Here is a 143,115-nt window from a genome sequence, read left to right as displayed (position 1 = left end):
GGCTTAGCCTCCTGTAGGGTAGCGTTCCTCAAACCCAAAGTCCTGGTGTCTTATTGCATCCTACAAAGGCTACCATGCTGTTAAGAGCCAAAATAAAGAGATCTGTAAATGAAAAGAGAAGAAATAAAAATGAATAGTCGAGAGAGAAATGGGCTGCATCATCAACTGCGAGGTGAGGGGCTGGGACTGGAGAGAAAGCACTAGAGAGGATGAGAAGGCAGGCAGAAGGCACCGGGTTAGAGAGGGCGGGGCAGGAGGAGTGAGAGGGAGAAGGGAGGCAGGCTCCCCCCAACCCCAGCTGGCTTGCTCAATGTCTCCTGTCCCATCCTCCCAGCATCCTGACTGATGGCTTGGCACAGGTGAACCTTGGCCCAACCACATGAGAAAACCAGCCCTGCCCAGTTGACTCTGAGGCCGTCCTGTGATTGACGCAGTTCTGAAAAGCCCATCATGGTGAGGAGTCGAGGCTTGCTGGCCACACTTGACTGTGTGCTTCTTCTCCCTGCCCCACCCCCTTTCTAGGACCACAGGAGCCCCGTGGCTCTCTCTGCCAGCTCTTTTTGTTCCCAGTACCACTGGCCTCCTCTGCCTTCTTGCCTCCCTCTCTCAGCAGCTCCGTGTCCTTCCCAATTTAAGCTGGAATGAGGCTCCTCCTCCTTTGCCTTTGCATCCCCGCCTCCTGTGGTCTCTCCTGTCATTTATTATTTAACTCAGTCACTACATTACACATGCAAAGCTCCATAACTGAATATGGCTGGTAGGCAATAAATTAGGACCAGGACCAGAAGCAAACTCCCCTCTTGTCAACCCACCTTGCAAGTCCCTTGCCATTCTTCCCCCATCCTGAGCCAAAGGTCCCCTGCAGAGCTGACCAGTGAGCTCAGATCTGACCAGCAAACACCAAGCCCAATTCATCACTTCTCTGGTTGGACATGATGGAAATTTTCCAGATGGCTTCCTGCAGCCATCTTTCAGGTTATATAAGAGATACCTTCCTGGAGGTGGGTGTTTGAATGAAATTTCATGCATGATTCCAAAACTAACTTGTGAGTAGAAAGCACATCCATTGGTTGGTTTAGAAATCCAGATCCTATTCAGATCCTGTTAATGATGTTCAATGGCCGTCATTAACTTATCTCCTGGACCTTAACGAAGACCTCTTTAGCCTCTTCAGACTTCAATTTTCTCATTTATAAAATCTCATAACCAGACCATGGTTCCTCAAGTTCCTTTCAGTGTGAAAATTCTAAAAATCATATTTACCCAATGGTCCACCTGATTCCATTGGAGATCCATTTCTACAGTTAAAATTCAGCTCACTCCGAATCAATAGGTAATTATGGAGCACTTACTATGCTGCTGCTCCTTATTAGATGGGATTTTAGATTAACCTAGTGAACCCCTCATTTTATAGGTGAAGAGGCTGAGGCCCAGAGAGGAAAAGCAGCTAATTTTAGTTACACAGGTCACACAGCCAAGTGAGGAGCTGAGTCAAAGAAGAATTCATAACTCATGACCTGCCATTTCTTTGTGAGGTACTTTTAAACATGACTGCAAATATCCTGCTCCTCCTCCCATGGAAAAGTGGGTCTATGTCCCTTACCATTCATCTGGATGGGGACTTGATTTCTCCCAGCAACAGAATATTTGGGAATAATGCTATGTAACCGCTAAGGCAAGGGCACAGACAGCCATGCAGCTTCTGACCTGCTCTCAAAGACTATTTGTTTGCTCTTAGAATCCAGAGCCCCCTTGTAAGTTCAACTGCTCTGAGTTCTCTATGCTGGAGAGGCCACATGTAGGTACCCCCAGCAGCTGCCTCAACGCAGTTGATCCAGCAGTCAGCCCAGCACAGCTGCCAGACAAGGGAGAAAACTCCATTGGAAGTGGTTCCTCTGGCCCCCAGCAATTGAAGCAACCACCAGTCATACGAGTCCTCCCCCTGGGGCCCCAGACACCATGGAGCAAAGAACAGCTACCTCTGTGCCCTTTCCTAACTCCTGAACCACAGAATCCAGGAACACAATAAAATGATCATTGTTTTGTGCCACCAAGTTACAGGTCTGGGGGTGGTTTTTAATATTGACGTAGACAACCTAGACAATTAGCAGCTTCTCACAGTGGCTAACAATGGATCTTGGGTTCCCTGTCCCTGAGTGACCAAGTGACTTTTAGCCCACAAGGAGAGGTGCCCCACCCCCGCCTCCTCACACCCTCGTAACCCCCACCCAGCTCCAGTTCAGGCAATGCACCAAGATTTTTTATTAATTAATTTATTTATTTTAATTAGGTATATATGATAGCAGAATGCATTTTGATTCATTGTACACAACTTTTCATTTCTCTAGCTTTGCATGATGTAGTGTTGCACCTTATGTGCACACGTACCTAGGGTAATGATGTCCATCTCATTCCACCATCTTTCCTGTCCCTATACCCCCTCCCCATTCCTCCCTCCCCTTTGCCCCATCAAAGTTCCTCCATTTTCCCCCAAGTGCATCCAGATTTGCACCCAGCTCCCCAGGCAGAGTCCTCTCTCCTCCCAAGGTTCTTCGTTTTTGCCATGAGCAGCAGGCTCATCACACTGGATAGTGACAGATTTATCTGTCATCTCCAGCTAGACTGTGAGCTCTCTGGGGGCATGACTATGTTCATCTCCCTGGGCTGATTCTTTGCACACAGTTGGTGTGAAATAAATGCGTGTGGAATAAAACTGCCCAGACCATGTGGCCAGTTGCTGGCCCAGCCCCTGCTAAGAAACAGCAGACCCAGGGCCTCTTCCTGTTCTCCCCGGGGCAGGACATCATTTCCAACCCGGCTCCATCTGCTTCGAGTCCACTCAAGAACAGAGGACCTGAAATGCTCCATGCTATGGAGACAGGGTTCAAAGGAAGCCTGAGAGAGACCTCTGCCAGCCGGGACTGGGAGGGAAGAGAATTGAACCATTCCAAGGTGCCAGACGTCTGTTTTGTGGTCCTTGCCTTTATGAATCCTTGTCCTGAAACTCTGGTTAATTTTCTTGTCTAAACATTAATTTGAAATCGCTGGCTCTGGGAGATACTGTCCTTCAGCAGGTTCTGTTAAAAACTTTGCAACTCCAAGGACTGATTCAGCGGCCAGCTGGAAAACTTCCTGGTTGCTAAGAGACCAGAAAGCAAATTACTAGCTCACAAAAGACCCTGCTAAGGCCAGTAAAACACAAAACAAAAACAAGGTAGAAATTGGACCTCCTCAAAATCCAAGCAAGGTAAATAAACTGGCTAGCAGAGGGTCTGATTGGAAACGACAATTAGAAATATTCTTCATGCTGAAATGCCACCTTGCGCTATAAGTAGCTAAACCCTTTATCACTTGAAGGAAACAGCAGGGGAGCCCCTGGCCAGGCCTGAAATTCTGGATCTAAGAATCAGAGGCATAAAACAAATTGTCCTAGTTGTTAAGAAAGCAAAAAAAAAAAAAAAAAAAAAATTGTCAAATCGGAGTCATCTGCCTCTTTCATGAGCTCTGCCTGTCAGGACGGTGAATGGGCTGCCTGGGGCTGTGGCCCAAAAACATCCCTGCAAGCCAACAAAAGCTCCCTTCCAGAAAGGTTTCTGATCACTGCCGGTCTGAGGTGCCCGAGTCACAGCAGAGATCACTGACCCCCACAGGAGTCGACCAGACACTTCTGAGATCTGATGTGGGCCTAGAGCAAAGGTGAGAATTAGCCAGGGCTTGTGATAGAAAGGAGCCCAAAGAAAAGTCCCGAATGGGTCCCAGGTGTTTATTTTTTTGAAGTGCCTTGAAAGCTATGATGTGTAGTAATTGCTTTTCTGGCCAGAGGACTTAGTAAACTATTATATTAAAATGCTTTTTAATGATGAAGAGAAAAAGGAGGCCAGTCTCTTGGCTAGGTGGCCACTCAGTCCCTCAGGCACAATGTCTTCTTAAGAGACCATTGCTTAGCTGTACAAATAGTAGGAAATCCCACCCTCACCCTACCACCCTGCGAGTGGAAATTATCAGCCTTTTGAAAAAGGAGTCTGACAGTCTTAGGTGACCACAGAGGAGTCACAGTCATCTGAGGTGTGGAGATGAGAAAAGAAATGGAGAGTGGGGCATAAAGGGGTGGGGGTGGGTGGGGAGCTGGGAAGAACCAAAGCCAGCCAATAGATGTGTGTCCGGGAGTTATGGAGGGATGTTGCTAACGGCTATGTGACAGGAGTTTCCACTTATCAATGCTCGTTGGACAGCAAAAGATTTCAGAATATGACGGATCCAACAAGCATGAAATAATCTTTAGGGGGAAAAATACAATTCCCCACATGGCAGCTTCCTCCGGCTCTCTCCTGACAGTCTGGTTTGTCAGGCTCCCAAACAGCACGCCGCTGCTCTATTTTAGGCAGAGTGAGTAGCCTCCCGTGAAAAACTGTATTACTGTCCCAAATGTTCAGTGCCACTCCTTGCAGGAGGAATAGGCACTTGCTCTCTGTTGTACACAGCTGCAGCCATTCGATTTGCTTTGACCCATGAAAGGTGAGCAGTGGTCACCTGGGTCACTGTTGAGTGAAATTTCTCAGAGTGACCCTGGGGTTCTCCAGATTTTCTTTCTCCTGCTGTCACAATGGCTAAAAACGTTCTAGGGAGTGCCTTACCCTACAGCCTTGAACCTGGGAGAAGAAACGGCAGAGCAGAGCAGAGCAGGGATACAACTGGGTCTCCAGGGACATGAAGCATCAGTGAGAAATAAAACTCCGGAGACACGCAGGGTCATCTGTCATCACGGCAAAGCCTGGCCCGTCTGACCAAGACACACTGCTCACGAGAGCTTCGTGTCAGAAATGCCAAGTTAGCCGGGCATGGGGGCGCTGTAACCCCAGGGACTTGGGAGGCTGAGGCAGGAGGATCGCAAGTTCAAAGCCAGCCTCAGCAAAACCAAGGTGCTAAGCAACTCAGTGAGACCTTGACTCTAAATAAAATAAAAATAGGGCTGGGGATGTGGCTCAGTGGTTGGGTGCCCCTGAGTTAAATCCCTGGTACCAAGGAAAAAAAAAAAAAAAAAAACAAGTTGGAGCTGCCTCACCAGTGCTCATTTAAACCAAGAAGCAAAACACAAACAAAAACTAGACCTTCTTATTTCAACCTTAAGAATGTTAGAGAGGGCTGGGGTTGTAGCTCAGTGGTAGAGCGCTTACCTAGAACATGTGTGGCCCTGAGTTCCACATAACCACCAAAAAAAATAAAATAAAGGTATAAAAAAGAATATTAGAAAATGTCCATTTAATTTTTTTTTTTAAAAAAAGCTTGACTCCCTAAATTGATATAGGACAGAAAATGTTGGACACCTGAGGAATTTTCAGGAAGCAGATTTATTGGCTGCAGGGTCCAGAGGGGCTATGGCCTAAAAGTCTCTGGACCATGAGTCTGGAGATTCTTTGAATTTTATACCCTGTGGGAGGAGGGATTTGAAGGTTTCATGACAAGCGCTTTTTGTTCAATATTTTTTTAGACTAGACAAAGATTTTACAAGTTCTTTTTTTTTCCTCTGCAAACCTGGCATTTACCAAAAAAGAGGCAGCTACAAACCACAATGCCTTCTGCAGAAGTTGTTGCTGATATTCTGCGTAAAAATCTTTCCAACAAGAAGAGAAGCTCAATTATGATGGGGGTAGGGGCCAGAAAAGCTTATATGTTATAAATATGGTAGGGGGGGGCTCTTTGGTGGGGCACCTGGTCTGCTTCAAAACCATGGGAAATAGCATGTATTTATTTAAAAAAAAAAAAAAAAGTATTACCTCCTCCAAAGCCCTTTCACCGCTCCGTAGCCCACAGCCTCCCACCCTTCAAGGCTGCTCTCCTTCCCAAAGGCCTTTTATAAGATGTGCGATGCACCCCTCAAACTAGAGCAAGTGTCCCTCACTGCTTCAGTCACAGGGGAGCTGAGGCCACTTCTTGGAACATCCGCAGGACTGGACAATTTGCGTGTCTGTGACTTCCCTCTTCAATGTGCTTTTAGTATTTTTCTGAACTTTCTCCCAACTCTCCTAACTCTGTTTTCACTCTTTTCCATTTCTTGTGTGGAGATCCTTTGTGGAGGAAGTGGGGTGTGAGTCTATGAAGAGGAGCACTAGCTTTCCCTCCAAGAGGATAGACGTGTCGCAAGTCTGTCCTGATGTCTTTGCTTTTGTTTGTTTGTTTTAACTCAATACTGGACTGAAAATAGACTCTCTTAGGTTTTATTTCATCCTCATTTTCCAGGCTGTCAACATAATCTTGAAAACCGGTTCTGGGATCCAACATGATCACCAGCCTTGTGTTCTCTCTAGCATCAGGGAGCACGCATCCTGTGTCCTCATCCCAGTCGCTGTAAACAGGGTTGGATGAGACCGGCTAAGACAGATCCATGAAATGCCTCTAGATCTCCCTCCAGCCATATCGACACATTAACCACCTTTTGTTTTTTATATGTTTAAAGCTGTTAGTACACCATATTTCTACCTTCCAACCTCTGGGGTAGCTGAGAGACCTGGTCAAATTCCTCTGTGGACTCCAAGGAGCCGCTCCCAGGCCTCCTTTAGACCTGCTACTCTTCATCCCTCTCCCCAAACAGGAACTTTTACTGTCGTTGTACTGCTGTTACCTCTTCATTAGAAATTTGACATGGTCTTCCAAAAAACAAGAAGCCTGGGCTGCCAGCAGAACCCGTGGTATGGACATGCCACTCTGGGCTTGATGTCCAGTCAAAGTCTAACGTAGGCTCTCCTCATCAGTGGAGGTTGGGTCCCATGACCAGCTGAGAATGTCAGCTCTCTGCGTTCTGCCTTTGGGCCGGCAGTTCCCATACATCAGGAACTCAAGCAAGAATTAGGACAGTACTCAACGGCAGGCAGACCACATGAAGAATGTCCCTGGAGCCCACACCATAGAACGTGGCTACCCCCCTGAGCCCAGGCTCCACTCTGCAGATCTCAGGCCCTGCTCCAGGCTCCCCGGAAAGGAAGCCTGATGGGCCGACCCTGGATCAGATACTTTCCACCGACAGGCTCAGCGTGTTTGGCCAGGGTTATGGGGTCAGGTGGCTGTTGGTGGCTCACCAGTGTCCTTGCAAAGTCCTTGAATAGCTCCAAATGGGTTTCCACCTGAGTCCGTGCACACTGGGGTCTGGGGTCAGAGAGCTGTTCTCAGGCTGCCTCTCCTCTGGCAGCTGACCAAGGGACTGCAAATGTACCCCAGCCCCTCCCTGATCAAGATGTGCTGGCGAAGACCACATATCACACGGGTTCCCCTGGGAGACTGTGACTAGTTACCTTCTGTGGGACTTTGCCACATACCCCTTCCTTCCCTCCCTGGAGACATTTCCTCACTCTCACACAGGTCCTCAGGGTCTTCCTCTGTGGAAACCAACCTAAGACAGACACACAGGCCACCAGAGGTCTTCAGCGGTCAGTCCCGTGTTCTAGAGAAGGGGTAATGGGAAGACCCTGCAAAAGAGCCCATCTTTCTCCTGAGTTTGACCCTTTCCAGACCACCTGGCTCTGAAAGCGGGGACGTCACCTCCACAACTCCGCCTGGTCCCGCCCTGGCCCAGGAGCAGAGACAGGACTCAAGACCTACTTTGCCAAAGGCGCACACACCTTCCCATGATCCTACTGGCGAGAACCTCCCAGCCAGTGCTCTACCACTCCCAGAATTCACTCTCCCTCCAACCTCCCCTGTGAATGTCAAGAGATCCTATCTCCATTGTTATTTTTGAGCACAAATCCCCTCCTAGGTCATTTATCAGAGATTAATGACAGCAGCTCCAAAATCACATGTCAAATCCCTCCAAGGCTGCAGGTCATAATTCATCAGGCCCAGAGCCCCATGTTCATTACAGCTGCTGCTGCCGGCTTCACACTCTCCTCGCCTGTCCTTGCCTCCAGTCCCCTCTTTGCAATGTTTACTTTACCCTCTCGGATTGGAAGATCGCTTTCCTCACTGGAGAAAAAGGAGGTAAAATAGTAATTAGGCAGCTCTGCCCTCACTTTGTCTTTGGCGAACATTAAATCATGTTCTCCAAGCAATGCCTGTGCTTCATCTCTGCACCCTGGACAGAGATAAATGGGATTCCTCACGGAGTTCAGCACCCTTCGCCGTGCGAGGCAGTACTTACACACCTCAGTGGCTACAGATGGGGCCACATGTGGGATCCAGCCCTCTCTCTGTGTCATGGAGGGGACTCTGATGGCTGTTTTACAGTCTTAATCCCTAATACCTCTGGGAATCCTAAACCAACTGTTTTGGTCTCTTGATGACAGCTGTCATTTCTTCTTTATCCCCAGTCACCGTCCTCCACAAGAGTCTGATGAAAGAGCTCTTAGTTTTCACCTCTGAGCCTACTTTGAATCCCCTTTGCTTTTATCCCTGGGGACTGGGCTCATGCAATGCCCACCTCCATCACTTTGAGGGGAGGGCATGTTCTCAAGAGTACCTTCTTCCTCCAGGTTCAGCCCACAGGGGCTGGTGTCTGTGGGTCCTCAGAAGCTTCAGACTCCTGGACCTGGGATTCCCCTGGCTCCCTGGCGTCTGCCCCCTGTGCTACACTCCCAGTTCCCACCACTATTTTTCCTGACATTTGTGTACTTTTTTTCCTCAAGCTGACCATAAGAGAGATTCACCTAGTTTCTTTCACTAAATTTTCCTTTTCCTCTTCAGCTGGATCAATGCCCTTTTAAAGCAAAACCAGGGAGAGGAAAGGAGGATCTATTGAAAACAGTTACCTACAGACTGCGGGTGGAAGGGAGGGAGGGCTCGGTGAGGGAGACTTCCCCAAGTGTACCTTTTATTTTTTTTTTTTTAATTTTTTATTGTTGGCTGTTCAAAACATTACATAGTTCTTGATATATCATATTTCACAATTTGATTCAAGTGGGTTATGAGCTCCCATTTTTACCCCATATACAGAATGCAGAATCACATCAGTTACACATCCATTGATTTACATATTGCCATACTCATGTCTGTTGTGTTCTGCTGCATTTCCTATCCTCTACTATCCCCCCTCCCCTCCCCTCCCCTCCCCTCTTCTCTCTCTGCCCCCTCTACTGACATTCATTTGTCCCCCTTGTATTATTTTTCCCCTTCCCCTCACTTCCTCTTGTATGTACTTTTGTATAACTCTGAGGGTCTCCTTCCATTTCCATGCAATTTCCCTTCTCTCTCCCTTTCCCTCCCACCTCTTATCCCTGTTTAATGTTAATCTTCTTCTCATGCTCTTTGACCCTACTCTGTTCTTAGTTACTCTCCTTATATCAAAGAAGACATTTGGCATTTGTTTTTTAGGGATTGGCTAGCTTCACTTAGCATAATCTGCTCTAATGCCATCCATTTCCCTGTAAATTCTATGATTTTGTCATTTTTTAATGCAGAGTAATACTCCATTGTGTATAAATGCCACATTTTTTTTATCCATTCATCCATTGAAGGGCATCTAGGTTGGTTCCACAGTCTAGCTATTGTGAATTGTGCTGCTATGAACATCGATGTAGCAGTGTCCCTGTAGCATGCTCTTTTTAGGTCTTTAGGGAATAGACCGAGAAGGGGAATAGCTGGGTCAAATGGTGGCTCCATTCCCAGCTTTCCAAGAAATCTCCATACTGCTTTCCAAATTGGCTGCACCAATCTGCAGTCCCACCAGCAATGTACAAGTGTACCCTTTTCCCCACATCCTCGCCAGCACTTGTTGTTGTTTGACTTCATAATGGCTGCCAATCTAACTGGAGTGAGATGGTATCTTAGGGTGGTTTTGATTTGCATTTCTCTGACTGCTAGAGATGGTGAGCATTTTTTCATGTACTTGTTGATTGATTGTATGTCCTCCTCTGAGAAGTGTCTGTTCAGGTCCTTGGCCCATTTGTTGATTGGGTTGTTTGTTCTCTTATTGTCTAATTTTTTGAGTTCTTTGTATACTCTGGATATTAGGGCTCTATCTGAAGTGTGAGGAGTAAAGATTTGTTCCCAGGATGTAGGCTCCCTGTTTACCTCTCTTATTGTTTCTTTTGCTGAGAAAAAACTTTTTAGTTTGAGTAAGTCCCATTTGTTGATTCTAGTTATTAACTTTTGTGCTATGGGTGTCCTATTGAGGAATTTGGAGCCCGACCCCACAGTATGTAGATCATAGCCAACTTTTTCTTCTATCAGACGGCGCGTCTCTGATTTGATATCAAGCTCCTTGATCCATTTTGAATTCACTTTTGTGCATGGCGAGAGAAAGGGATTCAGTTTCATTTTGTTGCATATGGATTTCCAGTTTTCCCAGCACCATTTGTTGAAGATGCTATCCTTCCTCCATTGCATGCTTTTAGCCCCTTTATCAAATATAAGGTAGTTGTAGTTTTGTGGATTGGTTTCTGTGTCCTCTATTCTGTACCATTGGTCCACCCGCCTGTTTTGGTACCAGTACCATGCTGTTTTTGTTACTATTGCTCTGTAGTATAGTTTGAAGTCTGGTATCGCTATACCGCCTGATTCACACTTCCTGCTTAGCATTGTTTTTGCTATTCTGGGTCGTTTATTTTTCCATATGAATTTCATGATTGCTTTCTCTATTTCTACAAGAAATGCCATTGGGATTTTGATTGGCATTGCATTAAACCTATAGAGAACTTTTGGTAATATCGCCATTTTGATGATGTTAGTTCTGCCTATCCATGAACAGGGTATATTTTTCCATCTTCTAAGATCTTCTTCTATTTCTCTCTTTAGGGTTCTGTAGTTTTCATTGTATAAGTCTTTCACCTCTTTTGTTAGGTTGATTCCCAAGTATTCTATTTTTTTTTTGAAGATATTGTGAATGGAGTGGTTGTCCTCATTTCCATTTCAGAGGATTTGTCGCTGATATACAGGAATGCCTTTGATTTATGCGTGTTGATTTTATATCCTGCCACTTTGCTGAATTCATTTATTAGCTCTAATAGTTTCTTTGTAGACCCTTTTGTGTCTGCTAGGTATAGAATCATTTCATCTGCAAATAGTGATAATTTAAGTTCTTCTTTTCCTATTTTGATGCCTTTAATTTCTTTCATCTGTCTAATTGCTCTGGCCAGTGTTTCGAGAACTATGTTGAACAGAAGTGGTGAGAGAGGGCATCCCTGTCTTGTTCCAGATTTTAGAGGGAATGCCTTCAATTTTTCTCCATTCAGAATGATGCTAGCCTGAGGCTTAGCATAGATTGCTTTTACAATATTGAGGTATGTTCCTGTTATCCCTAGTTTTTCTAGAGTTTTGAACATAAAGGGATGCTGTACTTTGTCGAATGCTTTTTCCGCATCTATCGAGATGATCATATGGTTCTTATTTTTAAGTCTATTGATGTGGTGAATAACATTTATTGATTTCCGTATATTGAACCAGCCTTGCATCCCAGGGATGAATCCTACTTGATCATGGTGCACAATTTTTTTGATATGTTTTTGTATCCGATTCGCCAGAATTTTATTGAGGATTTTTGCATCTAGGTTCATTAGCGATATTGGTCTGTAGTTTTCTTTCTTTGAAGTGTCTTTGTCTGGTTTAGGTATCAGGGTGATGTTGGCCTCATAGAATGAATTTGGAAGTTCTCCCTCTTTTTCTATTTCCCGAAGTAGCTTGAAAAGTATTGGTATTAGTTCCTCTTTAAAGGTTTTGTAAAACTCTGCTGTATACCCATCTGGACCTGGGCTTTTCTTAGTTGGTAGTCTTTTTATGGTTTCTTCTATTTCCTCAATTGATATTGGTCTGTTTAGGTTTTCTATATCCTCCTGACTCAATCTGGGCAGATCATATGACTTAAGAAATTTATCTATGCCTTCACTATCTTCTAATTTGTTGGAGTATAAGGATTCAAAATAGTTTTTGATTATCTTCTGTATTTCTGAAGTGTCTGTTGTGATATTGCCTTTTTCATCCCGTATGCTAGTAATTTGAGTTCTCTCTCTTCTTCTCTTCGCTAGCATGGCTAAGGGTCTGTCGATTTTGTTTATTTTTTCAAAGAACCAACTTTTAGTTTTGTCAATTTTTTCAATTGTTTCTTTTGTTTCGATTTCATTAATTTCAGCTCTGATTTTAATTATTTCTTGCCTTCTACTTCTTTTGCTGTTGTTTTGCTCTTCTTTTTCTAGGATTTTGAGATGAAGTATGAGATCATTTATTTGTTGTTTTTTTCTTTTTTTAAGGAATGAACTCCAAGCAATGAATTTTCCTCTTAGAACTGCTTTCAATGTGTCCCATAGATTCCGATATGTTGTGTCTGTGTTTTCATTAATCTCTAAGAATTTTTTAATTTCCTCCTTGATGTCTTCTATAACCCATTGATCATTCAGTAACCTATTGTTCATTCTCCAAGTGATGTATTCTTTTTCCTTCCTTCTTTTATCGTTGATTTTCAGTTTCATTCCATTATGATCAGATAAGATGCATGGTATTATCTCTACTCCTTTATATTGTCTAAGAGTTTCCCTGTGACAGAATATATGATCTATTTTTGAGAAGGATCCATGTGCTGCTGAGAAAAAAGTGTAACTGCTTGATGTTGGGTGGTATATTCTATATATGTCAATTAAGTCTAGGTTATTAATTGTGTTATTGAGTTCTGTAGTTTCCTTATTCAACTTTTGCTTGGAAGATCTGTCCAGTGGCGAGAGAGGTGTGTTGAAGTCTCCCATGATTATTGTATGGTGGTCTATTAGACTCTTGAACTTGAGAAGAGTTTGTTTGATGAACATAGCTGCACCATTGTTTGGGGCATATATATTTATGATTGTTATGTCTTGTTGGTGTATGGTTCCCTTGAGCAGTATGTAGTGTCCCTCTTTATCTCTTTTGATTAACTTTGGCTTGAAATCTATTTTATTTGATATGAGTATGGACACTCCTGCTTGTTTCCGAAGTCCATATGAGTGATATGATTTTTCCCAACCTTTCACCTTCAGCCTATGTATGTCTTTTCCTAGCAAATGCGTCTCCTGTAGGCAGCATATTGTTGGGTCTTGTTTTGTGATCCATTCTACTAGCCTGTGTCTCTTGATTGGTGAGTTTAAGCCATTAACATTTAGGGTTATTATTGAGATATGGGTTGTTCTTCCAGCCATATTTGTTTATTTATGTTACTAAACATGGTTTGTTTTCCTCTTTGATTATTTTCCCCCCTTTACTGTCCTACCTCCCACTGTTGGTTTTCATTGTTATTTTCCATTTCCTCTTCCTGTAATGTTTTGCCAAGGATGTTTTGAAGAGATGGTTTTCTAGCTGCAAATTCTTTTAACTTTTGTTTATCGTGGAAGGTTTTAATTTCATCTTCCATCCTGAAGCTTAATTTCGCTGGAAACACAATTCTTGGTTGGAACCCATTTTCTTTCAGTGTTTGAAATATGTTATTCCAGGATCTTCTAGCTTTCAGAGTCTGTGTTGAAAGATCAGCTGTTATCCTGATTGGCTTACCCCTAAATGTGATCTGCTTCCTTTCTCTTGTAGCTTTTAAAATTCTCTCCTTATTCTGTATGTTGGGCATCTTCATTATAATGTGTCTAGGTGTGGGTCTCTTATGATTTTGCACATTCGGCGTCCTGTAGGCTTCTAGGATTTGGGATTCTGTCTCATTCTTCAAGTCTGGGAAGTTTTCTCGTATTATTTCATTGAATAGATTGCTCATTCCTTTGGTTTGAAACTCTGTCCCTTCCTGTATCCCAATGACTCTTAAATTTGGTCTCTTGATGTTATCCCATATTTCTTGGATGTTCTGCTCATGGTTTCTTAACAGTCTTGCTGAGCTGACTATGTTCTTTTCAAGTTGAAATACTTTATCTTCATTGTCTGATGTTCTGTCTTCTAAGTGTTCTACTCTGCTGGTAGTATTCTCAATTGAGTTTTTAAGTTGGTTTATTGCTTCCTGCATTTCTAGGATTTCTGTTTGTTTGTTTTTTATAACCTCTATCTCCCTGTATAGTTGATCTTTTGCTTCTTGGATTTGTTTATGTAATTCATTGTTGAAGTGATCTTTCATTGTCTGATTTTGCTGTCTGATGTCTTCCTTGAGACTCCAGATCATCTGAAGCATGTATATCTTGAATTCTTTATCTGACATTCCATCTGCTGCAGCTATTACCTCTTCTAACGTTGAGTTGACCTGCATTGCTTGTGGTCCTTTCTTTCCTTGTCTCTTCATACTGTTCGCGTTCCTTTCTACTTGGTGAATCTGTTGTGCTATTGAATTTTCCCCCTATATATTTATATTGGTCTTGTATAGTTGCAAAGTCTCCCTCGCAGGCGCGGGCAGCGGCTCTGCCCCTCCTCCAATTGGGGCAATGTGCCTACCACGCCGGCAGGCCGCTGGGCCTGCTCTGCCGGTCGGTAGCAGGTCCGCCGACCTTGCAGGCGCGGGCGGCGGCTCTGTCCCTCTGCGGGCCGCTAGGCTTGTTCTGTCGGTGGTCGCAGTTCTGCCTACTTTGCAGGCGCAGGCAGCAGCACTGCCCCTCTGCAGGCCTCTGGGGCTGTTCTGCCAGTGGGTCGCAGGTCCGCCTACCTTGCAGGCGCGGGAGGGGGGGCGGCTCTACCCTTCCTCAGGCCACTGGGCCTGTTCTGTCTCTCGGTTGCAGGTCTGGCCTGTTCTGATGGTGGTCACAGTTCCGTCTACCTTGCAGGCGCGGGGGGGAGGGGGCGGCTCTGCCTCTCAGCAGGCCGCTGCTCCTCTTCTGCCGGTGGGTCGCAGGCCCGCCTACCTTGCAGGAGTGATTGGAAGCTCTGCCCCTCCGTGGGCCACTGGGCCTTTTCTGTCGGTGGTCACAGTTCCACCTACCTGGCAGGCGCGGGGGGTGGGGGGCGGCTCTGCCCCTCAGCAGGCCGCTGCTCCTCTTCTTCCGGTGGGTCGCAGGCCCGCCTACCTTGCAGGAGTGATTGGAAGTTCTGTCCCGCCGCGGGCCACTGGGCCTTTTCTGTCGGTGGTCACAGTTCCACCTACCTGGCAGGCGCGGGGGGTGGGGGGCAGCTCTGCCCCTCAGCAGGCCGCTGGGCCTGCTCTGTGCGTGGTCACAGTTCCCTCTACCTTGCCGGTGCAGGGGGAGGGGGCGGCTCTACCTCTCAGCAGGCCGCTGCTCCTCTTCTGCCGGTGGGTCGCAGGCCTGCCTACCTTGCAGGAGTGATTGGAAGCTCTGCCCCTCCGTGGGCCACTGGGCCTTTTCTGTCGGTGGTCACAGTTCCGCCTACCTGGCAGGCGCGGGGGGTGGGGGGCGGCTCTGCCCCTCAGCAGGCCGCTGCTCCTCTTCTTCCGGTGGGTCGCAGGCCCGCCTACCTTGCAGGAGTGATTGGAAGCTCTGCCCCTCCGTGGGCCCCTGGGCCTTTTCTGTCGGTGGTCACAGTTCCCCTACCTGGCAGGCGCGGGGGGTGGGGGGCTGCTCTGCCCCTCAGCAGGCCGCTGGGCCTGCTCTGTGGGTGGTCACAGTTCCCTCTACTTTGCCGGCGCAGGGGGAGGGGGCGGCTCAGCCTCTCAGCAGGCCGCTGCTCCTCTTCTGCCGGTGGGTCGCAGGCCCGCCTACCTTGCAGGAGTGATTGGAAGCCAAGTGTACCTTTTATATATTTTTGAATTTTCAGACATTCAAACGTTTTTACTTGTTCAAAAGTAAACTTAAATCAGGAAGGACGAGGAAAGCAAAACCTATAGTTGAATTTTAACAAAAATAAGTGAATCTAACTTTATACCAAGTCACAGAAAAAAATCATCGTTAAAACAATTTTGGGCACAGTCCCCTGACTAGCCCCTCTTAATGGGATATGTTCTACAAAGACGTCTCAAACCTGATTTGGTTTGTGGCTTGAGGTGTTACTGGTATAGTCATTCAAAGTTAGTGACCATGTCAACCTTGTTAAGAACCAAATTCTCACTGTGAGGAAAAGAAAATGTGAAAATGGAATATAGGAAGGGGAGAAAGAATCTGAAGTTCTGAAATTAAATTAAAAGTATCAAAATGAATTCAAGATTTTTATGAAGTATTTTCTATCTCCATCTACTGAAAAGGGCCTAGAAACAACAAAAACCCAGTGATAATGAGCACACCAAGCACCCGTCTCTGGCGTTTTAAATACTATTCTCCACTCAAGGAACCAGGGTTCCTCAGAGAAATGACTGGCTCAATTCTGGAGCAAAGAAAATACAAAGTGAGCTCAGAACATCGGGGCACATTAAAAACCCAGGAAGAACTTGAATGCTAAGGGACACCTGTCAAAGGTGCTCAGCAGCCAAGGGGCCACCAGGCCAAATATGAGCAATTGGAACTTTAATATTTGTAATGCATTATAACACATTGCATCTTTAAAACAACCTTGAGTTCATGATGATATTCAAAGGGGTAGGGAAGTCTTTACAGAAGATTGCCTGCTAATGAAGTAGAAGAGATGATAGAATTAGAAAACTACCATTTTACAATGCAATAATTTATTCAGCTAAGGATTATCAGTGTGTTATGTCTCCCTTGGGTAAAAGATTGGTAGGACATTCCTACCATCAAAATAAATCCCCTCATTACTTATTAAGAAAAGGGAAGATTCAATGGATAATTATGGTGAACCCCACTGAACCACACCATCAGACTTAGCATCTAATAATGATACCAATTGACAAGAACAGGCTCCCAGAGTGCTGAAATGGAAAGTGCGTCCCACTCAGGAGCCATTCTTGCCAAACAAGTGGACACAAGTACAATCCAAGGAACCAGCCACAGAGCCAGATTGCAAGACCCTCTACAACGGAAGTGCATGGATTCTCCAAAACTACCAATGTCACATGACACACAAAAAATTGGGGGAGTGCTATTATATATTCAAGGATAATAAAGAGGCAATGCAATGCATGACCTTTGACTACAGTGGACATTCGGGGAACAATGGGGACATTTGCGTATTTGGCTAGCACTGTCTATTAAATGGCATTGCAGTATGGCATTTCTTGAGGGGCACTGTGGGTTTGTGCAAGCACAAGTATTTCAGGGGAAGTATTATGATGTCTACTACTTATTCTCAAATGATTCAGATTTATATTTAGAGAGGCGGGGGGACAGAACTGCAGCTGAAAGGTGGCAAATGTAAGTGGAAGGTTTTGCTTAGCATTGGAATCCTGCCACTTTTAAGTCCTTCTGGCTCTCTTCCCCCAGCCAGAAGCCTCTGCCTTCTCAGAGCCCTGTCCCCAGAACCTCAGCCCTCCAAGCAGCCCCTCCCCCAGTTCTGCTGCTTCTTCTGGCTGCCCCTGGAGGCCAGAGGCCTGTCTTCCTCCTCCTGCGCTTGTATGGTCTCCAGCCAGGGGGACCTCAACAAGCAAGTGCCAGATGAGCCAAGGTGGGCTCACTTACACTGCGTCCTTCCCTGCCACCCTCAGTGGGGAGAAGTGGGAAAAGCTCATCTTCAATCGGTACAAAGGATTTTATTTCATCCCCCTCAAAGAAAAAACAGAAACAGAAGGTCAAAGAAGAAAGCAGAGAAGTGCGGAAGGAAGAGAGTATTTTATAAAGGACAGTCACGTTGGCCCCCTGTGGATCCTCCCTAGGTACAGATGCTGCCTGTTATCTTATAAAATCCACCCAATGGCGCTGTCTTGTGATGCAGGTGCCCTCATTCACAGCAAGTTCACCCAGCAGCCGTACACAGCTTGAACCCGGCAGCCTGGGACCAAAGCCCAGCTAGTGACGGGGCTAGACCTTGCTGCCTACAGAGGAGACTTTAGGGTGAAGAAAGAAGGAAGGTCTGGAGATTGAACCCAGCTACTCCTAAGCTACATCCTTGGTCCTTTTTCTGTTTTATTTTGAGACAGGGTTTCACTAAATTGCTGAGGCTGGCCTCAAACTTACCATCCTCCTGTCTCAGCCTCCTGAGTAGCTGGGATTACAGGCTTGCTCACCACTCTGGGCCTTATTTCTTCTTTTGATGAAGCTAAACAAATGGACTCTGAGACAAAGATATTCATTTCTGGCATGTTGCTCGAGGCTAAAAGGCATCACCATTTGCATGGTCCTGTGTGAGCCACACCCTGGAGCTGTGAGAGGCAGGACCAAGAACATTGCCAGGGTTATGCTGCCAGTCAGTGAGAGTCCCAGGATAGGAACCAGAGTCTTTTGGACTTTGACCTCCCTGGAAAAGCCCTGCTGCCCTCCCCCATCTCAAGTCATCTCTCTGCAAGGATAGAGCTTTCTCTTACAAAAAGAGGGGAGTCTGCCACTATGCTCCCCAAGAAGGGGCCATTGCCTGAGCTTTTCTAGACAAGCCTCAGCTACTATATACGGGGATTTATCCTTCTGGGGGGGTTTACCTTTCTAGGGGTGAGGAGGTGGTAGGGCTAAAAGGTAAGAAAGGAGAGGCAGAAATATCTGAGGCACCCTTCCCCTACCTCTGCACACTGGGGTGGCATTGCCAGCTAGGGTGATTGGTTGTCCAAGTTTCCCCAGGACTTTCCCAACTCTGTCCCAGCAAATGGAGAGGGTTAATGTCCAAGTTAAGGCTACCATAACAAAATACCACAGATGGGGGGGGCGGCGGGCTTGCAAAATAGACATTGATTCCTCAGAGTTCTGGAAGCTGGAAGTTCAAAGACAAGGTACATGCAATTCAGCTTCTGGTGGCTTATAGACAGTCATCCTCTCCAGGTTGCTCACCTGGACTTCCCTTGGTTCATGGAGTGGGGGGGGGGGGGAGAACAATCTGATATCTCTTATAAGGACCCTGATCTTTTGAGGCCCCCACCCTCATGACCTCATTTAACCCTAATTGCTGCCAAAGACTCTGTACCCAAATGTAATCACATTGGAAGTTAGGGCTTCCATGTAGGAATTTTAGAACATAGCTGTTGGATCTCCTATTGGAGCCAGGCCCCTCTTCTCACTCCTGACTCCCAAGATGCTCAGGAGAAAAGGTTGACTATTCTTTTTTTTTTTTTTTTTTAATATTTATTTTTTAGTTTTCGGCGGACACAACATCTTTGTTTGTGTGTGGTGCTGAGGATCGAACCCGGGCCGCACGCATGCCAGGCCAGCGCGCTACCGCTTGAGCCACATCCCCAGCCCCTCTCTTGATCAATTTAAATACCAAAAATTCATAATAGTTAGGTGCAGTGCTTGTAATCCTAGCAGCTCAGGAGGCTCAGGCAGGAGGATCTCATGTTCAAAGGCAGCCTCAGCAAGGCAAGGTGCTAAGCAACTCATTGAGACCTTGTCTCTAAAAAAAATACAAAAAAGGGTTTGGGGATGTGGCTTAGTGGTTGAGTTTCCCTGAGTTCAATCCCCAGTACCTCCCCCCCCCACTAAAAAAATCATAATCATCCAACTGGGTACAGTGACACACTCCTATAATCCCAACAATTTGGGAGGCTGACACAGGAAAATTGTGAGCGCAAGGCCAGCCTCAGCAATTTAGCAAGATCCTCTCAGCAAAGTAGTGAGACCCTGTCACAAAATAAAACATAAAAATGACTGGGAATGTAGCTCAGTGGTAAAGTGCTCCTGAGTTCAATCCTCAGTACCAAAACATTTTTTTTTTCATTTTTTCCCATGTTTTTTTTTTTTTAATTTTTTATTGTGGGTTGTTCAAAACATTACAAATTTCTTGACATATCATATTCCACACTTTGATTCAAGTGGGTTATGAACTCCCACCTTCACCCCATACACAGATTGCAGAATCACATCAGTTACACATCCATTGATTTACAAATTGCCATACTAGTGTCTGTTGTGCTCCACTGCCTTTCCCATCCTCCACCCTCCCCCCTCCCCACCTCTCCCCTCCCCTCCCCTCCTCTCTCTCTACCTCCTCCACTGTATAACCCTGAGGGTCTCCTTCCATTACCATGCAATTTTCCTTCTCTCTCCCTTTCCCTCCCACCTCTCATCCCTGTTAAATGTTAATCTTCTTCTCCTGTTCTTCGTCCCTACACTGTTCTTAGTTACTCTCCTTATATCAAAGAAGACATTTGGCATTTGTTTTTTAGGGATTGGCTAGCTTCACTTAGCATAATCTGCTCTAATGCCATCCATTTCCCTGTAAATTCTATGATTTTGTCATTTTTTAATGCAGAGTAATACTCCATTGTGTATAAATGCCACATTTTTTTTATCCATTCGTCTATTGAAGGGCATCTAGGTTGGTTCCACAGTCTTGCTATTGTGAACTGTGCTGCTATGAACATCGATGTAGCAGTGTCCCTGTAGCATGCTCTTTTTAGGTCTTTAGGGAATAGACCAAGAAGGGGAATAGCTGGGTCAAATGGTGGCTCCATTCCCAGCTTTCCAAGAAATCTCCATATTTTGATGCCTTTAATTTCTTTCGTCTGTCTAATTGCTCTGGCCAGTGTTTCGAGAACTATGTTGAACAGAAGTGGAGAGAGAGGGCATCCCTGTCTAGTTCCAGATTTTAGAGGGAATGCCTTCAGTTTTTCTCCATTCAGAATGATGCTAGCCTGAGGCTTAGCATAGATTGCTTTTACAATATTGAGGTATGTTCCTGTTATCCCTAGTTTTTCTAGAGTTTTGAACATAAAGGGATGCTGTACTTTGTCAAATGCTTTTTCCGCATCTATCGAGATGATCATATGGTTCTTATTTTTAAGTCTATTGATGTGGTGAATAACATTTATTGATTTCCGTATATTGAACCAGCCTTGCATCCCAGGGATGAATCCTACTTGATCATGGTGTACAATTTTTTTGATATGTTTTTGTATCCGATTCGCCAGAATTTTATTGAGGATTTTTGCATCTAGGTTCATTAGAGATATTGGTCTGTAGTTTTCTTTCTTTGAAGTGTCTTTGTCTGGTTTAGGTATCAGGGTGATGTTGGCCTCATAGAATGAATTTGGAAGTTCTCCCTCCTTTTCTATTTCCTGAAGTAGCTTGAAAAGTATTGGTATTAGTTCTTCTTTAAAGGTTTTGTAAAATTCTGCTGTATACCCATCTGGACCTGGGCTTTTCTTAGTTGGTAGTCTTTTTATGGTTTCTTCTATTTCCTCAATTGATATTGGTCTGTTTAGGTTTTCTATATCCTCCTGACTCAATCTGGGCAGATCATATGACTTAAGAAATTTATGGATGCCTTCACTATCTTCTAATTTGTTGGAGTATAAGGATTCAAAATAGTTTTTGATTATCTTCTGTATTTCTGAAGTGTCTGTTGTGATATTGCCTTTTTCATCCCGTATGCTAGTAATTTGAGTTCTCTCTCTTCTTCTCTTCGCTAGCATGGCTAAGGGTCTGTCGATTTTGTTTATTTTTTCAAAGAACCAACTTTTAGTTTTGTCAATTTTTTCAATTGTTTCTTTTGTTTCGATTTCATTAATTTCAGCTCTGATTTTAATTATTTCTTGCCTTCTACTTCTTTTGCTGTTGTTTTGCTCTTCTTTTTCAAGGATTTTGAGATGAAGTATGAGATCATTTATTTGTTGGTTTTTTCTTTTTTTAAGGAATGAACTCCAAGCAATGAATTTTCCTCTTAGAACTGCTTTCAATGTGTCCCATAGATTCCGATATGTTGTGTCTGTGTTTTCATTTATCTCTAAGAATTTTTTAATTTCCTTCTTGATGTCTTCTATAACCCATTGATCATTCAGTAACCTATTGTTCGTTCTCCAAGTGATGTATGCTTTTTCCTTCCTTCTTTTATCGTTGATTTTCAGTTTCATTCCATTATGATCAGATAAGATGCATGGTATTATCTCTACTCCTTTATATTGTCTAAGAGTTGCCCTGTGACATAATATATGATCTATTTTTGAGAAGGATCCATGTGCTGCTGAGAAAAAAGTGTAACTGCTTGATGTTGGGTGGTATATTCTATATATGTCAATTAGGTCTAGGTTATTAATAGTGTTATTGAGTTCTATAGTTTCCTTATTCAACTTTTGTTTGGAAGATCTGTCCAGTGGCGAGAGAGGTGTGTTGAAGTCTCCCATGATTATGGTATGGTGGTCTATTAGACTCTTGAACTTGAGAAGAGTTTGTTTGACGAACATAGCTGCACCATTGTTTGGGGCATAAATATTTATGATTGTTATGTCTTGTTGGTGTATGGTTCCCTTAAGCAGTATGTAGTGTCCCTCTTTATCTCTTTTGATTAACTTTGGCTTGAAATCTATTTTATTTGATATGAGTATGGACACTCCTGCTTGTTTCCGAAGTCCATATGAGTGATATGATTTTTCCCAACCTTTCACCTTCAGCCTATGTATGTCTTTTCCTATCAAATGCGTCTCCTGTAGGCAGCATATTGTTGGGTCTTGTTTTGTGATCCATTCTACTAGCCTGTGTCTCTTGATTGGTGAGTTTAAGCCATTAACATTTAGGGTTATTATTGAGATATGGGTTGTTCTTCCAGCCATATTTGTTTATTTCTGTTACTAAACATGGTTTGTTTTCCTCTTTGATTATTCCCCCCCCCTTTACTGTCCTACCTCCCACTGTTGGTTTTCATTGTTATTTTCCATTTCCTCTTCCTGTAATGCTTTGGCGAGGATGTTTTGAAGAGATGGTTTTCTAGCTGCGAATTCTTTAAACTTTTGTTTATCGTGGAAGGTTTTAATTTCATCCTCCATCCTGAAGCTTAATTTCGCTGGATACACAATTCTTGGTTGGAACCCATTTTCTTTCAGTGTTTGAAATATGTTATTCCAGGATCTTCTAGCTTTCAGAGTCTGTGTTGAAAGATCAGCTGTTATCCTGATTGGCTTACCCCTAAATGTAATCTGCTTCCTTTCTCTTGTAGCTTTTAAAATTCTCTCCTTATTCTGTATGTTGGGCATCTTCATTATAATGTGTCTAGGTGTGGATCTCTTATGATTTTGCACATTTGGTGTCCTGTAGGCTTCTAGGATTTGGGATTCTGTCTCATTCTTCAAGTCTGGGAAGTTTTCTCGTATTATTTCATTGAATAGACTTCTCATTCCTTTGGTTTGGAGCTCTGTACCTTCCTGTATCCCAATGACTATTAAGTTTGGTCTCTTAATGTTATCCCATATTTCTTGGATGTTCTGCTCATGGTTTCTTAACAGTCTTGCTGAGCTGTCTATGTTCTTTTCCAGTTGAAATTCTTTGTCTTCATTGTCTGATGTTCTATCTTCTAAGTGTTCTACTTTGCTGGTAGTATTCTCCATTGAGTTTTTAAGTTGGTTTATTGCTTCCTGCATTTCTAGGATTTCTGTTTGTTTGTTTTTTATAACCTCTATCTCCCTGTATAGTTGATCCTTTGCTTCCTGGATTTGTTTGCGTAATTCGTTGTCGAAGTGATCTTTCATTGTCTGATTTTGCTGTTTAATGTCTTCCTTGATACTCCAGATCATCTGAAGCATGTATATCCTGAATTCTTTATCTGACATTCCATCTGCTGCAGCTGTTACCTCTTCTAAAGTTGCGTTGACCTGCATTGCTTGTGGTCCTTTCTTTCCTTGTCTTTTCATACTGCTTGCGTATCTTTCCTGCAGGTGCGGGCGGCGGCTCTGCTCTCTCCTTATTCCAATTGGGGTGTCGTGGCTACCACGCCGGCAGGTCACTGGGCCTGTTCTGGGAGCTGGCGGCGGCTCTGTTCTGCCCCTACTCCAATTGGGGTGACGAGTGTACCATGCCGGCAGGCCACCGGGCCTGATCCGCCGGTCGGTTGCAGGTTTGCCTACCCTGCAGGCGCGGGTGGCGGCTCTACTCTGCCCCTACTGCAAATGGGGTGACGTGTCTGTCGTACCGGCAGGCCACTGGGCCTGTCCCGCTGGTCGGTCGCAGATCTGCCCACCTTTCAGGCACGGGTGGAGGCTCTGCTCTGCCCCTACTCCAATTGGGGTGTCGTGGCTACCCCGCCTGCAGGACGCTGGGCCTGTTCCTGGCACGGGCGGCGACTCTGCTCTGCCACTACTCCAATTAGGGTGGTGTTTGTACCACGCCGGCAGGCTCCTGGGCCTGATCCGCCGGTCTGTTGTAGGTCTGCCTACCTTGGAGGCGCGGGCGGCAGATCTGCCCTGCCCCTCCTACCACGCCTGCGGACCCCTGGGCCTGATCTGCAGGTTGATCACTGGTCTGCTCACCCTGCGGGCACGGGTGGCGGTTCCGCTCCGCCCCCACTCCAATTGGGGTCACGTGACCACCACACCGGCAGGGCCTGATCCGAGCGTGGGAGAAGGATCTGCTCTGCCCCTACTCCAGTTGGGGTGACGTGTGTACCACACTGGCAGGCCACTGGGCCTGACCCGCCAGGCTGTCACAGGTCTGTTTACCTTGCAAGCGCGAACGGCTCTGCCCTGCCCCTCCTACCACGCCCATGTACCACTGGGTCGCGGGTCTGCCCACCTTGCGGTTGCGGGTGGCGGCTCCGCTCCGCCCCCTCTCCAATTGGGGTCACGCGGTCACCACGCTGGCGAGCCGCTGGGCCTGCTCCGGGCGCTGGCAGCGGCCCGGCTCCTTCCCTCTGGCTCGACGACAAATTGAGGAGACTCGGGTGACTGTGCCTCACCCCCCCTACCAGGAGACCAACTGCTTATGTCACCACGGGTATTGATGAAGTTCCCTCCTCCGCCGCTTTCTGCAGACATCAAATCTCTGCCATGTTGGTATCCTATGCGAATGGCAGCATTTCGTTCCCCTTGCCGGGCAACCAAAGCACCGGGTGAGTCCTGACCGGCCCTCAGCAGGACCCTGACCGAGAAGCTGTTTCCGCGGGCTCCTAGCCCCGGGCCAGGGAAGTTCCGGGAGCCGGAACTCGGCCACTCCGTGCTAGGTGTAAGCTCCTATAAATGTAAGCTCCAAGAAGCAGTCCCCGCAGGCTCAGTTCCGGGAGCCGTAATTCGGCTGCTTAGTGCTTGTTGTATGCTCTGGTAGGAGCAGGGTCCAAGAAGCAGCCTCCGCAGGCTCAGCAGCCCTGGGCCAGGGCGGTTCCGGGACTGTTCCGGGAGCCGGAACTCGGCCGCTCCGCGCTCAGTATTCACTCTGATAAGATCAGGTTCTAAGAAGCACCCAGGTGCTGAGCCCTAGCAATCTGTCTGCGAGCCGCAGGCGAATTGCAGCCTGAAATTACCTGTTCTATGGCTGAATGAGCTGCGGTCAGTCGAAAACAGGGGTGGTGACGTCAGTTTACCAACATGGTGGCTGCTGGCCTCCTCTGTGGTCTGACCGGTGTGGAGAACCGAGATGGACCGCTTCCTTCCCACGTCTCGAACCCAGAATTCAGCCCTGAGTACGGTGCTTGCGTGGCTGGCAGAAACTGCAGCGCTGTAACCCTGCGTCTCTATCCCAGCGCACGCTGCAGATTCTAGCCGCGGGGCGATTTGCTGAATAAGCAGTGTTACCCTCCGTGCGACAAACCTCTCGCGTTTGAGTCCCCGTAGCTGATCCTCGTGCAATGGAAATCCTTCCTCCAGGTTCCGGAGCACCCCACTATTGCTGGAAATTCCTAACAAGATAGCCTTTAGCCGTCCTGACTTGTCATACTCCCACACAGTGAAGCAGCACACGGGGGCAATGCACTCCCCTCGCCGCCATCTTCCTTCCTCAAAGTTGACTATTCTGCCAGAAATCCACCCAGCCACAGGAGCTAGAGAATCAATCCCTCCCACAGGAGTCTCTGATCTTGCCAGCCTCCACACTCAAACAAAGAGCTCCGAGTGGCTGGTACCTGACATTCTTTCCCAGGGCAGTCTAGTAAAGAGAGGGTGGTCCTCAGAACTTCTAGCTACTATGGATAAGGAGACCTTGCATCTGTACACAAGGTCAAACTCAAGTGCCTCTCCTGTAGACCTTCCTAGAGGCCCCGATCTAGAAGGGAGAGAGAGACAGGCAGGCTGGGCACAGATGGGGCTAGAATCCTGGCTACTACTCAGCCTGTGTAACCACCCTGTGACTCCAGTTCCTTCTCTGTGAAATAAGGATGATAATGCCTACTATGCAAAGGCGTGGTAAGAGTTAGAAAACAAGGAATTTTGTCAAACTTTTGACACTCAAAAGTTTCTCAGTACCTGGTAGCAATTTTCATTGCTTTTTCATATCTTCCCCCACCCACCTTTCTCTCTCTCAACTTCCTATGTCCTTGGCCCTGGGGATGCAGCAGTGAATAGGCCCAAGTTTGCTGGAGCTTGCATTATGGCCTGAGGAAATCAACAGACCAAGACACAATAGCAGCCCAAGTGACCGGTGGTGACAAAGGTGGGAATGGGGACCAGAGGAGGCAGGAGCACCAGTGACTCTGGAGTCTGGAGCCTAGGAGATCAGAAAGAGGCACCTGGGAGTCAGCAGCACTACGGTGGTCTCTCAAGCCCGGGCTAGAGGAGATCATCATGGGAGAGACTGTGGAGGTTCGCTGAGGCCTGGGGAGGCTGAGGTGGCAGGAGAGACCTACGAAAGAGACTGAATGGGACTGATGGCCACAGAGGAGGAGGTCGGGAGAGCATGTCTCCCAAGCTCACACTGGAGCAGATCCAAGAGGAAACGGGAAGAAAGGATTGAAGACAGAAAGCTGTCCCCCATCCAGGGTTGTTTCCCTGGGTGTCAGTATCCCCAACTCCATGGAGAAGGCACAAAGGTACAGTCAAGGTTCTGCAGCCTCTCGGTCACCCCAGGACCTATACGGTTCTCAATCAAACTCTGCTGACTTGGAACCAGCGAAGATGTCCTACTTGTGGCCGAGGCAAGGGCTAGGGCTTTCTCCCCTCCCGGGCCTTTGTTCTAGGCCTCTGATACCCTGGGGGTCACTGGCAAGCCCACCCATCCTCTGAGAGGCCCCGGTCTCAGGAGGTGTCCGCACAGGCATCCAGCAAGTCCTCAAGTGGCTTCACACCAAAGGAAAGTCGTGTGGGCATTCCTGGCTCTCTGGTTAACAAGAGAAATAAATGTCCAGGAGCAGGGGAAGAACTTGGCTGAGATGAAGGGAAAAAAATTAAAAATGTCAGCAACCACTACTTATTGAGCTCTGTGCCAGGCACTGGGTCAAGTGCAGTTCGTGTGCTGACCCTGTCTTACCGCATCCCAGTCGGCTCAGTCTATCCTTGGCCACCCCTCAAGAGAGGCATCATCAACCCTGCCCTACAGTAAGTGACCTTCCTAAAGCTTGAGGTCACCATCCATAGGTTCTGAGCTGCTCTTTCTCAACCTCTGTGTGAAAATTGTCACTGAAGGGAGGAGAGGGTTGATGTAGTAACAGCGGAGAAGAGAGACAAAGCCACTCATACTGCCATCTCCTTCCATGCCTCAAGCTCTATTGGAAGACCTGGCATTCCCTCTGCTCCCCAGCCCACCCCCTGCCACACCACCTTTGCTGGCTGGTGGGCTGGAGCCAGCAACCACACAGCTGTCCACCATCATCAGGGATGCAGAGGCTTCCTGAACAACTCTGACCTGGTCAGTGTCCTTCAGCCAACCTTGTCATGGTGACAGCTGCCCATGCAGTGACAGCTAAAAGGACATAAAAGAGACAAAACACAAACACGCACACACATGTATATACATGGACACACATACAAACATGTGCACACAAACACACACACACTCCAAAAAAAAAAAAAAAAACTGGCTCATCTCATTACCTGAAATATTGCCAAATTAAGGTCCACCGGAGACCTATGCGATTGTTATTGTTTATCAATATATTTGCATTCTCTGCACCTCTGGGAAGCCAACATTTAGACTAGAAACAAAAAGAGATCAGCTGTGCTGGCAGAGGGACAAGGATCCAATGAAAAGGCAGCTCAGGACAGTGGGGGAGGCAGAGAGGCCGAGGGTCTCTTGAAGGATGGAAGTCGAGCACGGCGGAGGGCAGGAGTGTAAAAGGTCATCCTCTGCTCTCCTAAGAGCAGTGCTTTGGGGTCATGATTGAGAACGTGAAGTCAGCCAGCCAGGGGTCAACTCCCAACAGTGCCACTTGCAAATGTTGTAGTGTCAGGAAACTTGGCCTTTATCTTTTCATTTCTGTATCTTTATAACAGGAGTAATGAGGGCACTTCTAGCAGGCTTATCTGGAGACTTCAGTGAGGTTATCTATGTACGGTGCTTAGCACAGTTCCCAGCACTGAAGAAATGCACTGTAAATGTTTAATGCTATTATTAATATTTAACTCAAGCCTGCAGCCTGCCTCTGCCATGAGATCCTGCAGCCACAGACTTCCTTTGGTATCTGCCAGGATCTTAGGGTTCAGTGATGCTCTGGGTGTGAATCACTGAAAACAGATTCATGTCTTTAGTTTAGGAAAAAAAAATCTCTCTGCTCCTTCCAATGGTAAAACATCTCGAGACTTTTCTGGGAGAGAAAAGGGTGGCCCTCCCTCAGAGCAAGAGCAATGTGTCCAAGGGACACATCCCTCCCTCTGTGACCTTCGCGCTCGTTTGAAGTTGGCATGATGCAGAAGATCACTAGAAATATGTAAACTGGTACCAGCTGCAAAGACAGCAAAGTGCTAGTAACTTTCAAAATTCCAAATGCTCAACTCCTTTGGCCCAAGAATTTGGCTTCTAAAGTTTTTTATACAAATGTGCTTACATGATATAAACACAATGTTATTCACTGAAGAATTATTTGTCATGGCAGAGATCAAGAAAAAAATCTAAACACCCATTCATTTGTTCCACAAACAATGTTCTCTCCTTACAATAGAATATCATACAACTGAAAAAATATGAAGAAATTTTATCCATATTATGGAAAGATCTCCAAGATCCATTGTTACAAAAAGCTATGCTGGAAAGAATATGGGTAAAGTGATAAGAAATAACATGTATTGTTCCCATGTTTACTTAATATGCATAGAATAGCTGGAAGAAAACTCAAGAAATGGTACTATCATCTTTAGGAAAAGAACAAAGAGTCATAAAGACAAGATTGTCAGTGACTTCTCTTTTATGAATTTTGAATTTTTAAATGTCAAAAATGATCAGATGTTATTTAGGATCACTGAACTTGGAGTCAGACAGACCTGGATTCAAAACCCAGATGCACTGATTGTGCTATGTGGGACAGGTCAGTTTGATTTCCTTAAGCCTTGGTTTCACAAAACAAGGATGAAATAATTCCTATATCACAGGGTAGCTGTGAGCATTCACTGAGATAGTATTTTAAAAAACATATGTGCAGCCAGGCATGGTGGTGCACACCAATAATCGCAGTGACTCTGGAGGCTAAGGCAGGAGGATCGCGAGTTCAAAGCCAGCCTCAGCAACTTAGGGAGGCCCTAAGCAACTTAGCAAGACCCTGTCTCTAAATAAAAAATAAAAATGTCTGGGGATGTGGTTCAGTGATTAAGCACCCCTGGGTTCAATCCCTGATACAAACAAACAAACAACAACAAAAACATGTGCATCTTCTGTATTTATCCTAAATAATCAAAGTCATTTACTACCATGATACATGCATGTCTGTTAATAGCAGCACAATTCACAACTGCCAAACTATGGAACCAGCCTAGGTGTCCATCAATGGATAAATGAATTAAAAAAATATGTTCTACATATACAAGCAGTTTTATTCAGCCATAAAGAAAAATGAATCGTGGCATTTGCAGGAAAATGTATGGAACTAGAGATGGTTATGTTAAGCAAAATAAGCCAAACTCAGAAGGTCAAGGGTCATGTGCTTTCTCTCATATGTGGAAGCTAGAGAGGAAAAAGGAAAAGAAAGATGGAGGGGCTGGGATCTCATGAAAATCAAAGGGAAGTTAGCGGAGGAAAGTGGGTGGAGTTGAGGACCAGGGGGTGGGAAGTGGGCAGGGAGGAGGGAAGTGCTGGGGAGAGATATTGGCCAAATTATATTGTGTGCATGTATGAGTATGTAACAACAAATCTTATCCTTATGTACAACTATAATGCGCCAATAAAAAATGTGGAAAGATTTTTTTAAATTATGCTTTGCTTTACCATAACCATGAACTATATCATTATTGAAGATTTATAGAAATCCCCCCCCACAAAAAAAAAAAAACAGCCATATAGAAGTGGTCAGAGCAAAGTCAGTTTTGAATAAATGTGAGGTGCATCTGAATTTCTTTCCTCCCACGTGCCTAGGAGAGCATTGTGGGGTGACGTCAGGGACTCACAGTGGAAAGAACTAGAGAGAAATAAAAATAAGGAGCGTCTATGTCATAAGTAGTGGGGGCGCAGGTTCCTTGGTTTGTGTGTGTGCTGAGGAATCCACGCAGCTCATTGCTTATGGCACCAAGGCAGGGGGTAGGCAGATCCTATCACCAGGTCACTGGGTCTTCTGTAAGGATCAGGTAGCATGAACAATGTCATGCCATTATGAAGATGAAGACGCCATACCGGGGAGCTGAGCAATGAGCCTAATGTTATTAGTCAAGCACACATGGATGGGGAGTTAGCCTGTCACCATGAAGAAGCACGGGTTCTGGGAAGAAAACTGTATTCTGGCTGGCCATTCAATCACCCTGCAGCTCAGCTTCTGCATCCACAAAATGGAGATCACTGAGCTGCTTTGCGGGATGTTGTATGAATTCGAGCTTCAAGCCTGGTGAGGATTGCAATCGATGAAATCTGTGGTTATTTGCCTGGGATTTGTCCCAGGTGCCGGGGAAGGAGTCCGTGTGCACAAGTGCCCAAAAAGTGCCTTCACAATTCAAATAAAGCATCTTTACCTTCAAGCTGCTCACAGTCTGATAAGAGAGAGAGTGCCAATGTGGGTACAATATTCCCTGGCCAATCAAGTTCCCCTTAAAGAAAAAAAAAATCTCCTTTGCACAAGTGTATTTCTGAATATTACTGTCTCAGTCTAGGTGTAGTGTAAACCATTCTCATTGGATGTGATTTTAAAATCAGGAGGTAGTTGTCCCGGAGGAAAAAGGGTAGTAAGGCAGGATGCAAGCAGAGAAGAGGTTTTGCAAAGATCCTGGGAATGGTAAATGAAGGTGGGAAGCATCTGGGAAGAGATAGCCCCGTGAGACACACACCCAGGGCTGAAGGGGGAGTAGATCCCAGGCGGTATCTTATGGAGGGAAGAGAGCAGTGTAGCCCCGCACACCCAGGTGTGCTGGGCGTGTCCCATGCAGGCTGTCCTGCTTTTGTGTTTCTTTCTTAGGAACCTGCATTATTGCAGAGGCTGAGTCAACAACCCTGAGTCATCAAAGTCAAATGCCTTGACAGTGGGGCACTGATAACAGCAGGACATCATGCACTCTCTGACCAGATGGTCTCCTTACCCTTCCTAGCAATCCAGGGAGCAGGGGACTGATTTATCACCACCATTCTTCAGATATGGAAGGAGGCTCATAAAGATAAAGTCATCCACATCCAGGGCCACACAGCCACCCAGTGGGAAGCCAGGTCTCTCTGTGACCATGCTCATGGGCTTCCTCGTGTCACTACAGATTTTTTACATTCTTTTCACTGCTGTGAAGCAAAATAGATTTGGAAGTGATGGTGGTATATACAAATCTACAGATGTGATAAATGTCACAGAATTATGCACAAAGACAGACCAAAAAAAAAAAAAATGAATACAGTTGCCCCTCAGTATCTTTAGAGAACTGGTTCCAAGATCACCGCAGATACATAAATCCACCGGATGCTCTCATTCTTTATATAAAATGATGCCACATTAACATATAACCTAGGTAAGTCCTCCCATATACTTTAAATCATCTCTAGATTACTAATAATACCTAATACTATGGAGATACTACATAATGCTATGTAAAAATGCTTCATAAATACTTGTTATATACATGGGTTAGGGAATAATGACAGAGAAATGTCTGTACACATGTAGTACAGATACAGGTTTTTTTTTCTCCAAAAATTTTCAAATGTGTGGTTGGTTGACTCCTCAGATGCAAAATCTGTGGGTCCAGAGGGCCAATGGCAAAAACTGTGCTTGCAAAACCTGGGGAACTCTGGGGAAGCTCTGGGGTCTGGTTAATTGTACTGTACTGGGTGTACTAAAAAAAAAAAAAAAAACCACACCCATTTTTGTCTCCTTGCTTCTGGTGAGAAGAGGAGAAAGGCAATTGCTCTTCAGATAAAACTCAAGTTAATTGCCCAGCATTAAGGCAGCAAGCCAGTGATGGACATTGCATGAGTTAGAACTTCCACAATTGACAATCTTGACCATCTTAAAAGAAGCAAATGGGTGATGTAGTGAAATTGTCAGTATTGGTTAAATCCACTGTCTCCATGAAAAAAGGGATTTAAGTTGACTACTGACATGGAAAACTTACTTGTCACGTGAATAGAAGATCAGATAGAGAAGCACATGCCACTCAGGCTACTGACAACCCAGGTTAAGGCAAGAAATCCTTTCCCTGCATTATAAGGGCATAGTGATGATCTTATATAGGTAGCCATAGATGTTTATAGCAAGTGATGGGTGGTTCCAATGCTTCAAAAGGGATCATAATTTTCATAATGTGAAGGTCATTGGTAAAGCAGCAAGTACTGATATTGAAGGTGCTAAAGTTTTTAAGGAAGAGTCACCTGGGAGATTGTGAATGAGAAATATTTGCCAAAACAAATATTTAACATGGATGAAATGAGCTGGTTCCGGAAGCATGTGCCACACTATACATATATTCCTCAAGAATCTAAGACAAGGCTGGATTTGATGCTGCTTTGGGCTGGAAATGTTGCAAAGTTCAGATTAAAGCTTTTCCTAATCTACCAGTCAGAGAACCCTAGAGCAATCAAGAATGTGAGCAAGCATATGCTTCCTGTTTATTATTGCTATTCCGAAAAAGCCAGCATGACATCAGCATTGTTTGAAGACTGGTTTTTGAACTATTTTATCCCACAAGCAAAAGAATACTGTAGGCAAAACAACATCCTATTCAAGAAGCCTGTTTTAGATGATGCTCCAGGGTAGCTACTGCATATCGGCAGCATGTCCTGATGTAAAGGTTGTATATTTGCCTAGGAACCCAGAGTGCTCATTCAACCAAGGGACAGAGGCTCAGTGGTTGTGTTGAAAACAAATGATGAACACCAAATGTTTGCAAAGGGGGTTGAAATTACAGAATCTGGTCAAAGGCTCCCAGAGTTTTGGAAAGGACTTCATACTCTAAATGCAACCCGCAACATTGCAGCGACCTGGGAAGAAGTCACAGCAAGGCATGAATGGCATTTGGAAGAAAGTTTTGAAAACACGTGAACTCATTCAAAGAGTCTGATGTTGATGAAATATTATATAGCACAATAGTAACCCCCATCCCAAATGAAAGAACTGTGGAATGTCACAGCTGCCCCCTAACCTAGTAGACTCTTCCACAGATTTAGCTTATATTAGAGGAACACAAGTTTTCCAGCCTCACCTGCAAATAGAAGGGCTCACATTCACAGAATCACCTGTGTTGTCGCCCCTATTTGCTATTACAGAGCTTCTTCTACCCCACCCCAAATCTCACCCACCCAGTCATTACTTGGGGCTCCAAGATGGCTATAGTTAGGCTCCCTCACCAACACTTGCAGCCAGCTGTGATTTCAGTACGTAATTGACAGGAGTAAACATCAAGGATGAATAAACAACATGGATCAGAAGAGAAACTTGTTTGGACTTGTTTGGACTTGTTCGGACTTTGCAGTAACTCAGTGACTTTTTAGTGCTGGTCACAAGATGACCAGAGAGTGTGTCTATGTTAGATAAGTGGATGATATAACCTTTTTGAGTGTGGATGATGTAACCTTCTAAGTTGTGGTCATAGGATAATAAAGTAGTCAGGCAGTATGCTTATGTTAGATAAGTTAGGTGTGAACAACTTGTAAAGTATATAAGCGCGGGGGAAACTCCATGTAATTGCCCACAACTAACTCTCGCCGCCTGAGAGTAAGATCGTGCAGTTGTGTGCCAGCCACCTCGTGTATTGCTTTGTGTGGTGTGCGAATAAACCAGCATTTCAAAAGGCAATCGAGTTCGTGCTTGGTGTTCGCGTACGTCGCGGTCCGGGGTCCAGTGTAGATATCCGGAAGGGAACTCCTGGTAACCAGACAAGGCTGAGAAGCTGCTCGTGACAGTTGGCGTAGTCGGCAGGATACGGAAGAAGAGCTCCGGAGCAGGTAAATATAACCCACATGGCAATGCACAATTTCTTCTACTGAAAACCTAGAATGACCGTGATCGTCCGGCGTCTAGGCTGAAGGTGGAATGAAAGGGGAGTGCCCCCACCAAAATCCTTAGGAGGACGGTGGTCCCTGTGCATGGGGTGGCTTAAGGAAAGGATAGAAAATTGGGCACTATATAGCTGGCATCAGGGAATAAGTCAGATACCTTATAAGATAGAAACAAACGGGTTTATTGCTTGGAAAATTCATGTAGCTAAACTGAGGATCCTCTTAAAAATAGCAACATGGGCTTCAAGGAAGTAATAAAAGGATTTAGGCAGAAATGTAGAATAGGAGAACTAAAGCTCGAGCAAAAGGAATTAAAATCTCAATCGCCATGGCGAGGTATTGAAAGAATTGTTCAGGCAAAGATGCCTGAGTTCCAGAAAGGAACCACAGTTGAGGTAACATTAAGTAATCCTCAGACCGTCCAGCCCATAATGGAGCGGGCTGACAAGAAAGAAATCCCGGGAATATTATGTAAAATTATAGATGATATAGATGATGACAGGCTAAGAGGCAAAAGGTTAGTAAAAGAAGCCCTTAAAAATGGAAGTAATAACCCATTTTTGAAAGACATATTGGACCAACTGGAAGCTCCTGATAAGGCCAGCATGCCAGTTTCAGTAATTAAAACATCCACACCCGGACGGGGACGCCCAGATGGGTTGGAACAAGTTATTGAAACTAGGGACTTAACTAGACCTGAAATGGTTCAGTTAAGGCAAGATTTTTCACAGAAAGGTCAGACCGACGGAGACTTTTTGTTTACAATTCATAGTAAGGGAGGCGAGTCTATAAGACTCGCAGGCAAGGAGATGCAGGTGGTTAATATCCAGATAGACAATCCGAGTGTTGCGGACACTTTAGCAAAGAATATACAAGAGGACCCTGACAGGGTACGCACACTTTGGGATTGGATTGCAATAGCCTGGGCAGAGGCCATCCCACATATAGATTGGGGTGCCTTTGAAGGCCAGGTACAGTGGAAGAATCCCAGTGAAGGGATTAAGATAGTAAAGAAGTTAGCTATTTTTAGCAAAATTTATAATCAGTTTCAAGGATCCCCTTTAAGTGCTCACTTAACAGCCGCGCTCAGGAGAATAATTATAAAAGGAGCACCAGAACAGCATAGAATGATGTTGGCAACCATGCTAGCTGGAGCCAACACCCTATGGGATGTAGTTGAGTTCTTAAAGCAACATCGAGAATTACAACAAGAGCACAAAATGTCATTTCAAGCTGCAATGTCATTTCAAGCTAAAGCTCGAAACCCAGTCTGCTTTCCAACAAATGGTAACGGAAATATTAAATGCTACCAGACAAATGGGAACAGTCAATGTTTCCAGACAAAAAACTTCCGTTTGGGAGGCCCGCCTGGCCAGCGGAGCCTCCCAAGAAACAGAAATATGTTGGGAAATGGCAAAGACTGGAGAAAGGTGCGACCAGGACAAGCCTGGACACAAGGAAATGTTGCTGTAAACAACAGGCAGATAGGAAGCAGAATGAAGCCACAAAGGCCGGTGCCGCGAGGAAATCAGGTGCAGGGCCAGAGAGGAAGGTTTGGTTTAACAATGCCAAGGTTTGGAATATCCAGATGGCAAAACGGCCGGACACCCGGCCGTTCATACAATTAAAATTTATAGTTGATAATCAAGAATATACAGACTCCTTCCTGATAGATACGGGAAGCGAGGTAACAATAGTCAGAGATGATTTTGTAAATAATAAACCAGCTAAGGAAAAAGTTATAGTACAAGGAGTATCTGGACATAGGGCAGAAATGAGAAAAGAATGGGTAACATTTAAAATATATGATTTGGATTATACAATACAAGTGTTGGTAGGCAAAGTTCCACATGGAGTATTAGGAATTCAGGAAATCAGGTTATTGTATGGTGAATGGTTACCTTTGAAGAGATTAAAGTGTTTTGAAACAAAAATTTTAAGTCAAGTAAAGATTGATCCAGTAAAATTGCCCCATACTCCACCAGTGTTTACTAAACAGTATCCTATTAAAGGAGGACACGAAGAGATTAGCGCCACAATAAAGGAAATGTTGGAAAAAGATATAATAGAAAAGGCATCATCATTTAAATATAACAGTCCAGTATGGCCTGTTATGAAACCTAATGGCAAGTGGAGATTGACGGTAGACTATAGGAATATAAATAAAGTAACCCCTTCTATGCCAGGTACTCTTCCAGATGTAGAGTCTATTTATGCTCAAATTAGGAATTTTTCACCTACTTGTTTTTGTGCTATAGATTTGAGTGATATGTTTTTCGCTATCCCATTAGATATTAAGAGTAGAGAATTGACTACATTCACTTGGGAATCAGTACAATATAGGTTTAAAAGGTTACCACAAGGATATAAAAATAGCCCAATTATAGCACATGTAACTTTACAAGAAACGTTAAAGGACTTTCAAGATAAAGGAACTACTAAGTTATGGTCATATGTAGATGATATATTAATTGCTGGGAAAGATATGACCGAGTTAAATAAGGTAAAGGACGAGGTAGTTACATTATTGAAATCAAAAGGATGGTCCATCAATCCTGATAAAATTCAGGGTCCAGCCACGTCAGTTAAGTATCTGGGGGTGGTGTGGACTACAGAAGGACCTAAGGTTCCAGATGCAGTGATAAATAAGATTTTGGCTTTACAGTCACCAAAAACCAAGACAGAGGCTCAGCAGGTGATGGGCATTTTGGGATATTGGAGATTACATATTCCATATTTGCAAATGATTCTGGCTCCAATACACAGGGTATGCAGGAAAGCTGCGGACTTTGTATGGGGACCGGAACAGAAAAAGTCATTAGATTTAGCTAAGGAATATGTTCAGACATATACCCAATTGTATGTACCTCAACCTGGTGAAGAAATTATAATTGATATAATATATGCCAATGACTTTGGAAATTGGGGCATATATACTAAAAGTAATAGTCAGACTAAACCAGTTGGGTTTTACTCCAAAAGATTTCCTTTTTCCGAAAACAAGTACTCTTTCTTTGAAAAAACAGTGTGGACAGCTTATACGGCGGTACAGAGTCTAGGTTTTGTTTTAACTAATAGAATAGTTACATTAAGAACTCAGATACCAATTTTGGATTGGGTACGAACTAAGGAGGAAGACTTTAGAGGTTTACCCATGGAACAAAAAGTGTTGAAATGGAAATGGTATTTGTTAACTATAATTAATGATGCAACAGTGTCAGGGAATAATAAGACATTAAGGTTATCAGAATTAGTTTTTGCTCAGCCTATGGTAGAAGTACCGGTAGAGATTAAACAACCAAAGACACAACCTATTGGAAAATGGGGGGCAGTTGCTTCTCATAAAAATGCATGGTTCACAGATGGATCAAGTAAAGTAGTAGGAAATGTCACTAAATGGAAAGCTGTGGCATATCGACCAAGTGATAAAAAGATCTTAGTTAAGGAAGGCTCGGATGCCTCAGCACAGTTAGCAGAACTCTGTGCAGTAAAATTGGCCGTTGAACAATCTATCCATGAAAAGAAAAAGTATATACACGTTTTTTCGGACTCATGGGCAGTTTGTAATGGTATTGCCATATGGTCTGCAAAGTGGAAGGAATCTGATTATAAAATTAATGGAAAAGATGTATGGGGAATACATATTTGGAAATTTCTTGCGGAGGCACCTATACATGTAAAGATAGCGCACGTTGATGCTCACACAGGACGTACAGATGAAATATCCAAATTTAATAATGTGGCAGACAAATTGAGTAAATTTGACTCCGAAGGGCTAAAATTGGTGAATAAGGCCCCTTGGAAAATATCAGATAGAACAGATACAAAGATTCGGTTAAAACGTGACCCAAATTGGCATATAAAACTTCCTGAATTGAATGCTGATATTTCGGATGATGAGATCCGACAATTGCATAAGGAATTAGGACATATTGGAACACATGGAATGTTCCAGTGGTTTCAAGGAAGAAATATAAAAGTCACCTGGGGAGCATGCAAGCGTGCGATATCTGGATGTGAATTATGCGCATCCTCGGTACAACGTTTCCGGAGGAATCCACCCCATAATAGGCCGTCACCAAGAGGATTTAATGAAAAGGTACAAATTGATTATATTGGTCCTTTGCAGAATGGAAAATATGTGTGTACTATGGTAGATTGTAGTACCGGATTGGGACATGCATGTGCAAGTAGACATGCAGATCAAAGCTCTACTATGAAAACTATTTGGAGCTGGTGTGCAGCATATGGATGTCCTTGGAATGTGACTTCTGATCAGGGTTCTCATTTTACTGGTAGAAATGTTCAGAAATTAGCTGACGTTTTAGGAATTAATTGGGATTTTCATTTGGCCTATAACCCACAAGCAGCAGGAAATATTGAAAGGTTCAATGGATTATTAAAGACTAAATTGTGGCAGATAGGACAAGATGTGCCATTTGACAAGGCAATACTGATTGCAGTTTTTGAACTTAATTCTAGGCAAAGACTGCACAGGAGATCACCCTTTGAGGAAACATTTCAAAAGGACATCGATGTGCAGGCAGACGGGGACACAAACCCAGATAATATAAGACCATATAAGGTGTGGATACGTAACAGAAAAGATAACTCTGTGATTAAAGGTGAGATTGTATCACACGGACAAGGAAATACCCTATGGGTATCAACTGGAAAAGGGGACCTCAGATTAGTAAAAAGCCAAGATGTTGTCACTAGGTAAACGTTTGTGTGTTTTGTTTAACATATGCTTTGTTATCCTGATTGTATATTCTTGCTTGTTTTTGGGTGGATATTTTCATTGTAACGAATGGCAGACAGCTCTTTTGAATGGTTCTACTTGTTTTAATCATAAATTGTTGGTACGAGATTTGTTACCCTGTTATGTACTTAATTATACACTATGTTTCTGGTAATGGCACCTAGGACTTTGTTACTTTTGCTATTTTTGCTACTTTGGATAGCCCTGCAGTTCTATTCAGTAATGGGAAATCAAACTACAACTCCCACTACTTTTACTACTACAACTCCATATTATTTTGGTATCAGGAACATTAACCTGACCAAGTATTCTTACAAAAATTGGATCTTCAATTATATTAATTTCACTCATTCACTTCAAGAGTGTAATAATTCTTGTGCAGTAATACCACAATATTGGAGAAGTAACAAATTCCTACAAAATTTTACTGCTATTAGATACCTGTTTTATCATAATTATGCATTTTGCCACCATTATAACAAACACTCCGCACCTAAGGAGTGTGACCATTTTTGGGACATCAATACAGTTGGGGTATATAGCCCAATGTTTAGATCTAGTGCGGATGGAGGATATTCTAACAAATATGAAACTAACCCCCTCCGATGTCATCTGGTACCTGGGATTATGGATATGTGGTCTTATAAGCCACATTTTGTGTATTATTATAGGAAACTTGGAGGCAAACCTTTAGTTAAAAGCTATAATGCTACAGCAGCAGTGCTTAATAATCCAAACCTTACTGTATATACTTTTGAGGAATTTACAGAAGAGAATGACTTTACATGTATAAAAGCAGCAGAAAAAGATGTTGCATCACTACCTTTTCAGGTTTGGGTGTCCAACAAACAGAATGATTATAATTTATTTGATTATGAATATGAAGAATATGACTATTCTTCATATGATAATGGAGAAGAAAAAGGTTCTGGTGAAATTACAACTACAACCCCACGAACAACTACGTTGGGGATAAATTTGTTGCCATATAATGATTCTAAGGAAATGTTGGATGAATGGAAGAGATTGCCTAGACATTTACAAGGAGCTAGACCGTTGCCTAGATGGCCGCAAGTTTTAGTTGAACCCTACGGGACATGGTGTCCAAAAGAGTTACAGCAGTATCTAGATTCCATGAGCACTAAACAAAGGAATATGTCTATATATATTGAAGATGTGCAAAGCAGAACTCATTTGAATTATACCCATTATGTTTCTTGTGTAGCGGATTTTCCTAATTTACCTATATATGGAAAGTTCGAGATCCTACAGAATCCTGATAGATCCTTAGAAATACGGAACCAATCTTATCTTACTATAGATAATTGGTGGAAAGTCAATACCTTAGGTACCGCCACTTGGCGATCACCTGTTGTGTTGACCGACCCTTTACCACAGCCATTTACCCATAACTTGGTTAAACCAGTGGCCACGCCTCCTAAAATAAAGGACAAAATCGGGTATGTTTGTATCCGCAGCATTTTTGGAGATATGCTTAACCGAACACAGGGACAAGCATTTATTGGTAGAGTTTGCTTCCCTGTTGATTCAACCTTCCTTAAGTGGTGCCAATATAGATATTATTATAAAATTGGTAATTATTCATCTGTAACTTATAAGATTCACACACAGGCCTGTAGGCTGGGCCCGGCTTACAGGACGACTGGGGTATTACATCCTGAATTTGGAATGTTTAATCACTCTGGATGGCTATTATTTGAAAACAAAACAAGGAGGTATGTTTTTAAAAATGCCAATAATGAATGGGACCTCACAGAGATTGTGGATATCCCGAAATTGGGACAGAGAGTGCATAGTCCAGGGTTACATGATTATAAATTCACCGTGGACAAATACATTGTTAACCAGACAGTATGGAAAAACTACACACAATATTATAATATATTTAATTGGACATGGTGTTATAATTTTAGCAGACAAAATTGTGTACAGAATCCTCTTCATGCTGTATATTTGAATGCCTCTCATATGCATCTTGAGGTGAATAATACGTGGCATAGGTTTGATAATCAGTCCTGGCAACCTGTATTGGTTGTCACACCTAAGGATATTTTGGAAAAACACTTGTATAATGTTACATTTCTGCAGGTAGATTATACTTATAATGGATCCAAAGGAGAATCTTCAAAGTGGCCTTATTATAAATGCCAAGACTGTACCTTTAAGTTTTATGATAATTTCTTTGGGACTTTGATTCCCGTGTTTAATTTGAGTGATGACAAAATCAGAGTGAATGTCCATAATATGTCAATCCCGATGGGAGTTGATTCTAATTATGTGGACACTAAAAATGTTAGTTTAGCTATGGAAAGATCTATTTGCAGATGGTTTCCACATTCATGGCAATATGTGATTGGTATTCATAGGTCTATTATGCATAATGATTCCACGTACTATGATATTCCTCTTGATGTAAATATAACTGGAAATGTTTCCAAACATTATGAAGGTGGTAACGCTGTATTAGACAATCAACAGAAACAAACGAGGGATTATACTTTACATCCAACAGTATATTCTCTTGCATTTGTACCACCAGATTTGGATGAAGTTACTTTAGTGAATTACAAAACAGAAACTTACCTGGTAAATGCTGATGACTACTGGTCATTGAAGACTGGGTGCCCTAGAGCACAGCTCTGGGATACTATAATTAGATACCATGTGGATATAGCAGATAGAAAAACTCTGAAATGGTGGTTGACACAAGGAATGGATTTCTCTACTTGGTCTAGTAAAATATATCCAGGAAAATTACCTTATTACTGGTATATGTTATTACCAGGAAGTGACAATGAATGGAATCTTTATGATATTGTAACACATGATGTTTTACATAATAATACTGATGTGTTTGATGCACATGCAGGTAATCATATTATATATAGTACAAAGATGGATATGCAGAAATGCTATATGGAACTGACCTCTTTGAATCCTTGTTTAATCGATAGAGGAGGATTTAATGAAACCAAGGGATGGGTTACTGCCCATTTCCCAAGAGCGGTCCTCTTCCCACGCAAGGAAAAGGACGGTAATTTTATGAAGACTTTAGAGGCTCCAGGATTTTTACCTTTATTACATCAGCCAGTTAGATTTTTGATACAACCACAAGTACAGCCAATTGTGTTACGATTGTCTGTTAGTGATTTGTTGAAAGGTGAAACTGTATGTCCTTCTTTTGAGTCTACTGTGTTGCCAGATTTGTTTTATTCAGTTCAAAGAAATGCAGCAGGACGGAGACCTTTGCAGTTCGCAGCGATTGGCGCTTTCCTGGCCGGAGCAGCTTTGGGGGCAGCGATCGCTGGAGCAATGACGGAGGAACTTCGAGTGGAAATTTCAGCTCTTCGAGGACTTCAGAATAAACAGAACTTTGTTATCTCACAATTATCTAAAAATCTGCACTCCGCATCTTTACTTATGGAAAGACTTTCTGCAGAACAGGAACTTTTGAAACATCATGTTGATTCACTAAGTAAGGTGATTGAGACTATGGATGCATCATGGAATGTACGTATGAAACAATTGGAGGCAACTCAGGAGTGTGAACATCTGCAAGCAATGATCACCGCGGGATTAGAAGAAATAAGACTGTTATTTAGAACTGGCATAGGCATGGAAACTGCATCAGCTATAACCATATTAGATCCTACAAAGGATTCTTGGTGTGAAACTGGTGTTTGCATGATTAATTTATGGCAAATGTCGACATCTAAGGTTGTAATAGGATATCCAACTAAGGCTATACCGAAGAAAATTGGTAAAGATTGGATAATACCGTTTGATAAGTTTTATTGGTTAAAATGGAACAATATGTCATATTATGTGCCTAGTGAAGCCACTTATGCTATAGGTAAAACAACTAGTATAGCATATGATCTTTTCTCAGATGAACCTAGGACTTCTGATATAACTATATCTATGCCTCAGGCTACTCTGTTCGATCTTGGGAATTTTAATATGTTGTCTTGTTATCCTGAACCTTACATGGTTCGACGATGGCAAAACATCTCTTATAGTGATTCTTTAAGTTTGAATGCTGGTTGTCATGTACATACTAATGTCATGATGATGGAACATATGAATCTAACTGTTAAGAAACATCTATTTAGGTCTAAGGATTTTACTGCTACGCAAAACTTACGAGTCCTGACTAAGGTGGTTTATATGTCTAATCATACTTTTGGGTTACATTCTTTTGTACCCCAACCACCTCTGTCAGAAGAATATAAAAAGATGATGAAAGCAACAGAGGCAGCCAAATCCATTTATGCTTCATTGGGAAAAGAAATTGAGACAGTACATAATCAAACTACTGAACTTCTCCAAAGATTTTCAGGTGAAACTCATAAAGTTAAAATGTTAGTTGATTCTGGATATTTGATTCCGCGTGACTTTCAGTATACTTATGATTGTAGTTTTGTAGGTTTCTTTAGAAAATTAGTTCATGCAGATGTGAGTTGTATTATGAGATGGAATCCTTTCCATTGGATTAAGGAAGGATTGCTATATGTATGTTGTTTTGTATTATTAGTATTATGCATTAAGGTTTGTTTAAAGATTAATAAGTCTGCAGGAAAGAAAACTTACATTAAAATGGATAAACTTCAACATTACAGAGACCATGAAGCGAAAGGCACTAAGAAAATTAAATCCAAGAAGGAGAAGGACGGCAAGATCGAGGAATTATTCTGAACAGTTGCACTATGCAAATTGTCATCTTTGCATCGAATTTCATGTAAATACATGGTTTTTATATAGTGCATATACACTGTTTGGGCAGGAACGTTTTTCTCTTTTATGTAGACTAGTAACCTTACGCAGTGGACCATGGTGTCCGCTGGATAATAATTTGGAGGGTATTGTACCTTCTTTATGTGTATTCTTAAATCATGTTTGGAACTGTATTCCTAATATTAATTCGCACTGTAATGTTTATTGTAGGTATGATGTACACTCGTGTGTTAAGGGTTTATTTGGATTGTTCACGGAAGTAATGAAGTCTGATCATGATTTGTTGACACAGCAATCTAATGCATTTGCTTTTTACATTAATGGGATTATTTCCCTTAGCTATGATAGATCATCGTTGTTTGGTGATGAGGTATTATGTAGGAGTTTTGCGCAATGCAGACGGAGGAAGACGTATAACCCTAGATCTTTGTTTGATATATGCTTAAGGAATATCTGTAAGCCTTATTTTGTTAAATTGTGGACTTATGTCGATTGTCACCAAAACTTACCCAGACTTGGTTAACGTTATAGAATTTCTTGAGGAACTATGTCTGTGGACCAGATAATCATCAGACGGATATTAGGACGCAAATTGAGGAACGACCTGTTGTTCCGGAAGGATCGCATGACTCCAATTCCGATGTTCTTGGAAAAAGATGTTGATTATCCATTTATGATAATTCACAATATGGTGATAGATTTATCGTTAGTGAAGGATTTGAATTTTGATGTTTATTCACGACTGACACATCCTTTTGTGCCACATGTGAAAGCTCCCTTTTGCTGTGAGATTCGTGCTATGCTTCATCCTTTTCTACACTCCTGTGTGGTCGGTGGCTGCATGGATGCCGTGGATTGCATCTTCCAATCTGAAGAAGATTGGTTTGGAGGGCCGCGACAGCCCATACGTTTCCCCGAGGACGGGCAACTTCCGAATGGACGACCTAAGACAGGGGACCGTACTTGTCGCTTTGATACATCGGCACCATCAGTACCATCGGCGCCTCCGTATCAAGGGGGTGGAATGACAGGAGTAAACATCAAGGATGAATAAACAACATGGATCAGAAGAGAAACTTGTTTGGACTTGTTTGGACTTGTTCGGACTTTGCAGTAACTCAGTGACTTTTTAGTGCTGGTCACAAGATGACCAGAGAGTGTGTCTATGTTAGATAAGTGGATGATATAACCTTTTTGAGTGTGGATGATGTAACCTTCTAAGTTGTGGTCATAGGATAATAAAGTAGTCAGGCAGTATGCTTATGTTAGATAAGTTAGGTGTGAACAACTTGTAAAGTATATAAGCGCGGGGGAAACTCCATGTAATTGCCCACAACTAACTCTCGCCGCCTGAGAGTAAGATCGTGCAGTTGTGTGCCAGCCACCTCGTGTATTGCTTTGTGTGGTGTGCGAATAAACCAGCATTTCAAAAGGCAATCGAGTTCGTGCTTGGTGTTCGCGTACGTCGCGGTCCGGGGTCCAGTGTAGATATCCGGAAGGGAACTCCTGGTAACCAGACAAGGCTGAGAAGCTGCTCGTGACAGTAATCAAGGTCATGAACACCCTCATTCAGCAGATGCACTCAAGACCATAAACATCTGCTTGTATATTGCACTCACTTATGTAACCTGTTGGCATTGTGCCCACTTTGGCCTACACATGTAAAAGGCCTATGAAAAGCTGGGGCGGGGGGAGGCCTGCAGGAGGGTTGCTGCCACATCCAAATAAAGCATGTCTATTACCCCAATTGTGCCTTGCATCTTCTTTCACCTGCTGAGATCCTGGGGGTGAAGCCTTCAGAAAGACAGTGTCTCAAACTAGATTGCTGGCTATATGCTGGTGGGCTGCTGCCCACCCATCCCAACTGCAGGTGCCATCAGCACTCATATACCCCAGGGTGTCATCTCATGAGAGGCCCCAGGCTAGGCATGGAGGTCACTGAGATCTGATACAAGAAGTGCCTCTGGATAGTAGCAGACCCCAACCCAACCCCACTGGGCTCCTTTGGCCTAAAGCCACCCTGCATTCCATGCAGGAGAGTGAATTCAAGGCCATACTCGGTTGCTGGGGCACCAAAGCAGGAGAGCATACGCCCAACAGAGCCCTTGTGAAAACTGTTCCCGAATTCTGCTCTCTGTGTCGAGATTTAGAGATGAGTGCAAGCTTTGAAGCGCAAATAGTGATAAGAGCTAACATTTGCTGAGCATTTACCATGTGCCGAGCCCTGTGGGTAAACTTGTCAGACAGGAAGCGTGCTGTAATAATGACACCCAATAGTAACCAGTGGTTGAAACAAGTTAGAAATGGATTTCTCTCTCACATAATCCAAGGGAGGCTTCCTGATCAGCAGGTGGCCTTGCTCTAGGCAGAGCATGGGACAGGTTCTTTCTATCTCATTTCTCTGCCTTCCCAGAGACATGGTTCTCAACCACACAGTGGGAGCCGGGTCATTGCCAAGCCCACTTGCAGCCAATGGAAGCAGAAGGATTGCCTGGGAGGCATGCTTATTGCCTCAGGCTCTGGGCGGAAGTCCCCTGGAACCTTCCACTCACACTTCGTGATAAGAATGTCATTACATGGGCTCACCTAACTGCAGCAGGACCCGGGAGATGGTGAAATATGTGCCAACAGGATTCTTTTACAGCAAAAGAAGGGGAGATGTGTTATGATGGGCATCTTTCCCTCACCATCCTCCCTTCCATGTAAAAAAGATGCTTTCTGCAGGTATGTACTTGCCCTGAGTAACAGATATCTGATCTGATAAACTGGTCTCAGCAAATGAGATATAAAATATGTGTTTGGTGTGTCTTAACAGGGAGCTAACAGAGATCAAGATGTAATCCAGAAGCATAGTTCTAGCCAGAGTGGGAGCTGGGGTAGACTGTTCTCTGTGGCATCCGAGTCTAGGCTTGAGATGGGTAGGCTTGGATTTGAAGCCAGGTCCTTCACTTGGGAAAACCCCTGAACATCTTGGCCTTCAGCTCTCCATAGAGGAGCATCCAGGCAGATCATGGATGCAGCATGGCCTGGTCAGCTGTGAGGGGCTATCACATGTTGGGGGTTATTTGGGGCCTGGTGGTACCACACATATCCCACCACCAAACCCACCCTTTGGGGAGGGATATAAAGACGGTCTTGTTTAAGGCCTGGGCTTGGGATGAACAAGTTTCCAAAGATGAACTGTAAGGAGTTTGAGTGTGTGTGTGTGTGTGTGTGTGTGTGTGTGTGCATGCGCGCAAGTATGTGCATGCATATTATAAATATGTGTGTGCACAAACATGTGCAGCTTCAGCCTGCTGGACAGCCATGCCCGGATCCCCATATATAACTTGGATTTTGATTGAGTTAACAAATACTTTTTAAATAGTTTCCTGAGGGCCTATAGCCAACTGAATGCTATAAGTTACCCTGTACATTTTCATAACTCTGCCTTCTTCAAATGTTGGAATAACGTAAAAATGAGGAGTAAAAGGAAGGAAGAGTCAACACCGAGGAGGAAGATGATGGAGTTAGAGGGGAGAATGGTTGTCATCTGGTTTCTAAACTCCCATGAGTGTATTCATCAGTGAGTACAAAACAACACATCATGCAAATTACCAGAATACATACCCCATCCTCATCTGAGCTAAGGTTCTTTTCAAGAGCCCACTTTTGCTGAGTAAGGTTTATGAAGCGCCAGGTGCTGTGCTAAGTGTTTCCTATCCACTATCTCATTCAACCCTGACTACCCTGAAGACTGGTACTACTTTCTACTGAGGCAGTGTGTGATCCGCTTTACAGATGCAGAAGTGAAAGCAAGATAAAGGTTAAGCAACCCACCCAAGGTCACACAGCTAGTAAAGGGCAGACTCAGGTTTGATGACCAGACCTGTCTGATTCCTGACCCCTGTACCTAATCCACTGTGCCTACCACTGGCCACAGGCCTGGGTCTCCTCATTTGCAAACTGGGGTCACTACATCTCACTCTGCTTGACTTAGAGGGCTGTCATAGGATCCCTCCAGAAATGATTGCCAAGACACACTGCAAATTTATAAAGTTCGTGCAAACAAATTCAACAACACGGATCCAAGTTTTGCTGTGATATTCCTACTTTAGACAGCTGGACAGCAAAATAGTTGAGAATGACCTAGACCAAGTCTTCCTTTAGTATTGTTAATAACAATGTATTGTGTTCTTGAAAATCACTGCAAAAGTGGATTTTAAGTGTTCTCCCCATAAGAAATAAGTATGTGATGTAATGCATATGCTAATTAGCTCTATTTAGACATTCCACAGTGTATACATATTTCAAAACATCGGATTGAAAAAAAAAAGAAATGAATAAATAAAGTAATCCTCCTCCACTTGCAAACAACTTGAGAGGAAGGATGTTGTTGACTTGTCTGGCAGAGAACTGTTCCAAGCCTGAGAGCTCACAGCTGTTTTTAACCTCAACCGTCTCATCAGAGCATCTAGGAATCAATAAAGCACAAATCAATAATGAAGTCATCATCCTGCAAGGGCTCTCAAGAAGTCCTATGAAGAGTCCCATATAGAGAAAAAGAGAGACCCCCGACAACAAAGCAGCATCAACTTCCAGATACATGAAGGGGTCACTAGGGAGATAGGTCCTCTGGCCTCAGTCAAGCCAGCAGGTGACCACAGCCTCATGAGAGCCCCCCACCAAAACCTGCTCTGAATCCTGACCCACAGAGATGGTGCGAGATCACTAATGACGATTGTTGCCTTAAGCCACTAAACTTTGATGCCAATTTGTTAAACTGCAGCAGATAACTAATACAGAACCTATGGTATTTCATGGCTTAAATGTTAAGGTTAAATGGTATTAATCAGAGTTCTTGGTTCCGAGCAAGAGAAATCAATTCTGGCAAATGTAAGCCAAATGGGAATTTTCTGGAATTGTGTCAGGATTCATCAGCTCCCTGAGAAGACGGAAGGTCCAGGCTCAGGATACCCTGGCAGTCTAGCAACAGAAGTCCAGCCCTGCTCCAGAAAAGAATCAGCCAGGTAGGCACACCCAGATCTCTGTGGCTCTGAAGAACCGCTAACCACGTCACATATGCTGTGTTAGTTCATTCAGGCCACTCTGACAGAATACCATCAACAAGGTGGATCTATGAAGATTCATTTCTCACAGTACCAGCAGCTGGGAAGTCCAGGAGGAGATACTGGAATATTCAATGTCTGGTGAGGGCCCTCCTCCTCATTTTCAGTTGGACATCTTTTCTGATCCTCATATAGTAGAGAGCAGGAAGAAGGGAAGGCAGTTCCCCTTCTGTCTCTTCTTATAAGGATACAAATCCCATTCTCATGAGCTGATTACTTCCCAGTGTCCCCACTTCCTAAAACATTGGGGGTTAGGATTTCAACATATGAATTTGAGAGGGACACGACCATTCACTTGGTCCCTAGTACATCCTCAATCTACCCTCTCAGGATTCGGGGACTTGTATTGTGTCCTGCAGGCCCCTGGCTGCACCAAGGCAGGAACTCTTATGGGGAAATATGATTCCTGAAAGGTCAGGGTGCTATTAGAGAGGGGCTGGGATGCTCTGCAGCCAGAATCAGCAAATGCACAGCCAAAGGACCATGTCAGGGAGTTCAAAGAGGAAGGCCTTTGATGTGTAAGCCATGGACCAAGTACTGTGTGTCCGTGGCCTTGGTGGTCCTCACAACAGGATGAGGTGCTATCCCCATCATCTGGAGGAGGAGATGGAACCTCCGACATTTTAAGCACCTTGCTGAGATCTGCAGGGAAGAACAATAAAGCTGGAGGTTAAGCCTGTGGGCTCCACAGTCCTTACTCATCCCGATTCATCAAGACTGGGCCTCAAGGGAATGGAAATTCATTCTGCATCGATGGAATCAAATAAATTTAAAAGAGTTCATTAAGGAGAAGAGACAGAAGCTGGATTAAAGGAGTCCCCTGATCTCTCTTGATGAAGAGTGAACCAGAGTCCTACCTAACCTCCTTGGCCCAGAAAGGGGGTAGTCGGAGGCAGAGAGGACAGTGTGGGTGGCAGGAGGGAAGGTTTCCAGAGCCTGCACTTCTCAGGGTTCCAACTCTGTGCACTGACAGTGGCCCACTTCCTCCACCTGGCCACAGATGGTCTCTTCAGCCAGAGCGCTAGCAGCCTGATTTGGGGGAACCCTGTGGGTACACAGCAGGTACCAGACAGATGTGAAGGCTCTCCTGGTAGATTTCTGAGATGACAAGGAACAGGAGAGTCAGGTGTTGGGCCCTTCCCCACCCCATCTCCACTCTCTGCTCCACTAAGGGACTTTTCTTCCTTTCATGTCCACCCTCTTCAGCATTTCCCAAACATTACTCTTCATTGTCTGATTGTATCCTTCCTAGTTGTTTGGAAAGTGTCCCCACCTGAGGCTTGACAACTGATAATAAGCACATTCCTGTCTATGGGCTAATATATTTATGACATGATGACACTCATCTGCCAGGATTGCTGTTAGCTTTTGCTGGCCAGAAAGTCAGAACATCTCTACCAACAAGGATCTGGCATAGTCTGGATTAAAGTTTACCTAAAAGGACAAAAATAAGTAAAGGCCCACCATGAGTTTAAGCCCATCGTGAGCACTCAAATATGGGCTGGGTACATGAATAAACATACCTGCAGGAGGATTTTTAAAATATGGATAAGGATGACAGGTCTCATAAAAAAGCATTGTTGGTGTTTGTTTTATTTTTTAATTTGGGGGTAGGGAGGTGCTATCTCCATCAGCATAGGACTGCTCTATCTTTATTTCACCTGGTAGGAATACTTGAGCACTATCATCTCTCTTATACCCTTTGGTGATATCATGGACCCTTCCATACCAGCAGAGCAGGAAAGGTATGATACAGAGTCAAGGACAGACTGTCCGGAGAAGGAATCACTGGCACATTGGACAGGGGTCTTTTTTGTGCACTATTAACCCCTCCCTGGCCAGATGAAGCCCACATACTACATTACAGAGGCTTGGTAGTTCACAGAGCGCTGGGAGGGTTGAAGGAATACACTTGAGGCCAAACCTATGGCTCCTCAAATCGGCACTAGTTTCATGCCCTATTCGGTGCCCCTCACCACATACACAAATATTCAATTCCAAATTAAAGCCCTGCCTGGGTTCAGCTGGTTGGCAGAACATAAACAGATCTAGATTTCCCATCTGCTCAGGAGTCTAGGAAATATAATTTGTGTTTTCAGCCTCTGCAGGAGGCACATGAGGCTAGACAAGGTGCAGAATAAACCAACTCATTGCTGTCGGTGAACTCATTTGCTGAATACTTATTGTCTTCATCTGTTTGGACTGCTGTAACGAAAATACAATAGACTAGGTAGATCATTGCCGCAGTCTGGCTGGGCACAAAATCACGAGCCACTCAAGCAGGAACAAAGTTTATTTTTTGAAACTGCCGCCAATGTCCGGTACCGCCCGGGAAGATTTTTTCCACCCACGCGGCCTCCTCTCGGACCGCCGAGCGAGCTCCTCCCCCGGAACTCCCTCCTACTGTACTTCCCCAACCAATGGGAACTCTCCAGGAGTCCCGTAGCCGGCCTAGGTGAACAGCAGGAGTCCAATATCCATATGAATGCAAATCTTAACATAATCATATCATCTCAATGGCTAGCTGGCGTCACCTTTCAACCAAAAATGCCATGCATCATATACTTGGCTCTTAGCATCTCCCCCCTTCTGTTTAAGTAACAAGCAATCTGGCTAGGGACCGTGCCTGTTAGGTTTGTCCAATTCAACATATGGTTCTTACCCGTCATCGGAAAACTGACTTTTAGGCGTCAGCCTCCTGTCTTAGGTTGATACCACTGCAATTGGATCATACCCGTCACTGACTACCAGTCCAACATATAGCCATACTTGTGGATAGGCCTATGTACCAGTGGGGGGGTGAGGTTCTTTGCCTCACCTCTGTTGGCCCCCAAAATTGGCCTTGGTGCTGGTGGGGGGATGAGGTTCTTTACCTCACCTCTGTTGGCCCCCAAAATTAGACCATCACTAGTAGAAGGGAGGAGGATACAGAAATGTCATGACACCAAGTCAATTAACGGCTCCTAGGAAAAATTACATCACTGGTGACACATCAGCAAAGATACGCTAGCACTACCATAATTCGCTGCATCAACAAATAGATCACAAAGCATACAAGTGATACATAGTCCAGGCAAGTTCTGTAAGCAGTTCAAAGTAGAGGAATCTATCAATATGTCCATATCCTCCCAAAATAAAGCATACAAGTGATACATAGTCCAGGCAAGTTCTGTAAGCAGTTCAAAGCAGAGGAATCTATCAATATGTCCATATCCTTCCAAAATAAATCGACTCATTGATTGAGCATTACTTGTTGAGTTATAAATCATTGATGTATCAGCTTACACGGTTTGTTGTGATAACTCTCAAAGAAGTTGTAGTTTGGTTTTATCTTTGTCTTCACCGGCACTGGGATGAAAATAGGAATTTTGACAATGATGCTAAAAAAAAAAATATGTAACATTTCAACAGGTACTAAGAAAACAATATTTAGAACAATTTACATTATCCTGAACAGAATTATTAAATATAATGAAAAGGAAAGGTGAAAGTAAACAAACAGATTTGTTAACCTTCTATTTGTTCATATATTAGAACAATCCTCAACAGCTGTTTACCCAAATTAAATTAAACTATTAAAATCACGTGAATAATAAAAAAAAAAAAAATTTTTTTGGATCCATGTGCATGAGCGCCCCTCATATGTGAAATATGGACATACGCACATACAGACATACAACACAAAACAGAAGTGTGCACACGTAACATATAACACATAAGACAATAGTAAAGGCCTTGTAGCTTTACCTAGGTGAAATCTCCATTGCAATGTTCAAAAACTCCACAGTCAAAAAAACTGATCAGAAAAAACATTAACCTAGGTCTGTATGAGCTCAAAAATAAAATAGAACTTTATGATGTGGGAAAAAGCAATAATAAAATAGATATTGAAAAAAACATCCTGGTTAATCACTGTCACAGATGTAAGAATAGCCAAGCTGGAGATCTGGATATCAGCTGTTATGGATTTGAGTGGAATCATCTTCCTTTTGTTCTGTAGGAGCTGTTTTAGTTAGTCTTTCTGGAATCCAAATCGGCTGCTGTTCTTCCTGTGGAAAAACACAAACAGAGCCCCGACTCCAGACTATCACTGGGTCAGGACCTTTCCATTGTCCTGTTAGAATATCTTTCCAAAGTACCTTAGGCTTATGTACATTTTTTGGATACAAATGTCTTTCCGCAGCACTAAGCCCTGATGAATCCAAATTTAAAAAGTTTAGAGTAAAAAGGGTTATTTTAAGTTTATCTTTGGGGGATATATACCCCTTTCCAATTCCCTCCTTTTGTTTTAATAAGTACATTTTAATAGTTTGATGAGCTCTTTCAACTATGCCTTGTCCTTGTGGATTGTATGGAATTCCTGTTATGTGAGTAATGCCAAATGATGAGCAAAATTGTTTAAAAGAGGTGGACGTATAACCAGGACCATTATCGGTTTTTAACTGTTTTGGAACGCCCACAGTGGCAAAATTTTGTAAGCAATGAGCTATAACATCTTTAGTTTTTTCTCCAGCATGAAGGGAGCCCATCAGAAATCCGGAAGAAGTATCAACTGTAACATGTAAATATTTTAATTTTCCAAATTCTGGCAAGTGTGTGACGTCCATCTGCCAAATATGGTTAGGTATCAGTCCTCTAGGATTGACTCCAAGATTAACTTGTGGTAAAAATGTCACACAATTTTGACATTGTTTTATTATATGTCGGGCTTGTTCTTTAGTTATTTTAAAACGCTTTTGTAAAGTATTAGCATTGACATGGAACCTTTTATGAAAATTTATAGCTTCTTCTATTGTGGAGAAAATATGTATGTCATGTGTAGTTTTATCTGCTAACTCATTGCCCAAACTAAGGGCTCCAGGCAATCCTGTATGTGCCCTGATATGTCCTATAAAGAATGGATCTTTTCTGTCCCAGATTAGACTTTGTATAGTAGAAAACAAAGAGAAAACAGTAGAAGAAGGGGAAATCCTACCAGCATCTTCAAGGGATACTATAGCATTAACTACATACTGACTATCAGAAAATAAATTAAATACAGAATTTTTAAACATCATAAAAGCTTGTAATACTGCATTAAGCTCTACCTTTTGAGTTGATTGTTTGGGTACTAAAAATGTAAAAGTTTGATCAGGGGTAACTACTGCTGCTGTACCATTATTTGACCCATCAGTGAATATATTTGGAGCATTCATGATAGGGGTTTTTTTTGTCATCTTTGGAAAAACTACAGGATGTTTAGACCAAAAAGACAACAAAGGATTAGACGGTAAGTGATTATCAAATGAAACATTAGATTTACACATGATTATTGCCCAAGTATTTAACTCATTAGCTAACTCATCAATTTGATCTATAGTATATGGAGTAATAATTTTATTGGGAGAAATCCCAAACACTCCCTTGGCTGCTTTTATTCCTTTGAGTATTAATTGTCCTACAGCCTCAGGATACCTAGTAAGAATAGTATTAGGAGAATAAGATAAATGTATCCACAATAATGGACCTTCTTGCCAGAATACTCCTGTAGGTATATTTTTTGTTGGCAGTACAATAAATAATAAAGGCAAACTTATATCAATTCTATCCAAATGCATATTTTCCATATATGTTTCAATGATTTTTAATGCCTTTCTTGCTTCAGGCGTCAACATGCGGGGTGAATTTGGATCTGATGGACCTTTTAGAATATCAAATAAAGGTCCCAACTCTCCTGTTGGTATGCCTAGATAAGGCCTTATCCAATTTATGTCTCCTAATAACTTTTGAAAGTCGTTAAGTGATTTGAGTTGATCTACTCGTATTTGAATTTTGGGTGGACGGACCATGGTTGAGGATAATAAAACCCCTAAATAATTAATTGGAAGATTTAATTGTACTTTATCTATTGCTATCTCTAGATTATAATTTTTTAATAAATTTGTAAGTGTGGCATAACATTCTAGCAATGTGTTTTTATCTTTATGTGCCAATAACACATCATCCATATAGTGAAATATTTGTAGTTCAGGATTTTGATTTCTAAGTGGCTGGATTGCTTTGTTAACATAAATTTGACACATAGTTGGACTATTAGCCATCCCTTGAGGGAGTACTTTCCATTCATATCTCTGATCAGGACCTTCATGATTTAGTGCAGGGATAGTAAATGCAAAATGTGGACTATCCTCGGGATGAATTGGAATTGAAAAAAAACAATCTTTAATATCTATAGCTAAAACATACCAGGTTTTTGGTAAAGCAGACAATTGGGGAATCCCTGATTGAGCAGGTCCCATAATAACCATCTCATTATTAATGGCTCTTAAATCTTGCAATAATCTCCATTTACCAGATTTCTTTTTAATGACAAAAATGGGAGTATTATGGGGAGATACGGAAGGTTGTATATGTCCCTCCGCTAATTGTTGTTTGACCAGGTCATGGGCTATTTGTATCTTTTCTTTAGTCAGGGGCCACTGAGGAACCCACACTGGTCTTTCTGATTTCCAAGTAATTTTGATTGTCTCAGTGGCCCTTTTTGAAAACCCAATCCATGTCTATTTGTTTCTTGATTTATTTGAATTGGTGCTGTCATACCTTGTTCTTGTTCTCTTAATCTTTCTTCTTTCCTAAAGCCTTGTCTAGCCCTAGTAGTGGGCGCATTAGGATTGATGTTATTTGTTAATGTCAAACCTAATTGATCTAGGACATCTCGTCCCCATAAATTTATAGGAAGATGATCCAATACATAGGGCTGTATAGTTCCTTCACATCCTTCAGGATCCTTCCAATCTAATACCATTGCACTTCTATGGGGATTAGTTGCCACTCCTAGGCCTCGAAGCGTTTGAGTGGCTTGTTGTAATGGCCAGTGTTTTGGCCATTCTTGACGAGATATTATGCTAAGGTCTGCACCTGTATCAAGTAGCCCATTAAAGTCATGTCCTTGAATATTTAGTTTTAGCATTGGGCGAGAATCTAGATTTAAAGACAGCATAGCCCAATCTACACCTGTGGAGCCTAATCCCCTGGAACCTCTTTCTACAGTACGACTGGAAAATTTATCATGTAGGCTGGGTATTATTAATAACTGTGCTATTCTATCTCCTGGTGAAATTACTGATATACCTCTTGGAGAACTAGCTATAATTTTTATTTCACCTTCATAATCGGGATCAATTACCCCAGGACTTATCATAAGTCCTTTTAGTGTTGAAGAACTGCGTCCCAATAATAAGCCTACTGTTCCTTGGGGAAGAGGTCCTTTTACTCCTGTGGGAATGATTTGAACTCCCATCTCTGGAGTTAGTACTGCTCTGGCAGAGGCGCAGATGTCCAACCCTGCGCTCCCTCTAGTTTGTCTGATGAGGGATTTAATGGATAATGCGTCCTGGGCACTACCTTGATGGTGTTGCTGGGTTCCTCCACTGCCCCGTATATTTGTGGTTTTGGGCCCCGGAGCATTGGGCCCTCCAGTCCGTTTTTTGGCAATGGAGCCTGATGCCTTTCTCCACGATATCGTGGGTAAACACTTGGTCCTTGTCTGTTTTTTGATAACGGAATACCTTCTATGGTGGTTTGAGAATGGCATTCATTAGCCCAATGTTTCCCTCTACGGCATCGTGGGCAAATACCCGGTATTCTATTCCTTTGATACCTAGCCTTGTTAAACCCTCCTCCTATGGGGCAACTCCTTTTAAAATGTCCTGTTTGATCACAATTATAGCATGTTTTTGGCCTGGCATCTAAAGCCTGTTGTACTGCTGCTAAGACTTGCCCTTGTTCATTAATGTCTCTACATAATTTAATATATGTGTTTAAATCTTCATGTTTCCATGGTCTGATGACCTCTCTGCAGCAACGATTTGCTTGGTCATAAGCCAGTTGTTTTATAAATGGCATTGCCTGTTCTGTATCTCCAAATACTCTAGATGCTGTCTGAATAAGCCTATCTACAAATTCAGCGTAAGGTTCGTTAGCTCCTTGTATTACCTTAGATAATTGTCCTTGTAAATCTCCATGCCCCTGTAAAGTTTTCCATGCCCTAACTGCGTCTGCAGCAATTTGTGCGTATACGCCAGGATCATATTCAATTTGTTGCCGTTGACCCTCATAAGGTCCTTTTCCTAATAACATCTCTAGATTTCTTTGAGGGTAACCGGCTGTTGCATTTCGCCTAGCTGTCTCCATGCAAAATTCCTCATTGGCAACCTTCCATAACAAATATTGTCCTCCATTTAGCACAGATCGACACATGTTAGCCCAATCTGCTGGCGTCATGTCTAAGTTGGTAATGGATTCGACCATGCTCACAGTGAAGGGTGCTTGCGGCCCGTAGGTTGTTACAGCCTCTTTTAATTGCTTCACTGTTTTGAAATCTAAAGCACGGTGAATTCGTTGCCCTCCTGCCTGCTCAAGTACAGGGCATGCTAATCTTTGGGGTCCTGCCTCAGGATTCCGTCCATCAACTACGGGAGTTGAGGGCCGCTCAGCTGTAGATGGAGCTGTTGGTTGAATTACGCCCTCTGGTGATAGAACGGGGTTAGTAGCAGCCTCCTGTTGTAATTCCCCGCCTGATGGTTGTTTTTCCTCTAAGCTTTCTTTCTTCAAATCTTCCTCTGTCTGACTAGCTTGAGAGACCTTCTCTTTCGCTTGACCTAACATGTTTTCTACCATAGTCTGGACTTCTAACAATTTACTTAACAGTCTTTCGGTTTGTTTTTTACTAGTTTCTAATCTACTATACAGGTAACGCAACCCAATAAGATAGCATAAAACAAAACCGAAACAGAATGAAACAAAAACCGAACAAAGAATAGTTGTATCAATTTTCTCTTTCTCAGGGCCGAACAACTTCAAACCTTGAGCCAACCAATTTTCCCAGTTTGCCTGAGAAAATTCTAGGGATAGGCAGCTTGAAACAAAAACAAGATAAATCAAAACGAGAACACATTGTTTTTTGAAATGGTCACCCATTTTGTTGCCTTCCCTCAGGGGCGAGCAATTTTACTCACCTCCAAACTTCAGGCGTTCCCCGTGCGGGCCACCAGTTGCCGCAGTCTGGCTGGGCACAAAATCATGAGCCACTCAAGCAGGAACAAAGTTTATTTTTTGAAACTGCCGCCAATGTCCGGTACCGCCCGGGAAGATTTTTTCCACCCACGCGGCCTCCTCTCGGACCGCCGAGCGAGCTCCTCCCCCGGAACTCCCTCCTACTGTACTTCCCCAACCAATGGGAACTCTCCAGGAGTCCCGTAGCCGGCCTAGGTGAACAGCAGGAGTCCAATATCCATATGAATGCAAATCTTAACATAATCATATCATCTCAATGGCTAGCTGGCGTCACCTTTCAACCAAAAATGCCATGCATCATATACTTGGCTCTTAGCAGATCATGTAATCCACAGAAATTTATTCCTCACAGTTCTGAAAGCTGAAAAGCCAAAATAAAGGTACTAACCCAAACGATGCATGATGAGGGTCTGTTTCCTGGTTCATGGATGCTGCCTTCTCATGATGTCTTCACATGGAGGAAGGGACCATGTCCCTCTGGGATCTCTTTTGTAAGAGGAATGATCCTGTCCATGAGGGCTCTTCCCCCATGACCTAATCACATCCCAAAGGCCTCCACCTCCTCATACCACCACATTGGGGGATTAAGAATTCAACACATGAATTTTGGGAAGATGTGAACATTCGGATCACAGCACTTACAATACATGCTGAAGTCTAATAATGGATTACAGAATCACATGTAGGGACACTGGCCTGAGAGTCCTCCTAAAACTGTGCAGTTGTGCTTTATTGAGAAGATTCTGAAAGTATCACACAGGCACACGCTGAAGGCATGACTCCCTGTGAAGAATTTGCTAGACGGGACAAATTCTTTAAAACTATAGTAGATATCTGTGGTATTCATTTCTGCCCACAACATTTGAGTATCTTTTCCATATTCAGGGATACAAGCATGTCATAAGTCCCACCTCCTAAATATTGAAGTCAGAATTCCAGTTTCCAGATGTCTTTTCAGCTAGGATTGAACCACGTGATCTGGGCTCTGATAACCTGATGTCACCACTAGAGATTTGATTCAGGAGTGAGTCACATGAAGGATCAGGAGGTGCTCTGAGCTTCCACTTTTGCTGGCCTGGACAGCAGCAGAGGCCTCAGCATTCAGAGGTGGTGTGGAGGTCTGGTTCCTCACTCAGAAGTGACATCAATGTGGCTGCAGTAAAGTCAAGTTCCTGTCTAAAGTGAAGTAGCAAACAGCATAGAGATACAACCCCCGCCCCTCCACTTGAGTCAGCACAGTTTAAGACATTGTTTACAGAAACTTCATCTTAAATCTATTTGCAAGCCCTCCACATGATTGTTTATTCTTTAGTATTTTCCCATAAATCCCACTTGCCTCAACACATGGGCCTTTTGTTTAACCTAGTAGATCCAGAATGCTGATGTCTGGATCTGCAGTGTCCAAGAGAAGTACAATGAAAGCCACATATATAATCTTACACATTCTAATAATCACATCAAAAAATGTCAAGGGACTGTAGTGGTAGCTCAGTGGTGGAGTGCTTGCCTAGCATGTGTGAGGCAGAGTGGATTCTGTTCTCACCCACCAATAGCTCACCTGATCTGCTGGGTGTTGAGAGCCACAGCCGAAGGGGCCCCAGCAAACTTCCAGCTGCCAGCAAACTTCCAGCTACCAGCTGATGATTGGCTCACAGCTGCCCCAGCAACTTCTAGCTGATTGGCTCCTCTGTGGTGATGCTCATTGGGCTGTTTCCCCGCCCTTTCAGACTATGGAGCTGCTCATTGGGGGACTTTTTTTGGCTCCGCCCACGCGACCCAGCCAATCAGCCTCAAGAGCAGGAGGAATGGGGGAGGTTGGGAGGCTTGGGAGAAGCCGGTGGTGGCAATTGGGCTCTGAGGGTTTTTCCTGAGGAGCTGCGTGGTGTGGTGTGTGGTTCTAAAACTAAAGTTCGTTTCTTTTGACAAGTGGTTCCTGAATTGTGCCCAGCCAGACTGCGGCAGCTGGGAATCCAGGAACACGTGACTTTGCATTCACTGCCTCTGCACCTGGACAAGCCGTCCCAGTACAGAGGCCCAGTACAGAGGATGTTTGCCTGCACCTTGTCTCCATTTCCTTCTTGAGTTAGATGCAAAGAAGCTTGGGAGGAAAGGGCCCTTCCCTCTGACTCTCGCCATCCCAGGAGCTCCTACGGAATGAAGATGTTCTTCTTCATTGAATTTTATTGCCAGCAATTTCCACATGGCTTTGCATAGAACAGATATTCAGCAAATGTTGGATGAATGGATGGATAGATGGATAAATGGATGGATGGATGATCAAGTACAATAAAAAGGTATATCCAGCTAGATGCATAGTACAAACCTGTGCTGTCCATTAACTGTACCCACTAGACACACATAACTATTGAGCCCTTAAGATGTTGCTTATGAAATTAAGGAATTGAATTATTTTATTTCAATGAACTTAAATTTCAAGACCAATTCCTAATGCTATTTTTGAAAAAAAAAATTAGCTGGTTTAACTTGTATGTGTAAATATAATTTTTCAGCTGTAAACTTTAGGAAAGTTAAATTCAGATCAAATATTTCCCATAAAAATTAGCATAGGTTATAGTCAGCATTCTACCACTGTGAAAAATACCTGACATAAACAACATGTGAGAAGGAAAGGTTTATTTTGCTTATTGCCGCAGCCCGGCTGGCTGGGCAAAATAACCGGGGGGTGACAAACAACTTGTGTAGATTGATACAGCAGGAGTGGAAGCCTTTTATTGCAGGACAGGAGCAGTATTTATACATTTCACACAGCTTATCTAATTAGCATAAACTAGATACATCAGTCAACCAATAAGGAATCTCCACACTTAATGGCTTGTTTTTGTTACTTCTCAAACCACTCCCTCTGGCATTTTGCCAGGCACCATCCAGACTTGTTTACGAACTCTAACATTCCCCTGGCTAAATGCCAAGTGTTATTTTGACTTGTTTACAGACTCTAACATTTCCCCCTTTTGTTTAATTTAAATAACAACCATAGTGGTTTTTACAGAAACACCATAAATAACCTGCTACAAACAGAAAGGGAGGATACAAAATGCCACAATACCAAGCCAATTGATGGCTCCATGCAGGAAGCCCTTGGAAAAATTATACCAGCAATGACACCGTTAGCAAAGATACCGAGTTACAATTTGTTGTAGATTACAGTTTGTTATCTCAGTCCAGGTAAAGCAGTGTCTCAATAGATTAACTCACAGTCCAGGTAAATCACAGTCCAGGTAAGTTCTGCAGGCAGCTAGCTTAAATCACAGTCCAGGTAAGTTCTGCAGGCAGCTACCTTGATCCGAAGTCTCGTCGGTTCCTTAGCCGAAGTCTCGTCTGGTTTTCAGCAACACTGGAAATTCTTCCACCCTCGTTTTCACCAGCACTGGGACGAAGGCAGGAACTCCAGATGGCTAAAGAAAATCCTGTAGCATTCCACTAAGAAAACAACCTTCTGAACAATTTAGTACATTATCTCAAGGTTTTTTTGCATTTGAAATAAGCATTAATAGTGCTCATTACTCATCAGCTTCCAGGTGTGGGAGAACCATTGTAGTTTAGTTATTGGCATTGAAAATGACCAAACATCAGGGACACCAGTAGCGTCTTCTGCTGGCTGTAGTGCCTGGGCAGCCCCAGATGGCCCTGGGGAGTGTCCTGGACTCAAACTGCTACTGGGCACAGGGAGCAAGAGCCTGCGAGACTGTGCCTCCAGGTCAGGTCTAGATTTGGGCTCGCGGCAGTGGAAGAGCCAGCTCCCCGGCCAGGAGGCTGGGAAGGGCCAGTCGCCGCCGCCTCTTGGAAAATCCTTGCTGCACTGTGACTGGCTTGCACACTCGGCAGCCGCCTCTCTGCTTCACGCACCCTCCGGTAACGAAAAGTATTTAGTAGTAGCCTTTTGCAATTTCTTTCTTGATAATCCTTCCTCCTCTGAACTTTTTTTTTCTTTCTGACTAGAGTTCTTGGGCTTTTATCAACACATGCCCTAACTATTCTTGGTTCCACTGGGATGCCTCTTTCCCTTATCAATTTACTTCTCACCCCTTCCATATTTTCATCACAAAAACAATACAATACACTGAGACAAAACAAGACACAAACATACTGTATCAATCTTCTCCATTTTCTCGAAATTGCCATTTTTCCTCTCTCCCTATCTGCCTAGGGACGAGCAGATTTGCTCCCGTCCTATCTTTGGACGGGCAGCTTTTTTTCGTCACTTACCCCCGAGTGTCCCGGGGCTCCCCGTAACGGGCCACCATCTGTCGCAGTTCGTTCGGCTGCAGCAGAATAATCAGGGGGGGTGACGAATAACTTGTGTATGTTGATACAGCAGGAGTGGAAGCCTTTTATTGCAGGACAGGAGCAGTATTTATACATTTCACACAGCTTATCTAATTAGCATAAACTAGATACATCAGTCAACCAATAAGGAATCTCCACACTTAATGGCTTGTTTTTGTTACTTCTCAAACCACTCCCTCTGGCATTTTGCCAGGCACCATCCAGACTTGTTTACGAACTCTAACATTCCCCTGGCTAAATGCCAAGTGTTATTTTGACTTGTTTACAGACTCTAACAGCTTATGGTTTCCGGGGCTTCAGGCCATGGTTACATGGCCTGTGGCTTTGGGCCTGTGGTCACGCAGTACATCATGGCAGGAGCCCATGGTGGAGAAGGCCTGTTCACCACACAATGATTGGGAAGCACAGAGCAAGAAGGGGCTGGAACCTCCATATGATAAGCATGCCCCTAATGACCTATCTCCTGCCAACCAGATCTACCTCCCAACAGCACCACAGCCTGAGGACCAAGCCTTCAACACATGCGCCTTTATGAGACATTTCAGAAGCAAACTATTGAAGAATACAATTTGAGATGTGCTATAATTGTAAAGGAAGTGCCAGATGCCTGACACTCAACATGAAAAAATAACTTAAAATATGGCATTGATCTTCTAATGATTATGTGAGGAAATCATATTCTGGATCTACTAGGTTAAACAAAATATTTAAATTGATGTCACTTGTTTCTTTTTTACTTTTTTTTAATTGTAGATGAACATAATACCTTTGTTTCTTTTGATGTGGTGCTGAGGATCGAACCCAGTGCCTCACACATGCTAGGCAAGCACTCCACCACTGAGCTACCACCACAGTCCCTTGACATTTTTTGATGTGATTATTAGAATGTGTAAGATTATATATGTGGCTTTCATTGTACTTCTGTTGGACACTGCAGATCCGGATATCAGCATGAATACCACTCAGCAGTCGGAAGGGATGCTGAGCACAGGGTATCCCTGAGCACTGGAGGCTCTAACTAGACCCCCACCTACTTCCTCAACCCCCAACCAACCCACACTCTGATCCCAACAGGCAGAAGTTCAGACGTGGGCTTCAGTTGTGAGAAACATGCTCACCTATCCAAGCCCAAAGAATGGACCCAGAGATACAAGGAAGACCAAAGGGAGGTTCTACTTTAGTAATGGTCTTGCAAGATCTGGTGCCTGGTGGTCAGGGACACACAGATTGGGTAAAAAAAAAAAAATAGTGTTTTATCCCCTAGAGCACAAGATCCCTCCCTAGTTTCTCATTGGCTGGGTAGTATGGGGTGCACAATTCCCCCAAACACCACCTAGGTCTTGCTGTCTCCTACTGGCTTACAAAATATACCTTTAGTTGTCTCCACCTCCCCCACCCCCACCCCACTTTGTTCTCTTGGGGCACTAAAGTCCCCTTGGATTGAGCACCTTTGGGCACATACAGTTTCTCTCTGTTGGTCGGTGCTGGGTGCTGGGTGGTTCCCTCTCACCTCCTGTTTGCCAAGGGGCGGTGAAGTTGTACCCTGGGTGTTAACTGCTTGTGACTTTTCATTCTGCTCGCCCCTGCAGCTGCCTTTCTTACATCCCAAGTCATTTTACACTTAAAGCTAAAAACTGTATTCTGAAAATGGACCCCTAGACTTTCTATTTCTCATACTATGATACCCACAAGGCAGAAGTCATGAATTTGTTTTAGGGACCAGGCAGTAACCTATTAAGGAAAGGGCTAGAGGTGAGGCCATAAAGCCGTGATCAATTGTTCCCTCCAAAGGCAACACACAAAGGAAAATTCTCCGGCTCAGTGAATCTTCCTTGGGTCATCAGTGTGCCATCTCTTCACAGTCTGTGGACTCAAAGGGGACCCTTGACGAGCCTGTAATATGGTCAGTTTGTTCCAAGGGTGGAGAGACTCATGCCCACAGACATGAGAGCTGTTGAGTCAGCCCAACAGCCATGGCTAAGCATTAAGTCCCCAACACCCCTTAGAACACATCTTGTCTCAGCTTTAGGTGCTGTAAATACATACAGGTTTGATTTGAGAAAGGAATGGACCCTTCTGTGGGAATCACCCAGCCTGCACCTGCCCCAGGATTTCTAAGCATCCCTCTGCCAGCCCTGGGAACCCGTTCTGAGAAATTGGAATTGGACCAGAAAGCATTCTATCCCATCCCAGAAACCCCCACGGTTTCTGTTCACAACACGTGGAGACCTGAAACCTTTTAAATGATTTGTTCCGGAGTAGGAAGGAATGCAAAGATGTCTTTGACTGGACTGAAGGGCTGGGAAGAGCCCATGGGAGACCATAAGAAAACAGAGCAAGGGTGTCAGGGGAGGAAGGCGGCCTTCATGGGTCAATTTTGAACCAAGCAATGGGATAAAGGCCAAGGAGCCAACCCAGAGTGATCAGCAGCCCCTGGTGGGGTGGAAAGAAGAGAGGAGAGGACAAGTGGAGCCCAACTCTGTACCTTGCTTCTACAGAAAGGGAAATGAATCTGCCTGACTGATCATGCTGGACGATGTTCACACCGAAAGCACAACCTACTAAATGCTTCCCTCTAACCCTTATCCATGGGTATAATTTAACTACTCATCCCCACATTCAAATTTACCAATCAGAGCAAAATACAGTTAATAACAAAGAAAGACAATTTTCTTCTTTTTTTCTACATTTTTTATTGGTGCATTGTAATTATACATAATTCCCTGTACAGATTCACTGTTACATATTTGTACATGCACACGACATGACCAGATAATTTGGCCAATAGCATTCCCCAGCATTTCTCCTTTTCCTCCTCCCCCTCCCTGTTCTTGTACTCCATTGGTCTCCCTTCAATTTTCATGAGATCACCTTCTTTTTTCCCCCCTTTTTCCTTTCTAACTTCCACATATGAGAGGAAATATGTGATCTTCGATTTTCTCAATTTGGCTTACTTCACTTAACATGGTGTCCTCAAGTTCCACCCAGTTGCTTACGAATGACATAATTTCATTCTCCTTTATGACTAAATAAAGCCCCATGTACACAGGTACTGAAAGCAAAAATAACCAAAATGGGGACAGACCTCATCGGATCAGCAAGGCTTTCTTTATTAAGCAACGGGAATGGCACATGTTCAGGAGAGAAAATGGAAATTGGTTACAAGAGAGATCTGATTTTTATAGGGTTTAAGTGGAACTTGAATCATAGCAGAATGCATTGTTTGGTCGGTCAGGGGGAACACTTGTGCAAGTTCAAAGCCCAGCTCAGGGGGAGCAGTTGTGAATACTCAAAGTCCATTGTTGCTGGGAAGTGGTGAAAGTCCAGAGCCCATTGTTTGCCTGCTCCCTCTGGGAGCCATGGTCCTCCTTTCTCCTTGGAGGTTGTTGGTCCCTTTTTCCCTGGGGGTTGCTGTTTTCCATCCTTCATATACTACATTTTATTTATCCACTGATCCACTGATGGACACCTAGGCTAGTTCCATAGTTTGGCTATTATGAATTGTGCTACCATAAACATGGGTATGCATGTGTGGCTACAGTATGCTGATTCTTTAGGACAAATACCAAGAAGTGGTAGAGCTGGGTCATATGGTGGTTCCATTCCTACTCTTTCGAGAAACCTCCATACTGATTTCCATAGTGGCTCTACTAATTGACAATCCCTCCAACAGCGTAAAAGTTCCTTTTTCTCAGTTGGTCACTGTGGCACATGCCTATAATTCCAGCAACATGGGAGGCTGAGGCTGAGGCTGAGGTCTCACTAAGCAATTTAGTGAGACCATGTATCAAAATTAAAAAGGCTGGGATGTGACTTAGTGGTAAAGTGCTTCTGGTTTCAGTCCCCAGCACCCAAAGTAAAAGGACGTGTTTCTTCTCCACACCTCCTCCAGCATTTATTATTGTTTGTATTCTTGATGGTTGCCATGCTAACTGGAGTGAGATGACATCTCAGTGTCATTCTGATTTGCATTTTTCTAATTGCTAGTGTTGAACATTTTTTTCACATATGTGTTGGCCATTTGTATTTCTTCTTTTGATAAGTGTCTATTTGGTTAATTTGCCCATTTTTAAAATTGGGATGTTTGTTTTATTTTGTTTTTTGGTGTTAAGTTTTTCTGAGTTTGTTATATATTCTGGATATTAATCATCTTTCAGAAGAGTAGCTAGCAAAGATTTTCTCCCATTCTGTAGGTTCTCTCTTCACATTCTAACTTATATCCTTTGCTGTGCAGAAGCTTTTTAATTTAATGCCATTCTATTTATGAGCTCTTGGTATTATTTCCTGAGCTTCAGGAATCCTATTGAGGAAGTCTCTGCTTACACCTATGTGTTGGAGTATTGACCCCACATTTCCTTCCAGGAGTTGCATGGTTTCTGGTCTAAATCCTAGGCCTGTGATTCGAGTTGACTTCTGTTTAAGGTGAGAGATGAAGGTCTGGTTTTATTTTTCTACGTATGGATAATCAGTTTTCCCAGCACCATTTGTTCAAAAGGCTCTCTTTTCTCCAATGTGTTTTTGGCATCTTTGTCAAGGATCAGAGGACTGTATCTGTGTGTGTTTGTTTGCCTTCTAGTCTGTTCCATGGATCTATGTGTCTGTTTTTATGAAAAGGCAATTTTCATATTTTACTATACAATAGCATTCATTATAAAAAAAAAAAGCATTAATATTTTTAATTAAGTATAGAAGCAAATTGTTAGGGTTGCCAGAGAGACTGCTGTCCCTTCAACAGATTAACAACACCTGTTTGCAAACAAAAGCATTGCTAGAATCCAGTCAAATCCTCTGTTCTCCTTTCAGGGCCTAGCCTATCCATCTCTTTTGTATACAGTGTCTAACACACAGTAAGTGCTAAATAAGTATTTGATGATTGAGTGGGACATTCTTCAACCCCTTTCTTTATTTTCTGACCTTAATCTGGGTCTTCTTTCATGGGTAAAATAGCCCCATTCATTCCTGGGGTAGCCCAGTCTCTTCCAATATGCTTAACATTGGTTTGGAGACATTTGCCTGAGGGGAATGACTGAGGATTTCAAATACAGAAAGAAACCCACAAAGACAGGGCACAGGAACTGGGTAGAGAAAAAAGATGCTAAGGCAGTCAGTGAGCAGATTTAGAGATGGAACAACAGCAGGAAATAGAGGCAAAAAAAAAAAAAATGAAGTCAATGAAGTCAGAGACTTAAAACTCACACAGTTGGAGGTGAAGAGATATAAAGACTGGGCAAGAATGTTAATCTTGCAGCTTCTTCTCAGCTTGAATGCTTTATGAGAGAGAGAACTGCAGAGAGGGGAAGACAGGCATGAATTGGAACATGAGAGGCAAAGGAAACGAGGGGAGGTTGTGGACAGTAGATGTGACTGCCCAGCTCTAAAACCTTCCTGCCACCCTCCCTCATGCCCACCCGGGCAGCTCTTTAATGTCTCCAGTCCTCTGTGCTTGCTCTTGGCTCCTACTGTGCACAGTTGAGCTCTTTCCCCTAAATCCAACTGAACACCACCCAACATCCTCCCTAAAACCCTCTCCTTACCCCAGGGCCATATTCAACGTCCCTCCCTTCTTGATTCCTAAAGCAAAGCACAGTCCATAGCAGACCACCACACGCCCTAACCACAGGCACCTGCTATTTTAGAATTTGCCCTCTGCTCATGTGAAGGTCATCTTGATTCCTGCAAGGAACCTGTGCTGGTCAAGGGTCGAGGCCTCACCTCAGATACTCCAGTACTCGCCAGTGCCCCAGCCCAGTGCTGGGTCTTATTAAGTGCTCAGTGAACCCTTGTAGACTAAACTGTTGCTATGCGGTGCCCATGGGGCAACCTGGCAGACCACTGGTCTATGAAATAGCTTCCAAGAGGCTGGCCGGACTGTGGCCATCTCCTGGGCTCCCGCGCCCCCTGCTGGCCAAGAGAGGACCTGCACGCAGAACAAAGTTCGTGGGCGCAGGGGCGGTCGGGGTGCAGCCCGCGGGTGAGAGCGCTCCGGTATCCTGGATGGCCTTGGACATGGACTGTGGCTTCTGAAGAGGATTCTGGGCACGTCCATCAAGCTGCCATTTTCTCTCTGGGCAGAAGAGCACACCCCCGGCTTCCCCCGCCCCCGAGAGCAGACGCTCAGAGCTTCTCGTCCAGCTCCAAGCCCTGGTTCTCCAGGGCGGCCCCACGGGCGGGGCCTGGGCTGCCTCTGGGTGTCTGGCTCAGGTAGTTCTGGATGACCGAGGCGCAGTCCAGCCGCTCCATGGCGGTCATGAGGTCGTACAGCTCCTGCAGACTGCCATTCTGTTCCTCAAACAGCTCCAGGATGGCGGCGGCGGGGCTGCGCTGGCAGGACAGGAACCTGGCCCAAGCCAGGAGGAACGAGCTGGAGAGGGGTCTCCCTCTCCTCCAGGCACAACTGCGACCCCCCCCCCTCCTCTCCAGCCTAGCTCTGGGTCTCCTCCTGCTCTCCCTAGGGTCCAGGGGACTTGGGTGGCCTGAGGCCCCAGGATTTTAAAACCTCAGATTGTTGGGGCTCAGAAGCTAACTCCCAGGTTCTGTTCCTCTCTGGGCCTCAGCTGCTTGGATGAAAGGACCTCTGAGCTTGCTTCCCGCTCTGATTTCTGTGATTGCCTTCTCCTCCCCCACCGCAAACACACTCCTGCCTCACCCAGGCTCTTAATGGCTCCCCTCTGTCTCCCAGGCCACAGCATTCTACCCACCAGAAAGGAAACAGTTGCTCTAAACCATAGATTTTATCATGACTCTCTGCTGCTCAAAAATCTTCCAGAGTCTTCTGCCCACTGAACAAGCCAGTGCTCCTGACTTTCTGGCTCACCCCCGCCCACCCTGAGCCTCCTTTCCTGAGGCCTGTCCCTGTCCCACCTTGCACACACCACACCCACAAACACCTCTGCTGCTCCCCTCAGACAAGGGCTCTCTTCTCTTCCCACCCCTCCTCCCTGAAGCCCTAATTGCAGGTTCCTCTGGTCATAGCTAGCTCTTCAGCTATTGTGTATTTTCCCAGTGTGGTAGGCAACTGTGGTAGATGCACACAAGCAGGCACAAAGATCACTTGACTTTATTTTTAAACTCTCTGCATCCCTTACTACACAAGATATGAGCTCCTGAGAACTGGAACCGGCTGTCATTCTTGTATCGCAGTGCTAGCAGGACATAGTGGGTCTTGAAGAAATGCTTAAATAAATGGCTGGTTTTTAAACCCACCATTTTCAAAGCCCTACTATAGCCCCATCTCCTGGGAAAGCCTTCCCTGACCCCTGCACTCACAGCCTGGATTCTGGGACCTGGTTCAGAATTATTCTACAATTTCTTTGTGAATTCCTTTGACAGGGACTGTGGCTGCACTGCCACCACAAATGAGAGTTATTGAGTATACATGTGCCAGGCGCCTAGCCACATGCTTTACACACACTATCTGCTAGTAATCATGAGCACCCAGTGACTTGCATGATATTTGATTCATTGTTAACTCATTTATTGTGACCTACTAAGAGCCAGGTGTTACTCTAGGTACTGAGGATACAGTGATCAGTAGAGCTACCCTTCTACGGGGAAGAGGGTAGGGAGTAGTTGCTGTCATTCTTTTAAGTCATCCCCTTATCTGTGGTCCAGTTCCCAGGGTGTCCTGAGGATTCCCTACCCCAATCCACCCGCCACTTCCATCTGCACACCTCACCCTTCTTACCGGATTTTCATGCCACAGAGCCCCAGGTGAGAGGCCAGTCGTCGCCAGTCATTACCCGTGATGCTGTTTGGCTCCAACAACATCTGCAGCTGCTCAAAGAGCTCTGGGGGCAGCCTGAGCCAGGGGGAAAGGGTGTTCTTGGAGGGAAGAATCAAAGAGACCCCCAAACGCTGTACTTGCCCTGTAGGTGCTGGGGAAGGAATCCCAAACATCCCCCAGGCAGAAAGGTCACCCCTCACCTCACCTATTGCACAGGGGTGGCTGGGAGACAGGGGGTGGTGCTGCCCAGGACTCTTCCTCTGATGCCTGGAATCTGAGGATCTCCATGTACTTGGTTTCCAAGCCCTGAGTTCACGGAGGGGCAATGAATACACTTGGGGTCATAAGACATTCCCCTTGGAAGAAGCTGAGAGCCTACCCCTATTTCTGTGTCTCTGATTCACCCTGTGCCCCAGAGCCACTTTACCAGGAGGTAATGCCCCACCCAGCCCTCTCTTCCTTCTAATTCACTGACCCCAGAACCCCACATTCAACCTCAAGTTGAACCACTGAGCTCTTTGGGGACTGGAACACGAAGACCCATACAGGGTGCATCCTAAGCTACCATGAGAAATCCTGGATGCGGTCATGGGGCAGGGGGAGATACCAAACTCAGGCGCTTGTGCCCCCTTCCCTGCATCCCACCTTCCTCCCAAGAGACAACATCAGGGTACCTGTCTACCTTCCACTCAGATGAAACCCCCCTGATTTCTTCATATAGTCCTTTGAGGCTGTGAGATGAGGAAAGAACTAACTCCCTCCCACCTACTCCAAGCCCCCTTCCTGGTCACTCTCCCACTGGAGATACCAGGCTTCGTCTCTCAGATGTAGGCAGCCTAGGAGACACCAGGTCTCCTTGCTGCCTCAGTCCCTGAGGTGGGAGAAGGGCTAATCTACCATCTGGTTCTGTTCCCCGCTGGATTCCTCCATTGACAGACAAGGGAGTGAGATGTCTACTCTGTGGAAAATGACATCTTTATCTACTTGATTATGTGATTAGGACCATACTCAGCAGGTACCAGACCCCTGGCCCACCTTACCTGGGACTTGTCACAGGCCCTCCCCTCCTTCTGCCCCTCAATAACAACTCACATCCTGGAAGGTGTGCATGGTGACAATGATCTCATTGGTTGATGCTGAGCAGTCCTCGTTCTCATTGACTAAAAAGAGGAGGTAGAAAGTGACAGATGTGAGAGGAAAAGACTTGGGGTGAGAGGGGAGGAGATGTCAAAGGGACTCTACAGGAACACTAGGGCTCTGAAGAAGCAGAGGCCGGATACTGCAAAGATCTGCACTGACTCCCTTAACAGAAAGTCTATGTGCACAGCCCAGCATAGAGCTGCAGAATATCAGGGTTGTTGGTGGGTGGGAGCAGGAGGGTTCGGGGCTCCTGGACTACCTGCTTTTCTCCGGAAGCAGAAGGAGCGGAAGGGGCACTTTCCATGCCAGATGTGGAGATGGGGAACCAGCTGGCTGCTGCTGTCATCCACATTCTCCCAACCTGGGGAGGGGAGAGAGGGCAGAGGGGCTCAGAAGGTGGGGCCTTCCACAAATCTTAAAGGAAGTTGTGGGAAGAGTCAAGTGAGGAGGGTCTCAGTGGATGGAAATCTCCAGAACCTGGGCAGGGAACCAAAGTGGCCTTGTACCCCATACTCCCTCCTCTCCCCCTCCCTGCAGCCTCCATCCCCCATCCATCCCTGAAGCAGCCATGCACCACCACCGTGTGCCCTGCCCGCAACCACACAAATATAGTGTGGCATTTGCCCTGGGCAATGCCAGCAGCCCTAGCATAAGGGCAAGAGGACCCAGAGAAAGACTGGAGGCCCTTTCCTGTGCCAGGTCCACCCAGGGGGACAATAGAAGCCTCCACCTTCCCCTCCCCCATTCCTGCAGGGTACAACACCACCCACCTCCCACCTGGCATCACCCTGTCCTGGGTGGGGAGCAAGGGCTGGGCGCACAGCAGAGGGAGGAAGAGGACAAAGCCTGGAAGCTTCTGGGCAGCAGCAGAAACCAGGAGGTCTCCTTTCTGCTGCTGCTGCTGCTGGCCCAGGAGTCCAGGAAAGAAACTTAGGGTTCCCAGGTTCCCAGCCCAGGGGGCGGCCACGGACCCCTCTTTCTCATGGGGCTCCCTGCTTCCAGTTCCCAGGCCCCACCCGCCTCACCCTCAGAAATGTACTTGAGCTTCAGGCACTGGTCACCTCTGGCCCCAGTGAAGTCGAAGAGCTGGCAGGGCCCGCGCAGGCGCCCACCGTGGGGCTGCTCGTTGGTCACCGCCCACTGCAGGGCGCAGGGCGTGTTGTTCAGGAAGTAAACACGCAGCTGCAGGTGGGACTGCCCAGGCACCAGCGGCGAGCAGAAGACGGCCAGCTGCAGCCATTTACGGGCAGCCTGCCCCACAGGCGCCTCTAGCACGCAGGTGTACAGGCTGCAGAGGAAGATGGTGGCAGGGACTGACACGGGAGGGCAGGGAAACGCCAGACCCCAGTGCATCTACCACCAGGCTCCTGTCACCTGAAGGGCCCAGTGCAGGTCTCCCAGGAGGTGCAGAGAACACTCCAGAGGGACCTATGGAGAGGACCTGGAGAGGGGTGGGCTGGCTGCTAGAGGTGTCCCAAAGTGAATATGTCCTGGTGCCCCTCACTGAGTGCAGAGGAAAGCCAATGAGTATTCTGTGGCAGGGAGAGTGGGAAGGTAGGCTCAGAATCCCCATGCTTGTGAGGGGCCCCACAAATGGCCCTGCTCTCATCAACAAGAGGTAAGGACATGGGGAATCAGACACCTTAACATTCCAGAAGGTCAGAGATGGAGGACAAACATGAGTTGAAACTGGAGGGGACAAACTGGCCTCAGTAGTTTGGAGATAGTACTGGACAGAGACACAAGGTCGAGACAGTTGCAGAGAGACCCCAGTAGGAATGGAGCAGACCCCCTCCAGGCAGGCAGAGAGACAGGAGTGGGATGCACAGCCCCGGACAATGTTGGAAATAAACAAGATGCCATGGACAGTGGGACAGAGGCCCAAAGAGGGACACGGGGGACCCAGGGATTTGCAGACCATCCTGAATAGATAAAGGGGCAGTTCCAGACAGAGCTGAGGACGAGGCAGAGAGACAGGAGTCAGGAAAGACAGCGGCAGAGACATGGGAGCAGGAAGACAGGCCAGTGGGCAGGTGCCTACCTGAAGTGGGAGAGGAGGATGCGGCACTCATCCAGGGACGTGTGGGCCCCGGGCCGACCCAGGGGCCTCCAGGCCTTGGCATCTAGCAGGGAGGTGTCGCTACTGTAGGTGCGGGCGTAGCTGGGCTGCTGGGCACAGTGCTTGAATGTGAGGGTGCAGGGCTGCAGAAAGGAGGCTCCATGGGGGCCACATGCTACCACAGGGCTCACCAGTCCCTGAGACCTGGACAGTGACGGGGCATCTGACAGGTCCCACACCAGAATCAAGGATACCCGCTCCTGGCGGCCCACGGCCACAGCACCTGGGGAGATGGAGAGTTGAGATGGGTCTGGTAGGCAGGCACCCTTACCCCGGAAAGAGGTCAGCCAGAGTAAGAGAGTAGGTAGGCAGGAGCCTAGGAGAGGCCCCCAGCAGGGCCCAGAGAGGCCATATGAATGAGACCGCCATGAGCTGACTCATGGCCTAATCCTAAACCAGTCAGTGCCCATCCTTCCAAGGCTGCTGCTAACCCATGCAGGGCCTTGTGTAGATTTGCAAACCGTGCTCTTCCTTTTATCTGAGAATTGTCAACGCATAGTGTCACTAGAACAAGGCACTTTACTTCCACCTGCTAGGAAGCTGTCACAAAAGATAAGTAATATGTCTGTCTTTGGATTCAATAAGGTTAAACTAGAAAAACAATTTTCAAAATTAAAAAGATGCCTATGAACAGATGTGGTGTCCTAATGCAGTTCCAACAACTGTATGCCGAGGAGGAGGCTGGGAGTGGCTACCTGGAGGGATGTGCAGGGAAATGCCTGTATCCTGGAGTATCAGGCAACCGCCGCGGTGATCCACCTCTCGAGCCGAAAACACCAACAGTTTGTTCATCAGCTGGCGGATGATGGTCTGGCCCTGGGTGGGCATGTGCAATTCCTGGTAGAAGGCAGCTATCTCTGGCAGTGTGGCCGGTGGACACTGCCTTGGAGCATCATATTCTGGTAGTGGGGTGGACGGGGACACTGGCTCTTCTTGCCCATCTGGCTTCAGACAGGTCCCCAGCAGCCAGCGAGAGCGATACCAGCGAAGGCACTGAACCAGAAGGAGAGCACTCGCCACTGGGATCCCCACCAGCAGGAGGAACTGGGAGGGCTGGAAGGAACTCTCCTGGGGGCACATCCGCCTGGTCACTAGATGCTACTGGCTCTCCTGCACCCAGTGCCAGTCAAGGCCAAGGGCCTGGAGGAAAAAATGGGTTGGGTCAAGACTTGTAGAAGCCAAGACTTGGCTTCCATGTGGCTGCAGTGAAGGAGCACATTCCAGCACAGCTGCTGGATCAATTCCTTTCATAGACCTTCACCTCCCCCCATCTCTCTCTCTCTCTCTCTCTCTCTCTCTCTCTCTCTCTCTCTCTCTCTCTCTCTGACAAACTTTTCATGACCTAGTACATCAAGATAAACTCTGAGGCAGAAAGAGTTTACATTTAGACAATGAGTTCAAATGCTATCTAGGGCATTGTGGCTGGGTATGCTTATCTGATTAGTATACCTCAGTTTCTTCACCTGTCAAAATATCTACCCTGGCCAGGTGTGGTGGCATACTAGCAACTCAGGAGGCTGAGTCAGAGTATCACAAGTTTAGAACCAGCCTCAACAACTTAGCAAAACCCTGTCTCAAAATAAAAAGGAGGAAAAAGAGGACTTTATCTTGATCTGCAAGTGCTGATACAGCAAAATCTTAAGTGGAAAAAAGCAAGACACACATAGGCCTCCTTTGATCTTATTAATGTAAAAAAAAAAAAAAAGGCATAGGCTGGGGGCATGGCTCGGTGGTAGAGTGTGTGCTTAGCATGTGAGAGGCCCTTGGTTCAATCCCCATCACTGCAAAAAAGATAAGTGTATATAGTATAGATAGGGGTTTATGGGGGTGTGTGTGTGTGTGTGTGTGTGTGTGTGTAGATATAAATGTGTAGAGAAAGATTTGGAGTAGTCGTGTGCAATGAAAACAAAATGCAAGCCAAATATGTAATTTTAAGTGTTCTGGTGGCCACATTAAAAAAGGAATAGGACAAATTAATGCTATTTTTATTTAACCCACTACGTTCAAAATATTATTTCAGCAGTCAATTAATATAAATTTATTGCGATATCTTCCATTCTTTTTCCAACACCAAGTCTGTGAATTCTGTGTGTATTTTACACTTAAGGCACATCTCGGCTGGGACTTGCTGTAGTTCAAGTGCTCAGTGGCCACATGTACTAGTGACTGCTGTCTTAAGACAGTGCAGGTCTGGAAGGATACCCCCCAAACTCTTCCCACTGGTCACAGCTAAAGGCCATGGCAAATTGAGAGGGCGGAAGATGTGAATAAGGACTACGAATGGCACCAAACATGTATTTTATGTAAACTTTATCATTCTTTTCCAAAGTTATTAAAAGTGGAGGGGAAATGTCCCAGGCGATCCTGAGGATGGAGGGAAGTCCTGTGACATCATTCGTGGATGATAAGCACTGTCCAAATGTGTTTGTTTCTTTATGCCCCGCCTTCTGCCAGAAACTCCCAAGGTAGTTCCCAGGCAAACACACAGTACAACATGAGTAACAAAAGTTAAAAGTGAAAGAAGCAGAAAGAAAGAAAGAAAAACAAAGGTGGGGGCCTGCTCCTCACAGGAGACTTCCCAGCAGCCTCCAGTAGAAACGCCAGCTCTTCCTTAATCCACCTTCAAGTCCCCCTGATTTCCAACACCCTCTCACTCTATGGGACAAGTTCATTCTGGCTCCTACTTTTCCCACTTCTCCCCACCTGCCTTGTGTCCCCCCTGCAGCCCTCCTGTTCAGTAGAACCTCTCTGGGTCACCAACCCTCCCTTGGAAGTCTCTTCCCCCACTCGCATCTCTCTCCATCGCCATCCCACCAGCCTGAGCAGCTCTTGATCATCTGCGGCCACATGCAGCTTTCCCAAATGAGTATTTCCTGAGCACCAGCTGTGTATCAGGCACTGTGGGAAGTTCGGTCCTGTTAAAGATGACGTCTTATTCAGCTCTCAAGGAGCTGCTGAGGGAGTGGAATTCATTCACTTGGCGGCTGAGATCTGTGAGGCAGGATGTGCTCCTTCCAAGTCCTCAGAATCCCCTCGGGTTGATTCACCAGGATCTCCACTGAAAAAGTTCTGGCATCCGTTACGTCCTGCTCCTTCTCTCACACCACCCACCTGGAGCTGAGGTTTTGCCTACCTTCTTTCCTTCCCCAGGAAAACTAAGCCCCCTTCCCACCCTCTTCCAGACAGGGCAGAAGCTCCTCTATGTCCTCGGGATGGACTCCAGGCGGGGCCTCTTTACCGGGCTTCCTCGCTGAAGATGTGGACCGGAAGGGAGGCTTGCATTGCCCCTTGTGCCTTAAAACCTGACCCTGCGGTCAGTGCGCCAGCCTCTTCAGCCAGCCTGCCTGCAGGGCACACAGGTGACTCAGGTGAGCTGACAGTGCCCCACATCTGGTGGGAAGGTGGGTTCGAGCTACTCCTAGGTTCCATCCCTTTCTTTTGGTTCTTCCATATTCATAATTTTAACTCTGATAATAGCTATCATCTATGGAGCTTCACTCTGCACCGCTGCCCTCTCCATGGCTCATCTCATTTGATCCTCAAAGAGCTGGTGTTATTTGTATCTCATTTCATAGATCAGGATGGACAGGGACTATTAAGCACCAACTGAAGACAGAAAGGAAGGATGCGCCAGGATGACAAGGACTTTCAGAAACACCCCTCACCCTCCCCGCCCATCCTTTTGACCCAGGCCTTTCTTTCCTCCTCTAGAGGGAATGAAGCTGGACAAGAAAGAAATAGAAATAGAGTAAAAAGAAATAGAAGGACCTAACGGCACGCCCTTGGTTCCACCAATGCACTAATGTCAGGGGACCAGCCAGCTAGTGGGAAGGGAAGGGGGGGAGACCCACTTCGTTTCTACAGCAACAACCTTCTTGGGGCCTCCCAAGACCAGAGTCCAAATCCTCCCCACCCCACTGGGTGGTGCAGTGATGTCCCTTGGCCCAGCGTCCCCACCCAGAGAAGCTGGTATGTATGTACCACCCCCAAAGCCTCAGGGCCCTTCAAGAGGAGACCATTCATTTACCTAGCAGGTTAGCTCCTCCCCCAACTCAGCCCTGGGGCCCCAGGCTGAGAGCTCTTGCAGATTGCATTGACTCTCAGTTCATCCTCCCCCTAGCCCCAGGAGGGGAAATGGTCCCCAGTTTTGCTGAACAGAACCTGCAGCACTACAGTTATTCAAGTATGAATTGGAGCCTCCCAACTCCATACCGACCCCCACACACACACACCCACTCATTCCTCCAGTTTGTCTTGCTCCAGGCCCCAGATTGTCCTGAATAGCATTTCCCTAAAATGAGGGCTCTTGAGAATCCCGCCATCGCCTGTCCCTAGGTAGTTGCCTTCTCCAACACAAAGATCCAGAGTCCTGCTGCAAAGTGCTGCTCAGATCTGTTAAACTCAACCCTTCTCCCTCATTGTTCTCACCGCACCTCCCAACATCTGCTAGATCTCCAGTTATCATTACAGGACATAAAAGCACTGGGATGAGTGAGGCCGCGGCTGAGTCACAGCCAGCGCTCATTAGCGATGCCCACATTTCTATAGTGCACAGATCAGCCCAGCAGCACCCAGCAGCAGGGGCCCTTTTCCTCTCCTGCCACCGAAGATCCCCACACTCTGGCCTCGCCCCTCCCCTGAGTCCAGGTGACCCCGCTGCAGTGCCCACCCACCTCCAGGTGCCCCAGAAAGGGGCTCACCTTTCTGGCTAATTCCTCCCAGAGGCTCCTGGCTTGTCCCGGAACAGTAGTTCCTTCTCTGAGAAATAGACAGGTCAGCCAGACACGGTCAGCCAGGCCAGCCTACAAGTGGAGGTGGGCGGAGAATCAGGTAGGAGTGGCCTAGAGCTTCCTGGCCGACTCATGCCTCCCAGCGTCCATAAGGAGTTGGGGAGAGTGTCCTTTTCTATTGGCAAAGTCCAATCGAGTCAAGGTAGGAGCCGAGGATCCCAGGAGTCAGTCAATTTAGCTAGCAGGATAGGTCCAGAAGGGAGGAGAAAGGGAAGGATTCACCTGGGTACAGGCCGTGCACCTTGAAACCCCTCCCTACGGCGCCCCCTGCTGGTGAGCGACTGCCCCAGCCAGAGGTTATTAAAATGAGAGAAGGTAAGAGAAGCCAGACTTCGCCAGAGCTTCTCAAATTACAGTGTGTGCATGAATCACCTAGAGGATCTTATTAAAATGCACGTTATGATTCTCCGAAAGTCTGGATTGGGCCTGAGGCTCTGAGGCTGTAAGAAGTTGCAGGCCGGTGCCAATGTACAGGTCAAGGGAGCTTAGCATATAGCCCGCCCCTTCCTGCACAGGGAAAAATGCGGATGTACAGGGAGGGCTACTGACCCACACATAGCTGGTGGCATTGGAATCCGCTTCCTACCCAGTGCTGATACCACTCCTCGCACTCAAAGAGTTAGCAGAGACACTGCCCCTTGGGGGAGAGCTGAACTTTGGGGCTGAGCCCTTAAGAACTCTGGCCAGGAGAGATGGCACCACTAGAATGAAAGTGCCTCCATCTGTGTCCCTGCCGTCTCCTACTGTCGCCTCAGCTTCAGGTGCATACAGATGTTGCATAAAGACTTGTTGAATAAATGGCCAGCGGAGAGAGAAAAGGATATATTTTGGATCCCAGGTGACCTGCATTTTGGCTATGTAATTTTGGGCAATCTTTAACCCCTCTGAGCCTCAATTCCCTGGTCTGTCAAATGAGATAATAATATCTATCTTGCATAGGATAGTAGTTATCATTATTGAGCTAGTAAATGAAAAGCAAATACCACAGAATGGGTGCTCAATAAATGGAAACTGTTATCATCGTGGTCTGGCCTGCCTCCCTACGGAATCATGGTGAGTTCCTGCAACCTCCAGTTACCATTTCCCATAGAAAACAAGTAACTTCCCCCTTTCTGCTTTCTAATTCTATGAGAACAACTGTTTTAGATTCTGCATGTAAGTGATATCACACGGTATCTATATTTCTGTGCCTCGCTTAATTCATGAGACACAAATGATAGGATTTCTGCTTTTAAGGCTGAATAGTATCCCAGCTCTTAGGGTGATTCCCTATTGGTACTTGTGAAAAGTGCTGCAATGAACACAGGAGTGCAGGTATCAGAAGGAGTGCCATATGGGGAGAGGTTGATTAACAGGTACAAAGTTACAATAAGACAACACTAAGTTTTGCTGCTATATTGCACAATATGGTGACAATAATAGACAATAATGCATTGTGTATTTCAAAATCACTAGAAGAAAGAATTTGAATGTTCTCACCATTAAGAAATGACAAATGTTTGAGGTGATGGCCATGCTAATTGCCCTGATTTGATCATTACAAAAAGTATGCAAGAATTAAAACAGCACATGGTACCCTATAAATATGTGCATTTATTATGTGTCAACTGGAAATAAAATACAACTTAACAAAAAAGATAAGTGGTCACTTCCTCTGCTTTTGTCTCAGTTGATGATTCTCTAGCCTCTTGTCCATGACACAGCCCCCTCCCTGCTTCTCCCTTCCCTGTCAGGAGGGAAAAGAGAGAGAACATCCAGTTGGGAAGAAGACCTCATGCTCAAATGACCAGCAAGGAAGGGGTGCCCAGAATTTTGACATGAAAAAGAGGGAAGGGGTTAGTTTTTGCTGGACGAAGCTCTGAGTCACACAGGAGACTGGACTTTGACAACAGACAGGGACACTTTCCCTTCCCCTCTTCAGGGTGACTGGGAGGTAGGACTCTTCCAGGAAGCACCAGGCCACTCCTGCCCAGATTCCCCACCCACCTCCACTGTCTGCTGCCTTCACCTCTGAGTCATGAAGTTCTAGGGCTTTGTAAAATATCTGTCAAGCTCGAGTTCCAAGTCAGGAAGGGTCATGCCGACAAGAAGCCTGTTCCAGGGTCTGTGTTCATGAATAATGAATTCATTTCCAAAGTCAGTATTTGCCTCGCTTGGGGACAATCCTGGTTACAGAAAGGCACTGAAGAAATCCAAAGGTCCCTACCAGTCCTACAGACACAAATCTGGTTCATAGGATGCAAAGACCAGAGGCATAAATGGGATCCTGGGGCGGGGGGGTGGGGCTGAGCTATCACATGAGGGCCAGCCCTCCCAGAACCAAACTGTCTTAGTCAGCTTTTTTCACTGCTGTGACTAAAAGATCTGATAGGAACAATTGTAGGAGAGGAAAAGTTTATCTGAGGGCTCAGTTTCAGAGGTCTCAGTCCATAGAAGGTTGGTTCCATACCTGGGGCCTGCAGTGAGGCAGAACCTCATGGTGGAAGAGTGAGGGAGGTAGGAAACTAGCTCACTTGATGATCAAGAAGCAGAGAGGGACTCCACCCACCAGATATAAAACACATACCCCAAAGGCACGCCCCCAATGCCCACCTTCTCCAGCTACACCCTACCCATCTTCAGTCACCACTCAGTTAATCCTATCAGAGGATGGATTCACTGATTGGGTTAAGGCTCTAATAACCCAATCATTTCTTCTCTAAACCTTGCATTTTCTCACACCTGAGCTTTGCAGGGCACACCTCACATCCAAACCATAACACAAACCCTTAACTATTCCATGAAGGGGCTCCCTCCAAACACCAGGCACCAAGGATCTAGCAGGGCTAGGAGTATAGTTCAGGGTGGAGCACTTGCCTAGCGTGCATGAATGCTTGAGACCCTGGGTTTGATCCTCAGTAACCCCCTCCCCCCACCACACACACAAGACTCTTGCAGACCAGGGTAACCTCTGGTGAAAGAAAACTTTAGGCCCCTGCAAGCAGCAGCCTGGACTCCCCAACTAGTGTTGCTACCTTTGAGAAAAGTAGACCAGCTGGGAGCCCTGCTCCCCCTTCTTCCCATCCCTCGGCCTCTCTGCCTCCACATCTCATGCACCATCAGACACGGGTAGAGAAACCTTGCTGCCTGCAGTGAGGAGAGCATGAGGCCTGGGGAAAAGGAAGCCCTGGGAGCCGTGGGTAACGGGAGGAAAGAGGATGTGGGAAGGGAGGGGCAGTGAATGGAACGTCCAACACAGGAGAGAAAAATAGGAAAAACTAAGACAGGAAGTTAGAAGATGAGCAAATGGATGGTGAGAAGCAAAGAAAGACAAAAAGATGCACAGGCAGGCACGCAGGGCAGCCCTCTCCCGGAAGCTTCCAGGACAAGTGTTCTTGGCAGGAAAGGATGGATTAGGTTGTCACTCTAGAACATTGGAAATAATTGGGTAATTTTCCTTCAAATCCAGTCAATCACAGGGAGATAGCTGAAATGTTAAGCAGATGAGAAGAATGATATTGGGTGAGGGACTTGGATGAAGGAAGGTCTATCCCTTGTCTCACATGCAAGTGACATGCAAAGAAAGCAATAAGCAATTGAGCATGGCAGCTTTTTAATCAAAGATCAGGCTTTTGTTTCCTTGAGAGTCAGGACACAAGAAATCGGATATTTGCATTTGCAGCTCAACCCCCTGGAATTAAAAAGAGGTGGATGAACTTCATCCCAACGGTTCCAGCAGACAAGAGCTAAGGCTTCAAACAGGGAGCATCCCAGTGCCAGTTGCCCCTGTGTAGATCTGCACAGGAGACCAGAGTACGCCAGTCGACCCCGTGAGGTAAGGCTGGAGCAGATGGACTGGCCCCCTGTGGATAGAAATGGCCCAGGAATCTCTGGCTCCTGCTTTCAGAATGTGGTCCTTCCAGGTTGGTTACTGTCAGCTTAGGTAAGACATCATCCTCTCGAGGACCTGGCCACTGTGGGAGAATGAAAAGATGGTCATACCTGAACCTGACCTCCAGAAATCACATACACCTAGAAGGAGGAAAGCCTCCCACTTAGAAGAGGTTACCAATACTGGACAGTGTCCTCCAGGTGCCAACTGAGTGGTGTGAAGAAAATAAGTCCCTAGAATCCAGAAAACAGGCAAGACACTGGGGCCAGGGTTGAAGGTGGTTCAGAGCAGCAGGACTGGAGAAAACCCTCGGTGCCTGCCTGGAATCCCAACCAGCCCTCTTCTTCCACTCTCTCCAAGTCTCCACTCCCCTCCCACCAGCTCCCCCTGGCCCTCAAATGAGGACCATAATGACTATCCCACATTTTAGTTCACAGGGCTCCCTCTTGGTAATCAAGAGTCCTTACGCCAGAGGACCTCCTCCAGATGCCGAGGCACAACCTCTGTTAAGTGTTTCTACCACCATCTCTCCAGGGTTATGCCTTCTACTTGGGGTGGAAGGACCTGGGAGGGAACTTTGGGTGGCCCCTGGTCCCACCCCTTAGACTTACGCCCTTTAACTCACCATAAGCTGGACTATAATGATGTTCTTCCTAGCAGCCCACAAACCTGATCTAGTAAGACACGTGGTGGTTGTAGCAGAAGCAGTGCAGGAGGAGGAAAAGCACCAGGCCCCAGAAGCAGATCATTCAGATCAGGTACAGGATGGAAGACTACTCAGAGCTCCCACAGGGCCCTGGGACTTGGTTCTTTGGGTTGTAGAAAGGTGGAGGGGCCCAGCTCTCAGGCAGCACATAGACCCTATCCCTCGGAGCTAGCCCTGCAGTTCCACCAGCTGCTGTACAGGTTCATGCTGAGTAAAGTGCTGAACCACACCCCATCACCAAAGTGGCCACACTGCTGCCGACACCCTACCTGTCAGATCCACTATGAACACTGCCATGACCTGCCACCTGTGGAGAAACAACCTGTATCCACTGCACCAGCCTCAATCCAAGGCTGAGAACAGCAACTGGGACCCCAGGGCATGGAAGAGGAGGCAAGAGTAAGGAGAGACTGTGAGCAGGCTCAGGAGCAGAGACCCATTGTGTCTAATATGGCCACTCTCCTGGGTACCCTGGTACTGTTTTTCCTTAGAATTTAGAGATCTGGGAAAGAGGGAGAAATCTTTCAATACTTAAATATGAAACGCTACTAATAACTTTGAAAGTATGATGCTAAGTGCACATTTGAGTGCAGGGTGTCCAGGGCTGCAGAGTGGGCATAGAAGCTTCTGCCCCTGCATGTGAGTAGACATGAATGGGTGATCACACCTGGGGGAGGGTAGGTGCCATCTCCATCCCTCTCAAGCCCTCCCAAACTCAGCATGATGGTTTAGCACTTAGATTTCTAATTACATGAAAAACAAAACCTTTTGAAATATTACATAAAAGCAAAACAGGAAAATAAAGTAAAAAGGATACTAATGTCCCATATTAAGATTAAAGATTATATAATTATATATTATATAATACTAAAATATTATAATATAAGTTATAACAATACTAAAATAACAAGCTAAAATATGTCATGCTAAGATTTTATGTGATTATCTCTGATGTAAGATTACAGATGCTTTTTCTTGTTTTCATATATTCTTATACTTCCAATTTTTTATATCACTTAACTATTAATATAATAAGGAAAAAAAGTGAATGTAAGCCTTAGGGAGCTGGGAGGTGAGTTCAGTAGGAACTTCTTATCCAGCCTTCTGGTTTCTCCCTTTCTCCACCCTCTCTGTGGCTTTTAAATTTTTGTCTCCACCCTCCTCCTATTTTCCTCTGGTCTTGTTTCAAAGTTGCGATGGTGGCAAGGAGTGGCTGTCCTGGGCTGCCTCCCCAGTGTCTGCACAAGGCCAGCTGGAAAGCCCCATATGCCCTGCAGTCAGGGGGCCTCCACCTGCTGCTTGGTGGAATCACCAGGAAGTTTTTAAAAATACTGATCAGACTCTCCAGGGATGAGGCCAGGGCATTGATGGTTTTAGAACTCCCCATGACTGCCTCTGCTACAGCCAAGGCCAAGAACCCTGGCTTAAAAGTGTGCCAGAGCCATTTTTAGCATTTTAAAATAGACATGTTCCTGGGGCCCCAGTGGAGACCTGTGGTTTAGACCTTTTGCGATGAGCTCCCGGCATCTTTAGATTTAACACGATCCCCAGGACTTTTGTCAGCTGCCTACGAAAGTTCAAGGGCTCAGGACATAGATCATTTCTCAGGCCCTATTTAACTTTGACAATCTGTGGTTTTCTGAGAAGGAGCTTGGGAATTCAAACAAACAGTCCTCTAGGGTGAGGCTGAAGACCTTACAAAGAGGGCAGCCAGGCAGCAGCAGCAGCATCTGAGAAGGGAATGAACTTGCTCTTTCCAGAGCTCACCCAGCCTCCCCTCCTCCACCAACAGCAGACTCCACCCAGCCAGGCCAGTCACCTGAGTCCAGGGAAAGCAAACATAGGTCCCACCTACCTTTGTATCTGCAGCCCCAGGGCAGGGAAGAACACAAAGTAGATACCCAGACCTACTTTGACAGATTGAATGGATTAATGAATACATTGTCACACTTAAAAAAAAAAATGCCACCACTCCCACCCTTACTTTGGACCAACTGAAAAAGAAGGGAAGGGCTTTAATAGTTTTGGAAATCTCTGGTTCTAATCTGCAGCCAGATGGAAAACTGCTGCTATAGAGCATTGCTTCTCAAAGTGTGGTCCAGTGGCCTTCTGGGGGTACTTACTGAGGTACAGAATGCAGCCCAGCTCCAGACCCAGGGAGTCAGATCATTTTGGGGAATGAGGATAATATGGTGTAGTGGTTTGTAGTTCTGGACCTGGAGTCAGACCAACTCGGGGTTGGAGACTGATTCTGTCATTGATTAACTGGTTACCTAGTGCAACCTAAGCTGTCTGTGTTTCATTTTCCTTATTTCTAAAATGAGGACCTCACAGATTTGTGGGGGGTGGGGGGGCGGGATAAATGAGATAATGGCAGAGAATAAGTTCTCCATAAATGTCTGTTGTTCCAGGAGTGGACCCCAGGAAACCACCTGGCTGGTAAGCACCTGCGGTCCGATGCAGGCCTACTCTGCTCCGAGTTGCAGGCAGTAAGTAAAGTACTTCCCAAACCTGACAGCTAGCAAATTGGAGCCTCCTCCTCAGGTCATGAGCTAACCTGGCCATCATCACAGGCACAAAACAACCAGCTCTTACTTATTCTTGTGTATCTTATCTTTACCTCAATCAAATTGTTAAAAGCTGCTTTTAGACTGGGTGTGGCTTAGTGGTAGATCACTTGTCTAGCATGCACAAAGCCCTGGGTGTACCCCCAGCACCACAAAAAATAAAATAAATTTTGCTTTTGATTTAACTTATGGCTCCATTTATATACATTAACTGTTTTAAACTTTTAAATTTCCAAATTTGATTATAAATTCTGATGGACAGAAGATGGGCCTGGGAGCCACCACTGCATGGCTTCTTATCAAGCTCTGTTCTCACTGTGGGACCTTGGACAAGTCAACATCCCAGGAACGCCTATTGGTACTACTATCATTACATACAGGCATTATAATATTTGCTGCTGATTTTATTCACATAACCAGTTAATTCCAAAAGTTAAGCTGATTCTCCAAGAAGATGCAACATGTCTGTGATATGACTCTGACCTCCCCAGGGCAAGCCACAAACCAGCTGTCAAGACCCACAGTCCTAGAAAGAAGATTAACTTGGGCAGTGTCCCTAGCCCTCGCTGGCATGAGCCAAACTAAAGGGATTCTTGACCTTGTACAGAAATTCAGCATGAAATGAAAGGGTAGGATCCCAACCCCAAGCTCTGAACCTAAAGATCTGACCCTAAAGATCTGTCCTTAAAAATCCCCCTCTGCACCAGCTCCCTGATCCTAGGCAGAAGGCTCTAATTTCACAGTCTCTCAATACTTCTGGGCCTCTTGCCCTTCCCCTACCCCAACTCTGAGTTTAGAGACTAGTCTGGAACAGACCTGCATTCTTGTCACCAGAATTGTGCCTATAAAAGAGTTTGAGCCACCTCTTGTCTTTGCCCAATGTATGCCATCCAAATCACATACATGTGCTTCTTTGTCCTTGGGTAGTATTATTCCTTATGCATCGGAATGGGTATCTGAATATGATTTATTCTGTGCGGGCGGAAGAGACAGACTCCTCACAAGGCTGCGCGTATTTCCCACCCCATGGCTGGAGAGGTGGGGAGAGGTAGGCAAAAGAGCAAAGCCAGGTAGAGATATCTTCATCTCTCCTCTCTTTCCTCAACAATTTGCTCTTCCTCCCTTTGCCAATTTCTGCAGAATGGAAACATGAGAGAGGAGAGGTAAGACAGCAGACTTGTGGGTGTACATCCGGTGGGCAGAGGTCAGTCAACTGGGCTGGGAGGAGGCAGGGGCAGGAAGTGCACTTCAGGCTCCTGCAACCCTCAGCAGGCAGAGCTGATGGCACAGAGGCCACCCTCCTCTTCATCAGGCTTGGACCAGGCTCCAAAATCACATCTTCCTTTGTGGGTGGCTACCACCCAGTCTATCTCTTGAGGCTCTCCTATACCCTAAGCTCAGTTTCAGAATCTTTCCAGAGTTCCCCTTTCTTGTAGTTCCAGGAATCAAGCCTGAGACCCTTTCGTAAGGATTTTACTGCTGATCCTCACAAGCAGCTCATTAAGTACTCAGTCTACAGCTGGACTTGTTGGGGACTCCCTCAGACCCCGAGCTTCCTCTTTTATAATCAAGTAGAGCCCCTGAAACATTTCCTTCCCTCCAAGAACCCCTCTGCCCTCCAGCTTTTTAAGACCCTTCATAAGCTCAGGTCCCCTCTTCTAGTGTGCAAGCCATGAGAGGCCTCCACAGTGTCTATTCAGGGTCTCATTCTTGACCTAGTGTCTATGTCTACAAGGTTCCCGGACCCACACAGAAATTGTCCACTCAGAGGAGCACGAGAAAAGCCCCCTACTCTTGCACCTGGATCCAATCCAACAATTTACTCATTTTAAGGGCTGGAATTCTCTCAAAAGTTGATTGCAGAGTTTATACTTTGTCCCTGTAGGTCTGTTGGCCTTACAAACACTCCTTCAAAGGAACCGTATTAGTCACCTTAATGGGCAGATTCTTATCAGACCATTTTCTTCAAAGACTCAAGCCAGGTAATGTTGAGAGAGCTGGGCAGAGCCAGGAGTGGCTGCTGGAATGGAGGATCACAGTGACCAGCACTAAAGTCCTGGGTGTCACCATTTTCCCAGGGCAGCGTGTTCTACAAGGGAAGGCAAGCGCTGTGTCCTTTACTGAAGATTGAAAAACCCGGTCCACCCTGTGATTCTGGTGCCCTCGCCAATCCCAGCCTCAGACTCTGGGAGACCCTTGGCCTCCTTCCCTGTCCCTGGCCATGGTGGCTCAAAGCCCTGGACACCCCGTGTTTATGTCAACAAAGTGGTTTCCAGAGGGGGCAGACTCTTGCCCGCCAGGGGGTGTCTGGTGCCCGTAGCCTGTTGTTTGTGTACCTTGTCTCAGTAGTGACCGAAGGGGCAGGCGCGCCCGAGCTGTCTCTGGGGCAACACTCTGTTGGGGTTCCAGCTGTCCCTGCACATAAAGCACCGACTCCAACCATGCACCCCCAAGGTATCTTCTTTCAGAGTGAGAATTTAAACTTTCCTCTGAGGTTCTATTTTCCATTAGCCTTTTTCCTGGCCTCTCTGCTTCACATCTAGCCAAGGCCCAAGGAACAGGCAGGCCTGACCTCATCCCCTCCCTTTCATCCACCAAGAGAGCCCCTGAATGTTTTCTGAAATAATCATGGAAAAAATGGGACGGGGAGTGGCTGGCTGCAACTATCCAGGGTCTCACCCATCCTTCAGGGACAGGAGCCCACAGAGAAATGCTGGGAGAGTTCTGTTAGCTTTCTCTCCCCACTCACAGTCATGTGGTGTCGCTATCCCTGTATCCCCAACACACACATGTACCCCTCAATATCAAATACTTGCCAGAGACTGCTCTCCCTGCAAGAGCTCCTGTCGGGCCTCTCCAGCTGCTCTGGCTCCTTCTTCCCCTCCTCACTAGCTGGCCTCAGGAATCCTGGTAGGGTAGGGACTGAATGGCAAAGGGGTCAAGAGCATGACACTGGAAACAAATAGCTCTGCTTCACTAGTGGCACGCCGCTTAACCTCTAGGTCTCAGATCCAAGATCTGTAAAATGGGCGTTCTAACAGTACCTACCCCAAACATCCTTGTGAGGAGTGGAGGAATTAAAGTGCAGGTGCTGAGGGTATTGTCCGACCAGCAGCCAAGACTGTGTTAATGTCAGTTCACTGCTCTCCTTGTTACTGAGGTCCAGGCAGCATAAGATGCAGGAGGGAAAGGCTAGGTTTAAACTCCAGCACATCACTGAGCTCCTGTGTGACCTTGAACAAAATACCTCACTGCCCAGTTTCCTCCTGTGCAGGAGGACATTGATAGAACCTTCCCCAACAGGGGTAGGGGTAAGGGACAGGGCACCCAGCCCCCCAAAGCGTCTAGTAGCAGCTGCAGGAGGAGGAGCCAGGATCTTGGCACCTGATCCCCCAGATTAGCTGTTGTAACTCTGGGGCCAGTGGGGGGAACTGGTCTGACTTGGAAAGGAGAGCCAGGAATTTAGGTCTACAGGAGGAGCCATAAATAGCCAGAGCAGGTCAAAGGGCCTCCAGGGATGCCGGGGGACATGACACGAGGTGCTGTGGGAAAGGAAGCTGTCAGTCATCAGCCTCAAGGCACTCTCCCACAAGTTAAAGGAAAACTATCCAGGGCTATGGTGGGGGCAAGGGATCATCTCTTCAGGGAGAACAGTCAGGGACTCCCTCTGCGCCCTCTCCCAGGGTCTCTCAGAGCTATTAGGAGAGTCAGAAAGCTCACCACCACTTACCCGTGCTCTGTGGTCTTTGCCATCCCCCCAACCTTGTCCTTCACTTTGATTCCTTTGACCATCCTGGAGGAGATAGCAGCAGTTAGCCCGTGTCATGGGAGGAAAACTGAGGCCCAGAGATGCAATTTAGCCAAGATCACACGAATCAGAGGCTGAGATAGGATTGTGAACACAAACTGTTTTTCCTCCTAATCCAGGGTATACATGAAAGCCAAAATATAAGAACCTGGGCTGGGTTATAGCTCAGTTGGTGGAGTGCTTGCCTTGCGTGCACAAGGCCCTGGGTTTGATCCCCCCCCCCCCACACACACACACACAAAAAAAAGTAAGAATCTGCCCTCAGGAACAACCCCATCCCTACCAGGAAGAGTGAACTGACAGGAGTCTTCCTGTCAGAGAGTTTTCCTTGTCCTTAGTTGATCCAAGCACATCAACTAAGGGATAAGGACTCCTGCTTCTAATGTGTCAGAGATGTTCATTAGCCCTGGAAATCAGGCTGAACTTAGGCTCAGAAGGCCTGGACTCAAATCCTTGGTGATCTTGTACAAATCATTTTGCCTCAGATCCCTAATGTGCAAAATGAGGGCATCATCCACACCCATGAGAGCCTGGGGTGAGGTTAATGCCCCAAGTGTCATAAAGACTGTTAGTCCCTGCTCATGTATCTTTGTTTTCTTGGTATTTACTACACACAGAAGCCCTTGTTAAGTGTCGATTAAATAAAAGGATGAAGTAAACTCTTCTTAATTAAATGTTGTGAGTTTGTGTGATCATAAATATTCTTTGCTATTTATCAGTTGCTACTATCTTTTCATGATGGACATGGGCACTATTCCCTTTATCCTGTGCTTGATTCCTTTGGGAAAATGCCTACAAAATCATCTCTGGACAAGAATTAGTAACAGGCAGGGTGACATATAATTCACTGTCCACACTGAGACACTTTGGGGAGTCAAAGGGTTATGCATAAGTGACCAGGCACTCTACAAACCCTGCACCATGCTGCTCGGAACTCTCTGGAGGCAGGAGTCCTCTGTAACCAACAGTCCCGGCTGCTCCTAGGCAGACCCTTGGAAAGGTACCCTATGTTCTTAGCACTATCCAACCCCAAGTGAAGCTATGTTCAGGCCAGTTTCCTAGTGTTTTTCCATTCCTCATTTCAACCTGCAGATGACCCTGATCCCTCCCTTTCATTTTCCCGAGAATGTTCTAGTGTTGATTTACACTGCCCCAAACATGAAGACTTATGACCCGGGGAAGCACGTGTCAGGTGAGCTGCAAACTGGCCATCTTCTGCTGCCTTTTAGCTCAAGGGCTTTTGCTTTTCCTCTCTGCAGTTTCAGCAGGCTTCTAACTGGTCTCTACTATTGCTCCTTCCCACCACTGCCCCGATCTCAATCAAGCAGCCGGGGGATCCTGCAAAAACTAAGTTGGAGCATGTGTTTAATGTCTTCAGGGATAATGGCTTCCCATCTCACCCAAAGAAAAAGCCAAGGTCCTTAGAAGAGTCCACAGGGCCCCAGTCTCCTTAGCTCTTGCTCCCCTCTTTCGCCTTCTCTCCTAGGACTCTGCAGCCTTTGCTACCTTTGTTCCTCAAACACAGTAGGAACATTCCACCTCAGGGCATTTGCACCACTGCTTCTCTCCTTGGAACTTGAGCTTTCCCTTTAGAGATCCTTATGATTAGTTCCCTTGCCTCTTTCAGATCTTATCTCAATTCTTGTTCCCTGGCTAGCCTATGAAAAAAAAACTCAGTCTCACACCTTGCCCCTTTATCTTCCCTTCCCTGCCTTTTCTCCTTAGCCTTTAGCAACACCAAACATCATAAAGATAAATATTTTACTTATATTATTTATTATCCAACCCCTGCAAGCTCCATGAGGGCAGGGACTTTCATTTGCTTTGTTCTTTGCCATCATTTCAATACTAAAACAACACCTGGCATAGAGCAGATGCTCAGTTAAATATTTGTTAAATGAATCAAGGACTGATTGAGAGGGAACATCGCATGCAGGCTGAATGTTTGTCTTCCGGACAGTCTGTGAATCTCCCCGTGTGCAGCATGGGTATAGCACACATGGTCTCCCACAGCAGTAGAGACGTTAAGTCTAATCTCCTGTGTAGACCACTAAACTCACCGCCAGGCCCATTTAAAATCTTGGTCAATGTGCAGCTCCTGTCACTCCTGTTCCATTGGCCATGGCATCATGGGTTCACAAAAGCCAAAGTAGCATCTACTCCCTTTGAGTCACAATTTACACACTCTTCCCAAATCATGTTTTTATCCTACCTCTCCTTGGGACTCTTCCTCCCTGAATCCAGGTTCCCCCAGTGAAAATGGCTGGGCTCTCTGCAACCACCCCCTTTACAGCCTGCTTGAAACTCTGAGCTTCTCCTCGTAATCTTCAGATATCTGCCCCGTGGCCCTTTCACAATCTCCCCCATGAGCTGGGAAGGTTGGAAACAAAGGGCAGAGGGAGAGGAAGACAGGGAAAAGCAGGCCTCCCATGCCCACCTGCCAGCTTTCTGTCTTTTCAGACTGATAGATAGGGGATAGTAATGGCCAGAGTTTCCATTCCCCCACCCTGGCACCCTCTGTCACTCAATTAAAAAAAGATAGAGGGAGAGGGCCTGGGGGAGGGGCAGGAGGCCCTGGTTATAAAGCCTGTCACTGAGGGACACAAGCACAAAGCCTGGCCAGCCAGGTCCTCTTTCCGTCATCCCCAGCCATACTTAGCTGCTGACAGCTGCTTGGGACTCTGCCGCCAGGCCCTGGCCCAGACCCGCAGCCTCTCCTCTCTCAGTAACTCCTGAACCACAGCCCCTCTATGGCCCAGAAAGAAGAGGCTGCTGCGGCTGCTGCACCGGCCTCCCAAAATGGGGAGGACCTGGACGACCTGGAGAACCCCGAGAAGCTGAAGGAGCTCATTGAGCTGCCGCCCTTTGAGATCGTCACAGGGTGAGACTTGGACATGGGCCTGGGTCCTCCTCCCTAGGAGATTTTAGGCGTGGGGCAGGCTATGGACAGTGAGTATGCAAGAGCAGAGGTCAGGGTTAGCCACAGCTCTGGGAGAAGGCACCTGTGTACCTGGCAGGGATCTTCAGGGTGTCTTGGCCTCTTGGGCACCAGTTTGGGCTCTCTCAGGAGAAGGCAGAGGAACTCTTTGGAGGCAAGCACCCAAATATGAAACCGCCACTATGGCCTCCTGATATTGGGAGTCACCTGCCTTTCTGGAGAGAGGCTTATTCCCAAGAAGTTTGGTAAGACTTGCACATTTTAAGATGGCCCCAAAGTCATGTTCCCCCACCACCACCACCACCACCACCACCACCACACACCTCATCTCTCTGCTCTGCTTCTGAGTAGGTCTCTCCTCTATGTTTATGTCTCTGGCACTTTCTTAGAGTTTCTCTCTGGAGTAGAAGATTTTAAGGCAGATCTATCCTTTTCCAAGGTTGAGTGAGAAACAGTTTTCACCTTATTAAGTCTCTTCTGAGTCTCCCCAGAGACTGTCTGCTCCCCTCCTAGGGAAGAAATCACAGCACAGATAACACAGGCCAGGGACTTCTGGACAGAGGAGCTGTTCCAATGAGCTCAGCTCAAGTGAGGCTGAGTAAAGTGTCTAGAGACTCCAGAGGGGAGCCATGTATAGGGTCCCTCTATCTTGTCGATTGTGCCACTTCTAAGAATAAAATCAAGTGTCTTCCTCCTTTCCCCTCTCTTTCTATAGAGAAAGATCCTGCTGAATCTTTAAGAATCCTTAAGAAAGGAAAATGTGGGCCCACACTTTCTCCAGGTCCAGGATTTCCTTCACAGGGGTCTCCAGCACCGTGCACAGGCAGAGTGGGCACCCCACTGAGAGAAGTTTCAGAAAGAATGGAGGCACCATGCCCTCAAGGGTGGGAGGAGCCCTGGGTGGTAATTTGAACTTGCTATTTGATGCTTGACAAGTGATTTTCCAGTCTTGGTTTTATCATTTCTAACTGGAGAAAGTTACGCTAGTTGACTTCTAGACCCCTTCTAGCTCAGATATTTTCCGATTTCTAAAGGAGCCTAAGGGAAAATGCAGCCTAGTTCCTGAAGTGTGAGTAGCCCTTGTACTTCTGTTTGCCCATGCTCAACCAGCTAATCGTACCCTCATCCTAGGATTAGGGGAGCAGCTGGGCACAGACTAATATAGACACAGGGAAAGCCTAGGGCAACCAGGCCAGGGGCGTCCTCAATTCCAGGGGCTCTTATGGAAGATCCTTTTTCTAACACCTCAGCATGCTAAGCCACGCTGTCTTTGCTCACACACACCCCACTGCATGCAGCACTGTGCTCTCCCTAGCACAGGAGCTAAATTAGACTATTGAATTGAACATGCTCTGGGTCCCGTGGAAGTGGGTCCTGAGGGTTAAGTCCTCTGATGTAACTGACATTTGTCAGGGCTTTAAAATCACTCATGCTTTCAAGTGAATGAGCTCATTCAAATGCTCAGCAGATGCTAGGAGAGGGAGATTGATTACTGCCCCTTACAGCAGGGGAAACTGAGACTCAGGGAGACTTTGTGACATGTTCAAGGCCACAGAACCAGGAAGTGGCAGATCTTCTGACCACCAGTCAAGTTTCTTGGCCACTGGTCTCTTTTTACTTGATTTCATTTTTGCCACTTGTCTCCTATCATCCTGGGTCCATCTGCAAGGTAGTGAGGGTCAGAGGCTTCCCATGACCCAAGGCTCAGAGAAACAGGCAAAGCAGGCAGCTTTCTGCATACTCTGAGCGCACTTCAGGTGGAAGGTGGAGCCTGAGTCTTTTCTGGCCATAAGCAACAGCTGTGGAGATCTGTTTCCTTGGCCCCTCTGGGTAAACAGATGCTTAAAATAGCCCAGAGGTGGAGCTATGACTGTTGCTGGGACAGGGGGAGGAAACAGTTTTCCCTTCCACATGCCCAGAAATCCAAGGGACCAGCAAAGCCAGTCCTCTCCTAGCCTGGACTCCCATAGGGAATGGATCAAAATGCTCCCTATATTTTTGAGCTGGAAACCAGCAGAAGAGAGATGACTTTTCAGAGAATAGTCCGAAAAAGGGGGTAGCTGGTAAGGATAAGAGATGACTGCAGTGCTTCAGGTTGAATAAGGTGCTCAGGATGAAGCAGACCTAAGTACATTAATAAAGCAACATGGTGGAATGTGCTGGAAAAAAGGCCTAAAACTGCAATGAAGCTAGCTCCTATTGGCTTGAAAGGTGATCATGTGTATCTTTTCCCTATTCTATGTTCAGTGACTTCTCCATAGCAGAAGTAATTACATTACAAAAATCAGAAAAGGTTAGAAATCGGGGTTGTTGTTTTTTTTCTGTCTTTCTTCCAGAGTTGAGTGTTAAATATTTAGCAGTACACCACTCCAACTGCTAGAAGTGAGAGGAAGTGAAGAAAAAGGAAAGGTTTGGAAATGTAGGAGATGGAGCTCTAGGACAGGCATGGTGGCACACACCTGGAATCCCAGAGCTTTGGTTGTGGCAGGAAGATCACAAGTGGCAATTTAGTGAGAATGTGATTCATAAAAAAAAAAAAAAAAAAAAAAAAAAAAGCTCAGTGGTAGGAGCACCCCTGGGTTCAAGCCACAGTACCACAAAAATAAATTAATTACAACGAAGCTCTAAAAGACATGATTTGAGCCTGGAAAAGGCACTGTCCATCAATACTAGCTTTAATTTATTGAGATTCTACCATTGTTCACAATCTAAAAGGCTAGATAATCTTTCAGATAAGGAAGCTAAACCTTAGAGGGCTAGGTAATTTGCCCAGCTAGTAGAAGGGCAAGAACCCCAGGATTGTCTGATTCCAAAGCATCCCACCACAACCGAAGCCATAAAGAGGATTACTTTACATTCACAAATATTTCCTGAGTAGGAATTGCTATTTACAGCCCATTTTTCCCCAATAGTAATATTTACCCCACAGGGGGCAGGGACTTTGTCTTTTTCTGCTTTATCCTTAGCACCTGTCTCCTAATAGGTACCCAACACATATTTCCTGAATAAAGGAATGAACTAATGAATGAATATTTATTATGTATTAGTCTCTCTGCCAGATCTGTGATGGGGAATGAATTGGAGAAAGATCTTCTGGCAGAGAAAAGCTCAGGATGTCTGGGGACCTGGTGGTGCTGGGTTTAGATGAGAATTCTCTGGGTGCATGCCTAACTCTGCCTGCAGGAAGCTTAGGGGTGCTCTGAGGCACCATGGTAGGTTGTCTCCCCATCTCCCCATCCCAGCAAGGAGTGACTGGCAGCACCCTGCTAGTTGTATTGTGTATGTTTTTGCAAAAAGCAAAATCTATCATCAATGGGATTATTACACAACAGAGATAAGTGGCAGATGGAGTGGGTCTTCTTTCAACCACTTCTTGAGCTACCAGGAATTTCCTGTGGCCAAATGAGGGATAGAGAGAAGAGGCAGCGTCTAGAGAAGGATGCCTCTGGAGCATGATGGGTGAAGAAGACAGCCCACCGACTGCCACCCTGGCCTGCATGGAGGGTTGGTAGGAGGTCAAAGCTATGTGCAAATATGGTACCTCCTGGGGAGAAGGGCTTGCCTGGGGCAGATCCTCATCCAGTCCTGCGAATCTACAGCTCCCTCCTCAGCTCTGTAACCCTCTGCCTCTGCGCCACACTCCTCTCCCTGACTAGGCTTACTCCTTGGCATCCACTTTGAAAGTACTCTGAAAAAGAAGGCAACCGAAGAAAAGAGCAAGGCTACATCTTCCACACAGGTCACTGGCAGGTCTAGTGAGGGAAAGCTGAAATGAGTCAATGTTCAATCCCTTGTGAGTAGGTTTTCCACTTAGAGAGTTGTCTGGAAGCAAACGTTTCATTTCAGACCATCTTCTACTGCCCTCCAGGTTGCCCCTTTTCATAGTACAAATTTCTACTTTGGAAATGCAAACCTTTAAAATGCAAACCTGAGAAAAAGACGTACTCACAGCTCTTCTCCCTCCTTCAAGCAGACCATCTTCCCAATTCTTGCTAGATATTAGGATTCTGGGTTTCCCTCTTAGATAATTATGATGCCCATGGCCTTGTATGCAGAAAACATGAGAAAACGATGCCTAAATTAAGTGCTGCCTGAAGCTGCAGGAAGAAAACAGGAATCATATAATGGTGGTTTCTGTTCCTGAAGAAGGGACTGAATGCAGAGGGAGGGAGATCTACTACCATCATCTCTTGGTCACACCACTCCAACACACATGTGCATGCACACACACACACACACAGATAGAATGCACCCCCTGCACACACACACTCCTTTAATAGTGAAATTATCTGCTGGGGTTCTAAAAAAAAAAGGTGTAAGTAGATATAATGCCTAGGCATATCATGTTTTTAGAAAACACCGTTTGTGATTAAGAAGGTAGGTGTCACTATGTCCTTTCTTCCACCAGTGGGCATAATAGCGTTCACTTATCTTGTGATTCCACAAAATCAACTGAGGTGGCCATGCTATCCAGCTTGCTGCAGAAATGTCAGACCTCCACTACCTCTGTTCTCCTGGATTCCCTCCAGGACCTGGCTGTTTTAGTCTGCGGGAAGCCCAGAGTACCTCACTTGACCCTCATGCTCCTTCTGGAAGACCAAGAAGCCCATCGAGATGCCAAGCAAGCTCAGTCTCTGGGCAAGCCCAAAGGAAAGACTAAAAGCCAAATCTTCCCTGCCTTTCCTTTGCCCATTGAAAGCTCTTCTCCTCCAGCACCTCTTCCAGAGGGCCCCGCTGAGGGACAGAACCAGCTCTGGGGCTGCTGGCCAGAGGGGTCAGAAAACGATATTTATAGAGAGATGACCTTTCTTCTCCCTGCTTGGGTTTCAGGTTTCTGATTCTTCTCCTCTTGCCCAGGGAAGAGGTAGGGAAAATGTCAGAACTTTAGTGGGGCAGAGAGAAGCAGGCTTCTCACAACTACCCAGCCAAACTTGCAGTTGTATGCAGCCAAATTCATACTTCTGGCTGAACTACACTTAGCAAAGGTGGAACAATGCTTTGGGAGATTCCAGAAGAAACCTGAGGGACCTCATAGGTAGCTACTGCTGAAGTCCCCAAGTAATGATGAATATTTCCAAGGATTTCCACTGGAGAATCTATCATACAGGTGGCTCTGCATTGACCTGGAGAAGGGAGGGTGGCCTGGCAAAAGATCTTGAGGAATAAAACAAGGGTTTGGGCTAAAAAGATGAGTTCTGTACTTCTCAGGAGCAAAATCTACTCCAGAGAGTGATGGGACCCCTGAGCAACTTGTAGAATTCAGGAGCAGGCAGGTGGAGTAACTAGGAAGAGCTTGGGATAAGTGAATTTTCAGCAGGGACTGAAAGAGGAGAGAGGAAACATCAGGTGATCTATTCTGCTAAAATGTTAAGTAAATAATAAACACCTGCAACTAGGGACACAGGGGCTTAGAGAGCTAAGTATAGTACTTGAAGGGAATGTGGGGCTGGGTCCTCAAACACATTCATCTCCACAGTGGAAACTTAACCTGACAGCAAGAGACATGGAAACTTGTGTAGAAAAAATTTGGTGATGGAGTGGGGGCAGGGAATCCTGCAAGGAAACAACTCAGGTCAGCTCTTGGCATCTGCTGTTACCCTTAAGCAGCCAAGGCTCTGGGATACCAGGGATTCCCCTGTAGCCCAGGGAGTCTGGTGACCTTTCTGGGGAATAAGAAAGGGTGGAGACAGGGCATGTGAGTTAGTGATGCCACAGTTATCTTCTCGGGAAGGCACAAAGATTACTTGTTTGGCTATGCTGAGCATGGAGGGAACCTAGGGCCTTGTGCATGGTAGGGAAGTGCTCTGCCCTGAGCTACATCCCCAGCTCTGAGATTATACTTTTAAAAAGAAATACATTCGGCGTTTCTAGTTGGTACTCACCCCTCCTTTACTTCTGAAAATCAATCCCTCCTATTAAAACCTCCTCATTCTCCTTGACCTTCACACCTGCACAGATTTTTCCTATTTTAGAAACACACACACATAAACAGAAATACAAAAACTATCAACTCTGACGCCCTCTGTAGCTCTTCTCCTATTTTGTCTCCTTCTTACTATTAAAAACCTGGCCTTTTCCTAATTTTCTAATCATCCTTCTCTCCTCTTTGAAGCCACTGGACACCTGAACTCCTTGTCACTAAGTTTGGTGTCCTAAGACGATTAGTCACTTTTTCACCCCAGCTACACTCCATTGGCCATAGTAACCTGCTGTGGATGTCACTTTTAAATGCTTTTCTACAAAAAAACTGGTAACAGTTCTCTGCTGCCTCCTGATTGAATCAACGTGAAAGTTTTAATACCATAGGTTCTCTAGTCTACCTCTCCACTTTTAGCAGTTTTCTAATGCTCTCAGCTCTTTTATTTTTGCCTTCTTGGGCCAGCTAGAATCCAGCTGCTGGACTATAAGCATCTGGATGGCAGTGGCTACATCTTTCATGACTCTGAAATGACTCAATATTACACACAAGCTTGCTTATCCCAAGGTATCCTTGGGCAGTTTTGTCTCACAGGTAGCAATTCTCACACAGACCATGTGACAATCCTTTCACCTGAAGGAAAAGACAGACTTGAGAAACTGTCTACAAGCATACTACAAGACCTAGGCCATTCCGCGCTCAAAATGCAATTTACATGAGCTACAAGGAGAAATGAAAGCATGAAATGCTTTGCAAAATCTTTGTCTTGCTCTGTCATGAGAAATTTAACACACTTGCTACTTGGTAAAATTGCTATTTGAGCATTGCTTGTCAATCCTAGACACACATTAGAATTCTCTAGAGAGTTTTTAAAAAAATACTGATGCCTGGGACTTTTCTCTAGACATTCTGATTTAATTGATTTGGTGTGGGACCCAGGCTTAGTCCTCCTTGTGACTTGAAGATATAGCCAGATTAAGGGTTCACTGATTTAGGATGTGCTGTTTAGATGGTGGAAAGTGTTGAGGATCCTTCCTAGTGAGGTGACCAGAACACAAACCCAATCCAAATTCTCTCCCTCCCTCCAGGTAAACACTTCTGGGTTCTTTCATGCCTTTTTATGACTGTCATTAGCATAGGCAAGACCTATTTTTAGTAAGAGTGGATGTCTTGGAGATCTACCTACTCTAGGCTGGGTCTAGACACAAGAACTCATCATTCTCTCTCTCCTTCCCTGTCCCTTTGTCTCCTTTACCTACAGGGAGCGGCTGCCTGTCAACTTCTTTAAGTTTCAGTTCCGGAATGTGGAGTACAGTTCTGGGCGGAACAAGACCTTCCTCTGCTATGTGGTTGAAGCGCAGGGCAAGGGAGGCCAAGTCCAGGCATCTCGGGGATACCTAGAGGATGAGCATGCAGCTGCCCACGCAGAGGAAGCCTTTTTCAACACCATCCTGCCCACCTTTGACCCGGCCTTGCGGTACAATGTCACCTGGTATGTGTCTTCTAGTCCCTGTGCAGCTTGCGCTGACCGCATTATCAAAACCCTTGGGAAGACCAAGAACCTGCGCCTGCTCATTCTGGTGGGGCGACTCTTCATGTGGGAAGAACCAGAGATCCAGACTGCTCTGAAGAAACTGAAGGAGGCTGGCTGCAAACTGCGTATCATGAAGCCCCAGGATTTTGAGTACATCTGGCAGAATTTTGTGGAGCAAGAAGAGGGTCAATCCAAGGCCTTCGAGCCCTGGGAGGACATTCAGGAGAACTTCCTATACTATGAGGAGAAGTTGGCAGACATCCTGAAGTAGGCAGCTGGGCTCGGCCTCATGTGAGTTCTCCTGGTTCCAGGGCACCATTTTTCCACCAACCGTTCACTTGAATAAGACGCGAAGTCAGGTAGAATGAGTGGCACAATGTTTAATCTGCATTGGAAGGATTGCACTTCTCTCCTTTTGGTTGGTTTTAAAACATTTTAGAACATTTTGTTTCATTTTCTCTTACCTCTGAATCTTTGTGCCAAAATCCTTTCCCTTTTCTATCCTTTTATTTCAAACTAACTTCCTATAACTTGGAAAACCAAGGTTGAAAGGGATCCTAAAGCTTTGACAAAACTTCAGTAAGATTTAGATGGCACAAGGGCCACTTACCGGACAACAGTAGAGAAGATAAGTCCCCCAAGCATGTCCCCTTGAGCATGTGTCCAGACTTACTCTGCTCCCAAGCTGTCTGCAATCTACACATCTGCTTTTCTCTAATGCAGGTTTTTCGTTCTTTAGGGGCAATTCTTTCATTTTTGGTAATTCTGAAATTCCCAAGTGGATTTGTAGTCAACTTTTGGTTTTGGCCAGACCTGCTTTTATGTTTTCAAGCAAATGGTTATGCTTTGAGGGAGATCAATAATTGCTGCATGAATGCCTAATGCAAGAACATTTTCCTTATTGAGAAGACCTCAGCACTGGAAAATGCTGAATGCAAGAATCAGGATAACACAGCCACAAACTTGTTTATACAGGAATGTTTAAAGGGTTAAAAAGATGTTTATAAATTAGGTGGCAGCTCAGAAGTAGCCTCCTACAGATATCAAGAGGTGATAGGAGAACTGGAAGTAAAGATTAGCTATTTAAGCAAATAATTAGGACACAATTAAGGCCAATTTGGCCTCTTGCTGAGGGTAAATTAGACTCTTACAGAAAAAGGCCAATTATCCTCAGGAAAGAGGGTAAAGGATCCTTTACTATCTTTTTTTAAATTTTGCTGATCTAGTTTGCTCCCACAGAAATGCTATGACTGAACTGAGCCCCGTTACAAGGCCACAGTTACTGATCAAAACCTCTGATGATAGAGATGGGTATTTAACCCCCCTCATACTCAACTTTAATTCTCAAACAACTCCCATATTAATAAAACATGAAAGCAACATGTTTCTATTAATTCTTCTTTTTTTTTTTTTTGGTGATTCTCACTCCTAATACCCCTAAGAGAAGATGCTGCTTTATAGACACATTTAGGAAATATCAATGTTCTGGAGCTTGCTGTTGGCAGGTGTTTTCTATTAGGCACACACATAGGGCACTTGCTCATTCTCAGGCTGAGTATTTGCAATTCCTGAAGACATGATTTTCAGTCATTTCTTAAAAAAGAAGGACTCAGTCTTTGAATTCAGTTGGGGAAAAGCATGAGGTAATCTGCTCACAGAAAATATGACACTTACTCTGGGTTGTGGTGAGCATCAAGAGACAGACTGCTGAGAGTGACCTTTTAAAACTTTCAAAATTCCTGAAACATTTTTTTAGTATAATTGGTATCACTATAATCATAAACCCAACATAGACTCTAAAGAGAAATGAAGAATAGTTTAATTTTAACCCTATTATCCTTTCTTAAATATTTTTCATGGGCCACTTCTAGCTACCTAACTAACAATCCTCAGGGATTTTGTTTTGATTTTTCAGGGATTTTTTTTCCATTAAAATTAAGCATTTTCAGGGGTAGTATGATTTTGGATAATTGAGGGTTGTAGCTCATACTGATTTAAGTCAAAAAATAAACCAGTTTGAAGAAAAAGTCCATTTCTAAGTCAGATTATTTAAAAATAGAGTATTACTGGGACATCGCCCACATTATAAGCCTCCTTCTTCAGCATACATATAAAACTATGCCCTCTAAGTCTACTACATGCTCCCCTGTCCTCTATTTAAATGCTCACAATCCTGAAGGAAATGCACCAAGTTTTTAAAAAGGCATGAAATAGAGTTGTAGTCTAAAAGCCCGAAAGAACAACCCAGCTTAATTAAAATCATCCCAAGAAATGAACATCTGTTAAATAAGATTTGCCTCTTAAAATCATCCCAAGAAATGAGCATTAGTTAAATAAAATTTGCCTCTTATCTCTTACTTCACCTTTTGGGAAAAAAAGTTTAACCATATATTTAACCAAGAGAAGAGTTAAAGATTTCTCTGGGCCTTTCCCTGCATAAATCACACCAAAACATGAATGAAAGAAACAAACCCAATCCTGGCTCAGCCAGGAACCACAGAAAACTATGGAGAAGAAATTCTGGATTCAGGGATTTGTTGGTACCTACAAGGCTCTCAGTAACAATCTGTTTTTTTCATGAAGGTCTGCATGCTGCCGTCAAGAGACAGTAGTGACATATATGCCATCTTGGACCTGCCTGTCTTCCTAATATGACCATCTGGAGCTGGACAACATCTGACATCAACTAATCGCACTGGACAAGGCCCTCAGAGGACTCAATACACTTCTCACTGCTATAATCCATTTAGGTTGTGCCTGTCTCTCTTATGCTGCTTTGGGGAAACAGGAAAGTGAACAACAAGGAGAGAAAAGCAACTACATATGGGCACCAGGCATCTGTGGGGCTGCAAGTCTTAATGACTCCCCATTGGAGCTGCTTAAGGCATAGGGCTTCAGACCCACAGTATAGATATTTGAAATACAACCAGAAATGCATTTTATGTTAAATTGGGCTGTTTTATTTTAAGAAAGAAAAACAGCAACATTAATAAAAGAAATAGTGTGGTTTTTCTGTGGCCTGATATTTTAAGGAACTTGTGCATCAGGAAGTTACCATGGACAGTAAGTCAATCAGGTGTAAGGACGTCTTAGACCATGACATGAAAGGGAAGATTAAACCAGAACCTCCCAGACAACAGGAACTACCTTTCCCATGCACACTGCCCACCACGGTCTTGCCTCTCTTAAACTAATTTCTTCCAAGGTGACTTGTAAATGAGGGCTTTCCCCCTTCTCTGACAAAAGCATAGCAGAACGTGGAACAAAAAGCAGAGGAATGTTGTAAGATACCAACATCCCAATTGCCAGTGAATAAGCAGTTAGCTTCTTGATTAAGAGGAGGATGAAAGGCACTTCAACGTGTAGACACACACATCATGTAAGAGTATTCAATACATGATTCTTGATAGTGTTGGAAGAAGAATGTCAAAAGTCTTACTTCTTAAAAGGTTTGAGTCCTACATGGAAACAAAATTTCACATGTGAACTTCTGGGTGTTTGCCAAACTCCAACTGGGTTTCCAAGAATAATGTGTTCATTTTGATTATCAGGCCATGCCTCCTTTCCCCAGGCTTCAAGTGTAATAAGTCATCGGAATTTGACCCCAAGACTATCTGCAACTGACAAAACACTTTATCACATCCCTGCTGAGTCCCAGAATTCCACTTACAGCCAATCCTGGATGAGACTAGGTTTTGTTAAAAGAATCATGTCTCATAGTCCAAGAAAAAAATTAGCTGTAATCTTTTTAAAAGTAAAGGAAGCCTAGAAAACCAATGTTTTGACCGAGTGTTAAGATTTATTTGCCTAGGAGTGGAGGTGTAGTCAGTGGTAGCCTAACATGCACAAGTCCCTGGGGTCAATCCCCAGCATCATAGTGGAGCTGGGGAGACATGAAGATTTATTTTGCCTAGAGTTAAACAAAATACTTTAATTCTTCAAGTTTCTACTTATCACCCCACTTTCATTTTCAATTTTGTGCATTTAGATATCCTCTCCCCACTTTTCTCCCTTCAATTTTATTTTCTGTAGATAGAAAATAAGAAAAGCCTTGGTCTCTTTGCTGATGAACTTGCCCCTGCTCACCAACAACATGCAGAACTGTCTGCTCCAAAAAGAGATATGAAAGGGAAATACTTTTTAGCAACTGTTGCCTATCAGGCTGAAATGTGATAAGAACATAAGTCTAAAGTACGAAGATTATATTTAACCAGTACTTTTCTGGTGTTTCAGTAAGCCCCTTCTAAATTCCAGTTGTTCTTTGACACTTAGCAAAGCAGCAAGTCCTAACAAACCCAGCATTCATCTTTGGGAGAAAAATCAGTAACATGTCTGGCTGTTTTAACTCTGAGAACCACAGCTAAGAAGGGGAAAAAATATGCCTCCTAGCTTTCCCAATAGCTCCAATACCAAGCCACTGTTTAAATCCATGAACTTTATTCTTCCATTATGAAAGTTCAGACTTGACATCTGAACTTCAGGAAAAAAAAAAAAAAAAAAGAATATTTACAGTGGTATTCTTGGGATCCCAGTTAGCTGCACATTTGAATTTTCTAGGGAAGTTAAAAACAAACTTGTCACCCCACCTTGCCAACAAATTAAAACTTTGTGAGAAAGTGCCTTTATAATTTTCAGAAGATTTCATAAGGACTTGGTTTAGATCACTGAGTTACTGCGTCTCTATTCTGTGTGAAGCACTCTACCAGGCACTCAACACATGCTGCTTCCTGTGTGTCATGATTAAATTCAGATATATTCCATCACAGAATCTATGCAGAGGATGAGTTCACCATGAGATTCAAAACCTGCCTTCCAACTGCACTGATCCATAGTTTTTGTCCACTCATGTTTCTTACCTTGATACTCTTCCCAGTGGTCCCTCCAACTTTGAAATTGTTATCAGCTTATTCTCTGCTACTCAAGTCCAGAACAGATATGAGCACAGAACCTCATTGAACCCCAAGGAAAAGAGATTTATTTTTCCGTTTTGGTCACAAATTCCTTGTTAACAATGTAGAATTCAATTTTGTATTAACAAACAAAACATGATTCTCTCCTAGGATGAATTTCACCAAGAATAATGCCAAGTTAAGTGCACAAATGACAAAAGATGTACAAGTAATTTAAATGTTCAATCTTCCTGAAATTTCTCTTAAACGGCAAAGAAACAATCAATGTTGCCACCTAGTGGCCAGCCAACAAATCAGGTAGCATACTGGAACAAACAGAGGTCACAGGCCCAACTTTCTGGGTTCTGGGCCCAGTATCAGGCTGCAGACTTCTGACCTCCAGCAAAAAGCAGAGAAACATATCCCAAGCTATCCCTCCTCCAGAGTCCCAATCCAAATACTGGAATACAACAACCCAAGATTGGCCTATGACACAGAATATAAAGTGAAAATTTTCCGCTGCCCAATTTAAGGTCAGTTTGCTCAGTCCTATGGCCAAGTAGGAACGACACAGGAGAACATGAACACGTAGAAAGTGTTTGTCTCTCAGAGCGTATACACAGTAATTTTGATGTCTGTTGCCTCAAATACCTCCTCAATCATTGCAGATACATTTTCCCATTGCAGACGATCAAGACCACATCCAATCCTAAAAAACAAAGATAAAACATTTCCATTGGCTGTGATGAAGGCATCTAGGAGACTGCTCTTTCCCTTTTCCTTTGGGCTATATCCCCCCAAAGCAGTTATTTGGCCTTACACCTATAGGCAGCCATGGTCAGAGTTTGGAAATAATTCTTGCTGTGAAGTCACCCGAGACCATTCCTACACAGCTCAAACATCCAATAGCTGTCACTTCTCTTTGCCCATTAAGATACCACTTCCCAATTATTTCATGCTAGATTAAAAATGTGTAACTCTGCCATGATACAGGAGATTCACTATCCCATTACCTCTCTACTGATAAAAACTGGCTACGGATGGATATGAAAAGGTTGGCATTTTTCTTTTTTTCAAATACTGGGGATTGCACCTAGGAACACTTAACCACCGAAACACATCCCCAGCACTTTTCATTTTTTATTTTGAGACAGGGTTTCACTAAGTTGCAAGTCTCAAACTTGCAATCCTCCTGCCTCAGCCTCCTGAGTTGCTGAGATTATAGGCATGCGCCACCACACCCAGCTAGTATTTTCCAAATACATTCAAAATAATGTAATGTTAAGGAAAATGAAAAGGAGAAAGGGGACAAGGGACAGGACCTCTGCAAAAAAAAGGAGGTCAAGATGGAATATTGGAAAATGCCGAAATGCTTGAAATCCAGGACTAAGGTCTTTGCAATACCCTGGTGAGAAACTTACATCACCTAGCACCTTTCATCCAAGATGTTACTTTATTGATCTTCAACATCCCTCAGGACAAGACGGGGTTAAAATTGCTAATTTCACATCATCATGTGATAATTAAGTCCCTGAAGAATTATGATAAAAAATAGTTTCAGATTCATAAGCCATGAGTATATTAAAGACCAGTATAAGATAAGGGACACTGTAGCACATGCAAAGTAACTTAAGACTTGCAATAAACCTGCATGCATGGTCAGCACTGATGCAAAACTACTACGGTAGTGGGGAAAAAAGAGGTAAGGACTACTTCCTGAAAAGGAAATAAAGGACATGTTGAATACCCACTGTCCTTCCTATAAGTCCCCAATATCTAAGAAGTTACATCAGGGACAAATCCTCTGGCTACCACTCATGCTGACCACAAATAAGCATGCAGTGTAAAAGGCAACGATAATCTACAATTTTCTTGACACAGGATTAATTGGTTTGGGAGACCACAAGTGGCCCAAGAAAGAAATCACAATTGCCATGGTCAGAGTTTGGAAATAATTCTTGCTGTGAAATTGATTCTTTAGTTTACTTGGCGAACAGGCTTCAAGAAAAGTATGCCAAGAATTCAATAAATGTGACTGAATGGAAATGGTTTCTCCCATATAAGTAGGCTGAGGCAGGCGTGTGTTTTGATGTGGGTTTATACTGATTCATTCAACTCAAGCTAGAAAATGGCTATCCCTTGGCCTAAATCAGACAACTGGCTCACTGGTGATCATACAAAGTTTGGAAATTTGTCTCTTTAAATCTGTATTTTCAGTTAAACTTTGAAGTTGTTCATCTTTGACTAAAACAGTCAACCCCACCAATTAAATCTTCATTTAGGGCCCTGGATTTCCTTGCCTGGGCATGGAGAGATCCGTGACTCCATTCTTCAAACAATGGGACTTCATGGCCTCTAAGCTCTTCTGTAAATTTTCATAAGTTGGCTTGTGTGAAGCCCTTTTCTTTGTAATCTGAACACAAAGATTCACATTCTCATTAGCTCAAAATGAAAAAGCCATTTGATTCCTTTACATCCTAATAAAAGAATAAATGCATTTTATAGAATAATTAATCTAGAAAAGGAATAGCAAATGTCATACTACTCCTTCCACACTTTATAGGAGGTCCCCAGAAAAACTCACTAAAACTGGATTGAGAAACTCAGACTCCACCTTTGAAATCTTTCTTTTCCCAAGGAAACTCAAGAGATTGGTAAACTGTGTCTATTGTCAATTGTTTCTAAGCAAAGCAAATGAAAATCTTTGTGCCACTTCCAAAAGATAAGCTGCATACCTGTAACAAGGAAGAAGCCATACCACCTGAAAATTCCCTATTAAAAGTCTCTATTTAAATAGTAACTGTACTTGCTTGCTTTTATGTTTCTCTACCAAAGAATAGAGAGGAAATGGTAGTTTTCCAAAGTAAAAACACTGAAAATCACATCAGCTATAAGATCAGAATTCATCAACTAGGATATTTGCTCATTCAGATGCTGTCCAGATCAGGCATGTGGTGGGTTGGCTCTAAGCCACCCACCATCATCACTAAGGAAGCCACGTTCCCTCTGGGGGCAAAGGCATTTGGACAAGTGGAGAGTTCCTTATTCTACCAGCAGGCAAAAGAGGAGCTGGGTAATACTTGGCACTGCATCTGATATAGAAAAATAAGGAAAAAAAAAACCCTTTGGGGTTTCTGTTTTTTGAGACATTGTTGCTTCTATCACTATGACTAGGAAATAAAGTATAGGAGGCATCACAAACTTTTGCTAGTCTTAGAACATAGGACTTTGGGGCATAGCACAGTACTCTTTGACCATGGAGCTGGGATGCAGCCTTATGCTCCTTTCTAACTGAGTGCTCCAAGTAGCCAGCACCATTGGATTTGAGTTGTCACAAAATCAAAAGCATTCTGATATTCTTTGTTGTGTAGAATGAAGCATCATAATCAACACAAATGCAAGGCAGCCCATCTGTTCACCAATCCTTAGAATGTATTAAGATTTGGCCCCATCTTACCAAATAATATATATATCGCCCATCTCTCTTGAGGACAGCCACTTCTCCAGATTTCTTTTCTAAGAAAAAAACAGTTCTTTAATAGGAAGGAAAGCCAAAACACCAATTTCCACTCTTAAGATTGTTTTAATCTTTATAAATCTTAAGTTTATCTAAAAACTAGAAATAATTTGACTGTGAAGAAACCACTGTCTCCCATGAACTGTTTGCTTTTATTAGCCTTCCCAAATACTGTTACTGATAGCTTACTTATAATCATGTTTCTTCAAAACCCATTTTTTTGTCTTGCCCATAATTTCAAATATATCCTTACCTGACCATATAAAAAACTTTGAAGTCTATTGCCTTATAATTGTTTTAGAATGTACTATTTCTTAAATTACTGAAAATGTTCATTTGCTAATGACTTTTTTATTTTTTGGCTAATGACTTTTATACCTGTGTTCAGCATTATAAGAAACAAATCAAAAAGTTAGTAAGTATTCAATTCAGAGAAGGTGTTCTCTTTATAAATAGCTACAATACAAAGCTGTAAGAAACTGTTTTTGTTTGAAGTCGGAATCAGAATGACTGGTAGACACTCAGTAAGCCTGGAATTTGGTGTGAGAAATTGTTTCAGAAGCTCCACATGTGATTCTAATGTATACCTCTGATTTAAAGTCATTAGTAAAAAGCGATGGAAGGAGTCTGTGAAGGAGGTGGTTTCTGAACTCCTTCTTGAAGATTAGGTAGAATATTAGCAAACAGAAGATCTTGAATGCCAAGCTAACACCCATGGACTTTGCTCAGTACTTTTGAGTTATTAAAGGTTTCTGAAAAGTGGAGTAATATTATCATCAAAGTTTTATGATAGAGATTAGAAACTATTACAAGAATTCTGATTTGATGTGATAAGGGTCCAAACCAGAAGCCATTTTTGTAAAGAAAAACTTGAGCTGAAGAATTAAAAGCAATTATTAGAAATCCTGTTTGCATGCATGTCTTAATAAAGTATAAGAGAAAATGCTTTTTAACTAGGGAAAAACAGGTATATTGTTTGCAAAACTCACGTTGATTTAACAGTTCTTGCACCCCTCCAAATTTCTTCTTGAAGAGGACAGCTATCCCCGCACCCATGCGACAATCCTCACTGATACAGTGGGCTAGAGAGTCTGTTTTGGGACATGCAAAAAGGTCTCCTTTCACATATGTAATCTAAAATGTGCAAAGAGAAAGAATGCTTTATTAGATACAGAAAAATACTATTTTTTCATATCCTTTAGTTTGTGTCCCCCACTACCTCTTCCCACCCCTCCTGCAATATGAACAAAAACCAAAACCACAGAATTTAACAAGTTTACCACAAAAAATTAAGGCATGTGTAAAAGAAAAGTGATGGCTGGTCCCTGACTAGGACTGTATTAGCCTTTCTTGAGTAAATCAACTAGAGAGAAACAAAACAGACGATCCAATTATTGGTTTAATTAAAAGGTGTTTATGCTTTTGACCTCAATTATTCTGAATTTCAGTTCACCGATAAGCTAATAGTTGTTACGCACTCTGCTTCCTTCTGGATCTTCATTAAGACTGCTGGCCATGACAGTCGCTATTTCCAGAATTTAAGTGTTTCTTCTGCTATGAGAGGGAAAAGCAAGTAAAAATGCTTAAGCAGCCTAAAGATATTATATTCAAACGGCCTTGACCACCCACTTATTAGTTTTTTTCCCCAATGTTTATTGCTGAATATGACTTCGTTCAGCAGCACAACACTGTTCTGGGACAAGGAAAAGGAAAGACGCCTGGGTTCGCAGGCTGCAGTGACCCGTTAGCTCTCTTTTCGCGCTTTCCAGGAGAGGAAGCCCAGGCGGTCCCAGACACGCCTCCTCGCTTCTCCAAGCCCGCTCCCGAGCAGGACGATTTAGGACTGTCTCCTTTTCTCGGCAGGACGCAAAAGCATTTCTCCAGTGGATTTGGCTTATAAATGCAACGGAGGGACCCAGCCACAGTCCCGTTAAGCCGCAACTAGTGTTCGGGGCAGGGACGCGCTGAGCCGCAGGGAGGGGCGAGGAAAGGCGGCCTCACGTGGAAGATTCGCTCCCTAGCTTGAGGAACTGGGGGAAGAAAGAGTCTAAAGATTCCCATTCTCTCTCCCACCCTAGGAGGGGTCAGTCCTGGCATCCCGTGGGAGAGTGAGTACAGGGGTCACTCATCACCTGGAAAGGAGTCGGCCGTTAGGACGCCCCCGCCCAGCGGGGAAGGGCTCGGAATCCGACCCTGTTAGGTGGGGAGCAAAGGACGAGCCCTGAAGCGGAGCCAATCCCGCCACAACCCTTGATTGCACGCTCCCAAGATGGCCGCACCCGCCCTGTAGCGGGGCGGAAACAAGCCCCTCTAGCTACCTAGGCGAGCTAACTCTCTATGGTGATGGCCGCGGCACTTCCGGCGGTAAGGCCGTGTTCTCCCGCCGCCGCCCGGGCATGCGTAACGAAACCCGACCGCGAGTTGGACATAGCGACGCTTGCGCATTAGACCCAGGGGTGTGTCCCAGTGGCCTTTTAGAAAGGGATGGGTAGCTGGCAAAGAGACGATTTAGCGCCTGCGTGGTACTACGCTCAGGGCGGCGTTGAGTTGAAGGATTCGGTGCGACCCCAAGGCGCCTGCGTAGTTCTTTAACTCGAGAAGTAGTCAAATCAAGGAAGTGGGCGTGGTCTCGGAGGCGCCTGCGCGATGCTTCTCGGAAGAGGGGCGGGACGTGCCCGGCTGGGGTTAGAGGGCGTGGTCTCAGAGGCGCCTGCGCGGAGGCGGTTGGAGGGAGGCCCGATTCCCCTTTGTTCAGGTTCGCCATTTTGCGAGGCAGCGGCAGTGGCGGCGGCAGCGGCGGCTGGAGCCTCTGATTGGGTTTCGGGGTCCGGTACTGGAGCCAATCAGCGCGGGCAGCGAACCGGGGGAGCGAGGCACGGTGAGTATGAGGAGCCAATATCCAGCGGCCCAGAGCCGGCCCCAGCGCCCCGATTGGCGGGTCTCGCTGACCACTCAGGAGAGGCCCAGGCGCCCGTCGAGCCCGGGGAGTCGAGCTGAGCCTAGCCGAGCAGGGCGGCCGGAGGCCCCGGCCCGGAGCCTGCTGGCGACTCGGGGCACTCCCGGCCGGGGCCTGCAGGGGCCGCCCAGTGTGGGGATGGCGCCCCCGGGGGAAGGCTCTTTGGGTTCTTGTCCCTTGTGGGGTGCCAGTGCCAGTTGGGGATGCAACCTCTTTCCTCCGACCCTTAGGCCCGGGTTCTCCGACCCCGGACATGCGGGTGGTGGCCTTGACTGCCACAAGTGCCCCTACACTCAACACAAGCGTGCCCTGGGCCCCGGCGGTTTTCCCCGTCCTTCCAGCCTCATCTTTAAATCCGCCCTTGTACTCTCCACGCCCCGACTCTCGGGACGAAAGGACTTCCCGCGGGCACGTGTCCCCTGCCCTGAGTGAGTCCGGGCCCCTGTGTCCGCAGCCCCTGTGGGTCAGCAGGGAGGCCTGGAAAATACGCGCGCCGCGGCCACAGGCTCGGAGTGCGGCGGGCGGAGCTGGCCGGCCCGCCCACGCCGCAGGCCGCTGCTGACCCGCCCCGCCACTCCGGGCCGGGGAGAGGGCCGTTGGTTCTCCCCTGTCCCGCCGCGCCCCCCCTCCTGGCCCACTAGCCCCGAGTCTTTGGCCGGGCGCCGTTACCACCCCTTTTTGGCTCGTCATTTCCTCTCCTCCCCGCCTCGCTTGTCCGGGCAGGACCGCACACCTCTCCGTGCTGGAGCCCAACCAAGCGGTCCGTCTGCCAGGCCCGGCCATTCGGTGCTTGGAACCTCACTCTTAGAAGATTGATAGCCCTGCGCATTCTTTCCCGGAGGCTGGACAACTACTGTTTATATTATTTGTCTTCTCCGTTGCTCATTCTGTGAACTCTTCCTCCCTTGGAAATGTACCGATTATTATTTTTTTTTCCTTTTACCTTTCTGTGTCACTTTGAAAGTATCAGACTTGACAGTTCTGGCCACACATCTGTCGGTGGCTTGTTTTTTTTTTTTTTTCCTGATATACTTCTAATCCCGAGAAAGTGTTGTGGACTTTTTTTGTTGGCTGAGGGGGAAACTCATCACCTATGGTGCTGGAGAAAGGGAGTGGGTAGAGGTAAATAAGAGCCACACCTGCTTGATGGAGATTTACAGGTGAAAGGCAATGAGTCTAAATGGTTAGTGCTGTGTAGGGGCCAATTTCCGTCCTGTAGTGTTTTAAGAGCAATCAATGGCTCCTGGCCACATTTTTGGTTAGCCTTGACAGTTGATATCTTTGGACGGAAAGAATGGAAGAGCATTGCTTTCAGAGAGAAGCATGTTCAGAGGCATCATATTGTGTTGTGTTTTTGAGGCAAAAGGATAAAGTAGATTAAGGAAGTGGGCAATAGTAATGAGATTAGGCAAGAAAGATCACCCATATAGATCTTGCCAAGAAATTGTTTAGAAGCAGTTATTTTGTCTGGAGGTTCAGGTAGAGGGGAATCTAGAACCTGTGGGTGGCATGCATATTTTTTTCCCTCCTAAGATTGGAAAGCTAGTTTCTCATTTGTGGATTGTGTCCCATGGTAGTGGTGGACTTCTTGGGGGCTAGAGAGTTGTTTTTTCTTAGGAGACTAAAAATTATTTTTACTCAGATGAGACATTTATTCCAGTCCTTCCTCCATTAACTTAAGTATATGGTAACTTTTTTTTGTTTTGTTTTGTTTTAATCACATTTTCTGAGGTCAAGAAAACTAGTCCAGTATTCTTTCCACTATTAAAACTTGTTTTTCACTTTTTAGGAAGAGTTTTTCTTTGTTATTTAAATTATTTTTTAAATCCTATTAATTCTCATATTATTTGTAATAGATGGGACAGCATGGGTTAGATGTTTTTAAGAAGCATTTATATTTGTATTTGAATCACGCTTTAATCTTGGTAGCTAAAAATAAGTACATTTGATCATTTTAAAAATACCAAATACTTTTGCCTGATATCTTTCCACTATCACCCTTACCCGGCAGTGCTAGAGATCTAATGCAGGGTCTCACCATCTAGGCAAGTGCTTTCACTGAGCTACCTCCCCACCCAACTAGACATCTTTGCAAAAGGCATTTGCTCAATACCTCAAGATCCTCCACCTGTGTGCAGAGAAACTTTGTAGTATTGCCTGGCATTTTAGAGACAGTAGTGTGACCTTTCTCTGGGTGTGGGGCCTTATAGTATACTATTAATATGCTGAAATTTATATCCCCAGCCCTTTTTATTTTTTGAGAAAGGGTCTCACCGAGTCTCCGAGGCTGACCTCAAACTTAATTCTCCTGCCTCAGCCTCCTGAGTTGTTGGGATTACGGGGGTATACCACCACACACAACTACTTCTTACTCCTTTACTAAATTTAAAAGTATTCTTTGAAGTCAGAATCTTAATCACTTTTTTTTTTCTTTCCAAAATCACTAGAACAGTGTCTGACAACATGGTATACCGTACAGGAGAGAAGGGGCAAATTAGGAAGCTCCAGTTCAAAAACTTCAAGGGAGATGGACGTTGGACAGCCCAATGTTGTCCAGCCTTTTATCAAACACACATGAAACTACCCTTTTCATGTGTTAAGTTTTGAAATTTTTAGTGAGTCAAACTGGCCATTTTTAATAATAAAATTTAGAATATTCAAGTGCATTTTATGTTGTATAAAGATAAGTAATGTTTCATGAAATGTTTTAGCAACATGTTTTGTAGTTTATGTGTGTACTGAATTGTGATACAAAGTGTATTTCTTACTGTGATTTGTGGTTTAAAAAAATCAAAAGTTAGAGATCCTTAGAAAAGTAAGTCTAATGTTTACCTGGTAATGATTGTCAAATGTGATCAGAGGGATTTTCATAGGCTTGCAAGTTGAGATTCTGGAAGGGTTGATTTTAGAATGTTATATGTACAAATAGAATGGATACCTAGTCATTGGCCAAATTTCTGCTTCTGCAGTTGGAAATGGCAGGGCACAGAGAATTTTCATGCTAACCATAATAAATGCACACTCTCATTCTTTCTCTCTTGGAGGAAAAAAAAATCAAAACTTTGTGTTACAAGTAAGAGCTAGACAGACTAAATCTGGTTGACTTAATTTTGTCATAATCTTAGGCAGAGAAGCTCTTGAGGAAAGACAATGTGTCAAGATTGTGTTACAGTTCCACTAACTGAAGTTCACAGTAGTGAGAACATATGGCTTCACTGAAGCCAAATGCTCATAGCATCCACCATTAGTAGTGTCAGTATCGAACTCCACTCCACACTGAATCATCCCCTCATTAATGTTAACGAGTTATGCTAGATTTTGAGGCTTCTTCTATTTTTACCCTTCAGAGTATAGTGGATTTAAATGTTCTTAAATTGGAGCATTTGTATTATCAGAATAAACTAATTAAGAAAATCTGTATGTTATACATATATTAGTCATTCCCATGTGCTTCAGGTTATATTTTAGTCTGATAAGATGTGAATTTCTGACTGGGCTTCATGGTGTCTGTATTCTTGCTACTCAGGAAGCTGAGCCAGGGAGGCTCACTTGAGCCTAGGAGTTCAAGTCCATCGTGGGCAACAGAGCAAGACACAAAACACACACAAATGTAAATTTCTGGAAATTAGAAGAAGAGAATTTGGTTGAAAATGTTGAAATACAGAGGACATCTCATGATCTTTATTTTTTAGTTTAAATATTGGGATACAATTTAGGCTCAAAGTATAATCATTATAAGCGAGCACTTTAATGAGTTTAAACAGATATATGCCCCTGCATAACTACCCCCATAATGAAGATGTAAAACATTTTTATTACCAGGAAGTTTGTAAAACTCCATCTGCCTTTCTACAATCCAAAGGAACTACTGATCTGTTTTTTGTGTTTTTTTTTTTTTTATCTCTAGATTACTATCTTATAGTAAGATTCATAAAAATATCCTGACCTTGATTTTATTAGTTTAGAAACAGGTGTATTGTGTGTTAGAGACTGGTTAAAATTTGAGGAGGTCTAGCAGAGCCACTTAGTCTGGCTGATAACCTGATTTTTCTGTACTATATTCAGAGTTTCTCCAGCTGACTTAGTCCACCAATTCAAAAGAGACTGGTATAAAAATCAGAAGATCTATATGTCAGTATGCAGTGAAAAATATCAGCTTTACATATGTGTTAAGCATATTAGTTCCCTATGTGTAAATCCAAATGGTGGCCAGAAATGTGCATTCTGATGGAGCAAAGGCAGTGATTTGGACAACCATATAGCCACAAGCCACTGTGCTATGATGGCATAGCCATCCTGTCATAAATAAAGACTTGTATAAGCTTATATTGTACCTATTTTGACTATGGGGTCATAGGCGTGATTGGTTTTTAGATTAGATTATGTATTTCCTCCCCAACAATTAGTGTAAAATTCTTTGAACATATAGTAAAGTTAAGAATTTTACAGTGAACACCTGTATACATACCATTAACATTTTTCCATACTTACCTTACCAGACCCATTCATCCATCTTACTTTTTGATACATTTCAGAATACATTTTAGTATAGTACACTTCCTCCCAAGTGCTTGGATGTATACGTGAATGTTGTGTTACCTTTCTGATGTTGTAACAAATACTTTAGATAATCAACTTATAAAGTGAAAAGGTTTATTTTACCATTCAATTTTTGGATTGATTGATTGGTCCCATTGCTATGGGGCCTGTGTCAAAGCAGGACATCATAGTGGCAGCAGATGTCTTGGCAAAACTGCTTACCTCATGGCCAGGATTCAAAAAAAAGAAGTAGAAAGAGATAGAGGAATAGATAGCGGTTCCCTTGGAGGACAGACCACCAGTGACTAGAAGACTTGCCATTAATTGTCTCAAAGTTTTCTTTCCAGTAGCACCAAGCTGGGGCGTTGGGGGAACATTGCAAATGAAATCTATTTTGATTTCTTCATTTACAACATGGTATTGAGACATCTTTCAAGTGATTAATCTCATCTACCACACATAGATTGATGGAGAGTGGTACTTCACTTTGCCCCTGTAATGTGCAACTTAGTGCACAAAATTTTATCTTTCAAATTTTGGAATTTATGAAGGCCTAGAGAAAAATTGAAAAGGAATGGTTTATTTACATTTTGTTTATTTCCAAAATGAAGTTAATCTTTGGAATTTTATAATGTTACTGTTTCAATCAAATCTTTATTCTGGGTTCTCATATCACTTCAGTTTATCTAATTGTGTCCTTATTTCAAAAAGGAGTCTTCAAATCTGAAAGTGTGTGAAAAGGATAGATTTGAACAGTTACTGGTTATTTGCTGACTTTAAGGATTTGGCAGGTTGTTCCCTCCACCATCACCCTCCCTTATACTGGGAAGTGAACCCAGGAGTACTCTATCTCTAAGCTACATCCCCAGCTTTTTTTATTTTATTTTGAGGCAGGATTTCATTAAATAGCCCAGGTAGGCCTCAAACTTGAGATCCTCCTAACTCAGGTTCCCAAATATTAGCTGGAATTACAGAGGTGTGCTACCCTGCCACACTTACAATGGTTCCCCCTTATACAAGATATCTTTCCATAGTTTCAATTACCCACAGTCCCAAAATATTAAATGGAAAATTACAAAAGAAAATAACTCATAAGTTTTAAACTGTGTTATTCCAAGTAGTGTGAGAAAATCTCACATTGTTTGGCCAAAGACAGGATAGTGTATCCATGCTAATTCCCACCATTAATTGTTTACTGGCTCTCTCAACTGTCGTACTGTTGGTTGCAGAATCACACTGCTTGCATTCACGTAATGTTCATTTTACTTAATAATGACCCCAAAGTACAAAAGTAATGATGCTAAGGAGACACGAGTGCATAAAACAGGGAAAGACAGATTAACTCCGATGGTGTGGCAAATTTTGACATTGTATAATGTCTTTTTTAGTTTTTGTATTATGATACAAACTCTTAAACTTTTGCTAGAGCTTTCTTAGTGCTACCAAATGGAGATTTTCTTATCTTTTTTTTTTTTTTTTTTTAGGTGACACAATAATTGCACTGTTCATAGGATAGAGATTTTGATATAAAAAAAATTTGACTTCACATTTGGAGTAAACTATTTACTAAATAATAAGCCCTGAAATTTTAAATTGCTTACCATATATAGTGAACTAGAGTAACATGTTTGATGGGCAGCAAGTGTGTGGTACAAAATAAAGAATCTTTATTCTCTAAAGTACTCCCACAGATCTGAAAATCTGTGTTAAATAGACCTTGCAACAAAGATATTATAGCTTAATGAGTATTGCCAAGGTGTAAGTGTTGTTCTGGTAGTATTGAAAGGTAAGATCGCTTATAAAAAAGGACTAAAAGCATTTTCATGAAAATGGTGTTGTGATGTTATTTTTGACCATGTAAGTCTAGTTAAAAATAACATTGATAATTAACATTTTCTTTTATCCCATTTTATTGTAAATGTTAAACACAGTTATAATTTGACAAGCTCATTTTAATTTATTTTCCCAACTTTTCTAACAGGAGTGCACCACCTCACAGTCTTCTAGGCTCTCCAAAGTGAAGCTCACTGTGGACAGGATTCTATCTGGAAGGGGCCATGGAGCAATATACGGCGAATAGCAATAGCTCAACAGAGCAGATTGTTGTGCAGGCTGGACAGATTCAGCAGCAGGTATGAAAGCAAAACATCCTGAAACATCACAGCAGTGGAACTGATAATAGCACAAATTGGCTGTTACATGATTATTGGGAATTATTTAAGAGGTACCAAATCTAGTGAAATATTTGGTATAATTTATGCTAAAGTGTTATGAGTTCATGACCATCTAGAATCTGCTCTTTATGGGAGCCTGGTTTAATAATAAATTGCCTCTTTGGTCTCATTGAAAATGATAACATCTGGTTTGTTTATCTGATGGACATTTGGAGTTTGGGGTTTTTTTTTTTTTTTTTTTTTAATCATTATTATTTTTCAACCCTCCCTCCCACCCCTTCTTTGAGCTAACTTGTGATTTTGTAAAGATTTGGCCATAGTACACACCACTCAGATTTCAAGAAATTCATCATTCTTTGATGTGGTCCACCCTAGTACCTATTCTAAAAAGCTTTAGTTCAACACTCAGATATTATTTAAACATGTGGATAACCACATATTAGAAAGAAATTCCCAGCTGCTAGTTTATTCCTAAATAAGATAAATTGCATCCTTGAATATATACACTTTTTGTCTAGATTTATTTCAGTAAAACTTCACTTTTTTCCCAATCCTAGAAGAAAGGGGAAAAAAGAAATGTATTATGCTTTCATTTGACCTTAGGCCAAGATTGATATCTTAGAAATAGTTTTTGCATTCAAAATCCAACTTAGCAAAGTAGGGAGAGCAAAGGAAGTGTTAATGGTGACTTTTTCTGATCTAATAATCAAAGGAAGGAGCTCCTCTTGATTAAGAGATTAATTATTTATACTCCCTTGCTGCTTTTCCCTTCCTTGTAGCTGCTGTGGCTCTGGCAGCTTCCTCCAGCTGCCTTTGAGAAAGGTACAAAGGGTCCTCCGTGCAGGCCAGTGTTGTAGTGTGTGGATTTCTATTCTGTCAAAACTTATGAGAATATCAAAATAAGGTTGAATCACTGAAAACATTGTTTCTAAGACAGTTCATTTGGATAGAAATAAGTCTTGGTCTTGGGACATAAAAGCAAATGACTATGAAGATGATGGTTCACAGTGATTAATTCATCCTTCCTTTATTGGTGATTGCATTTAAGCCCCAGAAATTCTTCATTGTTTCTTGTGAACTTATTTGAGGAAATATAAAAAGGATTAAAATTATGTAAGCAGAAGAGTGAAATATTTCTGGAGGGAAAGTCTATATACAAATTTTTGTGTTAATGTTGTTTGGCCTTTTTGAGTGTGGAAGTAAGTTTTAAGGTCCATTCTGGGTGCAGGATGCTTATATCTTTGATCCTGCCACACAACAGTTCAGTTTAGGGAGACTATACATTTTGAAAGCCCTGTGTAGGGTAAGGCTTTTGAAAGAAGACTTTCCTCCCCCTCCCACAAGAGGTAAGGTAATCTCATGTCTTGAACTATACATTTCCTTCCTGATACATTTCAAGATCTTCCTGTTCCTGTTCTCAGCAGCAGGGTGGTGTCACTGCCGTCCAGTTGCAGACTGAGGCCCAGGTGGCATCTGCCTCAGGCCAGCAGGTCCAGACCCTCCAGGTAGTGGTGCCCTCTCTGATTCTTTGTGAGCACTGCATGAACTTCTCCTTATGTCTGGTGCTGTGTGTGTTAGGATCTCAAGTAGGAATCAGTCAGTTGCATGTTTTTGATGCTTCTAACTTGTCTTTGAGGCTAAGTTGCCACTTCCCTAATGTTCCATGCTAAGTCATGTAGTGACTGCTGTATCTGTTTTCAGAAAACTGTATTTGACTAGTGAGCAAGTCTCTGGAAAAGAAACAAACATGACAAGAAAAAATTCTTAAAAGTGGCATTAGGACTCATAAAGTGCTCAGATTCAATCTGCTTGCATGGCAAAATTTCATGAGTTTGTATTAGAGTTGAGAAGGAATTTTACACACATGCAAATTAACTAGGCTGTTTATTATTAAAGGGACAACTTGATTGTAAAATAATAGTTGAGCAAGGTTTAAGCACTGAATCATGTTGATGTCTTCATAACTATTAGTTTTCACTACCTTTCGTGGGAAAATAATGACTGTCTTACTACTAGATTTGTAGAGATTATTCCCATTCTGTTTGGTTCAGCAGGGTGGGATACACTTTCAAGACTTAGGTATTAGAGCGACCCTAATGATTCTTAATAGTTACTTGGATATGCTTTAAAAAAACGTATATTTTAAAGGTTTCTAAACTGAACAGTGCAGTTTTTTCATTATGTATGGCCATGTTCATTGCCATAAATTGGGGTTAAACTTTGGCCTGTTCCTATTTTCAAAAAAACAATACAAACAAACAAACAAAAACAGAAGTAGAGGCACTAGTCTTTTCTTTGTAGATTACTTTGATTAAAATGACTATATTGGGCTGGGGTTGTGGCACAGCGGTAGGTAGCTCGCCTTGAAAGTGCGAGACCCTGGGTTCGATCCTCAACACCACATAAAAAATAAATAAATAAATAAGTGAAATAAAGATATATTTTTTAAAGACCATATTTTTGAAAAATTATAAAATTTATATGCCCTTCCTTTTTTCTTTCATTGAATTGGAAATGATTCAGAGTAGGGTCTAGAATATAAAACCAGCATTTCACTTTATTACTAGTGCTGCTAAGAATCCTTTTTAACTGTTTCATACAGTCATTTCACTTTACCCTTTCAACTCCTGCCTCTGCCACCAGTAGCATTTAGTGATGATATAATGCAACTAGTTCTGAGCATAAATTGGTCTAAAAGAAGCTGAGCTCATTGGTAGTCCTGAACTTTATTGGAATCTTAGTTCAATAGCTTGTTTATGTTGTTCATGCTTGCTTCATCTTATTAATGTATAAAATAGTATTTTGGATTGTCGTTAACCACTTGTGGAATGGGAATGTAACATGCTCTTAACTGTATGGCTTATTGTCTGATGCATGTGTCCTTGTATCATTTATGTGTTGTAAACACAGTGAGCTCTTTGGAGTCTCAGTTTTATCATGTGCATATAGCATGTCAGTGGGGGAGGAAATTAAGACAGTGGGTAGCCAGAAAATGATTAATGATGTGTCTTGTAACTACTTAAATAAATTGTGTTTTAAAGAAATGGAAACCTTTTCTCTAAGGGTCTCATTATTTTTGGAGAATTCTAAATACTTCCTGCAGTTACTCATGCAGTAAGTCTTCTAATAAATCTTTTCTGATACAGCATATGCAAGCATTTGGCGTAGCAAAGGGAATTTGAATGGGGAAGTAAGGGAAGGAGAAACATGAAAGTCAGGCTGTAAAGTCCTTAAAGTGAAATTTCTCATGAAATAGTTAAGCAAAACCTAGTATTTAAATATTTCTGTAGATTTAGTACATTGTTGGCAGTGGTGGTGGCAGTGGTAGGAGGGTCTTACTATCCTACTCATCTAGCACATTAATTTCTGGCATTAAGAATGAATATAGTCATACAAGTATTCTTTTGTTCTCTTAAATAATTCCTCAAAACAAAAATTGAACATGAAAATGAAAGTTTGGGTCTCTTAGCTGCTGTGTTGATCATTCCTGTTTATTCCTAACATAGCTTATATTTTGGCTTCCAGAAAGCATTCTTCCTATTAGGTATTTGAGGTTTAAGATGTGGTGGAGCACTTGCAGTGACCTGCTTTCTAGAGTAGTTCATTTACTTCTAGGCCCTTGAAAGTTGGAAATTCTATTTGTACACTTGACTGCTCTAATTTCGGTATTTGTCATTGCTTCTGATAAAGCTAAAGTAACTGTAGATACTACAAGATGCAGCGTGAGGAACTTTACCATGAAGATTGCAAACTGACCAGAAAATATTTGCAGGAAGTCTTTAATAGTGGACTTTTTAAGCAACAAACATCTAGATTCAGAGAGTGAAGATAATAAAATGTGTACATTTCACTTTTGCTTGAGAGACTATGGGGAAAGGAATCCTCTGCATAAGCTTTCAGGACTCATGTTACCCACTTTCCTAGAGCAGTTTGATTTACTCCCTCTGGATTATTTGGAATTGCACTCAACCATCCATCACCTTCCTCTCAATTCATGGTTTGCAGCCCTCACAAGAGACCATTCATTCATGGGTATTGGTTTAAAAAGGAAAGCTTTATTTGGTGATAAATGTCTTGTATCTTTTAATACTTCTGAAGATTTTAGATATGCTCCATTATATCAGACCTTAAAAGATTCAGTTTGGTGTTTAGTCAGAGATACCAGGGATATTTGAAAAAGATAAATTGAGAACTAAGCTTATTTTCCTAGTATTTCTCCTACCTTTCCCCCCTCTAGCAAGTTAACAGAATAGTTCCAGTGATTGTCTTAGTAAAAATAATTTTGTGTCTTGTGTTATTTCATTGTTCTTATTTTATTTCATTCTAGGTCCAGGGCCAACCATTAATGGTGCAAGTCAGTGGAGGCCAATTAATCACATCAACTGGCCAACCTATTATGGTCCAGGCTGTCCCTGGGGGACAAGGTCAAACCATCATGCAAGTACCTGTTTCTGGGACACAGGGTTTGCAACAGGTGAGTGCTATTTTAAAAATGTTTCAAAAGTCTGTCACATAAGAAGTTTAAAAGAATAGGTTGTTGAAGACTGCTAGACAGTCATGTTACATTTAATTGCTTTTTACCCACTATTTCTTACTTAGTTAATTTTCTTTCTTTGTAGTACTAGTGATATAAAGCAGAACTATGCAGAAATTTAACCTCTCCAGTTAGGGCTAAGATATGAGCATGATCTTGAATTGCTATAAGGAATATAAAAAGATAACAATCTCTTTTATTAAGTGATTTATTGATATAAGTTATATTGGCACACTTGAGGGTTAGGGGAGGGAGTATACCAACCTGCTTTGGATTGTTTCTAGTCAGAAATGTTATCCTTCTCATTTTTTCCCAAATAACTTGTTATTTTTCCATATAACTTGTTTTTTTCATAAATAATGGAAAAGAAAACCTACCTAAAGATGTACTTACAGCAAAATTTGATAATCTGAAATGCTTTACTTTAAAAGAAATGAAAATAAATAGTATTTCTCTTAGAAAGTTAGGAGAACAAGAAAATGAATGAAAAGCAGGTTAAAATTAATTTGATACAACATTACCAAAAATATAGAAAGAATTTTTAAAAAGCAAGATTTTTTTTGAAAATCAATTAAAAAGATAAATCGACTTGAAAACTGATTGGGAAACAAAACAAAAGTAAATAGGACATAGGTGTAGAAGAAATTGAAAGAAATATATAGGGAATGCTAACATGCAACTCCGTGGCATCAAAATTTTAAAATTGGAGGGATATTAAATTGGTTATATCCACTGCTAGAATGGATGTGGAAAAACAGAAGCACACATTGGTTTTGGTCATTTCCCATTGGGAGGTCATCTCACTATCTCTTAAATACATAAACCATTTAGCAGTCCCACTTGAGAATCTATCCTATGGGAAGAAAAGTATCAATGTGTAGAGAGAAATGTACAGATATTTAGTGCAGCATTGTGCTAGCAAAACAATTTTTTGTAATCTGAATCCATTAATTATCTATGGAAATGATTTGAATAAATTATACTCACATATGAAGTATTATGTCATTGCTAAAAAGGATGAACTGTTGACTTGGGTTAATGTTGAAGGATTTTTAGTGAAAAATAGTTTGCAAAAACAATGTTCACTGTATGGTTGCATCTTTAATCGGTATCAATTCCCTATGGGTATATATGTTTATGAGCCCAGAAAAGGAGATGTGGGAGAATATTAAATTTTTACTTATCTGAATAGTTTAATAGTTACAGTAAATAAGTTTTAAAAAATCAGCCATGACACTGCTTATAAATTCAACTTGTAATTTTTGCATAATCCCTTGTATTTTTATGTGTAATTTATACCATGCCCATAGGTTTTTTCTTTACTTGTTCTTTTATTTACTTCTTTTTTAAAAAATATTTTTAGTTGTAGATGGATTCAGTATCTTTATTTTTATGTGGTGCTGAGGATCCAACCCAGTGCCTCATACATGTGAGGCAAGTGCTGCACTACTGAGGTTCATTCCCAGCCCCCTCAACCTGTTCTTTTAAATATATATTACATTGTTTTCTTAGTTGTCATTTTTAATTCCTTCATAGTGTTCAATTTGATGATTCAGAAATTCAGAATCCTTAAAGTGTAGTTGAAGGTTTGGGGGTTTGTTTTTGCTTTTATAGATGAGGCTATTATAAACATAGATCATTACAGTTTTACTTTTCAATTGAGTTTTAAGTGTAGTTTCAAAGTGGGGTTGCTTGAGCAGAGGGTAAGAACATTGTTAATGCTATTGGCATATTTTTACCAAAATCGAGTTGTAGCTGAGATTAAAAATAGTTTCCACATTTCTCCATGCATAAATGTATGAAGCTCTAAATTTATTTTCAGTGTGTGCTTTTTCAATTTCACATTGCTCTTTCATTTCTGCCCTTCCTCTCTCTGCCTCTTCTCCAGTCCCTGGTAATGATGCCTTCTCCACTGTCAAATAGAGACACTATGATCAAGTTGTAGGCACAGTATACTGTGAGAGTAGTAACCTAACTTCCATTGCCAAGCCATTTAATCATTGGTTTATCCAACCAGAAATGTAGTTTATGTAGGTGACATCTAGGATTCATTCTAGCTCTGAATTCTCTGATTTAATGACATTTGTTTTTCTTGGAAGAGTTGTGTATTTCCCTGCTTTTAAAATAGGATTGTAACTAATTAAGCTGAAAAATTACTTACACACACACACACACACACACACAAAGCTATAGGTGAGATTCCAGTCTCCCTTAAAATGCTTAAGGCTTAAATCCCTTTTATGTAAGAAATGGCTTCTTATTAGTGTTCTTTGATAGTCATTATTTTAAAAAGAAAAAAAAAAGGTACTTCTTAACCTTTTTTGAATTGTATTCTCCATTTTAGCATTTCTGTGAAACCATACACCTTCTAAGAAAAAGGATAGATATCTAGATTGCAAAACATTGCATATAATTTTTAGATTAAGATTCTTGGCCTGATATAGACAATAGAATCAGAAGAGAGAACAAGGAAATAGATACAAGAATATTGGGGAACAACATCAGAAAAAGGCCAGCAAACATTAATGATAGCACTGAATATTAGTGAGGGCATTGCATTGGAAAGAAGATTAGGATCATTCACGTTGTCTTAGTTACCTATTTTTGCATAACAAATTATCCCAGAGGTTCAAAACTAAAACAAAAAAACATTTCATAGTTTCTGTGGGTCAGTAATCCTCATACTGCTTAACTGGATTCTGTGGTTCAGTATCTCTCTCATAAAGATATCTACTTGTGCTACCATCAGTTTACCATTGACTTGGGAATGATATTTTGAATACATATAATATCATCTCATCAGTGAAAAGCACTTCAGAATATTGTGGGGTCTTTTTTGTTTTTGTGGCACTGGGGATTAAACCCAGGGTTTTGTGCATGCTAGTGAAGCATTCTACCACTGAGCTACATCTCCAGCCCCAGAATGTATTTTTAAGTGAACATTCTTCTAGAAATAAATGACACCTCTGTCATCTTTTTAAAAATAAACATTTATTCCTCAATATCAGATATCCAGACCATATTAAAATTCCCTGATCATTTTATAAATGGAAAATAAGTTGTCACTCATTCAAAATTGAGAGCACAATAGGACTTCTGTCTTTTTCCCTCTTCAAAGCATTTCCTGTTTTCTAGAGAAATTCATTTAACTAAAGGAAAGTGGTGTCAATAGAATACCATTTCTTTCTTTGTGTTCTTTTCCATAGATACAACTGGTTCCACCTGGACAGATCCAAATCCAGGGTGGGCAGGCTGTGCAGGTCCAGGGACAGCAGGGTCAGACCCAGCAGATCATCATTCAGCAGCCTCAGACAGCCGTCACTGCTGGCCAGACTCAGGTAATGAGTCAATTCAAGAGGAGAACTGACTTTGAAAATCAGATAGCAAAACCAAGTATTTCATATATAATAGAAATGGGGAAAGGAATCCATCAAAAGTGTTGTGTTTTAAAGGACCACATGGTCAGTTTTCTTTGGTAGATATCTTTTGGACACTATCAAATTGTGTTGTTGTTTATTTCCCACAGACTCAGCAGCAAATTGCTGTTCAGGGACAGCAAGTGGCACAGACTGCTGAAGGGCAAACCATTGTCTACCAGCCAGTTAATGCAGATGGTACTATTCTCCAGCAAGGTAAGTAGGTCCATAGGTTCCCTGGAACTTCTTAGGGCATCTTCTTATATTCTGAGCAATTGTAAGTGCTTCAGAAGTTTTGGCCATGAGCTCAACAGGACTCATTTACAGGACCCCATGAACAATGTTTTTTTTTTTTTTTATAGAATGGAGTTCTTACTGTGGTTGTCAAAAGACTGATCCAAGGGATTATGTGAGCTTTCAAATGTTATAGGGAAGAAATATTTCTAAATAGAAGATTGGAAATACAAAGTTTCTATATCAATAAACAAGTTAATATTTTGTCCCATTGCTGTTGTGTTTTGTTTGTTTGGTCACTCATTATTCATTCCCAAAAGATTTATATGTCTATTGCATATATAGCATTTAACCAGGAGTAAAGAAGAGTTCTCAAAGAGCCTCTAGTATAATAAGGGAGATGTGAACAAATACATATAGTGCAGGACCCTTAGAGAAGAGTGTTCCAGGAATAGATGCATAAATCTGTTTTGCTTGGGAAGAGAGGTGCTCAAATTGAACTTGAAGGATTTTGGAAACATTTGTCAGATAGTTGGGTAAGTTAGGCCAGGCAGGCGCTGGGGTGCTTACCTATAATACCAGTGACTCAGGAGACTGAGCAGGAGGATAATAAGTTGGAGGCCAGGCTCAGCAACTTAGCAAAGGGCTGAGGATGTAGCTAAGTGGTAGAGCACTTCCTGGGTTCAGTATCCAGTATTGCCAATAAAAAGAGAATACCTCATTTAGATTCCATGACTAAAGATTTGATTTGTGAATAAAATTTTGCAGTATACAGAATCCATAGAGTACAAGAATCATGTGCTGTCATCCCGCACCAGAGTCTGAGCTGGACTGGGCCCTCGTGAGAGCTCAGACTGAATGGTGAACAAGTACTGCTGATAGTTTAAAGACTTGAAGTGCTTTAAGATTATAACCCCTCAATTTGGGGTCATAAACTTATAAATTTATAAAACCTCCTGCCTGTGGCAGATTGATAATTCCTACCTATAAGAGCAGTGGGTATAGCTGTAGTCAGACTAAGGCATAGGAGAGGCCCCCATATTTTCTGGCTTCCTTTTGAAATTATTGGATTGTCCAGGGCAAGTACTCATCTCAAGAATAGATTTACTCTGGACAAGGTCCTAAACAGTTAATAGAAATTTCAAAGATTTTGATTACTTGGATTTTATGTATAGAAAACCAGAGTTAAGATTAGGAAAGTACTTTTTCTCTTGTGCTTTTCAGCATGTTTTTCCAGGGTGGGTGAATGTTGTCAGGTAGAAGAGGGACTAACTGTGTTCCCTTCTTTCTGTTCTGTGTGCCTGTTTTGTTTTTACATTTTATTTTCTTAAAGTTACAGTCCCTGTTTCAGGCATGATCACCATCCCAGCAGCCAGTTTGGCAGGAGCACAGATTGTTCAGACAGGAGCCAATACCAACACAACCAGCAGTGGACAAGGGACTGTCACTGTTACATTACCAGTGGCAGGCAATGTGGTCAATTCAGGAGGAATGGTCATGGTAAGGAAATTTACTTTTCAGCTTGCTGTTCTTATATACTGTTGTTTTCCATGTATTTTTGCCTGCTAATAATAATAATACAATGAAACATAATTTATTCTGAGCCCACACTATGTGCCATGGACTAATTCAAGTGCTGGAGATGTAGCAGTGGTTAAAAAGATGTAAATATCTAATTTTTTATGATTTTATTCAGAATTCAGATAATGAAAGGAAGAATAGGCTACTGATCATTGGAAAATGGAAAACACATTGCCTGTGGTGGATGAAACAAAAAATAAACTAAAAATTAGATTGTAATCATTAGAGAAACAAACAAAAGTATAAATATGTTGGGGAGTTGGGGTATGAGTAAAAGCTAAATACCATATGTCAAAATAAAACATTAGTTCATAGCTCCTAAATGCATAAATTAAGAATGAATAGAAGTCTGCATAGAGGTGAGAAAGCTACCAAAAGGATTATTAACCTATTTCTATATCTGTAGGCATTTAGTAGCACTTGGTCATCCTGTACCTCCCTTCCTTTTTGCTATTTCATTCTTATGATGACTGTTTCTGGCCATTCTATGGCTGCGTACCTAGAAAGTGAAGCTATGAATATGAGATGGACTAGGAGAGGCCCAACTCTCTAACGCCTCCCTCTAACCAACAGTGGTGTTTTCTGGTTTTTTGTTTGTTTTTTGGTTTTGGTTTTTGTTTTGTTTTTTCCTGGACATAGGTTTGTTTTTTGGAGGCCTAGAGCCACCTAAGCCAATAGGCTTTCTTGTGCTTGAGCATAATACCCAGTAAAGCCTCATGAAGGGTATTGCTTTTGCCTTTTCATAAAGAGCAAAAGAGTCCAAGGCTGAGCCTGTAACACAAAAGTCCAAGATGTGGCAGCACCAAAAGATTTGTCTGAATGTTAACAGATGTACATGAAGTTAAGTGTGGTGTGTGTTTGTGGGTCCTGACCTCCCTATAAAAGAATCATCTGAGGCTGTTTAAAATTCAGATAGACCTTTAGTGTAATAAATGTTCTTCAGGAATCTATATAACAGGAACCCAACAAAACTGTTTCCTATGCTGCTTGTAAACTCTGTTTTCTTCTTTGTGCAGATGGTGCCTGGAGCTGGCTCTGTCCCTGCTATCCAGAGAATCCCCCTACCTGGAGCAGAGATGCTTGAAGAAGAGCCCCTCTATGTGAATGCCAAACAGTACCACCGTATTCTCAAAAGAAGGCAAGCTCGGGCAAAACTAGAAGCAGAAGGGAAAATTCCAAAGGAAAGAAGGGTATGTGTAACATTGGGAAGGACACAAGACGAGAGCAGGAGTATCACGATTATCCTTTATGTGGTTTATTTTCCTTCTAAACAACTGAAGCTAATTTCGGAGGCTATTATCTTTTGTAAGAGTTAGCACTTGTTATGGCTTATGTATAGCTTCAACTATAACAACAGAACCAGTGGACTAAATGGGATTTTTTAATTATTATTTTGGTTTGGTTTTTGGTAGTGGAGACTGAGCCCAGTGATACTCTACCAGGACCTCCCCCCCCCCTTTTTTTTTTTTCTAAATCTATCTATTTTTTGAGACAGAGTCTCACTAAGTTGTGGAGGCTGGCCTGGAGCTAGCAATCCTCTTGCCACTGTGTCTGAACTTTTTTTTTTTTTTCTTTCTTAAAAGAAATTTGGAGATAAATTGTCCTGGATTGGTAGTTAGATCATTCCTTCAGTTCTCAAGATCCCTTCTCCTCTGTCTACTGCTTTAATTAATATTTTCAGTCCGCTACTTAACAGTCCAAGGCTGGGCTCTGGTCCAGGAACAGAGGAAACAGGAAAGTTACCCTCTCTCAAGAAGTTAGATCCATCTCACTAGCCAGTGTTTAGTTACATGGTCACACCTTACGTCAGTTAAGGCTAGGAAATGCAGTCTTTTTAACTGAACAGCCATTTGCCTAACTAAAACTTGGTATTCTATTAAGGGGCAAGTAGTGATCTCTGCTATGCCCCCCCTTTTTTTTCATTTAACGTTTACATTCTTACAGTAGTAGTTATGTATGATTAACTGCATTTTATTCATGTTCTAGGTTAAGTACTTTCTCCAAAACTTGCTCCATAATTCAAAGTCTTATCTCTTTCTCTGGTCACAGCTCTCTTGAATTTTTAGCAATGCAGTGTGTGTACTAGATAATTCTGCTGGTTCTGGCTAGTCACTAAGTGGTTTTATTTCTTATTTTAGAAATACCTGCATGAGTCTCGGCACCGTCATGCCATGGCTCGGAAGCGTGGTGAAGGTGGACGATTTTTCTCTCCCAAAGAAAAGGATAGTCCCCATATGCAGGTGAGGTGATAAGAGCTCATTCTTCTATTTATTGCCTTGTATTTTTCTTGGGTTGAAGCCTTTACCAGTGTCCTTTTGCCATTTCATGCTCAGGGACTAATCACATTCTCTAAATTGAATGCAACATAATCTCTTAGTTTTTCTTTTTGGTCTTAAAAGCCCTTGAGGTCCTGAATCCTGTAACCTTTCTTCTCTCTTCATTTTTCCCAGTTACTACTATTATTTCCTTCTTGAAATTCTTACTTCAGTTTTCATGGAATAAGTTATAGTGTTTCTTAGTGTAATAGTAACAGCAGTGTTCACTAATACTATATATGGAGGTATTATTTTAATCATTATGTTTTTTAATTAGCTCTAAGCAACCTCAAGCCCCATGAGATAATAATTACCTATCATCACCATTTTACAATTGACACAGATTGAGAGAAGTTAATAATTTACCTAATATAAGATACTTAATAAAATGGTTACTGAAATTAAATTAATTATCTTACAGGCATTTCTAGGTCAGTATATCTTGATTTTATCTTTAGAAATATAATTTGAATTGATTTACCTTTTTCCCTCCCAACTATGTCAGCCTGGTTCTAGTCCTCTTTTCTTTGACTTAGATATAAAAAACAATTTGTCTTCCTTCTTCCACTCTTGTCCCCGCCTTCACATTCTTGACCTCTTAGTGTGGTCTTCTAAATATGTATAACTGTCCTGCTTGAGCTCCTTCATCCCTGACCCTCTCCTATTTGCAGTTGGCCTGAAATCCAGAGTTCTTACCATGGCCAGCAAGGCACCCATGTGCTCTTGCTCCTTTCCCTCTTGCCATAGGCCTTTGTCCTTAAAGTTTTCAGTCTTCAATCTTCTTCACTCAGTCTTTCTGTATAACTGTCTCCTTTTTTTTTTTAGACCTTGGTTTAGATTGGAAAGGTTATTCCTAGCCCACATAATATCTGGATGGGTCTCTTCTATTCCAGAATTTTCTCGTGCTATCTTTTTTTTTTTTTTTTTTTTTCAGTATAATTACCATTTAATTATTTAATTTGTCTAAATGTTCAAGATCATTTTCTTCCTAGAGTATAGTTATGTAGAAAGTAGAGAATTTTATTCTCTACTGTATTCATTGGTCTTAGCATAATGTCCAGTTTTGAGCAAGCACTCTCTAAATGATTGTGGAATTAATGAATTTCTTCCATGTACTGATAATTCATTCTGTATAAATACTACATTCCATCACACTATTGTAGTATTCTCTAAATTGATCTCCAGTCTCCTTCAATTGATCTTATACAGTAATGCAAGGTCAGTCTTTATAAGATAGTGTAGTTTTTTTAATCATGAAAGTCCCTTACTCAACAATATATGTTCTTCATTTCTTAATCCACCACAAATTAGGCAATTTCTTTGTAGTTTCTAAGCAATTTTTCTCATTATGTCTCTCAACAATTGTACTAGATTTCCTCAAGTGTCACGACACAGGAACACTAACAACTCTTTGAAGCTATTAGTCCTCACCTGTAGTGTTAGAGCTCCTCACTCTCACTGCTATTCATCCATATACTGTGTGAATGGACTGCCAAATGTGGTAGGCCACTGTGCCAAGAGCTCTTCCTGATTCCAGGTGCTAACAACATGACCTTGCTCTTAACTTGGCCTCTCTGAACCTGTGTCTTCTCATCTGTAAAGTAGAATAGTGTTGGGTACTTCATAGAAATAGTGTGGGGACTTCATGTAGTAATGCACATTAGGCACCTTTTTAGCCTGTCCCTAGTGCATGATGAGTGTTCAGAAAGTGCTAGTTATTATTCAAGGCCCAACTCCAGTCTTTATACATCCAGAAATCTTCCAGCCTTTTCTCAGATCTTGCCTACTGAGATTTCAGAGACTTTTATGGTGAACTAAAGGTGGTTCCTGTGGAGTATTGGAAAAATCCTCCCAGGACTGATTTTTGCCTTTACACTGGTCTCAAGTGAGAAGCAGCACCCCGAGTTTAGTGAGAAAAATCATACAGAAGACAAAAGATTTAGGAGTTGACCCTTGCTGGCCTCCTGACTTTTTGATTATAGTCCAAACAAATCACTTTATCCTTTCAAGCATCAAGTATCTACAAAATGAGTGCATTAAATTATATAGGTTTTTTCCAGCCTTGCTAAGCACTCAGTATTTAAATGTGATGATCAGAAAATGACATAAAAATGCAGCATGTCACAGTGTTTTCTCTGGGTCTGTTTCTTAGCCACCTGATTAACCCTTAAGAGTAGAGCACAGCTCCATGTGTTTAGGAAAGAAATAACACTATCAACTCTAAAGTGTTTGGTGATAGAGGTCCAGGCTACACTTTATATGTTTTTTTAAGAAATAAGGTTTATTGTTTCCTTCCTAATGGAGCTACATTTAAACCATGTGGATGGACTTTAAAGATATATTACAAAACTTTGGTTTTCTTGGCAAAGTTGTACATGTTCCCTTGAGGATAAGCTTTGAAAGCCAGGAGGTCATTGTGCTATTGCAGAGGACTCTAATCATTATTATGCTGTCTTTGTCTCTAGGATCCAAACCAAGCTGATGAAGAAGCAATGACACAGATAATTCGAGTCTCCTAACCCCAGGCCATATGATGGAGCTGATCAAGGTCATATTCCTTGCCGATGTTTTCCACTGTTCCAGGAAATTGATCTACTCTTCCAATGGGACACTGACGATCACTTCTGCCCTTTTCTACAGGACAGAAACCACTTAGTTTTTAATAAGTGGCTCAGTATTATAATTGCAGCAATGTCTGGCAAATTGAAGTTGCAAGCCTTTGTCTCACCCTTTCAGTCAGGACCTATTTTAGACTGTTGATAACATTTGACATTTCATGGATTAGGATGATACAAGGAGACACTTGCCAGCCCAGCAGTATACAAGCACTTATGTTGACTGGTGAAGCCAGCCAGCCATCTCAGCAGGGAAGAACATCCTTCTCAACCTGAACTGCAATCAGGGAAGCCGCAGCTCATTCCTTCCCATGGAATCTAGATAGCATCCATCCCTCTGGTGGGGGATCTCAGGCTGACCAACTGAATAGACACTTTGTATTCAGATGGCCTCTGAGCAAGAAAGTTCCATACTGTGATATGGAAACAATAAATTCTCTGAGATACAGCCATCTAATCTATGGTAATAATAAGAATCTCTGTGGGTTCATATTTTAGGACTTCAGCCAAGAAAAGTCCAAAAGGATATTTTGGACTCTAGGGATAAAGTGATAAAATTTTGAAGACGCTAAAATATACATTGCTGAATCTCTCTTTTTAGCTTTGACAAGTTGTGGTCTGCTTGTCTCTGTTAACAGGTCATCAGGACCATAGGTCTTGCTGTGGCTACTTTTCAGACAATATAGAGGGCCCTGGAACTGGAAACTGCCTTTCCTAAGTAGAAAACAAAACTCTTCAAAAACTTCTGTGCTGATGCACTGAAAACATCTGTAGTAATTCCTAAACAGAGAGGCAAATTAGAGATTTTCAAGTGTAGTCTTTTTGATGACATTTGGGGAATAGAAGAGTGTTTCAGTCTAGGAAGAAAGAGAAAGAGTAGTCTACCTATCAGGTGTTGTCATAGAGCTTGATTCTTCTCCAGTGGATGAGTACCTGGAATGGATCATTAAGATGAAGAGACTAATTCACATTTATTCTAAAACCTTTTTACAAGTACTGCCAGGGAGAATTTTGAGATTGAGTCCTTGACAAAGGGCCAGGAAAGCACTATTCAAACACACTGTCCTGGACATAGTCCAGGTTACCTGCTATAGCTTGATGTGGATGTTGGCCTCATTCCAGCAGCATTTTGTGCTGGCTCCAGAGAGCAGACATTCTTATTCTTCCCATGGCAGCTGATTCTTTGGTGCCATTTGCATTTGTTTTCCCCTTTCTCCATAGGCCTTGTGCAGAAAGGTTTTCACACTGCACCCATACTATAGGAATAAACTACAGTCTGGGAAAAAGTAGAGATGCCTGCAGGGTCAGGAACTGAGCCACAGTTGCCAGAATGAGTTGGACCTCAGAAATCTATTTTCCAGGTGTTGAACTCTGGGAGACAGAACCAAGATGATATTTCAGAAGAGTTGGCTGCCTTCTCTGGAAACAAAGAAGGAAAATCCAATAATTCTGAAGACCATTTGGGGTTGGCTTAAATACCAAGAGTAAAGATTGCATCCTTGATATCACTCTAAATGCATTAGGACAGAAAAGAAACCCTTTGAAGAGAAAATCAGAGGGGGAGGCCATAGTAAAGGTAGAAATAGAGGTATAGAGCTATGCAAAGGAAACTGGAAGTGAAATATCTTCCTAGATCCGGGAATCTAGTAGTTTTTCCTGCTTTCCAGGTGTCAGAGGGCTGACTCTTTGGTAAGCTCACTCGAAATTTCTGGCTCTTTTATGTTTCAGAAATTAGACCACCCCAGTTTTTTCAGATAACATTAAAGATGATGAGGAATTTATCTTGGGGTTAGTTTAGGAGTCTAAGATGGAGAGTTTAGAGAGAGATTCCTCAGACCTAATTTCTAGTGCTGAAGCCAATGGTGGTTCTAAAATACTATTTATTTGTGTCTATAAGTTTGTACATAGTAATACCAACCTCATTGTTACTGAATTTTTCATGGAGGGGGGCAAGTTTGACTTTTGTTTGAAATGAAATGCATCAGTTGTCATTTTGTCACTGCATTTCAGATAGCTCATGACCCTTTTATAATGGTTATTTTTTGCACACCATAATAGCCCACAAAGTGGGAACAGGGGAGTTGACCTTTGGATTTTTTTTCCTTTATTACTAATTCTTCTACTCATTTGTCCTTGTGACTGCAGTGATGACTTCAATGATGCAGAGTGAACAGATGAATGAATAATTGGTTTGATGCATAGTTGTGTCACTTCTTGAGAGCTTTTTTCTTTTTTTGCAGGATAATTGTAAATGTATATATTTTAATTGCACTGGTACATTGAACGTGTCAGTGTCTATGCCACTGGACCAACAGCATTTTCTAGCTACAGGGTGCCTAATAATGTCTTGATTTTCCTTTGGGGCTCACTATATAGGTTTTCCCCCAGCGGTAGGGGGAGTACAGGTGATCAATCATTGATGTCATTGCAATTGTTATTTTTTAAAATAAATTTATAAAAATACTAAAAAATGATCTGACTTTTGAGGAGTTTGCATCCCTGGATTGTAGGTTGTGTTTATAATGTTAAAATTGTGAACTTTGTAGATAGACATTTGATCTCTGTTATCACAATCTAGTAGTGTCCAGGCTTCCTAGTTTTCTCTCCCTTTTGGCTTTCCCACCCTGCTGAGGAATGTCACCTGTGGGTTAAACATAAATTTGGTCTTAACTACCTAACTACCGGAAATACTCATCAAAATGTGAAGTTATACCAGGAGCATAATTAGCCCTTTCATCACCAAAACAGCCTTCATTTATTAGGTATTTTAAGTATTTAGACCTAAAGGGTGCAAAGAGGCACTTTTTATATTTTCAGAGAGCTAAAACAAAACAAATTCTGATTGTTGAAAATCCGCAGCATGCTCATCCTATTGCTGCTTTATGGTCTAGCAATTTGAGCAACAAAGACTAGCAGCTTCCAATGTGCCATTATCACAAGAAGTCTTGGAACCAAGAGCTACAGAAAAACAGACTTTGGGAGCTTTCTTGGGATGAGGCCATAGGCCCGTCCTGGCAGATAACAGATAATGTTAAAATTGTGACCTTTAAAGATAGACATTTGCTCTCATCACGATTTAGCAGTTTTCAGGCTTTGTAGTTTTTACCTCCTCTCAATATTCCTATAATAAAGGAAAATGTCAGTGTTGAATAGTTTAAAGTAATTTGAGCGTGTGTCCTTACTAAATTCAGAGTGACCCAAATTTCTACTCTGGTGATATTTATCCCAGATGATGGGTTTTATCCCAGGAGCGTCTTTCGCGTTTCAAGGAGTCTAAAACCTGCAGTGCTCAGAAACCACCTACCCTAGACCCTGGTGGAAGTTGGCAGCCTATGCGGCGGAAAGCAGGTGGGGCGGAGTCCCAAGGAAGCCTGCGCGGATTGGTTGGGGGGCGGGCCCCGCCAGGGCTACCGAAGCGGATTGGCAGCTGCTTGGAGGGAACCGGTTCACGGTAACTGGCAGCCCCGCCGCCGCCATGACGACGGGCGAGCGGGAGGCGGCGCCGCCTCTGTGGCCTGTGGAGGCCCGGTTGGCGGCGCTGCTTCCCGACCTGCTGGTCTTCAGGAAGCCCCGGGGATCGGAACCCGAGCTCGCCACGGCCCAGGGCGTCCTCCTAGGAGTCCACGTGATGGGTGAGGGCGAGGAGCGGCGGCCGTTGGCCTGATCCCCGGGAGGCGGCCGCAGTTACGGCCCTGGTGCCCCGGCGACCTAAGGCGCGGTTTAACTGCGCGCAGGAACCTTTGAGGGCCTTTGTTTTCCGAGAGGGAAGACACCCTTTGGGATGAGCTGGTTTAGCCCCGGTTCGGAGATGACTAAATTGATACGCGGGGGGAAAGGATTTCTTCAGGCCACAGGAGGCTTTGAACCCAAGTTTCCCTCAAAACCCCGAGTATTTTCCAATAAGCATTCCATTTTATCCCATCAGTTAACTCATTCTAAGTATGCGCCCACGTGTTCTACTTGCTAGCAACCTAGCAGTCACTTCGAGAGTCATTCATTTAATAAATATGGAGTATATGTGTCGTGGATTTGAAGATGAGTACCATGAGGTGCCTGCCCTTACCATATGAGTTCTCTATCAAGTTTTAATCCTTTAACCTTGTCAAGTGTTTTCTTGCCATCACATGGGGCAAAATTGCACACTTTCCTCTGGCCTGAGAGGGAGGGTGGGAAGAAAGAGGCAGCTGGCTTCAGATGAAAAGAGTACTTGTAGGTAAATCATCTTCATTTACAACAGCAACCAGCCCAGGCCTGGGTACTTTCCAATACCCAATACTATGCTAATGGAGCAAGGAATTATTCCACTTGAAAGGATCTGATTACCTTAGGCAATACATGGAAGGAAGAGGGCTTAAAAGTTTAAATTTGACAGCTAATATAATAACTTTTGCTTTGTTGGTCAGGGTTTACAGCATTAATGGACAGGTTCAGCCTGGCGTGCAAGTCAGAACATGACATGGACAAACTGGCCCACATCTTCAGTTATTACATTAGTGACATCGTGGAGCGTGAGTGATCCTTGTAGGTCTGGTCTCCTGAGGGTTTATAAGAAGGAACCTGGGGTACTTTAAAATAGGTACTAAATGGTCATTCCTTAGGCATCACTTATCTTTGTTTTTATCAGATTACTAATGATAAATTAATTATTTGCCTCTATCTGCCATTCTATCCAGTCTCCAATCCCATTGATTGATTGCCCAGTAAAAGGAGAGGGAGGGAGGGACCTAATATTGATTTTTACTTTGTACATTGAATTTTATTTTATTTTTTTTTTAATTTTTTTTAAATTTTTTATTGTTGGCTGTTCAAAACATTACATAGTTCTTGATATATCATATTTCACAATTTGATTCAAGTGGGTTATGAGCTCCCATTTTTACCCCATATACAGATTGCAGAATCACATCAGTTGCACATCCATTGATTTACATATTGCCATACTAGTGTCTGTTGTATTCTGCTGCCTTTCCTATCCTCTACTATCCCCCCTCCCCTCCCCTCCCCTCCCCTTACATTGAATTTTATTTAGAAATAAAATTCATGATATGTCTTCTAATAATGTGACCCATTTATAAAATATATATATATATTAGAAAACACCTTTCTACTCTGTTATGGCATTTTGATCTTGAGAAATGAATGTGTTCTCACTGTTTTCTTAGATGTGTTAAGCTTTTGGATATCTATCTACTCTTAAAAAATTCCTTATTTGTACAGCAAACATTTTAAGTACCTACTCTATGACAAGCACTGTAATTGGTTTTTGGGTGGCAGAACCCCATTCAAACTTGCCCAACAGAAATAACTCTGGCCCTGTACTGTTTACTACTTAAATAATATTCTCACTATTTACAGATAGTGCCCCCATACAGTTATATCCATATTCTGAGATTCACCAGAATCATTACTATGTGACACCTCCTTTAGGAACTTTATTATTTCACTCACCCCTCACCTATGAGGAATGAGTATAGAAAGTCTTTCTCTCATCAGGTTTGAATAAAGAGGAAGATTAAAAATTATGTAGCATTCATGTATTATAATATCAGGAACAGCTGGGTGCTAGAAATACAGGGGAAAGTAAGACATAGTACCTGCCCTTGTGAAGTTCCCATGTTAGTAAGAGAGACCGATAATAAGGAAACCCAGTGATTATAGATTATACATCCTATTAAGGAAATAAATCAAGTGAAGTAAAATAAAATGGTAGGGAGTTTCTCTAAGAGATCAAGTGATCATAGGCTCCTTTGAGGAGGTGACATTTAAGCTGAGACAGGAATGATGAGGGGAACACTGTGAAGAGAGCTACCAGTAAAGCATTTCAAGTAGAAGAATGCCAAGGACAAAGAAGAAAGCATGGCATGTCCTAGGAACTGACAAAAGGCTGGTGGGACCAGAGTATAGCTAGCAGAGTAAAGAGTGGCTTAAGGTAAGGTGGTAGGAAGGCAGCTATCAGATTATCAAGCTCTGAAATTCATAATAAGAATTGGACAATTGTGGTTATTTTTATACAAAAGGGAACTGTTGAAAGGTGCTACAAGAGTAGTAATATGATCTGATTTACATTTTCAAAGCTCATTTTTGTTGCCTCGTGGAGATTGGATTAAAGGGAGATAGTGGAGAGTGAATGGTAAGAATGGAAGCTTAAAGAGGCAATTAGAATAGTCATGGAGAAGCTGGTTGTAGTGGCACATGTCTGTAATCCCAGCTTCTTGGAAGGCTGAGGCAGGAGGATCACAGGTTTAAGGTTACCCGGTCTAGGGTAGTGTTTTTCAACCTCAGCTACACATTAGAAAACCTGGGGAACTTTTAAAAAAATCTTGATGGCCAGGGATGTAGTTCAATAGTAGAATGCTTACCCAGCATGCACGGAGGCCCTGGATTCCATTGCCAACTCCAGGAGAAAGTTGGGGAAGTCCTGATGGCTTCACTCTAGACCATTTAAATCAGAATCTCTGGGGTGGAGATATCCAGGAATAAGGGTATTTTAAGTTTCACAAGCAGCCCCAACGTATAGTCTGGATTTAAAATTGTTGATCTAGAGATGGAAACATAGCTGTATGGGGATAGATTAACTTGAAATGTATTTTGCAAGTTCAACACATAGGAGTTGCTGATAGATTGGATTTCAGCAGGAAGTGGTGAAAAAAAGGGACCTTTGGTTTTTTGGTTTCCATGACTGAATTGCTATGATAGTGTCACTGAGATGAGAAAAACTGACCTCTTAAGAAAATATTAAGAAACTCTTTAAGAAAAATATCCTTAGAAAAGGGTTCTGTTTTTAGTATGTTGAATTTGAGATGCCAGCAAGTCATTGAAGTGGAGAAATCATGTTAGCTATAATTGAACCTGGAGCTCAGAGGCTAGATCTCCTTTAGAGATCTACTAATGGCATAGAGATGGTACATAAAAATTGTTTGAGTTCATGTGGAAAGAGTAGATACAGAAAGAGCCTTAGTGAAAGAGAAGAGAAAGACTGAGACTTGAGGAACACCAAGGGAGGATTATAATTAGGGAGAAAGAACCTACAAGATAGTCTATAAAGCAGCAAGTGAGGTAGGATATTACAGTGTTCCTGAGGCTGAAGGGAAAATGGTATGCCTTAGAAGAAGGCTGTCACTAGCTGTTGAAAATGTATGTCATCAAGTACAGTGAACTTGGAAAAATGCTGAATTAGTTATATGAGTGTTGTTGATGACCTGATCATTTAGGTGAGGTGGTAGAGATGAATATCATTTTGGCAAAAGCTGAGAAGAGAATGGTAGAGATATTTAAAAGAAAGAGTGAATGGAAAATGAGACAAGTATATACAGTCAATTTTCTCTTTATCTCTCTCTCTCTCTCTCTCTCTCTCTCTCACACACACACACACACAGAGAGAGAGAGAGAGAGAGAGAGAGAGAGAGAGAGAGAGAAATCAGAAAACAGCCAATAGCAAAAGAATGAGATAGACTCAAAAGAGGTAGATTATTTTTGTTTGGTTTTATTTGATTTTTTTTTTTAAGATATGGATAGGAATAATCCTTAGAGAGAGATAAGAGTAAAGTCCTTGAGAAGGTGAGAGGTGATAAGATCCCTAGCACACTATTTGTGGCTTTGAAGGGAATAGGAGTACTTTTTAGAGACGATATACAGAAGTACAGATCAGCCTGGCATGATGGCGCATGCCTGTAATCCCAGCAGCTCGGGATGCAGAGGCAGGAGCATCCTGAGTTCAAAGCCAGCCTCAGCAATTTATCGGGTGCTAAGCAACTCAGTGAGACCCTGTCTCTAATAAAACACAAAAAAGGGCTGGGGATGTAGCTCAGTGGTGGAGTGCCCGTGAGTTCAATCCCTGGTACCAAAATAAATTAATTAATTAAAAGTTAAAAAAAAAAAGAAGTAGATCTGAGGAAAAGGTACAGTCCTGAGGCTGGGAATGAATAAGTAGATGAGAAAGCAGGAAAAAATAAATAAAAACAGTAGGCCTTTTAAAAAAATGTACTGTAATTCTGCCATGATCTGATATCCCTCTAATCTTGACTTATTTTCTCCCTTGCTTGATTTCAGATGTGCTCTGTTTTGGAGGGGATATCCTTAATATCACAGGTACTTTTTATGAATATTTAAAGGACTGTGAGTGAGGAAAACTGTGTTTAAGTGGAGTTTGGCATATTTGCTTATTCTGCATTCATTGATTATTTAATAGGTACTGAGCACTAGGGAAGTATCTCTGCCTCAAAGGATCTCCCAGTTTAAAAAAAGCTTTGCCCATATTTGCTTTACATTCAGTTTAAATTAAATGATAGGAAAATATGTGCCTATAAAGTGTTTTTGAGAAAAATGATGAGAAATTTGGTCATTAATACCAGAAGCTAAATGTGAAATAGGGAAGACTTAAGAGTCTCCTATCAGGAGAACTCTTAGGATCATTAACAGCTGTATGGTCCAGAGTTAGCCTGTCACCTTATTTAAACTTAATAAACCAGCCTTAAAATTAGATTTTTAACTTGAACCTACGTGTTATGAACCAATTTGCTAGAACCCATACCCTTGTTAATGTACTGGTGGAGAAAAAATAACAAAAAATATCCTTAGAACATTTTCAGTTTTTACCTAGTTGGGTTTTTGTATACTGAATGATTTTGAAGATCAAAGGCAATATTTTAACCTTGCATAATATATAGTGCTGAGAAACCTTGCCTGGCACATTGCATGATATCCACATCAGATCAAGTTGATATTCTGCATAATAAGAGGCTTTGCTATAGGACAAGTCTAGATATTTGACTCCTGTGTCTACAGGGAATGTACTCCTGGCACTCTGGACAGTGGAGAAAAATCAACTGAGTGACATCATAACCCTGGTGGCAAAATGCAGTCTAGAGATACAGGAGAAATTTGGGATCTACCACACCAGAGAAGGCCAAGATCTGCGGCTAAAGATAGGTAGTAATTCCTAAAAGAGAGCTCCAATTGGAAAAAGAAAGAAAAATCTTTTCAAAAAGTTTCAAAAGATAATTGACAAACTGAGAAAAAAAATATTTGCAACTCATATAGACAAAGGGTAAATTTCTCTAATATTGAAAAAGCACCTAGAAATTAAAACTAACATGAGAGAAAAATGGACAAGGACATGAATAAATGCTGCATAGACAAACATGTATTTAAATCTGCATAAAAGATGGTCATCTTCATTCATGATTAGAAAAATGCCAGTTGAAAATACGTTGAGATACTTTTTCTTACCTGTAGATAGGCAAAAATTCGGATGCTAGAAAACACCAGTTGTTGGTAAGATATAAGGAATGACTATTATACTGATGAAATGAAAAATGGTCAGTATCTATGGAGGGTGATTTGCTAATCTTCATCAAGAGTAAAGGTGCATTCTTTAACCCAGCAATTCCACTTCTGAACATTCATCTTAGAGGCATTCCAGCATATGTGAAGTGTTATATATACAAGGTTATTAATTGCAATATGGTTTGTGATAAACAATGGAAAACAGTCTAAAGGGACTGATTAAATAAGTAATATGTCTACAGTGAGATTTTCTGCAACTTTTTAAAAAACACATTCATTACAAAAATTTTCTTGTGTCCCTCTGTACAAGGTTTCTCCCACCATTCCCTTTCCACATTCCTAAGCAATCACTGATCTTCTTTCTGTTGCTAGATATTATTTTGCTTCTTAAAAAGAATGTTGGGCTGGGGATGTGGCTCAAGTAGTAATGTGCTCGCCTGGCATGTACGGGGCGCTGGGTTCAATCCTCAGCACCACATAAAAATAAAAAAAAATAAAGATGTTGTGCCCACCGAAAACTAAAAAATAAATATTAAAAAATTCTCTCTCTCTCTTTCTTTAAAAAATAAAATAAAAAAAAAATAAAAAGAATGTTATAGACCTGTGCATGTAGTTCAGCACATGTGAGACCATGGTTCAATTCCCAACACTGGAAAAAAAATGTTATATAACATATATACTTTTTGGCTATTTTCATTCAGCATAATTACTTTGAGTTTCATCAATTGTATAGCATGTATCACTAGTTAATTTCTTTTTTGCGGCTGGGTAGTATTAGGAATTAATTAGTGATACATGTGTGGCTATAATATACTACAGTTTGTATATCTGCTAATTTATGGATGGACACTTAAGCTATTGTCAGTTTTTGGCTGCTACAAATAAAGCTATTATGGACATCTATGAACAATTATTTGTATAGGTATATCCTTTTATTTTTCTTGGGTAAATAAGAGTGGAAGAGGTTGGTTATATGGTACGTTTTATTTTCTAAGAAATTGTCAGTCTATTTTCCAAAGTGATTATTCATTTTATATTTCCACCAGCAATGTATGAAGGCTCCAGGTTTTCTGTGTCTTTGTTAACACTCATTATTGTCTATTTGAAGAACTTCCTTTAGCATTTCTCATAGTGCAGATTTGCTGAACATATAGTAGTTCAACTTTTGCATGCCTAAAAAAATCTTTATTTCGTATTTAATTTTGAAAGGTATTTTCACCGAACATAGACATTCAGATTGATGAAGTTTTCTCTCATTGAAACTTTTGTTCCACTGTTTTCTTCCTTACAGAGTTTGCAACAAAAAAGGCTGCTTTAATCTTTAATTTTACTTCTTTGTACATAATTTGTCTTCTCACCACCACCCCTATGACTGTTTTCAAGATTTTCCTCTTTATCAGTGGTTTTAAGTAATCTGATTATGATGTACCTTGGTATAGTTTTCTTTATTTTTCTTGCATTTAGAGCTCATGAGCTTCTTGATTCTATAGGTGTGTGTTTGTTTTCAAACTTGAAAAATATTCCCTCATTATTTCTTCAAAGAATTGTATCTGTTCCCTTACTCCTCTCTCCATTTACACACATATTAGGCTGCTTGTAATAATCTCACAGTTCAGTTCTTTTATTTTTCCCCCACTCTTTTTTCTCCCTGTGTTTATTTTGGATCGTTTCTATTACTAGGTCTTCATAGTAATACCTTTCCCTTTGCAGTATCTGATTTGCCTTTTATCCTATCTAGTATATTTTTCATGTTAGACACTATAGTTTTCATACTTATATATTTGGTTTGAGAGATATGTATACCACGTCTCTAGTTGTTCAATCTTTTCTCTAGGTTTTTGAGTATATGGAATCTAATTATCATAAAACTTTTAATGTCCTTTTCTACTAGTTCTATTATGGGCTCAATTGGTTGATTTTTCTTCTTATTAT

General features: G+C 43.4%; 4 protein-coding genes and 2 long non-coding RNA genes across 20 annotated transcripts; 3 read left to right on the top strand and 3 right to left on the bottom strand.

The window, feature by feature from the left end:
• Positions 1-33,424: 33,424 nt before the first annotated feature.
• Positions 33,425-44,982, top strand: LOC139706036 (uncharacterized). Of its 3 annotated transcripts, XR_011707738.1 has the most exons (4): positions 33,464-33,974; positions 38,511-38,653; positions 43,431-43,549; positions 44,077-44,982. It is a non-coding gene; the product is annotated as an uncharacterized lncRNA (long non-coding RNA). The 3 variants fall into 3 exon arrangements; XR_011707737.1 differs by lacking the exon at positions 38,511-38,653 and having other exon boundaries at positions 33,473-33,974; XR_011707736.1 differs by lacking the exons at positions 38,511-38,653; positions 43,431-43,549 and having other exon boundaries at positions 33,425-33,974.
• On the bottom strand, positions 41,871-44,145 carry LOC139706037 (uncharacterized). Its single transcript, XR_011707739.1, has 2 exons — positions 44,055-44,145; positions 41,871-42,165 (listed from the first exon to the last, which is right to left on the bottom strand). It is a non-coding gene; the product is annotated as an uncharacterized lncRNA (long non-coding RNA).
• Positions 44,983-68,129: 23,147 nt separating the features above from the next.
• Unc5cl (unc-5 family C-terminal like) lies at positions 68,130-74,077 on the bottom strand. The gene is made up of 8 exons (XM_027943490.2): positions 73,693-74,077; positions 72,920-73,220; positions 71,904-72,166; positions 71,138-71,239; positions 70,831-70,898; positions 69,944-70,044; positions 69,700-69,813; positions 68,130-68,352 (listed from the first exon to the last, which is right to left on the bottom strand). The coding sequence occupies exons 1-8, from the start codon at positions 74,075-74,077 to the stop codon at positions 68,130-68,132; spliced, it is 1,557 nt and encodes a 518-aa protein (XP_027799291.2).
• Positions 74,078-91,489: 17,412 nt separating this feature from the next.
• Positions 91,490-99,399, top strand: Apobec2 (apolipoprotein B mRNA editing enzyme catalytic subunit 2). Its single transcript, XM_027943743.2, has 2 exons — positions 91,490-91,620; positions 98,856-99,399. The coding sequence occupies exons 1-2, from the start codon at positions 91,490-91,492 to the stop codon at positions 99,397-99,399; spliced, it is 675 nt and encodes a 224-aa protein (XP_027799544.1).
• Positions 99,400-104,080: 4,681 nt separating this feature from the next.
• Positions 104,081-110,053, bottom strand: Oard1 (O-acyl-ADP-ribose deacylase 1). 3 transcript variants are annotated; one of them, XM_071613430.1, is made up of 6 exons: positions 109,853-110,053; positions 109,013-109,088; positions 108,524-108,668; positions 107,475-107,533; positions 106,318-106,430; positions 104,081-104,726 (listed from the first exon to the last, which is right to left on the bottom strand). In XM_071613430.1, exons 2-6 carry the CDS (start codon positions 109,049-109,051, stop codon positions 104,624-104,626), a joined length of 459 nt encoding a protein of 152 aa, XP_071469531.1. In that variant the 5' UTR covers positions 109,052-109,088; positions 109,853-110,053; the 3' UTR covers positions 104,081-104,623. The 3 variants fall into 3 exon arrangements, with proteins under 3 accessions (XP_071469531.1, XP_027799339.1, XP_027799340.1); XM_027943538.2 differs by lacking the exon at positions 109,853-110,053 and adding an exon at positions 109,667-109,834; XM_027943539.2 differs by lacking the exon at positions 109,853-110,053 and adding an exon at positions 109,667-109,834 and having other exon boundaries at positions 109,013-109,085.
• Positions 110,054-110,286: 233 nt separating this feature from the next.
• Nfya (nuclear transcription factor Y subunit alpha) lies at positions 110,287-134,372 on the top strand. Of its 11 annotated transcripts, none has more exons than XM_071613429.1 (10): positions 110,287-110,412; positions 117,011-117,161; positions 118,628-118,708; positions 121,531-121,677; positions 124,944-125,075; positions 125,264-125,369; positions 126,739-126,887; positions 127,985-128,158; positions 129,107-129,208; positions 131,749-134,372. In XM_071613429.1, exons 2-10 carry the CDS (start codon positions 117,087-117,089, stop codon positions 131,800-131,802), a joined length of 1,020 nt encoding a protein of 339 aa, XP_071469530.1. In that variant the 5' UTR covers positions 110,287-110,412; positions 117,011-117,086; the 3' UTR covers positions 131,803-134,372. The 11 variants fall into 11 exon arrangements, with proteins under 11 accessions (XP_071469530.1, XP_071469527.1, XP_071469528.1 ...); XM_071613426.1 differs by having other exon boundaries at positions 110,288-110,412; positions 126,721-126,887; XM_071613427.1 differs by having other exon boundaries at positions 110,288-110,412; positions 118,628-118,711.
• The last annotated feature ends 8,743 nt before the right edge of the window (positions 134,373-143,115 follow it).

Source organism: Marmota flaviventris, chromosome 6 (assembly GCF_047511675.1).
Source record: "Marmota flaviventris isolate mMarFla1 chromosome 6, mMarFla1.hap1, whole genome shotgun sequence".
In the NCBI taxonomy this organism is placed as follows: domain Eukaryota; kingdom Metazoa; phylum Chordata; class Mammalia; order Rodentia; family Sciuridae; genus Marmota; species Marmota flaviventris.
Note: the sequence above shows the minus strand (reverse complement) of the source record. Positions and strands in the feature narration are given on the sequence as shown.

Coding starts and splice junctions, on each gene's coding strand:
- Unc5cl (XM_027943490.2), bottom strand. CDS start 74,077: ATGTGCCCCCAGGAGAGTTCCTTCCAGCCCTCCCAGTTCCTCCTGCTG. Junction 73,221..73,692: donor TTCCCTGCACATCCCTCCAG/GTAGCCACTCCC, acceptor CCATCTCCCCAG/GTGCTGTGGCCGTGGGCCGC. Junction 72,167..72,919: donor ATCCTCCTCTCCCACTTCAG/GTAGGCACCTGC, acceptor CTTCCTCTGCAG/CCTGTACACCTGCGTGCTAG.
- Apobec2 (XM_027943743.2), top strand. CDS start 91,490: ATGGCCCAGAAAGAAGAGGCTGCTGCGGCTGCTGCACCGGCCTCCCAA. Junction 91,621..98,855: donor CCCTTTGAGATCGTCACAGG/GTGAGACTTGGA, acceptor CTTTACCTACAG/GGAGCGGCTGCCTGTCAACT.
- Oard1 (XM_071613430.1), bottom strand. CDS start 109,051: ATGGCCAGCAGTCTTAATGAAGATCCAGAAGGAAGCAGA. Junction 106,431..107,474: donor GGCGATATATATATTATTTG/GTAAGATGGGGC, acceptor CTTTGTGTTCAG/ATTACAAAGAAAAGGGCTTC. Junction 104,727..106,317: donor ACGGATCTCTCCATGCCCAG/GCAAGGAAATCC, acceptor TTTGTTTTTTAG/GATTGGATGTGGTCTTGATC.
- Nfya (XM_027943531.2), top strand. CDS start 117,087: ATGGAGCAATATACGGCGAATAGCAATAGCTCAACAGAGCAGATTGTT. Junction 118,712..121,530: donor AGGTCCAGACCCTCCAGGTA/GTGGTGCCCTCT, acceptor ATTTCATTCTAG/GTCCAGGGCCAACCATTAAT. Junction 128,159..129,106: donor AAATTCCAAAGGAAAGAAGG/GTATGTGTAACA, acceptor TTCTTATTTTAG/AAATACCTGCATGAGTCTCG.